At 41.1% G+C, this 144,179-nt stretch overlaps 2 protein-coding genes across 16 annotated transcripts; both read right to left on the bottom strand.

Moving 5' to 3' along the window:
• Positions 1–1,270: 1,270 nt before the first annotated feature.
• GARRE1 (granule associated Rac and RHOG effector 1) lies at positions 1,271–72,813 on the bottom strand. 8 transcript variants are annotated; one of them, XM_074314414.1, is made up of 15 exons: positions 72,697–72,763; positions 55,368–55,422; positions 47,965–49,254; positions 26,996–27,205; positions 22,690–22,830; positions 22,381–22,476; positions 22,102–22,263; positions 20,089–20,247; positions 17,856–17,953; positions 12,399–12,524; positions 10,259–11,292; positions 6,545–6,710; positions 5,541–5,678; positions 3,155–3,233; positions 1,271–2,719 (listed from the first exon to the last, which is right to left on the bottom strand). In XM_074314414.1, the coding sequence occupies exons 3-15, from the start codon at positions 48,457–48,459 to the stop codon at positions 2,411–2,413; spliced, it is 3,213 nt and encodes a 1,070-aa protein (XP_074170515.1). In that variant the 5' UTR covers positions 48,460–49,254; positions 55,368–55,422; positions 72,697–72,763; the 3' UTR covers positions 1,271–2,410. The 8 variants fall into 8 exon arrangements, with proteins under 8 accessions (XP_074170515.1, XP_074170516.1, XP_074170517.1 ...); XM_074314415.1 differs by lacking the exon at positions 72,697–72,763 and adding an exon at positions 66,396–66,491; XM_074314416.1 differs by lacking the exon at positions 72,697–72,763 and adding an exon at positions 65,986–66,250.
• Positions 72,814–84,292: 11,479 nt separating this feature from the next.
• LSM14A (LSM14A mRNA processing body assembly factor) lies at positions 84,293–139,415 on the bottom strand. 8 transcript variants are annotated; one of them, XM_019742700.2, is made up of 12 exons: positions 139,093–139,379; positions 118,097–118,260; positions 115,444–115,573; positions 107,856–107,978; positions 103,970–104,146; positions 103,627–103,692; positions 100,904–101,086; positions 100,627–100,798; positions 99,356–99,584; positions 94,672–94,718; positions 93,688–93,736; positions 85,894–86,030 (listed from the first exon to the last, which is right to left on the bottom strand). In XM_019742700.2, exons 1-11 carry the CDS (start codon positions 139,211–139,213, stop codon positions 93,694–93,696), a joined length of 1,455 nt encoding a protein of 484 aa, XP_019598259.1. In that variant the 5' UTR covers positions 139,214–139,379; the 3' UTR covers positions 85,894–86,030; positions 93,688–93,693. The 8 variants fall into 8 exon arrangements, with proteins under 8 accessions (XP_019598263.1, XP_019598259.1, XP_019598261.1 ...); XM_019742704.2 differs by lacking the exon at positions 94,672–94,718 and having other exon boundaries at positions 84,293–86,030; positions 139,093–139,415; XM_019742702.2 differs by lacking the exon at positions 85,894–86,030 and having other exon boundaries at positions 92,890–93,736; positions 94,672–94,728.
• Between the last annotated feature and the right edge of the window lie 4,764 nt (positions 139,416–144,179).

Here is a 144,179-nt window from a genome sequence, read left to right on the forward strand (position 1 = left end):
GAAACCAACCCAGGTGCAGCTTTTCAAAGTAATGAATGAGGCAGGGCTTCTGAGAGACATGGTGTCTGTTGCCGTTCATTTTAAACAGAGATACAAAATATTATTAAATGTATATTTTTAATAAAGCCAATAGTTATTTTACTTATAGGAGCTTTAAAAGATACAAAATGTATAGTTCCAGTTTGGAAGCGTTGTAACTACTCACACTGTGTCCTGCTGATGCCTGAGCAAGGCAGCCACGCGCGGCCACGCAAAGGACACACACACGCACGCACGCACACACATGCGCTTTGGCGAGACGCCCGCCAAGCGCAGCACCTGGAATTACCAGTGTTCAGAGCAAGGTGGTACTGAGAACACAGCACCTACCAGGAGAGCACACATAGACAGCTTCACACAGTCTCACAGCCCATGGAGATGCAATTACAAAATGTCTTAAGAAAAACAGACTAGAAAGGGACAATGAGCGATGTTGATGTCAGCTGTACTGGGGCATCAAGGACGGACCTCTGACCAGGGTGAGGTCTTGGGGAGGCACTATTAAAACAAGAGTACTTCAGTATAATAGAACTGGAAATACAGGGTACTGTGAACACGTTACGGAAGGAAATAGAAAACTATCTTACAAGTCAAACAGCCACGAACAACTTCAACAGAGATTAGTGCACACACGGTGACATCTAACACAAACAAGAGCCACGCAGGGTGGGTGCAAAGCACGTGCCTGAAAAAGTCTATGTACAAAAGAGTTCTCTGTAAACATGGTGAGGTGAATGTTCAGAACCCACGGTGACAGGATCAAAAGCACAGGCGGCAACGGCATCCCCACACAGCACAAGACATCACCCGAGGCCTGGGAACAGCCTGGCAACACAGTACTGACGATTCAATGGCTGGGCTCAGACACCCTAAGGGCCCTCTATAGAATTAGTGTGTGTACATATATATATTTTTTTCTTTTTGGTATTTTTAAATATAAATTTACTTATGTCCGTAGAAAAATGAGAACATAAATGTGTTATTACAATCTTTGCTGGAAAAGCTTATATGGAGTTAGAAAGAATAAACCATTTATTAGTAGTTAACATATATTAAAATGGTTTAATGATTTAAGAAAATATAAAAAAAATATTAATACTGTCAAACTTTCATACCAGAAAATATTATGGATTTTTCTCAATTAGACTTTTTCAAAGATGAAGTATGAAAAATTTAAATAAGTTTTATATAAAGAACTTCTGTAACCTCAATTAATATACAGTGGGATATGTCTACTCTATATAGATATATTTATTATTTCTCAATTTAAGCACCATTAAATTCTTCTGGATCCATTCTGGCTGGAAAAAACCCCTAAATCCACAGGATGTTATCTATTTAATGGCACGTTAACCGAAAATGAGGTTTTTATTTTGTTGTTTTTCTGTTTTTGTCTTTTAAAGAAAATACTTTAAATTCTTATCTATATCTTAATTGGTTTGTCTTGAGCCAGCTCATAAATGTTACTGCAATTCCAAGTGCAGGGGTCTCTGTGCAGCCCTTGACCACACCCCCACCTTCTGACACCATGCTGAGGCCTCTGGCCCTATGTGGAAGGAGCTGAGGGCAGCAGGTGTAGCTTTACCCTGCACACAGACAGCAGCTAGCGGGCTCATTTCCATGCACCATCAGGAATATGCCTCTGACATCAGTTTTATGATCCTGCTTTCGTAAAGCCAGTGAAGGCTGCACCCTCTGGGTGCTGTGGGGGTGGTGAGGGGCTGCCCACCCACAGAAAACCCAGGTGATTGCTTCTGATCACAAATATTCTATATGTTGTCTATTTTGTATAAGCTTAAAAAAAAATAGTGTTGAACAAAACTCCAGCCGCTGTATTTGTTAACCTTAAAATATTCAATGTGTTTTAGGCAGGAGATGTTTTAACTAAAAACCTATATGAAAAATAGTTATGAAATACAGTGATTGGTGTGGTCATCACTCAATGTGTTTAGGAGGGGGAAGGGGAAGTTTCAAAAGAATGGTCAGTTTTGCTCTCAGCCTTCAGGTCTGATGCCTTCCCAGCACACACACAGTAGGACTACAAACTTGAGAGCTGTGTTTCTCAAAGTGTGGCCTGTGGCCCACCTGCATCAAGATCACCAGAAGTGCTCATTAAGCTCAAAGATCCCCCGCATTTCCCTGAGGCGGGTCAGAGACCTCAGCCTGCAGCTGGCCCTCCAGTGCTCTGATGCCTCCAACATGTGAGAAGCCAGGCATGAAAGGCTTAGAGCTGCCAACCACCCCCATCCCCAAGGATCTCTGCCTGGGACAGGGGTGCACTGGTCCTCTGGGGGGCTGGTGCCAGCTAGTCAGCCCTAGGGTGGGGACACTGGCCCCGACAGCTTTGGGCAGGCAGGTGGGCCAGCCTGGGTCAGTACTGGGGCAAGTAGGCCGGCCTGCGCTCAGCCTTCCCGGGGAAGGCCTTGAAGCCCTTGGATGCTGCCTTGTGTGCTGGTGGGGGTGGGGGCTGCGGTGGAGTCTGCACGTAGGTGAAAGAGGCGGCGCTACAATCGCTGGTCGCAGCCCACACTGGGGACTGCAGCATCTGCATGGTGTCGTTCCACTGGCTGCCAGGGCTGGTGACTGCATAGAGTGGTGCACTTGGGCTAGGCAGTGTGCTGGGCAGCGGGGAAGGGTGTTGCCAGGGTGCTTTGGGCGGCCACGTTTTGGTTTTGTTATCCTGAGAGACAAAAGAAGGTTCTTAGTGGCATTTCTGGCAACTCATCATCTTTCCCCGCCTTCCCCCATCTCTGGCCCTGCTCTTACCTACGAGACAGGGTGAGAGCCCTCCCCCTCCCCACAGCCCTGGAATAGCACTGGCGAACAGAATGTGCAATGATAGAAATGCTCTATGTCTGCACTGTTCAATATACTAGCCCCATGTGCTTAGTGGCTATCGTATTGGACAGCACAGTCCCAGAGCTTCCTCTCCATATGGCTCTGAGTCAGCAGAGATGGCTAATCATTTAGACAAAATCATGGGGGGAAAAGTCATTCACCTCAAACAAAAGCCCTCATTTCTTTGAGGCCCTCTTAAAACTTAAGCTTTGGAACTTTGCTCATGGTCTGTACCCCTTAGAGCCAGCCGTCTGTGCCAGAGCAGAGCGCATCATACCTGATTCATGTCCTCCACTGTGGTAAGAAGAGGTGGTGAGGGCAGTGTGCTGGTCTCCTGCTCTCCACTGCTGTGTTTCCTGAAAGAACCAAGAGCTCTCAGTGCAGTGGTTGCCTGGCTTCCTGCCCAGCTTACCTCCAGGGGGCATTCTAGCCACTTAGCTCTGGTGTCTCAGGGCATGGGTTCTAGGTGGGGGCCCTTGGGTCCACTGTGCAGGGGGATAATGTGGGTCACCCTCGAATGGTGCACTCCTGCAAGCCATCACAGGGCTGGGGTGGGGGAAGGAGGGCAGGCATGAGGACAGGAACTGGCTGCATCCGCTGTTCTGAGTCCACCAGTTCTGGCCATTTGTTTCTTTATTCAACAGATAGTGACTATTTACCATACACTGAGAATGTGACTAAAACACCAAAAGGTGTTAGTTTTACTAATGACATGCAAAAATTTGTTATAATGTTGAATGACAAAGGCAGGACGTAGCTGGGGTGTAGGTAAATCGTCTATCTGCGGCGCTCCTGCTCGCTGCAGAGGTGGTGCTACAGGTGACTTCTTAGATGTCTACTCGGCCTCTCCAATTTCCCTGTCTCAAACAGAAGTCTCAAACTCCATCCCTGGTTCCACCTTGCTGCTCCCGCATGCCTCCCCATCTCGGTTCACGGGACCCTCTTTCACACAGATGCTCAGGCCAAAAACTTGTGTACCATCCTGATTCTACTCTCTCACATGCACCACTGCCAGTTCCTCACCAGCTGCTCCCTCATTTTGTTCAGCTTCCTGCTCACCAGAGGCCTCCCTGACTCCCATTCTGAAAACAGAAAAGCCACCTGTCCCCTGCATTCTCTCCCCTCGTATCCTGCTTTATTTTCTTCACAGCATCTAACCCAATCCAATATATCTGGTTTTTTCTGTTTGTTTTTTTATCTGCCTTCTCTCAATTGAACATAAGTTCCACAAGGAAGGGGACTTTGCTGTATCACCAATGCCTGGTACATTATAGGTGCCAATGAATGAATGAATGAATGAATTTAACTTTTCTAAGCCTTAGTTCCCTCACTTGTGAACTGGGGGTAAAACAGTCCTTATATAATAAGGTGGTTGCTATGGGATGAACTGTGTCACTGCCCCCCCCATTCATACGTTGACCCCAAATTCATATATTGAAGTCTTTCCCAGTACCTCAGGCTGTGACTGTATTTAGAGAGAATGTGTTTAAACAAGTAATTAAGTTAAAATGAAATCATTAGGGTGGGCTCTAATCCTGTATCACTGGTGCCATTCTAAGAAGAGATTAGGACGTAGACACACGCAGAGGGTAGACCATGTGAGGACACAGAGAGAGGATGGCCATCTGCAAGCAAAGAAGAGAGGCCTCAGAGGGAACCAACCCTGCTGACATCTAGCCTCCAGGACTGCGAGGAAATACATTTTTGTTGTTTAATCCCCTCCAGCCTGTGGTACTTTGTTATGGTAGCCCTAGCAAATACAGTGGTTGTGAGAATTAAGTGAGAAAATGTGCGTGAATGCTTTGCCCAGGGCCTGGCACACAGAAAGCACCCTAGCTGGTATTAGCAATTGCTGTCATCACCACTGTTACTACTCCGTGCAGCCTGACTCAGGTCCCGTTCCGTCTTCATCTACCCACTCCCCACTGCTTATCCAATGAAACCTGGCCTCCTTTTCCACTTCACAGCATGAGTGGGCATGCTTCTGATGCCCCGGCAGCCCTGCATGCTCTCTATTTCCTGCCCACATCCTTTAGACTGCCACGTCTTGGCCTCTGCTTCCTCACAGCCACAACAGTCTTTTACTCCTAACCAAATTCTTGTCTTAATTTCAGGGCCCATTTTAATTTTTGTGATTACTGTTGAAAACTTCTTAGCTCTGAATATACTATGTTACTATTTTTTTTCCCCTTGAAATACCACTCAGAGGTCATTTTATACAGTTCCACCTTTGACAAAGAAACTGAGGGTCAGTCCGGGCCAGACCCTTGTCCGGAGCTACAAAACCTGTTGATGAGTCCTGCTTAGAACTTGGTTGTCCTGGTCCTGCTCCCCCCACAGAAAGGGCTGCGTCCTGCAAGGCACAGGCCAACATCAGCAGGCCCTGTCTCAGAATCGTCCCTTGCCTGTCATACTGGTAGTTCTGGCTGCCGCTGGCATGACACTGTTCTGCCAGCAAAACCTCAACCCAATGTTAGTCACCTGGGCTATAAGCCTGTGTGGTGGCCCCACAGGGGCCTCAGCAAGACAGTGCCAGAAGAGGCCTCTGCCTTTGTCACACAAGGCCGACAGGGAAGGATGGGGCTCCTGAGCTTTCCAGAGGAATAAGCTATGGGTGACATTTACATGCCCCTCTGTCCTTTGATTTAGAAATCCCTTCATACCTTCTCTGCTTGACAGCAGCAACGAGGTCAGGCCCTGAAAACATGGAGAACAGGCTGTCCCCATTGGCAGAGGACGTCTCGTCACTCGAGCTGGCTGAGTCTCCCTGAGTACCCGACCAGCCGCTGTGCAGGCCATCCCTGAAAGCCAAAGAGAGAAGCTGGTCCCAGGCCTCCTGTAGCCAGCCTGGCCACTGGCTGGACAGCCCCAAGGCCAGCCCCCCCGCCCCCCCACCCAAGCCGTAAAAAACAGTCTTTACTCTGTATTCATCTCACAACCAAATAGTGGTCTCTTGTCTCCTGTATGAAGGTCAAACCTGCATTGTTTAAGGGTCAATTTTATTTTTGATCCACAGTTGGGAATCCATGTATGTGGAGGGTCAACTTAAGTTATACGTGGGTTTTTGACTTCTCGGTGGGGCAATGCCCCTAACCCCCGAGGTGTTCAAGGGTCAACAGTAATACAAGCATCACTGACCTTTATTCCTCTTAGAAGCCTGTGGTTTCTCTATGAAATTCACTTTATAGCAAACAAAAAGTTGAGGTGGTCTTTAGCTACCCAGATGTGAAAAATCAATCCCAAGTTGTTTTTACGATGAAAATCCACAGTTCTCTCCATACACTGGAATCTAAAACGTGTACCTTTGCCTTTTACAGGCTACAAGGGTGACATTCCATCAATCACACGGGTTTCATAGACATGCTCATTTCAGCATAAAGACAGTGTTAGACATGCAATTACTTCACAAACACTATCAAACAAGATCCTTGTCTAGGGCAGCAGTCTATCCTGAAAATCAATTTATACCAATGGTGTGTTCACAGGGACACATCACAACACTTGGCATCCTACAGTCAGTCAATCACAAAACTCTGACTCCCTGAAGATGTGACCATGTGTCACTCACCTGCAGGCTTGAAACTGAATTACTTGGTAAGAGTGTATAAAGGCCCACGGCAGATACCCAGGTCCCAAACCTGGCTTCCCCACCACACCCAGCACTCACCCTTCTGTGAAAAACTCTGGGAAAGGCCAGGTCCGATGGGCATCATCCATGGGTGGCCAGTGTCCCCGGGGGTTGCCTGGGCGGCGACCATGCTGGACTTGCCGCTTCTGCTGCATTGCTTGGCTCACTCCTGCCACATAGCGTGCAAACTCGGGGTCTGAACCCACTGTGTTAAGACAAAGGGACAATAGGGTTTAGAGCCAAACTGGCCTCGTTTCCTTTGCTACCTTCTGAGGATGTGCTGGTCACACATAAAGTGAAAAGTGGTGAGTTGCTGCCAGGCCTGTGCCCAGAGCTGGCTGCGGGATTTGCCTAGGAGCCTGTAATGGTGAGAGGGGACTGAAGTTCAGGTATGGTGTGTGCATGGGGATTGTCAGGACAGGTTATGCCTGAGAAGAGGCAGGCGGAACGTGAACAAGAGACAGAGAGAGCGCGCTAAAGGTTTGCGTTAGCCATGTCTAAATATTAAAGACAAATGCCAGGTACTTAAAAATTTTCCAATGTCTGATGCTATGTACTTAACAACTTAGAAAATCAGATGATGACTTCAGCCAAATGAAAATCTGGATGTTATCAAAGCAGCAGGCCAGGGTCAGCCAGATAGACAATATGGCCATTCCCACTTCGGCCCAACCATGATCCAGTATTTTCCTGGATATGGGATGGCAGACCTGCTCATTCAGTCTGAAGATAGTAAGAGTAGAAATGAATAACATGAAATTTCAGAGGTGACTGGAAACATATTGGACAGAACTGAGTGAGGACCCGTAGGGAAGTAAAAGTGGGAGAAAAAAAACAGCACAGAAGGCACTTAGAGGAAGAATCAAACAGATATGGCAGTGGCGGCTGGTTGGCTCAGTGGTTAGACCACAGTGTTCGTCAAACCAAGGTCACCGGTTCGATTCCACACAGGCCAGTGAGCTGCGCCCTCCACAGCTAGACTGAAAATGACAACTTGACTTGGAGCTGATGGATCTTGGAAAAACACACAGTTCTCCAATATTCCCCAATAAAAATTTTAAGAAGATATGGCAGGAAAATATCTATGGTACACAAACTGAATATGACTCAGCAATGTGTATGTTTTAGCTTCAAGTTGGGAAAGATACTGAAGCACGATCCCATTGTTAGATTGTTCTCGGGGTGCTGCCACGGGACTACTGCATGAAACTATGCCGTTTGTGCCCTGCAGCAAGATGTCCACACAAGGGGGGAACAGGCTGAAATCAAGGCCCATGCCAGCGAGTCAAGCCACGCCCCCAGGGGCTGGGTGTGCCTGTTCAGAGGGGCATTCCGTTCTAACTGGCTCTGCCCACGAGGGTGCCTTCCAGAATTCACCTGTCCAGTGGAGTGCCCTTCCTTAAGTTGCAAAAAGGGCTATACAGACTTTCTGCCCTTGGGGCAGGGTCTGCAGGAAGCTATTATTAGGGACTTGAAGGTCAGAAAGGAACACTCAGAAGGAAAAGCTAGTAGGATTCGCAGGCTGTCCGCGTCTCAACAGGGATCAACAGTGGTAAAATTCTGCCAAACACCATTTATAATCTAGTTACATGACTGTCAAAAAATGTATAGACTGTTTATGAGCAATTGAGAAAATGTGCTATGCCCACCCCTGTAGCTCGCTCCTCCATAGCAGGTGGAACTGTTTGCTCTTCCTGTACCCCAGGGTCCAAGGTTCCCCACATCTACCCACCCAAGGAGAGCAAGAACAAGAGAGCATGAGGAGCAGTTTGAGGAATTTTCAGAAGATATAAGAAAACACTTTTCTTGAATAGTTAATGCTGGGTTGTTTTATCAGGGAATCTTTACTCCAGGTGGTTGTTTATATAAATATTTGCTATACTTGTTTATATTTCACAGTACTCCCCTTGTGAAATATATTTTTGACTTCCTTATACCTTTTGCTAGAGAAAAAAGTAATTTCTATATATTTGTCTTGCATTTACCCACCTTACCAGACTCACTAATTCTAGAGGTTCTTTTAATTGAGTCTTGTTTTTTTCCAATTCTATTGCCAGCAAAGAGATGTGCTTTTTAATTTATCTTTTTTAAAGATATACCTCTTACTTCCCTTAGTTTTGTCTTGCTGTATCTGCTAGGAAGGTCAAGACAGTTATATGCTATTGGTAGTTAACTGTTGCCACCCCGTCTGGGTCTAGATTTTAATTGGATGATTTTGTTTCACTATATAAAGTGCTACTTACTACTGGCTTTTGGTAGATAGTCTTTTTTATATTCAAGAAATTTCCTTCATGTTTTACTTTGAGGGGTTTATTTATTTTTAAAGAATTGCTGGTGTCTTTTATCAAATGTCTTCATAGCATCTATTATATGAGTTTTTCTCATTTAATTGGTTGATATGATGGATTACTGTACAGTAGAATTCCTTATTCTGAACCAACTTACAACCCCGAAGTAAACCATGTTTAGTAACTATATTACTCTTTTGATACACTGCTGGATTTCCGTATATGTATCCATAGTAATACATGAGATGTACTACCGTTGTTTCCCCGAAAATAAGACATAGCCGGATCATTAGCTCTAATGCGTCTATTGGAGCAAAATTTAATATAAGACCCGGTATTATATTATTCTGTAATATTATATTGTTACAGAATAATATAATACTTGGTCTTATGACCGTCATAGTAAAATAAGACTGGGTCTTGTATTAATTTTTGCTCCAAAAGACGCGTTAGAGCTGATTGTCTGGATAGGTCTTACTTTTGGGGAAACACTGTATAGTTTACTTTTTGTATAATCCTTATAAAGTTTTTACGGTAAAAATCATGGTGGCTGCATAATTACCTTTCCAATGTCTTGTGAAACAGGCAGGTTTTCTACTTCTTGGTGCAATTTTGGTAATGTATATTTTATTAGGAAAGAATCTATTTTCCATTCAGCTTTCAAATGTGTTGTCATCAATCATATGTAGTAATGTCTTAAAGTTCTTTAACTCTCCTATATATCTGCAGTAGTTATGTCTCCTTCCTCTTTCCTAATCTTGTTTCTCTTTGTTCTCTGTTACTCTGTTATAATAAATTGGTTTATCTATTTTAGTGGTCTTCCAAAGACTTTTCAGATTTATAATTTCTACTATATTTTTCTTTTAAATTTAATTTTGGCTTTTTATCCTTAATTCACTCTACCTCCTAGTTTATTTTTGTTTTATTTCTAAGTTATTTTTTGTTTTATTAACTTAAAATTTCTAAGTTAATTTCCTAAGAGAACTCTGGTGGTATTTTCACACTGTGTAGGCCAGGAGAAGCCATATTCTGTGAAGGCAGGCACGTAGGTACCTACCTACCATCTTCCATAGGTCCTGGAGGTTAGGCAAAAAGAATCACAGGACAGGTTATATAATTAGGAAAAAAGCAGCCCACAAAGGGCCAGCTGCCTTGGCACCCACGGATGGAGGGCCCAGACTGGAGCCCCGCTTAACCACGGGACTTTGAGCCATTCAAGTAACTTCTTCTCTTCTGCCTTCATCCTGTCCTTTGTACAAAGAAAAAGAGCTCCACTTACCTTCTCAGCCTCATTCTCACTACTTCCAACCTTTGCTAGATCTGCCCCATACTAACCACCACACAGGCAGAAAGGGTCTTTAAAGTCACTTCCCCACAAGTCAGGCTGTGGCAGACCGGTCCAGTGAAGTCCTCAGTGATTACATTTATGTTAAATCCCCGAGGTGGGGAGTGGAGACTCACGTACCTGCAGGATCAAAAGGCAGAATCTCTCCCAACATTCCAAAGACTCCTTCACTTTGGTCACGGTTTGGCCAGGTGTTATTTCTAGGTCCCTGTGGCTTCTGTCCCAACACCTCTGACATCACATTATCCATATAGCTGCTCACCAGACCCAAGCTGTACAAGTCAGAACTGAGATCAGATATGCCAGGCCACTGGCCAAGAGGAGACAGACCCGCTCCAACGGGTTGTGCTGGCTGCTGGGATGAGCCATGTACCCATTTCCCAGGGGCCCGAGGCTGGGGCGGGGGCTGCTGCGATCCAATTGGTTGTAGCAGGTGTTGGTAGTACTGGACCTGGGGTTGTTGTTGCTTTGGGGACTGCTGCTGAGGTGCCAGGCCTGGCTGGGGTGTCAGAGGTGTGTGCGTCCCAGCCTGGGGCGGCCGCGGTGGAGGGGGCACTGGCAGTGGTGGCTGCTGTGGTTGCATGGCTCCTGCCTTTTGCTCAGTCACCATGGCTACGGCAGAATTGCGCCTCGTCACTAATGGAGAGCCCTGATGTGACTGGCCCATATTAAAGCCCGAGAGAAAATCTATCACCTCCTGCATTTCCTGATCTGTGGGCAAGTTCATACCCTTCTCGTCCTTGCCGTCATCCCCTCGCAGAAAGTTGTCATGCCTCTCTGTGAGAAAACCATTGGCCATCTGATTACTGGAATTCGGAGCTGACTGTGAAGGGTCTGTAGTCCTAGGGAAATTACCAATGTTCAAAATGCTTTGTAACCTTGAGTCAATATTACTGGGCACTTTGGCCTTCTCTTCTGAACACCCAGCTATGAAGGTGTTTTTGGAAGGGGTACTGAGGATGGAATAATTTGTGCTGCTGCTAGAGCTGCTGGTACATGAAGCTCTCTTGGTGAACCGGGATGTCAGTTTGGAGAATGTCTTCTGCAGGCCACCTGAAGATTTGTTTCCATGTCCAGAAGGCAGGTCAGCCTGATTCCCAAAATCACAGATCTCCCTTTGAAGCTGGATCTGTATGCAGGGTAAAGCTTGTTCCCTAATAACAGAAATGTATTAGAAAAAAAAAAAAGACAAATATACAAATTGGATAATGAAATGGATCTCTTTGTTTAAGGAAGACTTTAAGAATTTTCAAAAAAGACCTCTCTGGGTGGTATTAGGTTCACTTATTTTATTCAATGAACACCCAAGAGTTTTAATTAAGTGTGCATAATAAGCACTGACTATATTTATTATTTTTTTAAAAATCTACAGCGTCTAACATAGGACTGCGAAAATGACATCAGGATTGGGGCCTGAGGAGTCTGAGCAAAACCCTGTACCTGCGGCACAGGAAAGCAAAGCATGGCTAGAGTGGGGGATGTGACTGGCAGAGGCCTGCTTTGTGCCTGGAGGGCAGAGACTGAGAGCCTGGCAGATCCAGCAGAGGGACAATGGACAAATCCACAAAGCAAAGAGGGGTGGGTGGGCAGGACTCAGGGACACTAGGCAGCACTGCTGTCCTTAGAAGTACTTTACAGACAGTGCCAAGAACAGATGGGTGTTACTGCTAAAGTTTTCCCGAGCACTGCTAGTCTGGAAGAGAGCACTGGAGATAGAAAGGGTCCTGGGTAGGAGCTGAGGCAGATGATGGCTGGTGCAACCTCACTGTGCTGGGTGTCTGTGTGCTCATGAGTTAAGAAAAGGGGAGGACGCATGGCTAGATGTTTAAGGTTCCTTCCTGTTCTAAGGTGAACAATTCACAAAGGGATAATTTTGCAACTGTCAGCTACTTTCAGATATGAAGTTCATGCAAGATATAAGTAAATTTTCTAAACATTTCTCTGCTCTTAGTCCATAAGGAGAACATGAGCTGGGTTAAAATCCTCTTGATGGATTTCCTCTCAAGTGATAAAATAAATGAAGGCAGAAATGTTAACAAACTGGGGAGTCGGGGTAAAGGGCACAGAGCAATCCGCTGCACTATTCTTGCAACTGTTGTGTAAGTTTGAAACTATTCCAAAATAAAACATTACCAAAAAGTTCTCTTTCTTGTGTTATAGACTCACATACTATCAGTGACGTGAGCACACATGAAACTCTGTCCCTAGGTGTGCACCAATTGAAAGCAAACCAATTCAAGTGACAGATGGGGACACCAACCTCCCTGCCCTCCAGCGGTTGAGGTCCAGGACAGCTGTGTAGAGCACGTCCACCAGCCCCAGGGTCTTCTCGGGATCCAGGCTTCTCTGCAGCAGGGACATGGTAGCGGGGTCTTCTTTCAGGCACCTAGGCACAAACCAGGCTGTGTTAGTCGTGGCTGCACTTCTCTGCAAGGGTGTTCCAAGCAGGCCTCGTGCAAAAGGCTATAGTTTGCACCAAATAAAAATTTATTAATTATAAGAACGTTTAGAGAATGACAGGGCTAACAGGAACTTGTTGCTATGCAAAAGGAAGAGGAAGCAATAGGGTCTGGGGTGTCCATGGATTTCTAACTAGAGTCCATTTGGTAGGAAAAGAAGGGTTCAGTGGAGGGGCTGCCTTCCAGGGCCCTAAAGCCCTCTCACTGTCCAACAGCCAGCTGCAGCCCTGACTTTCCTCTCCACCCTGCTGAGATTCCGTGGTCTGGCACAGTATCTATTCCTTTGCAAACTCTTTCCTTGATGCCCCTGACCCTCCCTTCCTCTACAGCTCTTCACACCTGTACCCAAGAAACTGAGGATCAATGGAGGGAAAACCCTCACAGTCTGCCACCGGGATTCACCGTAGATTTCAGGTAAGGAACAAACATGACCTCCCCATAAATTAATTTTTCCCTTTTCCAAGACGACTGCTTCACCGCTCCTCCCCTCTCCTTAAAGCTCTGCTATCTCTACCCACTCGCCTGTTCTTTCCTTTCTCAACTCTCACTTAGTTGAGAAAACACGTAAGCAGATGGGCTCTACTTCATTCCCCTCTCCACTAGTTCTGCCATCTCACCTGTGTCCCCGTCCCCACACCCTGCCTTCCCCTCCCATCACAGCAGAAGACAGAAACAGGCCCTGCCCTTACCGCAGGCTGACCTCCACCTGAGTGCTTCATGCTACCCTTCTGCTTTCCCAAGGACCTCACTCACGTAATCACCTCATTTCTCCGCTGTGATAGTCCCTTTGGCAAACAAATCAGTCTCACCAACCACCTTCTCTTAGCCCCACATTCCCCTCCAGGCAGTGCCCCATTTCTCTGTACCCCATTTTGGCAAAGCACATCGTCTCCTCCTCTGCCTTATCTCCTATTCCTCTCACCCCACTCTGCCTGGGCTTTCATCCGCATAACTCCACTAAAATACCGTAGCTTTTGTCCAACAGCTTAGATCTTGCCAAAGTCAAAGGTCAGTTACCTGTCTCCACCTCACTTAATCTGTCAGCGACACTGTGCAATGTTTCTTTCCTCCTGGATCCCTGTCTTCTGCAGCTTTGGAGATCCCAATCTTGCTCCATTTTCCTCCTACCTGGCTGGCAGCTCCTTTTTTCCTCCCCTGCTGACTCCTCCTGCTCCTCTTTCCCCTACCTCTCTGTACGGCGACATGTTCCAGGCTTTGTCCTCTGTTCTGAAAGTGCTGCATTGATCCTGCATAGACTATCCCTACACTGAAGATTCAAATCACCTTCACCAGCCTAAACCTTCCCCCTCAACTCCACCTTCACATATCGACTGCATGCTTGACAGCTCTCCTTGCACACCTGACAGGTAGTTCAAAGGTCTCCTGGTCAGCGCAACCCTTGACTCCTCTCTGCCTCACCAGAACCCACTCTGATTCCTACGATCTTCTTCAATAAGGAAACGACGCAGCTGTCTACCCCAAACCTACAAGTGACCTCTAGCTTTCTCACATCCTACAGTAATCCATAAGCAAATCCTGACTGCTCTTCTCCTAAAACATAGTCTGCATCCAAGCACTTCTCACCATCTCTCTTATTACCGCTTTACTCTAAGAAACTACCATCTGTGTCTCAGGACCAACCTCCCAACTGGTCTTTTCTCCTCTCTGGTCCCTCCAAGGCCCACCCTCCACACAGCAGCCAGAGTGAGCCTCCTACATCACAAAGCAGGACACATCATTCCCATTTAAAGCCCTCCGGGGGCATCCCAGCATGACTGAACTAAAATCTAAACCCTTCACCACAACCCTCAAGGCTCTTTGTGACCTGGTCCCTCCTGCCTCTTGGGTCACACTTCTCATCACTGGTCACTTCACCTCCATTCACCTTGTCCCAGCCGTGAGGCCTGTTCTCGCTCCCTGAATATATTGGGGTTACCCCCATCTCAGGACCTCTGCTCTTGTTGCTGCCTTCTTCTGGACTGCTCTCCCTGGAGAACTGCTTCCCACTGCCCATTCCGGGCACCTCCACCAAGAGGCCTTTTCTGAGAGGGAGAACCAGAAAGACATTGTCTGCCTGACTGAGGGCACTCTGGGAGTTAAATGGTGAGATCAATATTTGCGAAGCCACCCTAAGAAGACAGTAGGAGTCCCCAACATTGACCTCAACTTGAGAAGAAATAAATCTGGGAGGTTGTGAGTTGGCCAACCTCAGGAACCAGGCAACGAGGTAAACGCTGACAGTGCCCAACCAGCCCCTGGACTCCTGGGAGAGAATTCTGGCCAGTGGACCTGGCCAAGGTTCATGCACCCAACTCTCTCAGCCTGGAGTCGCTGATTATCAGGACACGTTGCTCTGTGCTCCCAAGCCAACTTCTGCTTGTGATTTGGCTGGTCACATGTTTGTCCACGAGGAGAGCATTTGCTGGTCATGCAGAAAGGAGTCCTTTCTGGTGATAATAATTTCTCTTTCTGAAAATCAATAAATTGGCACTTTTATTTTATTCATCAGTCTTGAGAGCTGATCAATAAAATGACCTTAAGAGACTACATCCATTCTTTTGACAAGTCACTCAGACTTGCTTAAAACTCTACCTGTTCTTAGATACGAATCCGAGTCCCTTAGGGACCCTGCAAGTCTTGGCTTCTACGACCTCCCTCACCCCCCTTCATCATTACCTACTGGATCTCCAGCCACCCAGCCACGCTGGTTCACTCCTCTGGCCTCTGCTGTTCCTTCTGCTTGCAATGCTTTCCCCATCCACTCTGCATGGCCAGCTCCTCTTAGATTTCACATCTCATAAGAGGCCCTTCACGACTGACCTCCTCCTCCAAAATAGCCTCCCCTCTCCATCTCTACCCCAGTTATTCTCTCTCATATGACATCATTCTACTCTTATTCCCTTCATACACTTGCCAGTGTTTGAACTTAACTCTTATGCTTGGTAGCTCTTCCCCTGCCTCCCCATTACAAAGTCAGCTCAGGTAGGGGCAGGGACCCTGTCGGTCTTGCTCATGATTAAGTTCCCAGAGCCCAGTGTCTGTCACATAGTAGGTATTTAATAAGTATCTGTTGAAAGAAAGAATGGATTGCTTAAATACGATACTTTAAAAATCTAAGTATTACTTTACTGAGATTGTTTAGAAAAAAACACATCTGGCAGCTGGACACTTCATTTTATTAAAAGCAAAGAAATTCTTGACTGGCTTTGCTATAATTTCATTTTCCTCAAGGTGAAGTAAAGCAATCAATTCTGTTTGATTTTGGCTCAACAAGCACATATTTTACAATTTGAAAGAAGAAAAAAAAAACAAAAAAACACAAAAACTTTGTATTTTTACCAAAAGCAACCAGCAGAGGGAGTCTCTCCAAGGAATCACAGTCCAAAAAGTCTTTCATGGAGGTGCAATGAATTACAAAGGAAATCAGTCATAGAGTTTTGAAAGTACACTGAAGTGTTAACCATTGCAGCACTAGTTGTTTAAATTCACCCAATAATCCAAAAGTTCAAACTGTCTTCTTCAAAATGAGAATCTGGGCTAAACTGAGTATCTTTCAATAAGAATTCCAATTGGGGGGCTGGCCTGATGGCTCAGGCAGTTAGAGCTCCGTGCTCCTAACTCCGAAGGCTGCCGGTTCGATTCCCACATGGGCCAGTGGGCTCTCAACCACAAGGTTGCCAGTTCGATTCCTCGAGTCCCGCAAGGGATGGTGGGCAGCACCCCCTGCAACTAATGATTGAACATGGCACCTTGAGCTGAGCTGCACCCCCACAACTAAGATTGAAAGGACAACAACTTGAAGCTGAACGGCACCCTCCACAACTAAGATTGAAAGGACAACAGCTTGACTTGGAAAAAAGGCCTAGAAGTACACACTGTTCCCCCAATAAAGTTCTGTTCCCCTTCCCCAATAAAATCTTAAAAAAAAAAAAAAAAAAGAATTCGAATTGGAAAACAAATTAGGAATTCAGGAACACAAAAATCTTACAGAAAAGTGGGCTTTTAATTTATTGTTTGATAGGAATGAAGATATGTATATAAATGACCATTTCAGGAACCAATATACCATCTGAATAATCAAATTAAAAAAATTGGGGTGGGGGGACTCATAGAAGGGAGGTTTTGAGACATGAAGTGAACTGTCAACCCCTACTTGATATATCAGCCAGTTCTCAAACGTGTGGCAGAATCTCCCACGGACTGGACCCTCATATTTCAAAAAGCTGCGGTTTAAATACAATTTGAATGCACTACCCAGCTCCCACTTCAGTCCACACAGGCACCAATAGTGCCACTGTTCCTTACTATCTCTCTCTCTTCCTATTTAAATGCTTTAAGTATTTTCTATATCGTTAAAGAGTCATTCAGATGATAATTTTAGTAACAGAAGTCTTCCAACATATGCTTAATTTTTGCGGTTGACTGCTAAAGCTATGATGCCGATCCTTGTAGCAGGATCTGTACGGACGTCAGTAGAATAAATCCCTGCAGGGATTGTGGAACTGCGGTCATGCCCCGTATTTTAGGCTTCTGACTGATATACCAAACTGCCCTCCAGAAAGGCGGTGTGATTTATTCAACAACCTCCGTGCTTATTTTTGTATAGTCTGGCCCAAACCTAGTATTATTATTCTAAAACAATTTAACAACATGATGGGCAAAATGGCATCGTATTGCTTCCTCCCTTTGCATTTCTTTATTAGATGAGGCATTTGTTGACCATATGTCTTTTCTAATTTACCTGTTCAGGTACCTTGTCCATTTTCTTACTGATTTGTAGGAGCTTTTGTTTTAATAAATTAAGAATACTTTATCCATTGTAGGTTTACAAATATAATGAAATAATTAATTATTGCTGGTGGTTGCTGGAACAGACAAAGGAGGGGAAGGAATTCTATGTTCTGGACTTAACTTCATAGAAACATTGGGTGACTTAGCGAAAATGATACACTCTGTTTAAAAGCTGTGGACACAGTAACAAAGAAAAGATAATATTGCTCTTTAGGAGTCAAGAGTATATAACATTCTCGTTACATTATAGGTCCATGAGACTATTTTTCAGGCACCGTGGCTTCCTCATCACAGACCGATAATCATGACTCATGGCACTGACACACTGCCACTGCCCATAAACCCGCACAAGCAGAAGACATGTCCTGTCAGCTAGCATGGGGTTTGTCCAAAACACAGCAATCTTTTCAAAGATGTGCAAACGTCTACCAGAGCTTAGGCTTGTGTTAATGTAATAGTCACATTACCATGTGGATGGGACTTGAACCACGATTCTGGAGCCTTCTAAACTGATTTGGGGGGCATAGGCTTCTTTATTTTCTATTTGTGCCGTGTCAACTACCACCTAAGAGAGAAACAAAAACAACAATCAGCTTTCAGAGAAGAACATGGATCACAAACAAATCCAATACATGAACCTATCAATGCTAAACGACTCTGGCAAGAATTATCCCCCCAGCAAGGCAGTTACGCAGGGGCCAGTTGGGAGCCCCGTGGAGATAACAGTAAGTAATAAAGATGACTGAATACTGTAATACTTCAATCAATAGAAGCCAACTTCTGGGTGCAGGATGTACTGAACTTTGCAAGCACTGTGGCACTTCTTCCAAATTAGAAATATGTTAGGAATAACTTTGTTTCATTTTCTTCCTATTTTTTAAATTTGTGCACTTGAAAGAAGTAAAATGTCACAAAAATTCAAACCAATGCTTCAGAAAAGCCCATTTGCAATGACTGAATACAAGCCAGAAGTGGATGAAGCTTTTTTTAAAGATCGTTTTATCCTCAACCATTAATAAAAACAGAACTACTTCACGAAAGATGAAGAACCAACCCTGCCTGCCTTCGATGCTCCTCTCCTATTTGGAGGAGAGTCTTCAATACAACACAGATGATACAGTATCCTACTTAATTTAAAGAGCTTGACAAAGTGATGAACATATTTTCAAGTAACTAAACGAATTTTAACAAAATAATCATAAACACTTTAAAACCAAATCCCTAACATATCAGATGGGGTCAAGCCACGCAGAGTTGCTTATTATGATTCCAAATTCAGCCACTAATGGGGCTGATTTCCATCGCTGTAAACAGTTCCCACAGCTGGTCAGCAATGTCCTTTAGAAAAGACTTCCTGTCCAAGTAATACCTATTGTTGGACCAGGCAGGTGTTTCCTCTCTCCTCCCATCCCCAGAACCATAATCTAAAGGTTCTTTGTCAGCCACATACACAAAGGTGCCCTGAGATCAAGGGGTAGGAACTAGGAAGAAGTTCCTGATCTTTGAATAACATGGAACTGTTTTTTGAAGCTTACAATGTTTTCTCCAAACCTGTGGATTCTTCTGCCTTATTTTTTTGCACAGTCCTTTCTGGAGGCCTGATTTGCCATGTTCTCGTTTCAGCTAAAAGGGTCTTTGGGAGCACTGATCAATCTCCCAGAGGCAGTGGGCTCTTCCAGACTTCAGCAGGGGGTCTCCAGTTTATGCCTGTCTTCGGGGTTGCTATGCTAAGAAACAGATCCTAAAGGACGTGCGACTCACCACTGTAGATAGGCCCTCATCCGGCCCCTACAAGGCAGCAGCACCCGGAGGGGGCTACCTGAGCCTTCACCCACATGAAACAAAAGGACAGCACCCACCCAACACTTCCTTTCATGAATAAAGTAGGAATTAGACTAAGAAAGAGCTCTTTAATTTCCTTCATTTCTAATTAGCTTCCTTTAGCCTCTGACTGAAATGCTGTATCTTTTCAAAAAGTAGTCATTTAATTCTAGAACTTGGGATCAAACCCATCAAGTTATGTGGGCCAGTGGTGTCAGACAAAAAGCTAAGTGGTGATTTCAGATGTTGATCTCCTGAACCCATCCAACTTTGGCAAGTTATTCCTCTCTCCAAAGGTGATAATACCAAATTTATTTCTGAGTTGATATTGCTATTTTATCGCTAAGAAGCAGATCAAGAGAGAGCTGGGCTATAAAGTGACTGGATGGGGGCATTACTTATACTGTTGAGGTCTCTTGGAGGTGACATGTGAGCTGACATGAGGAAGATGAAAAGGAGTGAGTCATGTGATGATCAGAGAGGCGTATTCTCAGGTGAGAGGACCATCAAGTGCAAAGGCCTAAGACAGGTTTGGCTTGTTTGAGCAACAGAAAGACATCCACTGTAGCTCCCTCCAGAGGTCAGGTCAAGGGACCCTATCAAATCATTACTTATGTAATGGTTTTCTTAAAAAGAGGAAAGCCTGAAACATCAGTTTGCAACTCGGTTCTCTGCCAACACATATTATCAATCTATAAGAGAAGAAAGGAAAGCTATTTTAATGCTGCTCTTCCTTTACCTTTTCTATCTGGTCGAAACTCCATAGCACCGAAGAACTTTTAAAATTATTTAGTATTTTCACAAGTGCCCACACCACATCCTTACAAGCTTGAAATGTCTCTCTCCTCTCGCTCTCATCCATCACGCATGTTCACTCACCAGTCCAGCCTGGCCAAACAGCAGCTGCACAGCAGTCTTGCAGGCGCCCCGCCATGTGGATGGGCACACTTGATTCAGTACTTCAGTCACAGGGAAATCATCCCTCGGTGTGATTCCATTATAGCAGCCTGCCTCCTTGATCAGCTGTAACATCGTATGCTATAGATTGATAACGAGAGTTCACACTTCAATATAAAGTCATACAAGGTGCAAAAATGTATAGACTGAAATGCGTTTACAGGTATACAATAGTCCTTTAAAAAAAGGCATTTTGTTTAAGTACCCCCAAATAATCCCCTCAAAATACTCCTCCTTACTTTGATCACACTTATCCCATCGTTCTTCCCACTTTCTGAAGCAGTTCTGGAAGTCCTCTTTTGCGAGTGTCTTTCGTTGTGCTGTCGTGGCTGCCCTGATGTCCACAATCATTTTGACTTTGGGGAATGGCCAGAAGTCGCAAGGTGGTGCCAAATCCAGTGAATAAGGTGGATGAGGACACACCGTAATGTTTTGTTTTTTTTTTAATTTTTTTTATTGTGGAATATTGGGGAACAGTGTGTTTTTCCGGGACCCATCAGCTCCAAGTCAAGTCGTTTTTCAATCTAGTTGTGGAGGGCAAAGCTCACTGGCTCATATGGGAATCGAACCAGCAACCTTGGTGTTAAAGAGCACTGCTCTCTAACCAACTGAGCCAACTGGCTGCCCCGTAATGTTTTTATTTGACAGAAATTACCGTACCAGAAGCGATGTGTGACATGGAGCGTTGTCATGATGGAGGACGATTTACAGCACATTTTAAAACACCTCTCAACCGTAGCTCACATGCAACTGACTGCACCAAACAAGTTGAAACTTGTCACACACTGTTACTAAAGTTCAATGCGCTGCCTCCCATATTGAAGATCCCTGCCTTTGTGTTGGATGGCACTTGACAGTAGTATTCACCGTATGTTTTGATCACAATGGAAAGGTTCCATGTCACACATCGCTTCTGGTATGGCAATTTTTGTCAAATAAAAACATTACGGTGTGTCCTCATCCACCTTATTCACTGGATCTGGCACCGTGCGACTTCTGTCTCTTTCCCAAAGTCAAAATGACCATGAAAGGTAAACGTCTTGAATCAATTCAGGACATTGAGGCAGCCATGACAGTGCAACTAAAGACACTCATGAAAGGACTTCCAGAACTGCTTCAGAAAGTGGGAAGAATGATGGGATAAGTGTGTTCGAAGCGAGAGGGAGTATTTTGAGGGGGATTAATGGCAATGTGTCTTTTACTGTTATAAAATTTTAAAATTTCAACATTCACTGTATTTCTTGATCACACCTCGTACATTAATACACACATAGTATTTCTATACTAGCACAAAATACAGCATTATTTAGCAATCTGCTAATGCAAACAGGTTGAAGAATTTTGAATTCTGAATCCCTCTAAATAAGGAGACAAAAATCATCTGGTAGAATACCAATAAAAACCTCAACTTTATTATGGATGACCAAGTGGTCAGGTATGTAGACTCTGAAAACAGACTGCATAAGCTCAAATTCCAGTCTACTACTTTCTAGCTGTGTGACCTTGGGCCCTCGCTTCTGTCTCTCCGGTGGGGAAAAGGGTACTACATGCATGGGTGAGCATTAAAGGACACAGTGCCTGGCCCACGATGCTCCACAAATGGTCATCACACTGCCTATTATGACAAGAGTTCGCCTCTTACTAAATTCACAAAGTCCACCGAAACATTAATCAACAGTATTTACAATGTACTTTCAAAACCCTTGATGTTAAACATTTGAACAAAAGTATGAATAAAGCTTGGCAAGTGTCTCATTAGAAATTAAGTTACCATAGTCTGCTATTAAGACACCAATCTCCTGAGAAAGGTGAATGCCTCCTGCCTTCACTTCAGTTTTGTTTTTTTAATCTATATTCTTTACAAGCCCTTAGGTTTCCTTAACAACTCTGTTTTCAAGTTCACACCCGGGTTGTTGGAACCCCATGCAAAGCTACCGTCTTAAGTTTCAGATTGTCAGCGGCTGACTCATTGAAGGAGACACCCTTCAGGAAGTGTGGCCCGATCTGCACCGGGACGGTGGGCAGCTCACACTGCATGGGCTGCGGGGGCGTCTGCCTCCGCCCTGTCTGCTGTGCTTCAGCCTCGCTGCAGCAGCCCTGCAGGAAAAGGGTTGGATGGGAGAGGAGAGGTCACCCACAGCTCATCTGTCAAGACACTTGGTTCACTTGTATGGCGACGCTGCCATGCCACAGCTCCCAGAAGGAAAAGCCTACCTGCAAACTGGCTTCAATCGCCTTTGGATTCAGGTGGAAACCAGCTTTCATTGCATATTCACAGTGGCCTAAGCTTTCCAGAGCTATTTTATATGCCTGCAAAGAAATTGTTTTCAAGAATCAAGGTTATAAAGATTACAAAGTAACAGAGTCCAATGAAAATAGAAATTTTAAATTTCTAAAGTTTTTAAAACACTTAAGCCCAACTACTCTTTTATTATACTTTCCAAATGGTTCAACGTCACAACTTTAATTCCTTCCCTTGTTCCTATCCCTCAAGTATCAATGTGCCAGTTCTGAGAAACTTACTTGCAAAGCACTGTCGATTTTTATGTTTAGTTCTTTTAGCTGGTGCTCAGGAATCGCTGCACTTTGAGAACAGAAGAGCTGTTGAACTTCAATTCCTGCCAGGCGGCCATCACAGCCTCTTTCTCTTAGTCTAGATGTTGCCTGCAATATAAATAGTGACTGGTAGGTAAAAGAGGATGCCACAGAACTAGCAAAATTAAAAAAAAACACACACAAAAAAAACAACTGAAATAAAGCAAGAAATCATCTAAGCATCAGATGAATCCAGACATTCTGGATTCCTCATGTGAGCTGTCAGAAATTTTGAAGACTTAATCAAGCATCTTAAAGAAAAAGCAAATCTGACATAGTACTATCTTATTTAAGAAACGCTGGAAAAAGACTTGCCTACTTGTTATTTATTTTCTATATATATAAAATATTTGTATTTTAAATTTCTCTGCTTTCAAAAGACAGATAACCTAGAGTATCAGCATTTGGAGTTTCAATAATAATAATAATAATAATAATAATAATAATAATAAAAGGAATGTACATGATTGGGTGTTCCCATATACCAAAGTGAAAAGCCACACCAATACACAACAAGGAAAAAAAACCACATTGGAACATTAAAGGAAAAACACAGCTTTTGAAATCTGCACAGAAAAATTAAATACTTATTGTTCAGTCGTTAAGTTTATGAAGAGTACATAAACAGGATAGAAAAGCAAGAAGAAACTAATCTGTGTCTTGTGATAAAATGTAAGTTACCTATACATATGGTTCAGGACTAGAGAATATAGAAACATATAGATTCAATTTATTGGGAGGAGGGCTTCAGGATGAACTCTCAATTTTTTAACGCCCATTTTTGTTGCAATAATATTTGTGCAACAAATAACATTTTTCAATAGTTACTTTGTTCTTCTAGGCCAGTGTAGGAGTTTTAATGGTTACCAAGATTGCAGGACTACAGTTAAGTAACTAGTGTTACTTAATGCTATAAATATATATGCTATAACTATAATGCTATAAAGTTCCAAAGCTTCACAAAGTATGTATGTATACCACTGTAACCATTCCCTGAATCCTAACAGTCTCACAATTTAAAACCATTTGACTCTCTTTCTAAGAATCTTTTATTCAGTCAAACATTTAGCCCACAAGGTCTTATGTTAGGTGTCACTGGATAGACAGTGGAGCACAAAGCCTGGTCTCTACCACCTTGGGGCTGACAGCCTCATGGGCCGAAAAGGCAAACAAGTAGAACATTTAAAAATTGAAAATGGAGTGAAACATACTGAGGGAAACAGGAGCATCCTGGACACTGAGAAATCAGCGTTTAGGCTGAAAGTTTGAGGAGGAGGAGGTAGTCAACGGTAGTGGGGGAGGGGGGAGGGGGGAGGGAGGACAGGCAAACATGTTGGCAACAAACTAGAACCAAGTGAGCAAGGGGGAGAGAGTGGTAAGCAAGGCAGGAGCCAGACTATAGTGACTGGGCAAGGTCATGGTGAGAGGTCCACACCTTACCCTAAGGCAATGGGGAGCAGTATCACCCAATTTTAAAGAGAGAGAGATGAAAGATGGCAAGACCGGGAAGGGACAAGGAATCCCGCTACTACAGGTGTCAGTGAAGAGCAATGACTCCCTGAACTAGGGTAGTGACAGTGGACATGGAAAGAAAGGGACAGATCTAGGGTATTTTGGAGGTGGGACCCGCAAGCCTTTCTTATGACCCGGCTGTAGATGTGACAGAAAGATTAGAGGATAAACCTCAGGCTTCTGGCCTGAGTGACCCAGTGTGGAATGGCACCACTTGCCAGCATGGGGAAGATCTGGGGCGGAACAGGTGTGTGGGGAAAAGTGAAGCCTGAGCCACCCGGACACCCGAGGTAAGCAGGGGCCTGGAGCCCACAGGAGAAGTGGACTGGCCACGCATTTCAGAGCCCCCAGCACAGAGTCTCAAGACTAGACGGAGACGCCCTAGACACAAAGGCACCTACAACTGAGCCTTGAGAAACTCACATTCAGAAGCTACGTTGAAGAGGAGACGCTAGCAACACAGATGGAGAAAATGGCCCAAGAGGTGAGAGGGTAACTGGGAACGCCTGGATCAGAAATGGCACAGCAGAGGATTCCCAAGCACTCGTGTTGCTGGGAAGTGCTGAATGGAGTCAAAGAGTTCCCCGGATTGGGCAACACAGACGCCAGCAGTGACCTTGACAAGAAAAGGCATATTCTCATGTTGGAGTGAAAGCCGTATTTCAGTGAGCTGAATGATGCCATTCATATAAAGTTTCATATTGTGTAAAATAACACCTTATATTATTGATGGATATATGCACATAGAGCAAAAATATAAAAATATGCACAGGAGTCACAAACGCTACATTCAAAAGAGGTTATCTCTAGAGGGGAAGGACTGTGAAGAAGACAGAGGAGAGGTACAAAGGGATTCATCTGCATTTGTAATACGTAGTATTTGTGAAAAAGAAAAGCATGAAGCAGATGTGGCAATACGTTAAGATTCATTTGACAAAGCTAAAAGGAAAATGGATGGGTATGTGTGACATTTCCTATATGCTTGCAATGTTTCATAGTTTTTAAAGAATGAATCAAGGTGAGGTGGACAATCCTTCCAAGAAGTTGGCTATGAAAAGAGCAGAGAAACAAGGCAGGACACGGCGGATTTGGGGTTTGTAAGCATGTTTGTGTGCTGGTGAGAGCATGCTCAGGAGGGCAGCGGGGCAGAAAATACAGGGTCCCATCATGAGGGTGGGGCAGGGTGGGGACAGGGCAGGCCCTGGACAGGAGGAGCGGGCCCCTCCTCCACTATAATGAAGGGGAAGGACGAGAAGAGGGTCTGAAAGGGAGTAGGGGTGTCATTTTGGTGACGTGAAGAAGAGGAGCTGCTTGCAGCTGAGTGGACTCTGTTTTCTCAGCCTAGTGTGGGGGAGGGACATTGGCTGGACACAAAGTAAAGGGGGCAGAAAGGCCTGGCAGACTGAAGTGGATGAAGGAGAAGGTCAAGGTGAGGAGGTCAAGGGACCCCCAGGAGGCCTCACGCGGGCTGGGTTCTCAGCAGGAATGATGCCAACAGGTGGAGTGGAGAAGACCTGAGCCAGGTATGCATGGGAGCTGCGTGATCAGGAGGTTGAAGCCCAGCAGCCAGGAGGACACAGAGGATCGTAAGATGACAAGAGAAAGGTCTGGACCCCACTGCCTGGCCACCTGCAACAAAGTCAACATGTCCACTCCCACATTCAACCCCCAATGAGCATTTCAGGGCAAAAGAAGCAACAGTGCAGCAGAAGAGCAAACAATTAAAATATGGAAATTAGAGAATGTTAAATGTTAAAATGTAAAAAAAAAAAAAAAATCACATTGAAAAATCTGATTAAAGGAAAGAGAAAAAAAATAGGCAGACTAGGTAAACGCTGTGCCTGTCACCTCGCATGACCACATTAAAATTACAACTAAATTAGAGAACAATCAACCTGCAGAACCATCTGAAGTCGGGCTGAACAGAACCCCTGTAACTAAGGATATAAAGAAGAGGCCATGTTGAGACTGACTGACAGAAAGAGAAAAAAAGAAAGAGAGAGAGAGAGAGAGAGAGAGAGAGAGAGAGAAGGGAGGGAGGGAGGGAGGGAGGGAGGGAGGGAGGGAGGAAGACTGATTAAAAGAGATGTCTAAAACATAAAGTGAAATACTTCGTCAATTATGGAATGATTCAAACTACACTTTCTATAACAAATCAATACTATTCCTTAACTATAAATTATCTCTTACTCTGTAAAGCAGAAAAATAACTGCTAAAGTAAGTGCTAAAGTCTTTTCCCCGCCTTGGAAACAAAGGAGCATTAAAATGTCTATAAGAAATGTGTTGTCACCAGCTCCATCCCCACTAGCGGCCTGGCTGACCACTTACCCTCCGCTGCCAGCTCTGGCCTGCCTTTGCAGACTTGGGCTCCAGCCTTTTCTCCCTGGTCCCTCTTCCTAGAAGCTCTGTTACACTGATCCTGGTTGGAGGCAGGCTCCCTCCTCATGCCTCCACCACAGCCCCTCATCAGTTTTTGTAAGCCCTTTCTCCAAAGAGGCTGTGAGAACAGACAGGCTGTCACACCAGTGCCTGGTGCATGCCTGGCACAAAGTGGGCATTTACAAAGACATTCACTGTCAAATGAATGAACAAGCTACTGATAACAGTTTAAAACTCACATTTCTAAATAAAAAGGCTCTCTTCAGAACCAACAGGCAGAGGCCCTTGGGAGCCTCTCCTGTTTGAACACAGGGCAACAATCTCCCCCAAAGTCAGGGTTACCTCAGCAGCCCCTCGCCAGGATCGCACAGCTTCCTCCAGTTCGGGTGTGTGGCCCATGCCAGATAAGCTGCCGCCACTGCTGCTGTTCTTTTTTTCTGGCACAACCACTTCGGCAAAGCAAGAATGAGCCACGGGCTGGACCTTCTGTAATGCCTGGGTCAAAAACTGGAAATGGACCTGCACCACGGTCAAGAAACATCGCCCCAACACCTGTGAAAACAAGAGAGCCAGGCATATTTAGGTTGTGGGTTGCTACCGCATTAGTGCAATAAATTCTCAACTGTCAATTTGAGTAGAAGGTAACAATTAACTGGAAATGTGAAATCATATGAAATTAAAAAGTCACCATGCTTTAGAGGATCTGCCTTTGGATCTAGGTGCCTGATGCCTATGGGTCAAAACATTTCAACCAAATAGTAAGCCCCAAGGTTCAGATGGGCCTTCCCACTTCCCACCTAGCCTTCCCCACTCCCCCCATTTGGACTCTGGCTCCCATCAACCCTGGTTGTCTCTGAGCTCCAACTAAACCAGCGCAACCCACAACTCCAATTATGTCCACATACTATTTAGAAGGCAGAGTAAAAGCCATGTGATTAAAAATCTGAAAGGTCAGTTTGACTATAAGAAGATATTCCATTGGAAGTGGAATCCGAAGACACAGGTTATTTTGGTAACAGTGTTAACACAGCTCATGCCATACGTCTAGTCTTACGAAACAGCTGACAGACCAGTCCCGTAGGAGTCAACAAAACCTACTGTGCAACTCCACTTGCCAGTACAGTAGAAACCCTCACCTGATCTATATCCGTAGTCGGTCGGTTGATGGAATAGTCCATTAGAGTAGGAAATTCATTTGAAAAATACTATATATATATATATATATATATATATATATATATATATATATATGTAACACTATGGTAATACATACTATTAATATGCAATTATAACAACATATATAGTAAAAATACTACATACCACAAACATTTTAAGATATGAGTGTGCATTTATCTGCCAGCCTCTCTGGCTCTGGCTAAAGCTGTCCTCTCACATTGCCGGTCCCTGTTTGCTTGCTTGCGTTAACTCCAGCTCTAAGGTGAGCTCTGTGATTTCTTATTTCTTTGTCTTTAAAGGAGAGCAAGGACTTGCTACTTGCAAAGATAGCAGCTTGAGCAGAGACCGTCCAGCAGAGACACTTTCCCATAATCTTTTACAGCTGTTTTGCTCATACCAAATTTGACAACAAAAACTTTTTACAACTCTCATCATGTTCTATCTATAACATTCAAAATTTTTCCTACTTCATTGGCTTACACAGATTACTTACAAAAAAATCATTTTATTTATTGAGTTTGCAATTTATCCAATTGGAGGGGCCACTGGCTGCCAGCACTCAGTGCACTGCTCGGGGACGTGGTGAAGGTTGGGGAACTATTTCCATTGCCCTCTACAAGGAACTAAAACCCGACCCTAAGGCCCACCCTCTGGCCCAGTCCTGTCCCTTGCAGCAGCCCCAAAATAAGACTCAACTTTGGATCACTCACTTCCTAGCAGATTTCAGATGCTGCCCTTTTCTATCCGCACTGGTCAGAGTTCTGCTTCCTGGACAGAGTGAGTCAGGTAAGTTCCCAGTGATGACACTTAATGCCTCTGAATTACTTTCTCCTTGGAAACCACCAGGAGTAAACCAAAACAAACTCACAGAAATCCCACAGCGAAGCCTTCTCCCTCTCTAGGGAAAAATCAGAATTACAGGCGAACTCCCACCCAAACCTCCTGGGAGTCTGTCGACTCATACCTCCCTCAAAGCTGCTCCCCATCAATCTGTGCCAGATGGGGGGCAGGGAGGGAAAGCGAGGAAGCAGACCTAGCAACCTAGAGACAAGTGGCATCAATAGAATAAAAAGCATCTATTTAGTACTGTACAGAACAACAGCCAGCTTCAACCGAACACTCAGCATATACTTCACCTATACCAAAGATTTCACAGAGATTATCTCATTTAATTCTAGAAACCGCCACATGGGGTCATTCCCACTATATGGACAATAAGCCCAAGGCACGGACAAGTTATAAAACTCTGTCAAGGGGACACAAATTGGAGTAGGCACGTGACTCAGTGTCCATGCCCTTAGGCAGTGTGCCCCACTGCCATCAACAGGTTCTGAGCAGCTGGATACAGCTGTGGGCTGGCAGCAGTAAGACCAGGCGTGTGACAATCTCAACTGTCACTGGTTTAGGACAGAGTGAGGATGTGCCAACACAGGAGGAGTGGCCTGGGGCCCCCGCACACACCTCTTCCTCCTCCTCCTCCCTCAGTCCCCTGGCAGGCAGGCTGTGGTACAGCGGGAGCAGGAGGGGCAAGGGGAGACGCCATGCGCCATCTGCTCTGGGATCACATTCTCACAGCTTCCGGCCCATACAATTCAGTCATTCCTTCTGTCAACAATATGTAATATGCGAATGCCTGGGATGTACGAAGCACAGGAAAGGTCAGAGGATCCAAGGGCAAGTGCCTATCCTCGTGAGGGCTCCTTTCTAATGGCGGGAACAAACCAGTAAGTAGATATGCACAGGCAGGGGCGACTGGAGAAGGAACGCTAAGGGGCAAGGAGGTGGGAAGGAAAAGGCTCTCGGAGGGAGGACCAAGGGAACAGAGCGTTACCCCACCTCCTTCTAAAAGGGAAAACTCTGGAAAAGGGCTCTGAATGTCTGATGTGGGGTCCCCGGTGGGACATTTTCTGACAATGCTGGCGACGATAGGGTGGGGTGAGGCATCCTCTTACTGTTGAGTGGTAGGATGGTGGAAGGACGGTGCTGCGGGAGGAGAAAGTGGGGTCAGAGATCCTGGGCAGTTTTAAAAGGCAGACATTTCGTATGTTGACTCTACCACTTATCACATGTTTGACCTTGGATGAGTCATTTAATCTAAGTTTCTTCCCTACATGGAAGGACCAATAAGAACAAGAACTCAGCACCTTCCTCCTCCTACCCATGATGCATGGAACATCAATCCAAGTTACGGTAGTGACAAAATAATTGTGTTAGAAACAATTCATTAAAAGCCAATCAAACGAATGGTTACCCTGGACCTTGGAAGAGTCATTTTATAGAATATCTGCCCTAAAAGTCGATGTAAAGTAACAGATGCATCAACAGCACCTTCTCCTGAGTAGAGGACAGAGCTCAGCTCCCAGCCTGCCTCTGCCCATCTGTTCTCTGCAGCATCTCCTGTAACAGGCCCCACGCACCCTGATCCAGGGAGGGGGTAGTCCGTGAGGTCTTCCTGAGAAACCTAGAAGGAAATATGGACTCTAAAGTTATGCATTTTGAAGAGTGCGACCCCAGGGCAGCGGGCAGCTGTTTTTCACACGGGGAAAGTTCCTTGGACTGTGGGATTCAATGAGGGTGCAGAACAAATGTGGCAAGCTGGGGAACGGATGAGTGGAATGGTCAAAAAGAGACATTTGCGTTTAAAATGTCAATGGAGCTATGGTCACAGCTCGATCAACGGCCACCACTTATTGAGTGCTTAACCCATACCAAGCATTTTGTATGCAGTGAAGAGACTGCGGGGTGAGAAAAACTGATCCACTGACAGAGGACAACACAGAGGCTTACACAGAGCCGTTGCTCCGATGTCAAGCAGGGAATACGTGGTGCAGCAGAGATCTGACGCCAGGTCTGTCTGACCCCAAAAGCTGTGTTTCTAACCACCAGACTGCTCTGTCTCCCTGACAAGACTCAGGATGTAGCCAGAATAGTGTGTGGATACTAAGAAGAGGGGAGGAACCGTATGCAGGAACCCTGATGTCTCCTGTACAGTGTCAGGCCGTGGGGTGGGGACGGAGACTGAGGCCTGGCTCCGTCTTCTCAGGCCGTGGGCAAGGGGCTGGGACAAGAGTAACAAGTGGGCTGGCCTGTGGCTCTCCTGTGTGTCCTGAGGTTATGAGCTCCACAGCAGAGAGCAACTGCTAAGGCTGGCTGGAAAAAGCAATGATAAACAGAGGAGAGCACACGAGGCTTGGGAAAAAGAGCAGCTTCTTCTACCTCTTGAGGGATTCCACACCTCAAACATCTGCCCCGTCCTTTGGCACATCAGGCTCATTTAAGAATTATGAAGAAAGCAATTGGGTTTCATCTTACCCTTGGCATGTGCATTTAAAAAAAACTCATTACCCGAATGCATCCAAGTTGATGGAATTTCAGGTAAAAAGAGGCCATTACCAGACTTCTGCATTAACAGAAACTTTTTGGTGAGACTTAAATTCCTCATAAGGGCCCAATTCCTGAGTATAGACAATCAGTGACCCTGCCACTTGGGCTTCCTTGGAGCATTCTGGATTATAAACAGCAATCAAGGATCTACGGAAATGAAACCATCAGAAATGAAACCGTGTTTTCTGGGGAGCCCTGATGGTGGAGGAAAAGGAGACATGTTCATTCTCCTATTCCCCTGTATGAGTACCACATCTGCTGTGAAGGGTGTTGTGTTCGTGGATATAATCATGAATCTTTTTGGTTTTTACATTTTATTAATTAAAACAGATTTCAGTTTAAGGTCATCCTATTTTGAGGCCCCAAAGACCACCCTTTCCACACCACAATGGTTTTTGAGGACTGACTCAACTCTATTTCCTAGAATATTTCAAACTTTGGTTTTCATTATTCCTTTCCTAGAGCTGGGGCCTGACTCAGCCCTTAGCATCTGCAGGTGCTGGAATTACAGAGTGCCCAAGACCACCCCATCTCCCAACACACCCTGTGATTGTCACATCAACACTAAGTTCATTTTCTGCTGCTCACCCTCACTTAATATTTCCTCTTTTTCACATCCCTGCAGAGTTAACAAATAAAACTGTCACATAATGTCAAACATTTCTAGGGATTCTAGAATTTATTTCTCATCAGCTTAAAAAGTCTTGACTGAATAAAATAAAGTCGATTGGGATTGGCTGCTTTTATTAGAAATTCCAAAGGCATTCACTCATTTCTTTCTCTTCAATCCTTACTTATACCTTAAACATTACATTTGGTTCTAAGTGTCCTCAACCTTGATCTTTTGTTCTTATGATAATTCCGGAGTCATTACATAATGACCTAACTAAAAGACCAGAACAGATACAAAGACCTAAATGCGTCTCCAGAGAGAGAGAATGCAGTGGACCATGCTTGGACTATGGAAAGTGCTTGATGAAGATTAGATTACAGGATGAAAATGTAAAAACAAGCTTATGGAAACTATTAATAACATGTATATATACATATAGTCTGACCTGAAAACTGATTACAGTAAATGTTTAAATATTTAAAAATTAAAAAAGCAACACACAATGTAACAAAACTTCCTTTGCAATCAGTATTAACTTAGATCATAAAGAAGCTGCCACTCTATGTTTAGGAGAAAGAACCAGGGAAGGAGAGAAAGCTAGCATGTGCCCGAGGGTGGCTGAGCCAACAGCAAATGCTAATCATTCAGACAAATTACATTCTGCCCCCGGACGTGCTGCTTTACCGCTGGTGAAAATATCAACACACGGTTTCTGATCTCCTACTTCAGGTGCCAAGCACTGTGAGGTACAAAATCTTTTACAGCAGAAATACGCAAATAAATTAGGGGGGGAAAAAAGATCAGCTAAATAAATAAATGGTACCAAGTATTACTAAATAGATATAACCATTGACTATATGTTCCTATATAGCCTATCCTGAAGATGATTTTTGGAAAAACTAGATCATGTTGTATGTTCTGTTTTTCCAAAATAAAACACCTTTGTCAAAAATTTATTACCATGCCAACACATAGAGGAAGTTTTATATCTCAGCTACATTGCTATAAATCTTGACATAATGAGGAAAATTATAATATATCATCCAGGACATGAAAAGGTGAAATGCCACTCAAGGTAACTAGATCCACATTAATTATAGTAGACAAAGAACTCTGTTCTTAGAATAATTTTTCCCATTCAAAATGCAAGTTTGCTCCATACACAAGCAATTTAATATTGTGGGTTTACATAGGGCAGAGATAAAAATATATTTAAGTCACCCAGACAGTATATGACCTAGGAGCCTACTAGAATTTATGGAATTCTTTTTGTTGATGTGAGTATACTTTTCATTAAAAGTTGGCACTTCAATCAAGAAGAAAGTACTAAAATATCTCTCCACTGATAAGCTGATTAAACGGAATTCTGAATGGAAATTCGACTCCATCAACATTACCTTCGTCACTCGGGAGAGGGGCTCTCTGTATCCTAGGCGACATGGTACTAGATGCCTCACATATGTTACCTCCTTGAGATAGGGATCACCACCCCCACTTGACAGGGACACTCCTGGCCACTTTCAATCCCATGGTACTCCGACTGGTGTAACTGGCGAATCTTGGGCTGAGGTGGGGGAGGGCTTCTCACGCCTCCTCTCAGCAGCATCTGAGATGCTGGGCTTTCTTGAAACACTTGCTTCCAAGACACTGCACTAGCTCCACTCCTTCTTCACTCTGGCTGTTCCTTTTGCATCCTCCTTGGCTGCTTCCTACCCATCTCCTGACCTCTGAATGGTGCAGTGCCCCAGGCTCACTGGTCCTTGGATCCCCCCTCTGCTTCTCTAGCTATATGCATTCCCTTGATGAGCTCATCCAACTTTACAGCTTTAAATACCATCTACTGACTGATGGTTGTCACATTCACATCTCCAATCTGGACCTCAGCTTTGAACTCAAAAGTACATATCCAACTATCTACTTGACATCGCCCCTTGGCTGTCTAATAGGCATTGAAGACCTATTATTCTAGCCTACTCTTCCCCCACTGTGCTCCATCTCAGTAAATAGCACTACCAGTGACCCAGGTGCTCAAGTCATAAACCCTGGAGTCATCTTCACACACACTCACATACACACACACCCTCAACCCAGCGAGTTCTGTTACTAAGGAAGAAAAGGAGACTGGACATTGGGAGGAAACCAGCAGTCTCCTCTCCCTCCCTAGAGGCTCCCCCCCCCCCCCCAGAGGCTCCTTTCCACGCAGGGAACCTTATAAAATGGAAATCAGGTTATTTCACTCCCCCGCTCAACATAGTCCAATGGCTTGTGATTATAAGCAGAAGAAAATCCAAACTCCTCATTCTGTCCTACGATACCCTACGCGATCTGGTCCCTGACAATTCTCTGAACTTATTCCTATACCTCCTTTCTCTGCTTTTTTTGCCACACTGGCCTTCTTGCTGTTCCTCAAAAGTTTTAACAGCTCCCGTCTCAAGCCTTTTGCACAAGCAGTTCCCACTACCTCAGGGTTTCTCAGCTTCAGCACTGCTGACATTTGGGGCCAGAGAACTCTCCGCTGGGAGGGGCTGTCCTATGCTCTGTAGGATGTCGCCAGCAGCATCCCTGGCCTCCACCTACTAGATGCCAGCAGCACTGGTTGGGAGATGCAACCACAATCACTCAGATCACAGTGCTTTGAAAAAACTTTGGAATTCTTACTGTTAAAAAAAGGAGGGGGGCAGAGAAAAATCCCTTCCTTCTCAGGTGACTTCTGAGACACCAGTAAGTACTAATGAGCTTGAATGCGGCAGCAGAGGAAAGCTTCTGAACATCCAGGCGTCTGTTTTGCTGATACAACCTGAAGGGCTACAAGGAAGAGAAATAACAAGACTCTATCTTCTCTGAATAATTCGAATTGAACACTGAGAAATCTAAGAGCTTTGTGCTTCTACAAACTTACACCTTTCATGATTTGGGGCCTGAGTCTAGTCACCTAGTGTCCCATACTTTATGAAGAAACACCATCCAACCATGGGTATCTATGTGTGAAGTAGAGAGGGTGAAGTATTGGTCAGAAGCCAAGAGAGAAAGTAAGGTCCTAAAAGATGACAAAAATTGTCCCAAAACACATAGTGAGTCAGTGAAATTCTGGTTCCCTAATATGCAAGTCCAATATCTTTCATTCTATCGTCCCCCTTCAAACCACCTGGGTCCTTTGGTATAATAGTCAATCTCTTTAAATGAGTAAGAGTTCTCTTACTCTCGTCCTAGCATGAGAAAAAGAAGGAGATGTCATTTTTGTGGCAATCAAAAATACTTCTAGATATTGTCCAAGTGTCCTCTGGGGGAGTGCCCACCCTGACCCCATTTGCTCTACCTGGAACAGCCTCCCCCCTGGAACCTGCATGGCTCTCGCTGTCATTGCTCAAATGTCCCATCCCTAGAGAAGACTATCCTCTACCCCCCCCATCATTCTTTATTTCTCTTCATTGCACCCCTCACTACCTAGCACTTGTATGTGCTATTTCTGCTTGTCTGTTCCCTTCCGAGAAGCTGAGCTGGATGAGGGCAGGGTCTTTGTTTTGCGCTCTGCTGACTTCTCAGTGCCTGGCACAGAGCAGACAATCCACCCACACGTATTTGTTGAAAATAGGAAAGAAAGCAGTTGCTACCCTCCCCATAAAAGCACCAAGCCAGGCCAAGAGCAGCATGATGACTCCATGGCTGAGGGCAGAACATCATGACGCCAGTATCTTTTTGCAAATGACAACTGATTCTTCCCCCCAAACTCTTCCCGATTTTTTTCCCTGGACAGCTTTTCTGCAGCCTGCCCACAGAGACCGCCTGCAACGCTTGCGCTTACTTTGACGGTGGTATTACTCCCAGGCATGGGGTAGACCCCGACTCTTCTGGAGAACAGAAGGCCGTACACCATGCAAGCCTTTCCTGCAAGTGAGACACTCATCCATAAAATGAAGAATCAGGTATAACATCTGTTATGCCTTTGAAGCACATGCTTATTCTTTCAAACCAAGAATTAATATTATCATTAATTGGAATGCTATTAAGGGAACAAACGGTATGTGTAAAGGAGTAAAAAGATTTTCCATATATGTCTGTGTATACATATGTTTACTGCTATCTGCATTGATAAATAAACCAATTAAGAGTGGTTATGTCTAGAACTGGGAAGGAGCTAGAAGGGAGAGCCGTTACTTAAGCAGGAAGGGGACTTACGCCATTCAAAAATGTTTGAATTTTTTACCATAAACATGCATCCCATGTAAGAAAAGCTAATGTGTTACAATGAATAACCAATAGCAATATATCCAAAGCATTCCCCTCAGAACGAGGGCCACAACACAACAAGGACGCTGACGCCTGAAGCAGCCCGTTTACACAGGACACATCAGAGATGCTGCGGGTCCCGTGCCAGGCCACTGCAATAAAACGAATATTGCAATAAAGCAAGTCTCATGAATTTTTTGGTTTCCCAGGCATATAAAAGTTATGCTTACACTATACTGTGGTCTACTAAGTGTGCAATAGCTTTATGGCTAAAACAACAATGTACATACCTCAAAAAATACCTTATCACTAAAAAATGACTTATCACTAACCATCATCTAAGCCTTCAGCGAGTAATAATCTTTTTGCTGGTGAAGGGTTTTACCTTCAATTTGTATTTTTTTAAAAAAAAAGGCAGTATCTGGAAAGTGCAATAAAACAAGGTATGTCTATATATTAAAACTTACAATCAATACAATAAGATATATAACCACCGCAAGGGAGGAGACATACACAGATATGATGGCCTCGTATACCAAAAAAAAAACAACAAAACACCACACAAATAAGCCAGCTGCACATTAGAATTACTGAGTTCAGTCACACGGCTAGAGAAGATAAAAATTAAAAATCAGTGGTGTTTCTGTATTATAGGAAAAAACTTTCAAATATTATTTCATTCATTACAGCCACTAAAATATAAATTACCTAATAATTTTAAGAAGAAATAGACACAGTCATTAGAAAGAAAACTATGGAATTTTACTAAGAGACATAACGGAAGGCTTCACAGCAAGACATAACAAACTGCTAAAATCCTGAAAAACAAAACAAATTAGCAACGTGTATCCAGGGTCCTAACTGGTCTCTCATTCTCCAACCCTCCCCAGTGGGCATCTGCTGTGTGGCCTCCCCAACATGCAATCGTTGCTGCGCTGGAAGCAGCCCCTCAGGGAAGCACACTCCTGCCCTCTCAGCCCTGTGGTCTGGGAGAGCTTGGCTCTGCCTGTGCTCCAGCACCAGGAGTGGGTTTCCAAGTCAGGCCCGGCCAATCAGTGTGTTCCTTTTACTCTTCTGGCCACAGGGTACAAGGTCGGGCAAGAGACCCAAGCCAAGCCAACCGGATTCAATTCTAGAACTTTTGTCAGAGCCTTGGGGAAAACAGAGGTGCTCTTTCTGCTGAGTTGTTGGGGACCCTGGCCTGGAGACAGTCTGCCTGGAAATGAAGGGAACACTCAAGAAGGCAGAGAGAACAGACAAAGGCTAAGTTTGTTCAGTACTATGTGAGCCCCTGGCTCCAGGCACACCCAAAGAGCTCACTTTCTTCAGTTTCATAGGTCAATACAGGAGTCCCCTGCCCTGATCCACAGGGCACATGTTCCAAGGCCCTGAGTGGACGCCTGAAACCACGGATAGTACTGAACCCTATGTATACCATGTTTTTTCCTATACATACGAGTACGTGACTATGATAAAGTTTAATTTCTAAGTTAGGCACAGAAAGAGATTAACAATATTAACTGATAATATAATAGGTCCATTATAAAACTATACTATAACAAAAGTTAGGTGAATGTGGTCTTTCTCTCAAAGTACCTCACGGGACTGGACTCAGCCTTCTTGTGATGATGTGAGATGATACAATGCCTACATAAGATGAAGTGCGGTGAACGACACAGGCGTTGTGACGTAGCTCCAGCTGCCCTGACTATAATATAACCAGCATCGGGTGGCTTCTTTGGCATAGCCCAATTGCTAGTATCACTCCTTGAGGCTTTGGGGCTATTGCTAAGTAACACAGGGTGACCGGAACACAAGCACTGCGGTACCATGGCAGTTGAGAACCTCAAGGGCTACTAAGTGACCAACAGGCAGGTAGTGGCTACAGTGTGGATAAGCTGGACAAGCTGATGATTCACGGACCAGGGGGACGGAGTTGGAAGGCAGGAGATTCCATCACGCCACTCAGAATGATGTGCAATTTAAAACTCCAGCATTTTCCATGTAATATTCTGGACCAAGGGTTACTGAAACTGCGGAAAGTGAAACCATGGGTAAGGGGGAACGACTGTACTGTTTTTCTTGAGAAGCAGTACAGTGCTACAGTCAAGAATTTTACTCTATATATAGTCAGACTGCCTGGGTCTAAAGTCTGGATCTGCCACAAGACTTCTGATAAACTGCTTAACCTCCCCATACCTCACTCAGTCTACACATCAATAAAATGGGAATATGAATAGTATCTAACTCATAAGGTTATTAATAGAATTCAGTCAGTTAATATGCAGAGTCTCAGAATAGAGGATGGCATAAGTACCATATAACTATTAGCTTCTTGTTGCTTTTACTGTTGTTATTTCAAGTATTTTGAGTTTGGCTTCTGTCACTTACAGCCATAGTGATTTTTAGAAACAGATCAAATTGTATCAGTCTCTTGCTCAAAAGCCCCCTTAAAAAAATCCCATCTCATCCTGCATGGAATCTAAACTCTTACCAGGGCCTACAAGGTCCTCTGCCCCACCCTCACCTCTTGCAGGTCGGTATGAGGAGGTTCTGGTATGGGGCCTGGGGACTGTCACAGCGAGCTGGGTGGGGGAACACTGAACCAACCAAGAGACGTGAGGTTATTTTCCATTTGCATCACGGCACTCACCACACCGACTGTCACGTCTATTTCTTTGTCTTGCCCACCAGGTCTGCAGCGCTTCTGACTGTCCCCACTCATCTTTGCCAGCTTGCAGCCAGCTTGTCTGTATTTTACCCAGGGGGTAGCAGTTAGGTGAGGGGGGAAGCAGGCTAGGTGACTGGGGGCCTACCCCAGGAGCTGGTGGGGCCTCAGGAGGGGTCCTGGAGTGAGCAAGGACTCACAGGGGTTCCACAACATCAGGCTATCTTCACTTTGCTGGCTCTGAACATGTCCGCATTAGGTAGAGGTCACAAAGCCCAGTCTCATGGGGGATGGACAGCAGATAAGGTGTGAGCGCCGCAGGAGGGCTGCCTGGCCTGAGTGAGCGGACAGGTACAGGACATAACCCCTGTGTCTGCTGCTCCCAGAAGGATTTTAGGCAAATATCGTTTTACAGATGCTAAGATCCCTGACTTGTAACGATGAGGGAAGCTGCCAAAACAGGCAATTATGCAATCCTGTGAAATCTCAAGCTGACCAGCAAACATAAAAATTTAGTATAGAAAATAATTCAGGAAAGCTAGTTTTACATAAAATTACATTCCATGAACTCTTGTTTCTTTCTAATTTGCCACACCAAACCTAATTTTTCCCTCATGTTCACTCAAATCTTTTTAGCAACTATGAAATTTTACATCATGTTCTCCTAAGAGAGCAACATGGCAGTTTAGTCACCAAAATTAGGAGTATACCATTCTTTCCTTGACTCCTATCTGCTTCGGTCCTGCCTTCAGAGGTGTCTTTTCTGTTCTCATTTTCTTCTTTGATTCACTTTCATTTTCTTCATTTTTCTGAAAAGCATGCACTTTTCTTTTCATTGCTATACCTTAACTCAATAATACTCCCTGCCATATTGTGATTTATAGTACGAAATATATATATATTTGGTCTTCTCCCAAGGTTCCTGGCACACAGTTCCTAAAACCCTTGGAATTTTCTAAGTAATAAGAGAGATAAAGTATCTTTTGTTATTCATAACAAGCCTCTTTCAACCAAACCTGAGTTTATGTTGATGAGGTAACTTCTGGAAAGCCCCTATGGATACAGGCTGGTTGCCAGGGGAACCAACCACAGGATTAGAGGTTTGGGGAGGGGAAGGGGCTGGAGGTAGACTCAATCGCCCATGGACAATGGTTTAATTAACCACACCTAGTAAGTAATGAAGTCTAGAAAAGGCCCAAAGGAAGGGGTTCACAGAGCTTCCATGTTGGTGAATACACGGAGGTGATGGGGGGAGGGAAGTTCTACACATCTTCCTGAGATAGGGCGGGGTCAGGGCCTCCAAAAACACCCACTAACCTTCAGCTGGAGGCAGAAAACTAGTGGACCAGAATGTGGAACAAACCAGCCAGAACTGGCCATGACCAAGATGTCGAGGAGATTCACCTCCAAAAACCTCCAGCCTCATTATACCCTCATTAAAATACATTTGCGTATTAAATAACACCCACCAGCACCACGACACTTCCGAAAAGGACCATGTAAGAACAAAAAAGGGGTATATCTGCATTTCTCAGAAAAGCCCACCCGTTTCTGAACTGGAACTAATAGAATATTCCTCCCCTTCATTTCCATGCGAAACACCTACCAAATAAGAATTACTGTCACACATAAATTCGAGGTTGTCTGTAGCTCGGAGGCAACCTCTACTCTGCCTGTGGAGATCTTTACTCAATAAACTACTTTCAATTGATTATCTGGCTCGCTCCTCAATTCTTTCCTGGGCATAGCCAAGAACCCTCTTTCCTGCAATATTCCCACATATCCTGCCCTATGCATCTCTTCTATCTGGCTGCTCCTGAGTTATACCCTTTTATAATCTAGTAAGTAAAATGTTTTTGAGTTCTTTGAGCTGCTCTAGCAAATTAATCAAACTCGTGAAAGGGGTGATGGAAACCTCTGATTTTATCGCCTGTCAGTAAGAAGCACAGGTAACAACCACACCCTGGACTTATGACTGGTGTCTAAAGGGGAGGGGGACAGTCTTGTGGGGGTGAGCGGTTAACTCCAGACAAACAGTGTCAGAAATGACCCTCTTGGGTCATCACATTGGGTGATCAGAAATGCCAGAAGTGAGGTCGAGTACAATGTGAGGAGACAGAAGGGGAGTTTCCTAAACACTCCCCTTTTCTATCAGAAGACCACTTCACATGCACAAATCCCTCCATGAAATGGAATCATTTATGGGGTATTACCGATACATTACACCTCTCATATTCATATGGGCATAAGTTGCTCTCTTTTTTTAACTTGGAAAATGCCCAAACATACACAAGAGCAGAGTGTAACAAACCTCATATCAATCAAAAAGCTTCAATATTTTGCCATGTTTTTTCATCCTTCTCCCCAACTCCACTTTTTGCTGAAATGTTTTGAAGTAAATCCCAGTCAACCAAGAGCTAGTACATGTTCAAACTTCCCAAAGTATCTTTAGATCTTTTTTGTTTGTTTAAATCTCAACCCCAAAAGGCTCGTTTTATTTGCTTGTTGTATCTCTTAACTCTCTTTTAATTTAGGTACCTTCTACCTAATTTTTTTTCATGCTACTTGTTGAACAAATCCGGTCAACTGTGTAGAATATGCCACATTTTGGATTTGCTTGCTTCCTTGGGATGTCATATAACTTGTTCTGCTGTACCTCACATTTCCTGTTGGCTGGGAATTCATTCTCGAATCTTGATTAGATTATTTCAGGTGTTTTTTTTATCTACCCCCACCAGGAGAGGAGAGAAAAGGGAGAAGTCCAAGAATTATGGGGGTGCTGCTGTGTGGTTCTTATCAGGAGACATTATCATCCAGTTGTCTCATATTCAATGATGCTGAGGTTGACCAGTGGATCTGGGTGAGAAAGGCCTGATTCCTCCCTTATGAAGTCCCTTACGACCTTTCACCAAATGGTATTATCCTCCACTGTTGACCACTGTACACTATACAGAATAATACTGAGAGTCTTCTAAAGAGAAGAATCTTCCCTCATCAATTAGAGCCACTTAGTTACCCTGAGAAACAGTCTGTACTGGAGAAGCAGGAAATTTGCTTAATATCTTATTTTTCTCCTTTTAAGTAGAAAGTTTTAGGATACTGAGTTGGTTGCACAGTGTGTCTTGACAAATCAAAGTCAAAGGGTCCAGTCCCTCCAGAGTGGCAGATGCCCTCTGGCCCCAGTGGCTTCCATCCACGTAGTATTGCTGTTCACAGTGAAGTTTACAGAATCACCCAAATTCCAACTATTAAAAATAGCTTCTAAAGGCTAAAATCTGAAGACAATTTAGATAACAGAAAGATTCACCTCAATAAAATAAGCCAAAAAGAATAACTAGAAATTAGCAACAGCCTGAACACTGGATTCATACAAGCATTTTATGAAGTGAACTACAGTTTCTGATTAATAGTAGCAATTTGGATTTTCATTTGGCATATACAGTTAGGAAATATTTACTCCATAATCCGTTATGGAAGATCTACTAGTCAAAACATGAAAAAAGTAACACTGAATTTTACCTTTAGGCAAAAAAAAAAAAAAAAGAGTATGCAAGTTTAATTCCATTAAGGTTAATGAAAACCACATTTTGAAACCAGCTCCTAATATTTTCCATTACTGTTACTCTACAGTATTTTTGGCATATATCTATCCCAAATAAATGTCAATATGCTTGAATTAAGGTCCTTCAGAGTCAGTCAGCACTCACAAATAAATTATTTCAGTTTCATAGTAATCACATAGTATACAAAAGACATCTGTTAGTGCATCAAACTGAAAGCCAAGGTTCAATGACATAAAGATTTTATTTAAAGTCTGTCTGTCCATTTACAAGGAGGTAATACTTGGAAAGCCACTAAAATGCTGGAAGATATAAAATATAGTACCCTTAAAGACATAAAACTGCTGGGAGCCCTGGAGCTGACCTGGGCTTCTAGAATGCTTGTACAGAGCATCTGCCCAGAGGGCCAAGGCCTCCCAAACAGTGAGGCTCCACTGTGAAATCAGAGCCCCAGACCTGCCAAAGGAAGAATAAAGCAAGAGGAGACATGGCATCACTGCTCCCTGCACGCTGGCAGACCCTGTCCTGCCCTCCTTTCACCTTCCCTGCACAGGCTGCCCTCTTTATCTTCTGACTTCACCCCTAGTACTCTCCCTTTGTTCACTATTTCAGCCACAATAGGTCTCTCAACAGCCAGGGCCGCTTCTGCCTCAGGAACTTGGCTCTAGCCATTCCCTCTGCCTGGAGTCCTCTTTTCCTGGTGATCAACAGGGCTTACTCCTTCATCTCCTCCAGGTCTTGACTTAAATGTCACCTTCTAAGTGATGCCTTCTAACCACCTTATCTCAGACTGCAGCCCTCTTCTATCTACACAAAGGGAGGAATTTTTCCCCTGTTCACCACTGTCATCTTCTGTGCCTGGAACAGTACCTGGCACAAATAAAATATGCAATAAATATTTGTGGAATGAACGCATGAATCATAAGTCCATTTGATTCTTTCACTTATATTTACACTGAAAAAGTAATTTTATTTAAGACAAGTGATAAACGTTTGTAAAAAGAGATGGACATTTGTGACTTCCTACTAAATAGAAAACCAAGTTACAGGGTTGTCTACACTTCTTTAATATGAACACCAGGTTTTAATTGCAAATGATTCTTAGTAAGAATAACATATTTCTGGGACAAATGAAACCGAGGTAGACAAAACCAAAGAAAAATTAGCCACTCAGTTCAGGTAGTCTGGTATTTTACAGGGACACTGGAATTACCACAATCGTAAAAACCACCGGTGGAGATGCTCCTAGATTCAAACAGAAAAGATACAGTCAGCAGGTCCCCTGCAGTCTAACTCTAAAAAATGTTTGGGTAGGATGTCAAAGCTTTCTACAAAGAACAAATTCAATATGGGAAAGCATATTTTTCCTGAATTCCCATTTTGGCTGGACTGACAGCCAAAGGAGTCAGTGAGACTTATATAAAGGAATTCCCATGAAGCACTTGATGAAGACCACATTTCTCATTTTAGACAAAATTCCAGTTCATATACAATGTGAACTATACATTTTCTATAAATCCAGTGAGGGAAAAATCCTACCTAAACAGGCAATTGTCTTGTCCAAAGGTTCCCAGCTACTGCAAGTGTATCCAATGAGCATCCCCCCATCCCCTCCACTTCCTTCCCAGTGCCCCATTCTAGACACAAGGCAAACAAAGCAGTTACTACTGGTAGAAGGGGTTCTCTCAGGCTCTTATACGGAAAAACAGTTCCTACATCAGGCAGGTAATACTGCTGCCACCTTACAACACCAAAAGAGAAGATTCCACAGAGGGAAAAGGGAGGTGAATTACCTCAGGAACCAGGAAAGAAATAAGCAGAGCAAATGTTCTGGGAGGGGCAACTTTTTCTACTTAAAGGAGCTCGTTAGAGTATCTTTCTGCACACTTGCCTCTGCTGTTGCCTTTCCACACATTGCGTTCCGCACTTCAGAGAAGGGCTGATAGTACCTTTCAAGCCATGTTGGAAGCAATAATAAATGATGATGATGACAACTAACTAGGTACGGAGTTTCACACACACCTACCACTTCTGATCTTCACAAGAACCCTGGAAGGTAGGTGGCAGTTCCATTTTATAGATGGACAAGCCGAGGCTTAGAGATGTTAGATTTGCTCAAGGCTCTACAGAGCAGAGTCATTTTCCAAATCCAGGTATTCTGACTCCATGCTTTATAACAGGCACTAGTTAACTAGTGAAACACCATAGTCACAACTCACTGACCTAACAGCAAGATTGTGAGGATGAACCCCCTGGGTAAGGGGCAATGTCACGGATGGGCACAAACAGGACAGGACTCACACAGGCGGCAATGCAGCTCCTAGACACAGGCAGCAGGATCGGCACACCCACCAGCACATCCAAACCCGGCTGTAAGCAAGGGAGCATCAGAAGCAAGCTTTGGGCACCTTCAGCGTGGGACACTGGCACTGATACTTAGTCACAGGTTGAAAATGCTCAGGCATTTGAGTACTGAATGTAGGGCTTCTCTCTTGTCCAGTCTTGGGCTAAGCTCCTGAGAAGTCCTTGACTCGCCAGTCAAGTTCAGCAATGTGAGGCCAGACTTCTTTCCCCAGGATGAATGTTAAAGAGCCTCTCAGGGGCTTGCTGATAAATCCCTAAAAAGACCAACGGGAAAACAAACAAATGCCTAGCCATTCCATCTGAGCTGGTGAATATTCCGAGAGAGAGACCTTATTGGTCCGTGGCAGTACATAAATTCTAGAAACAACAAACACTGCTTTGTGGAAAAAGCAAAATGTTAAGTCTGCAGGCCTATATCTGGCAATCACATTTTAGAACTTATTTCTACGTCAGCTGTTTGAAACTTAGACTACACTCATAGATTCAAAAACCTATCAACAGCATTTAGTTTCCAGTCTGGCCTCCGAAATCCTGTTTAGCCCGTTATGTACAAAAACATGGTAGTATTCCAGCTATCCTAGTCACATTTCAATGGAGGAAAGCCAAGTCCAAATGCCAAACCACAACAATAATGAAATATTCCCCTTCTTAGCTCAACTGGTCCACACAGGTCCCAGGAAAGCAGAAGGGACAAGGCCGGTGCTACGGCCCCTCGGTGGCTTACTGAACCCTTCTCCTCATGGCTGGTTCATCCTCTAGTTGTCATGACTTGGGGAACAAGGGTACTTGCTCGGCAGAGTTGGAGGACAAACAGACACGCAGATTTAGCTCTGCCTCCTCCAGCACCTGGAGGCATGGCTCGAAGAAGAGCTCAATAACATTCAGGTTAAAAGAAAAGCCTTTGGCCTTTTTCAAGCTACTCTTGCCTACAATTCTCAATAAAGCTAAAAGTGCTGTGTCATTACAGGATGACAGCTCTAGCAGTTGGGGTCGAATTGTTCGACACTTTCTCAGAGGCCAAGAGTCCCTGATGGCTGTGTCTGCCGTGACCAGGCACACTGTTGGCAGAACAACATGCTTCTCCACGTAAAAAAAAAAAAAGCCGGAGCTGTACATTTGTACACACACAGGCGCTAGTCTGGAAAGGCATGTACCAACAGTAAATGGTGGCCACTTCTGGGAAAAGGAATGGGGTGGGAGAGGAAAGCAGTAATTTTGCTTGAATTTCTTTTGAGAAGTACGTTTAAAAAATATATATATGCTGGGCTGGCCCGGTGGCTCAGGAGGTTGGAGCTCCATGCTCCTAACTCCGAAGGCTGCGGGTTCGATTCCCACATGGGCCAGTGGGCTCTCAACCACAAGGTTGCCAGTTCAATTCCTCGAGTCCCGCAAGGGATGGTGGGCTCCGCCCCCTGCAACTCAGATTGAACACGGCACCTTGAGCTGAGCTGCCTCCTGGATGGCTCAGTTGGTTGGAGCACGTCCTCTCAACCACAAGGTTGCCGGTTCCACTCCTGCAAGGGATGGTGGGCTTCGCCCCCTGCAACTAGCAACGGCAACTGGACCTGGAACTGAGCTGTGCCCTCCACAACTAAGACTGAAAGGACAACAACTTGAAGCTGAACGGCACCCTCCACAACTAAGATTGAAAGGATAACTTGACTTGGAAAAAAGTCCTGGAAGTACACACTGTTCCCCAATAAAGTCCTGTTCCCCTTCCCCAATAAAAACAAACAAACAAGCAAACAAACATATATATGTGTGTGTGTGTGTGTGTGTATATATACACACACATGTTTTACATATATATACATATATATGCTTTATGTATGCTTCACGTGTATAATTTTTAAAAAGAAACCATGACAAGCCACTTTAAAAACATTTAAAAATGATAATTTCCCTGAATATAAAATGTGATCAAAGAAATAACCAGAAATTATAAATATATTTGGATAGATTCAAAACAGGATGACCCAGGGCAGTCATTATATATTTATACTAGCAGGTTCAGCAAACTACAGCCCATGGGCCAAATCCAGTCCAACAGACACGTCTACAAGATAAAACTAGTTTTTACATTTTTAATGGGTTATAAAAAAAGAAGATGTGAGAGACCACATGTGACCCACGAAGCCTAAATTTACTGTTTGCCGTCTACAGAAAAAGTCTGATGATCCCCGATTTACACCAAGAATACTGTGTCTTTTCAAAAAGAGTTCTAAATTCCTCTTGGAAATGCTTTCAAAATCACTTTTAAACACAATAAAAATTAGCTGTATTCCTTAATAGTTTACCTCTTTGTTTTTTTCCTAAACCTACAGCAGTAGCTTATTCAGCCACCTCAATCACTGGATCTGGCTCTGGAGACTGGTGATTTCCTAAAATCAAATTCAGCTCCAGGATGGGGAAAAGGGCATTCTTCCTCCTAGCATCTGGGAGCCTAACCTATGATGTGCTGCTAAAATGCAAAATGGAAAAATCAAACTCAGAAGAACTCTCTGAGCAGTTAAAAATAATTTTAAAAATCTATCAGTGACACTAATACAACAAACCACAATTTTACAAACCATTTCCTAAACGAAGGAAGGGAAAGAAAAAAGATCGTCTTTATTCTGAATGAAATTTGTATTCTAATCTTACATTCTAATCTAGAGCCCTGAAAGAGGGAGAGTATTTCATTTTGACTATCAAAGACCCTAAGAAATATACTGAATAAGAATCAAACGCATCCAATTATGAACAGGGATACATTTTCCTACCCGAGTATGACACTGGCTAGCATGTAAATTCAACAAAAATGGCCACCCTTTGTAGCTCTGTGTTCAAGAGAATCTTGACTCTTAAAACCGTACAAACTTTTCAAGAAACAACATCTCAAACAGGTACTTGTAAGAAATCAGTTCCCAGATGTTCTTTTTTGTGAATTTCAAACTGGAAACATAATTTATCCTGTGAAAATGTGTGGAACTGTCTACATTAAACTACTGGTTCTATATGACAACTCACAAAGCTCAAAATCATATTTAGACTTCTCAGTCCCCACCCTGTACTTTTAACAGTATGTTATTTGGAAATTAAGTTCCAATTTGAACATTTAAAGAACATAAAATATATGAAATTTGTCTGTGTGTTTAATAATCTTTTAACCTACTTAATTTGAAATGAAAGCAATTCAGAACTCGGCATGCACAAATTTTTCTAAGGAGAAAGTATCAACAGGAAGAGAATAAAGACCATCGTTATGGTGACTTGGGAAAAAACCATTTACCCCTGGGATACAGTTTCCTAGCCAAGTATGACCCAGAAGATACGCTACCTCAATGTCCTGGAGACTGAATTCCTTCTGATCCGTGAAGTTTGCAGCCCCAGCACTCAGTTCCATCAGCATCTTGGCGATCTCAGGCTTTATGGCTGAAGTCAGCCGACTGGCTGCTTCCATGACGTGCTCCTGCACGTCTTTCAGTTGCATGGCCGCCTTGGAGTAGTGCGAGTTCCTGAACACAGTGCTGAAGAGATCTGTGAGGAAAGTACTGGCACGGCAGAAGACATTGAGGGCGTCCAGGTACTTGGAGATGCCCTGCTGGATGTCGGCGATGGGAGTGGAGTGGGGCATGGCATGGTGGCAGCTGCCTGCAGCAGTCAGACTGCCCAGCGGGGCAGTGGTGGCCGTAGACGCCAGGGGAGCACTCAGTGCTCGGCCCAGCTCGGGCATCGGGTACTGCTGGTGCTGCTGCACCTTCTGCTTGGACCCGCCAAGCAGGAAGCGCCGCTTGTAGTCCATTTTGCTGTCTTGGGCACTGCAGCAATACATGCGGGAGAGGGAACTGTCCCAGGGACCGGGAGCGGGGCAGGGTTCCAAGTCTTGTTTATCCCCCCCAATCTGTAGCTAGGTATAAAAATAGTGGAGTTCTGCAAATATAAGTTTTAAAAAAGGCATTTCCATGAGGCAGGTGACCATGTGATCCAATGTAGATATGAGGAGGACAACAGGTTTATATAATTAATATTTTCAGTGTAGGAAGGACCTCTGACGAAAAATATATGTGTGTCCAAAATGCTGTAGAAGAACTGTTAGCATTCCACTCTCTTCATAAAAAGATACGCTTGCTGAGAAAAACGCTTACCTATAATTGCTTTGCAAGAATATTTTGATACTTGTATCTACCATGGCAGAAAAATAACTTAACTTTAAAAAAATGTAATATAATGTATCTTTAATATACCAGAAAAGTTAGAACCCCAAAACCCACAAGCTGATCAACAGCGATTTAAAAGGTAGTACAGAATTACCTCACACTCAGTTCTTAAGGAAGATCAAACCTCTGCTGAATTTTGACAGAGCCTGCCTGTCAAATCCATTTACCTGCAAAGCTTCTTCTCAAAGCGAAAAATTTCCAAATTTCCTTTAATATTTTCGGAAAACAAGTTTTTGTTTTTGAAAAATGGCATTTGTTATTGTAAGTCTTCTCCTCCTTGCCTTTTGTTTGCTGAGGTAGCGATTTCCTTGTAACATTAATAAGAGGTGCTTCCAGACTGGGTTGGCCCTCAATTGTAAAGTCTGAAGCAAGAATGCACAGATGTAATTGTAAGGCCTCTAAGTCATTTCCTGTAAGGGGGAAAAAATAAGATTGTTAGGAAAGTTACAGGACAATGAGTAATTCTGGAACATTAACTCCTAAAATGCTATTCTCCCCAAAGGTGGGCTACAAATGAGTAAAAAATCATATTATAACCTTACAAAAGTAGGTACAACAGCGAGAGCTGAACTTGATTCCTTGAGTTGTAGCACAAAAATAATGCAATAAAAAAAAAGTTCGATTCCACAGCCACCATTCCAAAGCTAACACGAGTACCTGACAAGTCAATCAGGGCCTGGATGATAAGTATAGCACTCCTAAAACTTTAAGGGGATTTGGAAAAGGGAGTGATGAGCAAAGATGAAGAGAAATGAGGAAGGTTGTTATTTAGAAAATGTTACTTTGAGTTAGGCCTTGATTGTAGGATGGGTTTTGTCAAGTGCCAAAGTGATGGGTGAGGCTCCCCAGGTGAAAGGACCGCCATAGCAAAGGCCCTGAAGCAGGATGGCACGAGGTCTGTTCAGGATACCCAGCTGGACCAAAGTGCAGTGTACAGAAAGACAGAGCCTGGAGGTGGGTGGCTAGCAGGAGGTCTGCAGATAGGATTCTTCTCATCCTCACCTAGGTACCAGTTTCCCTCCTGGATGTTCAAAGGGAAGCCTGGCAGAGTGCGCCAGCTCTTACACTCTGAGGTAGCTTCTATAGCACGCCTGGCACTGAATAGGTTCAAATACCCATGTCTTGATATTTCTGATTGTAATTTCTGATACACCTATAACAGTGGACTCGTGTGAGTCTCACATAGCTAGCACCAGGGTTCACACTAGCCTGAACTATCTGTTCTTTCAAACATAATAGTTCAAATATACAAAGGTGCCCAAAAAATGTATATACATTTTAAGGAAGGAAAAAACTGTATTAAAATTACACTGATGGGAACCACTTTGAGCCTCTTATAACTGCGGAAGTCAAACATGACTTGTATTCCTCTTTTGTTATCAGTATATACTGAGTATTACAATTTTAATACAGTTTTTTCCTTCCTTAAAATGTGTGTGTATACATTTTTTTGGCACCCTCTGTATTTTACTGAGTATTGTCTTTAGTCCATATTACACTTCAACCTATGTGTGTATATAGTTTGGTCTACTTATAGGTAACTGGTTTTTCTTTCTTTCTGTTTTCCTTATTTTGTAGATAAAAATAAATACAAGTCACTCATCATGGCCAATACCATGCCTCCTTTATGGTTCTGTGATGGCATAAGGAACCTAGGAAGGTAAGTGACAAGAACAAGAGATGAGAAAAGTGCTGTGGATACAAACACATTCTCTGAAAGTGTAGTAACCCTAACTCAGCTAGCATGTAAATTCAACAAAAATGGCCACCCTTTGTAGCTCTGTGTTCAAGAGAATCTTGCCTCTTAAAACTGTATAAACTTTTCAAGAAACAACATATCAAACAGCTACTTGTAAGAAATCTGTTCCCAGATGTTCTTTTTCCAAATTCAGGACAATGAGGCAATCATATCCATCTCTACCCAAGCGCTCCATTATAATCAGTGCGGCTTTAGGAATTCTGATGTACAACAGAAGCGCTCCACAGGAGTGCTGAAGGAGGACGGCTGCTCACACAGGAACCGTGTGGCCCGTGAAGGAGAGCCATGGCTTTGAGTTGGCCCCACTGAGTGTCCTGAGCAGCCCTGAGGAGCACTCCTCAGTTCGATGCTGCGTGCTGGTGCCTCTGGTCTGAGAGTCCACCCCCATGGCTCTGCCAGATGGTCCTGGAAGGCCAAGAAAGAACCGTATACTTACCTAAATTTGTAAAAATTATCATAAACATGAAACCGCTTTTTTAACTTTACATGCTTCTAAAGTTTATTTGAATGAAACTTGTAATGCTTAAAAATATACTACTTCACCAAATTCAGCTACAAATTCAATGCAACCGTTTATCAAAATCTGAACAACGTTTTTTAATAGAAATGAGCAAGATGATCCTAAAATTTATATGGAAACACAAGGGACCCAAGATGGCCAAAAAAATATTGAAAAAAATATGCTGGAGGATTCAAACTTTCTGATTTGAAAACCTTCTACAAAGCTATAGTAATCAAGGTAGTGGAGTACTGGCATGAGATAGACAGACAGACAGACAGACAGATCTCAATGGAATAAAACTGAGAATTTAGAAAAACCCCTACATCTATGGTCAACTGATTTTAGACAAGGGTGCCAAAACCCAGCTGAAAAAGAACAGTCTTTTCAATAGAGGATGCTGGGACAAGTAGATACCCACATGCAAAAGAATGAATATGGATCCCTATATAATATACAAAAACTAACTCAAAATAAATAAAAGACCTAAATGTAAGAGCTAAAACTATAAACTCTTAGAAGAAAATATGTATAAAGCTTTGCGATCTTGGATTATGAGTAGGCAATAGTTTCTAAGACATGACATCTAAAGCACAAGCATCAAAAGAAAAACTAGAAAAATTGGACTTCATCAAAATTAAAAATGTGCATCAAAGGTCATACCACCTGAAGAGACAACACACAATGGGCAAAAATATTTGAATATCATGTATCTGTTAAGGGTCTAGTATCCAGACTATATAAAGAACTCTTGAAATTCAACAATAAAATGACAAATGATCCAATTAAAAAATGGGCAAAGAAGTTGAATAGACATTTCTTCAAAGATATACAACTGGCCAATAAGCGAAGGAAAAACTGCTCAACACGATTAGTTATTAAGGAAATACAACTCAAAATCACAAAAAGATACCACTTCACACATACCAGGATGACTACAACAAACACAAAAAACAAAACAGAAGATAAGTGTGGGCGAGAATGTGGAGGAACTGGAACCTTCATACATTGCTGGTGGGGACACGAAATGATGCTGCCACTGGGAAAAGCAATTTGGCAGCTCCTCAACATGTTACACGGAGAACTGTCAGATGACCAAGCGATTCTACTCTCCACAAGCCAGACACATGAAGAAGCAACAAATTATATGATCCCATTGCCATGAAATGTCTGGAGCAGGCAAATCCATAGAAACAGAAAACATATTTGTGGAACAGGGAGTCACTGCTAATGGGTTTCTTTAGGATGCTGACAAGATTCTGAAGTTGGACAGTAGTGATGGCTGCACAACTCTGAATATACTAAAACACATATGATATATGAATTATGTCTCAATAAAGCTGTTATTTTAAAAAAATGTATTTCATCTTTGCATTTCCCTTATGTATCTTCTGGTTTAACAGCAAAAGGTACACAGCACCTTTTGTACATTAAAAAAAAGTACATAAAAGGTAAGTTTCCATGGATACGTTTAATGTCAGACTTAGTCTCCTCTTCATACTCCAACTGGAAATCTCTATTTAAATGATGCTATCCAGAGCCTGGCCCTTAAAGGTCCTCTAATTTAAGGCCTTCAATTTATAGACAAGGGGAAAATAAATCCCAGGATACTAAATGTCTTGCACTAGACCACATAGTGTCAGGATCAGACTTGAGTATCTTGACTCTCAGAACTCCAAACACATACATAAACATTCTGTTCTAAATTACCCAGACTGGGAGGTAGATTAAGCTAAGCTGCAGTCACAAATCCTTAAAGAGCAGCCTAACCTAATAAAGATTTATTTCTTGCTACATGAAGTTCAATGTGGGTCTCGCAGCCCTTCTTCAACTTGTAGGGACATCACTTCAACTTGTGTTTTCCATAGTCACCTTACCACACAAAAAAGAAACTCATACCCATTTTTTACTGTTTCCCACTGGAAGTGACACACACCACTTCCTCTCACAGCCCTTTAGCCAGAATTAGTCACATGGTACCAGTGTAACTACAAGAGAGGCTGGGAAATGGAGATATGGAATAATGGGGAAGCACTACAGTTGGCCATAGCTGTCCACTCAGCTCAGCTGTGTGTTGTGAAGTTCTCACTAGACGGCAAAAGCAATTCAGATTCCACACAGGAGAAGCTGTATTGTCATGAGGAGTCCCCACAGCCGGCCAGGTGATTGTTACACAGGCTGCTCTAGGACATGCTCTTCGTTGTATGTATGCAGAACGGGGGAGTGGAAGGCGGTGGGGAGGGAAAGGTCACAGATTTCTTTGAGAAATTGATGAAAGGACACTCCTTAGTCAAACACATACTCAAACCACCAAAGTTTCCACTCAGTTTTGGCATTGGAGCCCCAGGTGAATGACCACCTGCCCTCAACACTCCCCGTGCTTCCTGTCCTCCCACAGGAAGGCTACAGAGAGCTGGTGGCAACAGGTAACTTTGGGGAAACCGAGCCTCACTTCCTGCATCTAGTGTTGATCCAGCAGGTAACCAAGCAGCGGAGGCCAAAGGCCCAGGCTAACGCATTCAGGGAAACCAAAGAGAAACACAGCTGGGACTCTTTTGCACCCACACCACTCACTACCTATGCACCTGCATTTTCCAGGTGTGGTCCTTAGACCATGAGCATCAGGACCAAAGGCGCACCTGCCTTACGATAAGTCGTCTAGAGGTCATATCAGTGTACAGGGGGTGGTCGGAACAGCCACTGAACATGTCATTAAGAATGGAAACGTTTCAAGTAATTTTTTTCACAAGATGCCATATTAACATTAACCTTTTTAAGACTAGAATGAAAAGAAAGAAGGAGTCAATGAAAACCAATCCTGGCTAAAGGACTTCCTTCCCTGATATTAGAATCAGAATACCACTCTTAAGACAATGACTATTGAAACGTGGATTCCTGGGGTATAGGCCAAATCTACCGAATCAATCTTTCGGGGTAGGAGCAGAGCATATGTATCTTTCAAAAGCTTCCCAGGTGAGTCTGATGCAAGCTGTAATTTGAGGACCAAAATGCTCAGCTGAAAACCTGCTGGCAGTGACGAGGAGGGCACCGAGCACAAGTCCTGAAGACACTGATTCTGTTTACCAACACTCCTATTCAATCAAAATCCAGAACGGGAACCTCTCCCCCCATGTGATAAATGACCCTCTTTCTGAGAACCAAGGGGCTAGTTGGACAATTCAATGGAAACTTCTGTTTGTATCCTAATTGCTTCTAACGAGACCACTGAAGTCACACAGTCAAGCCTGGGGTTCTTCTCCAGGCACAAACCCCTTAAGATGAAAACTGTTTTATTTTTAACAGACCTGGTATTCCTATGCTGATCTTTTCTGGAATCAAAATTAGACAATGTTGAATTCAAGGAAATATTATGGAACTGAAATAACATTCAAGTTCTATTATTTTCAAATCAGATTTGGCAAAGAAGAATATGCAGAGAAGGTGGCAATATCCATCTAAGGAGTCGTCTTCACGGCAGTGATAATATCCCCTGACAAAATACTGTTGGCAACCGGGTGATGGGTACATGAGGTCCATCATATTATCCGCTCTACTGCTGCATAAATGAATAAACATTTCTGTAATAAAAAGTTTAAAATTCACACAAACATGTATACAAGCACCTGGATATATCACTTTTACTTTTTAAAAAAATAAAATTCTTCTCCATGCTTGTCTTACTGTTTTTTGAATGCTTTCAACCCTTATTTATCTGCCTGAAGGGCTAAAACATGTTCCATCTATCTAAGCACATTTCTTTTCTTAAAAAGAATTTTCACTGGGAAAATATTCATTATTTATGAATCCACTCACTATTCATGCTACATGGAAATAAATAGGCACTGTGAAAGACCTCAGAAATTAGTTGTAGCCAAGACTTGTAAGATTTAAGTCCTGTGTTCGTAAGTTTTACTGCTGCCTAAGATTCTCAAACACATAGCAGAAAAGGACACTTTAGGAGATGTCACATCTTTTTAACACCAATTTGCAAAAGTTTTCAACAGATTAAAATTGAACTCAGATATGATTACATCATTTAAAAGATTCCTTTCTGCAAAGTTATCAGTAATTTCTATTTCAAATAATAACAAAGAACATGCTTAAAACTACACAAAGTAAAAAGGACTTTCTTACATCCATAAATGATAAGATATAAAAGTGGTCATCCTGAGAAAATCTGAAGAGCTTCCCTTTGGAGAGTACAGAGGATAAAAGGTGGCCTTGGGGGTGGACTAACTGGGTGAGATCCTGGCTCTGCCACTTACCAGCTATGTGACCTTGGGCAAGTTCTTTAACCTCTCTGTGTCTCAGTTTCATCGTCTGTAAAATAGGGATAATAACAGTAACTACTGTTATTGAGTTAAATGAATTTATACACATAAAGCACGAAGAATCACATCTGGCACATATTAAGGACTAAATGCTTTATGATTATTCCCACATAATAAGTGAAAGTAAGAAGGCTTTGTTATCTCCACTTTTGTGGGGAAAAGTTACTGACAAACAAGAAGGTCTTGTAAAGTCACCCAATCCCCACCTGAGTAGAAATCCACATATTCTAGTGTGGGCAGCATCGTATGTTTCAGTGATATGATAGCTATCATTTGTGAACATAGAGAACAAATTTTAAATCCATTTCAGTCATTAAGACAACAGAGAAAAATGAAGTGAAAAGCAGTTCTGGTGACAGCAATGGTTTGACACAAAGTAGTTTCATTCCAAGACGACAGGCTAAATAAATAGTAGCCTTACCTCCCTATTCTCCCCAAATCCCAATGACATAACAGTAAAGATGTGTTCACAAGCGAATCACAGCATAACAGTAATGAGAAGTTTATTTAAATGCTGGCCACTTTGAGTAACGTGAAGATGGAGAGAAAGCAGCTAATTGTATCACAGGACAGACCAGACCAGAGGTAGACACTTCCCAGAATATGCAGAGTCAAAGGTGGCAGAGAGGCAGAACCCTTTTTCCTGGAGGAGCTCGATAAATGCCCAGCTTTGAGTCAGCAGGTACAGAAATCAGGAGTGGGAAATGGGTTCATCTACCTGATCTCTATACTCTTCACTCCTGGTCAATGCATCGGCCAATTCCTATTAAGGCAAGAGGACCGTTGGAAGAACAGGAACCTCTTATCAATTACCTATATAATCAGCCCAGTTTTTCATTGACAAGGATCGCCAGATAGTGAAAGAAAACGAAGAGGACAAAAAGGACAACTAAGATGAGAAGCACATCAGACCCAGAAGAAACATATTTCAGGCCCCAGAAAAACACCTGAAAAGAAATTCTGATATCCTCAGAGAGATCTGAGAAGCAAGCAAAATCATAAAGGAAGCAAATCATAAAGGAAGCAGAAATCAAGAAGGAATTCTTGGAAATAAGAAATATGATTGCCACAATGAAAAACAAGGGGAGAAATAAAATGGGAGTGGAGTAGGGTATAGGGGAGACACACACACAAACACACTTATATTTTTTAAAATAACCTATTTTGTCGTGTATAATGCACACCCCCATTTTTGGTCCAAACTTTCAAGGAAACTCTTTCACTGTAATTTTTTAATTCAATTTTTGTTTACATTTAGGTACTTGTTTTTTGTATTATAAAGGAATTTTAGCATTTATTTTTTAACATACTATGGTACAAGAAGTTTTATGTAACAAATAATTACAAAACACAAGAACAGACACAAGGCACAAGACATTTCATGTACCGGTAACAAATTTACGATATTTACACATCATAGAAGGCCAAGAACTCTTCGTTGTTTCAAGTTTGTCGTAAATTCAACAAAACCAATTATCGTATTCCAGGGTATCATTCTGCATATGGACATTGTTATTGATTTCTAGAGTGACACTTTCAACTCATAAACATAAATAAAAGAATTCAAAAAAACATTTACATAGATATGGAATTAGTACTACCCATGCATAATACCCTTATTTTTCCCCTCACAAATTTGGGAAAAACGTGCACATTATACATGACAAAATATAGTAAACAATGGAAGAATAAACCAATAACAATGTTTACCTATGAGGTACAGAGAAGAACAAAGGAAAGGAAGGAAGTCGTACTTCTCTCATCTACCTTGCTTTAGAGTTGGATCTTTAGAACCATGTAAATATTTTATATAATTTTTTAAAAGTAAATCAACAGGGAAACAATCCCTAAAAATGAAAAACAGACAAATGAACCTAAACTATTTATCAAAGTGGTGGCATAACAACATAGAGGTTTACTTAAAGTTAAAACAGTGTTTTGACTGTAACTCTCTGGTGTTATTGTCAAAGGAGAAGAGACACGAATATGAAATCAAATAAATAAAATCCTTTAATCCTTTATTTGAATTTGAAATATCAATATGAAATCATGATTCATCTTTCTTTCCAAAAAGTACGTATTTACTTTATGGAAAAGACCTAAAGGACTTCACATCCCAGTTGCAGTGCATGCCCCTAATACTATTTCCCACCAAAAAGAATCAGAGCTCTTTATGGAAATGCCTGATTCTAGATCTGGGATCAGAAACAAAAAGATAAGCCCCGGAATTTTTATCCGGCCAGAAAGCAGGGAACCCATGTAATACTACTACCTGGCTCATATCACAAGGACCCAGAGTTAACCTGAAGAATAAGCTCTACTAATGCCCAATAATGGGACAACTTAAGCATCAAAAAGAGTAACTCTTCTGGAGCAAAATTCATTAAATATATAAAAATTAGTGAGTTTGAGCTTGGCAATGATTTCTTGGATATGATACCAAAAACACAGGCAACAAAAGAAAAAACAGGCAAATCAGATTCAAAATTGAAACTTTTGTGCATCAAAGGACACTAGCATTAGACTGAAAAGGCAACCTATAGAATGGGAGAAAATATTTGTAAATCATATTATCTGAAAAGGAATTAAGATCCAGAATATATAAAAAACTTCTATAACTCAAAAACAAAAACCAAACAGTCTAATTGTAAAACGGACAAAAGACTTGAATAGTAGTTTGTCCAAAGAAATAGACAAATGGCCAATAAGCACATGAAAAGATGCTCAACATCATTAATCACTAGGAAATGCAACACAAAACCACAATGAGACACCACTTCAAATCCATCAGGATGGCTATTATGAAAAGAAGAAAAAAACACAGAAAATAACATGTTGACAAGGATGTGAAGAAATTGGAACCCTGTGTGTTGCTGGTGGGAATGCAAAATGGTGCAGCCACAATGGAAAACAGCATTGTAATTCCTCAAAAAATTAAACAGATAATTACCATATGATCCTGCAGTTACACTCCTGGGTATACACATGCAACAACTGAAAGCAGGAACTTGAACAGTTATTTGTACACCAATGTTCATAGCTGCATTATTCATAAAAGCCAAAAGGTGGAAACAAGCCAAATGTCCATTGACAAATGGATAAACAAAATGTGGTATAACCATACAATGGACTATTATTCAGCTTAAAAAAGGAAGGAAATTCTGATACATGTTTCCATCTGGATCACCCATGTGGCAAGCTCCCTCTCTACTTGTCAGGCCACTGGTCTGCAGAAACCGGGCAGTGGTTGCAGCGTCTATGGTCTTAGCACAGGTGCTAGGGGAACAAAGCCGAGATCACGGTCTCTATTTCCGAAGTCACAGCTAAGTAACAGGATGGGCAAGCACCCTGTTTCTCAAGCTCAGGCTCGATATGGGTAGAGAGCGCTGGCTATTTCTCCGGGGAGCCTGTCCTTTATCTTTTACATCTGTTTACTTCTTTCACACCCACCCCCCCCACACACACACACTTTTCTCTCATTTCTCTAGTCAAGTATGTTCATCTACTCTTTTAGTTTCAGGTTTTACAACGAAATTTACCCTGCCAAACTCATGATCAAATATAGATGAACCCTTTGAAGAAGACAATACAAATGGCCAATAAGCACACTGAAAGGTGCTCAACACAATTAGTTATCAGAGAAATGCAAATCCAAACCACAAGTGGTATACTTCACAACCGGTAGGATGGTTATAAAAAAGACAGACAATAGCAAGTGTTGGTGAGATGTGGAGAAACTGGAATCCTCATATATTGTCCATGGGGATGTAAACTGGTGCAGCTATTCAGGAAAATAGTCTGGCAGCATCTTAAAAACTTAGAATTACCATGTATTCAAGTAATCCCACAACCATGTATACATCCAAGAGAAATTAAAAACACATCTCCACAAAAACTTGTATATGAAAGTTCAGAGCAATATTATTCATAATAATAAGAGAGGAAACAACCCAAATGTCCATCAACTAATAAATGGACAAAATGTAATACAGGCAAATGATGGAATAATATTCAGGCATAAAAAGGAATGAAGTGCTGATACATGCTATGATATAAATTGAGACTTGAAAACATGCTAAGTAAATGAAGCCAGACACAAAAGGCCACATATTGTATGATTCCATTAATATGAAATGCCCAGAATAGGCAAATCCATTGAAACAGAAAGTAGATTAATGGTTGCCCAGGGCTGGGGTAGACGGGAAGAATGAGAATGACTGCTAGTGGATACTTTTTTTTCTTTAGAGTAATAAAATGTTCTAAAATTGATTGTGATGGTAGTTGTATAACTCTGGATATACTAAAAATCATTAAATTACACATTTTAAAGAGTGAATTATATGGTACAAGTTATATTTCAATAAAGCTGTTATTTTAAAAAGATGAACCACTCCACAAACAATTCTCTCTTGAGGAAAAAAAAGACAGAAAATTCTTTCCTCTCCAGTCCACAATAATGTAAATTTAAGTATCTACCTTTGATAATGTGGAGACACTACAGGAAATTCTTTAGGGAGATGAGTGAAGTTAGTGTTTATGAAGTTCAAAGCCCAACCATTCCCATGGCTTTTTTTTTTCCTTGTCAGTTCAGAATGACACAAGCCATATTTAGAAATGCACTCCAGAAAAATGCTTTGAAGAATTTTATTCTCAACATTCATGAATTAAAAATATCTATCCAGGCAAGAAAAAAATGCCACAAAGATTCAGTTCTTCTCTCTCTTGTGATTCTCCTTTTTTGGCTCCCCTTCTATGTCACCACATTAAAAAGAGGGATATGAAAAGACGGTCGCTCTCCTAGCTCTCCTTCCCCTGTGGCTTTTCTTAGTTGCCTCTGTGAAGCACCCCCTCCCTGACAGGCCTGAAGTACTGTGTGACCCCTCAGAGCTAGACGCTGTGCCCCGTTTCTAAGATCAACATATTCTCCCCCTGGGGAGGATCCCCAAATCCATCTCTCTAACTCAGGTTTCTCCTGTGCTCCAGATCCCAAATATTCAACTGCCGACTGGACAGGTCTGCAAGTCATGCCCCAAACCAACTCTCCCAGTCTTTCAGTTCCTTCCCTGTCTTGGTGAATGGTATCGCCATTTGTCTACTTGAACAAGCCAGGAACCTGGGAATTATCCTCTATTTATCACTCTCCTTTACATCCAGTCAATCATTTAGTCATCCCTTTCCTGCCTTCCTATCTCTCAGGTCTTTTCCCTCCCCTCTATCCTCACTGCCAATCCAAAGTTCAGACCAGCTTTACCTCTTGCCTGAATTACAGAGAGCCTCGTGAGTGATCTTCGAAATGCTTGGAATGCTCCCCTCTGGTTGCTGTGTGATTCTTCTAGAGCCAATTTAATCATGCCACTCTCCTGCTTAAAAATCCATTATGGCTCTCCACTACCCTTCCCAACTTTCTTTCCCACCGCCCCCGCCCCCAGCTCTGCCCAACACTGCCCAGTTCTTGCTTGTGCCACCTTCCCGCTCACCACCTACAGATTCAGCTTCCTCTGCCTGGAAAGCTCTCCGGCTTACTCTCACGCCTCACGGACGTCTAACTTAGGCCACCTCCGCTGGCGAGCCACCTTGATAAGACTGAGCTGGCGGGCCTCTGTGTGCTACCCTAAGGGCTGGGTGTGGGCCCTGTCTTAGCATGATCTTTGCTGTACGGTAACATACTATATCACAGCTGCCAGCTTCCTTTGTGTTTTTCTCAGCCATCTCCAACCCCCAAGTTCCCTGAGCTCATTCAAGATATTTGAGAGGGCTAAGTACATTGTAAACACTGAACAGATATGTGTTGAACGATTAGTTCATTCTTAGTGTGATTTAATGGTTATTTCTATACCGCATTCATACGGTCAGCCTTGCCACTCACAGAGGCAGTAGTTAAGTGCTAGAAATAAGGTTCTGCTTAAAAAAAAAAGCTACTGATGGCATACCATGTTCATACGAGTCCTTCTCAACAAAACATACCATTCATTAAAAGCCTACAAAGTATCCACCTTGTAGCACTATACACAGAGCTTTAGGTACATAATCCCATTTAATGCTCACTAGAACTGTAAAATAAAAACAGCTGACAGGAACTGCACGGGTACTACGTGCCAGGCACGGCGCTAGGCTCTTCATATTTGTTACCTAAGTTAATGCTCATAATGACCCTGTGAAGTAGGTGAGGCATCTAAAGAGGTTAAGTGAGTTCTTCAAGTTCTTGCCACATGGATAAGGTGGTAGGTACTCAGCGACAGAGCTGGATCTGGGGCCTGGGAGCCTGCCACCGGAGGCTGAGCTCTCCATCACTGTACTATTCCACCTCTATCAAATATCTAGCCCATGACATTGTTTCTCACTCTTAGGAGATGGTTTAAAGCTGTAGGCTTCTTGGGACTGACAGGAAGTTGATCTGGAATAATGAAAAGTGATCTCTCTTTAGGGGCTCAAGCTCATTCCATCGCTGATGATACCCAAATTCAACTCTGCAGTCAAGACCCTTATCTCCCAAGACTAGACTCTTGAGACGTCTCCTGAGGTCCTTCAAATTTACCTGGTCATCTTCGCATCCCCTGCTCCTCTTGCTGTATTTACTGCCTTGGTTAAAGGCACTCCCCACCCTGAGCCTAAACCTCAGGTGTTACCCCTGTCCGTTCCCTTACCTTTCCACCCCTTATAGTCAGTCCCGCCAGTCCTGTCCACCACAGTTCACAGTTCAATCCTGTTCACCTGTGCTACAGCAACGGCTCCATAAATGTTGGCTACCGTTACTGCTGCATCCTAAACGCCTCTCATTCTCTCTTTTATACCAGCACCGTTCAGCTTCCAAGGAACTAGCATTCTGAGGCGAGCATTTAAGGCTGAGGGAGAATGCCTTCTATGAGGACAGAAGCCAGGCTGCCGGAGGCTCGGGCCCCAGCTCTTGCAGTGAAAGCACAGAAGGTACCCCAACGCTGGCTGATAGATGAGAGCAAAACCTAAGTAGCACACCAACAATGAATGAGAATGGCAGATACTGGAATAGAAACTAACAAACGGCTCCAATCCCAAGGAACCAAACATTCTATTTTATTCCATTTCACAACATTAGGGAATCAGTATTCAATCCTTTCACACAGTGGTTCTCAACAGGTGGAGATGATCACACACACACGCACCTGCCCAGGGGACATTCTGGAAACGTTTCTTGGTTGTCAACTGAGGGGGTGCTGGTGGGTGAGGCCAGAAATGTTGCTAAATGTCCTAAATGCGCAGTATGGCCCCCTGTCCCTGTCCACCTAAATATCCACCCAGGTCAACAATGTCCCTCTATTGAGCAACTCTGCTAAACAAATGCTGTGAGCTCCTTCCATATTCAAGTTACCTAATATATAAAAAGTTACTTCTTTCTGGGAAGATGATACAAACTTCCCCATAAATTATGTTACAACAGGTCCCTAAGCGGTGCTGGAAGAGGTGGGTCAATGCTAAGAAAGTGGTTTAGAAAACAAATGCCATGAATTTAAAGGAAGGAGGCGTAGGTCCTTATCAGAGATCTCAAGAGGGCATCCGTTCACTCCAAGCCTGCCAGTCAAGGCCCCCACAAAGTAACCAGAATCCACCTTTCCAGCCTTACTTGCAAGAGGTCCCTTAAACAGACCCTTTGCTCCTGCCACGCTATTCACCCACGACAGCAGCCGTAGCTGGTCCACAGGGCCACTATGTCCCACCCACACGGTACCCTCACCTACTTCACAAAAGCTCTTTCCTCCAGCTGAGCAGCACCCCCCACCCCACCAAAAAAAGGCTGAGCAAGACATATTGTCATCTCAACCCAATGGTTTTCCTATGATTCCTACAGGAAGAAGGTAGTGAAAAGACAAAGGTGGAAAATGCTTTAAGTGGCTCAGGCCCTAAGGCCTGTCCTCTCCCACCCCACGTCAGGCTCAGCAGCAGCCAGCCAGGGAGCTGCCTCATTTCCTGTAGTTGCTCGGTAAAAATAGGAAGTGGGGGAGGAAGTTCACAAAGCAGAAACAAAAGTAATCACTGCCCAGCTTCCTGAACACAAATCACTGAGCAGGGAGGGTACCATTAAAACATGAAAACGGAAAGGCAGGCATGGAGAGCCAAGGCCAGAGGAAAGGAAGTGACACTTCTGGGTCCACCAAGTCCAGACTGTCCCCAAAGAAAACTATGTGCAAAACTGGACACTAGCCTATTATACAGAAACAGTTTCCAAGGAATTAATACCAAAGCATGTTAAAGAATCATGTGAAAAGTCCTGCAACAGTAAAGTCCTATCAGAGTAAAATACGTCAATGAAAAAACTGTAAGGAGGCTGAGATTAAACTATTTTCTTTTTCTTCTAGTCAGAAAGTGGCTACTAAAACTGCTTAAAACAAAACAAAAAGTTACTAAATAACTGATCGGTTGACAAAATTGGAAGCCTAAGTTATCCTATATTGAGTTATGAAAACTCAAGTAGCTAGAAAAACCCCTATAATAAAAATTCTAATCATAGAATTCTAAATAATTCTAATCATAGCTTGATAGTTCAAATAAAGATGCTTCTACACCTGTCCCACCAACAGCGGTCAATCTTGTGAGTTGCACCTGAAAGCTCGAGGCCCCCAGAATACAGGGCTAGAAGTGCCCATGGTCAAGGAGATTCTGGTCCGTCTCCACATGGTGACACCTGACGTCTTTTGTGTTGACACTTGCTCGGTAACAATTTATCCCCACAGAATATGACATTCCTCTACAAAACAAAGCAAGTTATCAGTAGCGGATCTGAAGCGTTTTTACATTTGGTAATCCACAAACAACTGATAATTCCATTTAAGCAGAAGAAAAAAATTTTCTAACTACAAAGTCAACAGAGGTGAAATTTAGTTTCAAAATAACACAGGTTAAAAAAAAAAATAGGCCAAATGGGTTGAACAGTCATATAGATGAAGGGCAGGTTTCAATTTTGTTTAAATTGAGGGTATTTTGGATGGAAGAAAAAAGGAAGATCAAAGGCTAGTTTATTTTTTTAAATAGTCACTACATAAATAAATAGAAAAATAAATGAAATGGAAGGTAATCACCATATATTCAGTTTCACATAAAGAAAAATGGTGAAAATTTAGTGAAAAAATATCCATTACAATTTAGTCCTGCTGAGGACAGACCTAGCTATCTGTCTAATTTCCTGGTAAGAAATCATCTTACAGTATTCCAAGACGCGTGTTTAGTTTTCTCATGTGCAAAGACCAACTCTCAAAGCCTACTGCCGTTAAAACAAGTATTAGAACTTCTGAAATAATTTTATTAGAGGAACACTCTATGAGTCCAAAAATTTCTTTGTTAAACAGAAATTTTCAAAAGAAGGAAAAAGTGGGAGGGAGGTGACAAAGCCTTGCCAAGAAAAGATTTATCTGTAAACATCAACCACACATCACCAAAGGGTGGTTCTTAAACCTCCTTAAAAATTTGCTAAGGTGAAATGAAGTTTTTATCTATAAACTAAAATGGCTTCGGACCATTAAAAATTTTTACATCAAACAAACCCAAGCACTATTAAAACCTTCCCAACAACAAATTGTGCTGCTTGATAGAAATTCAAATGTAAATCAAGGAGTGAGAATAACTATTTTAAAATAAATCATTTTTTAAAACCACAAAGCATTGATGTAATTTTTCCAACACAATTTGTTAAAAAAAATTCCAAAATTTCTACATGTATTAAAAACCTGCAGTTCATTTTTGTTAGTGTGTTACAGCATGAAAAAGCCTTGACCCAGTCAGCTCTGTTTAAAAGCCTAGTTTTAGCCCAGTTATCCAAAATTTCCAAATTTGTAAAAAAAAAACCAAAAGGCTTACCTAGTGAAAACTAATGTATCCATTAGGAAGTTACATAAGAAAACTTAAAATTCTACAGTGCTACTTATTCTTAACAATTTGCACCGTGGAACCTACCCAAAATTGATCTCAAATGGGAAAAACAAGTTACTTGTCAAGAAGCTTACATACAAATGGGTAAATCAAACTGTAATTTGGAAATTATTTCTCTTACTACAGAGAAGAATTATATAAATTTTAGATAAATACACTTTAGATCCAGAACCATTTCTGAAAATTTAAGGAACTCATGAAAAATTTTATCAATGGATAATTGTAGCAGCTCCCTCCTCCAGGGTGGGAACACTGACTCCAATTTTATACACCCAGCAACCCTTCCCATCTCTGACAAAGAACAGCAAACAGAGTCATAGCGAGGGAACCCATTCTTCCCTACAAACCTCCCAGCAAGTGAAACATTTAGCAATGAGGACACTCAAGGAGCCTCCTCCCCATCACTCCCACAGGCAGAGCAGACAGCTCTGGACAGCAGGCCTGCAGTGGCTCACCTGACTGGCTTCCAGGCTCTGCCACTTATCTAGGCCAGGAGCCTTCACATATTCAAGCATTTGCTGAGGCCCTACTATGTGCATGGCATTGCTCCAGGCACTGGGGATGACGCAGTGGTGAATGAGACAAAATGCCTGTTCTCAAGGAGCTTACTTACAGCCTGCGTGGAAGAAAAAGGAGAAAATGCTCATGCTCTTACCTTGGAGGTAAGATGCTCTGATACACAGAGATTTCACGGAAACAGGCCCTGCCACACTGCAGTAGCTCCGGGTATGGATCTGGGAGTCTGAATGACCTAGACATGAATTCCTCCTCTCAGTAATTACCAGTTGAATGAATGGCACTTACTAACTCTACAAACTTAGGCAAGTTACTTAAACTCATGCCTCGATATCTTCAGTGATGAGGATTAAACCCATAAAGGACAACACTTGGCATATCGAGTCTCACTCAGGAAGCTACTGCTCTGAAAGAGCCTGGGAACTAGTAGGAGGGCAGCATTTTATCATCTACTGAAATTCTTTATTCTGACCTACTATTAATAAAAACACCAACTTTTTCGCCCCCAAATACTGCATAGTTACAACAACTTTCAAACATTGTACTTACCTTCCTGCAGCTCTGGCCCCAACTCCCGAAGTCCTGGAAACAAACTAAAGGGAGTGCTGCCCTGTGTCCTCCAGAGGGGGGCAGATCCCTGCTCCTCCCATTTCCCCGCCCACTACACCCTCCTCTTTCAGCCCGAGGCTAGAAGAACCTGGACACTGCTGAGGACGGGATTGCCTCGAACGACAAAATCACTTACGCACAAGGACGCGGCACATTTTCTCCTACCTGGAGACCCAAGGGCAGGAGAGGTCCTTGTGAGCTTATGAGAGGGACCCCTTTCTCGCCTCTCCCTGTCTAGGTCACCACAGCCTGCAGCAAGTACTGAAGTCTGGGACCAAGCAAGCTTGCCTCTGTTTTAAGGCACACACATCCACCTCTCGGACCTGGGAGTGGGGTTGGGGAAGGTCTTCTCAGATCCCCAGTCATAATTACAATCTCACGAGCACCTAATCTTCAAATCATTTTTAATGAATTAGATTTTTTTTTAGGTAACATTTTGCTCTAATCTACACTCCGCAACTACCAATTTGAAAAAGCACATATCTTATCTGACAGTTGGCCTAGACACAAGGAACATAGTCAAAATGGTTAAAAAGAAAGAAAAAAAAAGCCAGCAGACCATCTAGAAATGAATCCTAGAAACAGACTCAGTAAACATGGAGGCCTGCACCCAGGAAGCTCACTAACAACACTGTCCTAGGCACCAACCTGGAGGTAACCCACATGCCCCACATTAAGGGGCTCGTTAAGTAAATTACACGGAAACACCGTACCATTTGAGAGATCAAGGTAGAGCTATCACATTTCATCAAGCCCAAGATGTCATCGTTTATAAATCGTCTCATTATTTTATATATGCTAAGGAAAACTCTGCCATGTGACCACGACCTGCCGTCACACAACATATCCCAATTTCATCTTCCTCAAAGCCCCTTCCTAGCTCATTCCTCTACCTCAGTCCATCTGGAACACACATCACCTTTGGAACAAGTCCCTTTGTGCCCTTTACTCTCCTTTCACTTTTTCTAGAAGTGACCCTTATTTAAGATTCACTGTTTCGATGAAACCATCTTGGGCCCCTTCAGTTCCCATGGAGCCTGTCCTGAGCTCCAGCAGCCTCCACTGCCATTGCTCGTCTTAGCTTTGCATGCTTTCCCTTCTGAATGAATTGTAAGTCCACAGACAGCCTGGACACATCGTCACAATCACGGTCGTACACAGTACAGGGCCATAACACCACGACCAACAAAACCCCACACCTGTCAGTAACTGTTCTAAGGACTTCACAAATATTAACTCATTTAAGCCTCACTATAACACCAGGAGGTAGGTATTACTACCTCCCTATTTTCAGACAGGGTCAAATGAGGTCAAGAAAGGTTATAAGATTTAGAGATTAGTAGTTAGTAAAATGGCAGAGGCAGGACTCGAACCCAAGCAATCTAGGTAAGAGTTCTGTTCTCAACCTCTATGCTATATTCTCTCTCTAAATGACTGCTATCTACACAGAAAATGTTTTAAATTTTATTTCTTAATTGAAATATAATATACATACACAGTGAAAAAAATCATACTGTACAAAAGAGTATGCAAGAAAAGCTAAGTCGGTCTAACAGCCTAGATTTCTGGGGACTCATCCCAAAGGCAACCAGCGTTTCTTTTCCATTATTCCAGAAATTTTTTCCTGCACTTAGAAACTTATTTCAGGTGAGTTCCTCCCCCCGCACCCCCCTCCCACATCAACGTGCACATACATTGTTCTGCATCTTGCTTTTTTCACTGAATGGTATAATTTCTCTCAGCTCGATGTGTATCTGCACCTATGCTGTTTTATTCGATTTTAAGATACACACACTGTCACAATTTAACCCAAGATGGCTTCATGAAGTCAGAGGATCTTGGTGGGCTTGGCTTCATCAGGAAACAGGAATCACAAAAAAGAAATCAAGGATCAACCTTGCAGAAATGTGTAAGGCTGAATCAAGAGATACCGACCAAGTGACATTCAACATGTCACTTCTCCTCTAATACTAAGTATCTACATCACAGAGCCATTAGGAGGACTAAACAAGGTGATGTACACTAAGCACTTAGCACCAAACCTGGCTAGCACAGTGAGTCTAAGGGATTCATATTTGTACCTGGTGCATTGTTAACACCCTGTGAGTTAGACATTATTTCCTCAAGAGCTGGTCTCACTTTCCTCTCCAATCTCATTTCTCTCTACTCCTCTGTTGCCACCTGTCCACCCTTTACCCTACCTCTGCAGCAGCTCACATCCCTCAGGCTCGCTCACCTCTACCCGTTTGCATGCGTGATCACCCTGCCTGAGTCTGCTCCCCTCACTGTGGTGCTGGACTCACTTTTTCCCACAGTACCCAGCTCAAGCACAACCTCCTCCAGGAAGTCTTCCCTGACAACGGCAGCTGGGTTCTCTGCTCCAGCAGTTTGGGAAGAGCCTGTCATGACTTCCACATGCTGGAGCTCAGCTTTGTCAGTGCACCCAGGAGCAAGCAGGTTCAACGGAACTGATTCAGGCTATCTAAGCTCCAAGATGATGGATGTTATTAACCAGAAGGGCAGTTACTAAGTTTATAAATACTGGTGCAAGCGAATGCTTACTGAGCCCTTAGTAGGTGCAGGGCAGTAAACAGGAAGGTGCTACTATTATCCCCATTCTACAGATGGGGAAACAGAGAGAATGTCCAGCTTGTTCCCATGACCAGGATCTGACCCAAGCAGTCTGGATGCAGAGCTCTCAACCACTCACACTCTCCTTGGCAGGAAATCTTCGTGTGAACTCACGTTCTAATCAGAGGGTATTAAGAGCATGGAAGCAGAGTAAGGGAATGATTCTCCCGGCTCAAGGCCTCAACAGGGATGCACCCACCTGAAGGGTAGGGCAGAGACCCAGTGAGGAGCAGCACAGTTCCTCTGCTTACAGCCCCAGACAATGCTATGGACACATCACCTAATTCCTCTCTCGGACCCACCTCCCCAACTTCCACAGACACATACCAACCCTCTCCTTCTAGAAATGCAGTCTTTCTTCTGAGGATACAACATTAAGTTTAAGCATTAAGGCTACAAACACATTCCAATCATGCCTTCCTGGGGTTATAACTGGGTCATTTTGGTTGAACTTAAAGTTTTCCCTGAAATTCTCCAACTACATTTACCAAATGTCTCTTGGCTTGTATCTTTTCTATAGATAGCTGATTTGTGTAACATTTATTCTGATTCATTCTCAGATGATCAGATTCATTCAACAAAAACTTAATTGTTCCCAGAACTAGGCCCTGGAGATAACAGCAGTGAATGAAACAGGCAAGATCTCTAAAACCTGGTGGAACTTATATGTGCCTCCTGCTTCTAGGCACTTAATGATGCTTTATGGCAATTGCTGATTTGGTTTTCTTCCCCAGGCTGGGCCTTCCAGCTCTATATTCCAATCTTCCAGTACAACAACTGGGCTATTCTGCAAATTACTCCATAAATATGAGCTAACTAAATTCATGACTAAATGCACCGGGTCTCATCTTTCTCAACAAGGGTGGGACCAGATTATGCCTAAAGTCCCTGAGAGCAAAGGTACAAAATTTAAATCAAATTGTAGGGCTAGAAAGCAAATGGCAAATATAACCCAAATCAAGAAGAAAGATGTGATGTATCAGCTAATCAGAATCTTAGGATCCTGAAGGACAGGCCACCTTAGGAAGCAATGAGGGGCTCCATCACCTGGAGAAAGCATGGCCTCAGGAACATGTCCAGGGGTCAGTTAGAGGGAGATAAAGAAATTACTTGCAGCAAAGTCTGAGTCGGGGTCATTGAGTGGAGGCAGGGTGAGGAGATGAAGTGCATCTCTACCTACAAGTCACATACCAAATGAGTAGAAAGGAGCGTGTATTTGGGAAAAGGGGTAAAGGCATGAAGCAAGGTTTCAGAAAATGCTCCCGGGCAGATATGGGAGGGAAGAGAAACAACAAAGACAAATGGAAAAAACACAGTCACAAAGAAAATGACCACAGCAGCTCCAAGTCAAGAAGGCCAACCAAGAGGACATTCACAAAAGTAAGAAAGGTGGCTCACGATGCCAAATATTTATATGGTGAAGGTCAAGGGAAATGAGTAAGCAGCAGCCACTGCATCTATCAATTAGGGGACCCGCAAGAGGACAGTCTCAGTAGAGACAGACCCCGGAAGCACAACCCCTGACACATTCAGGCTCTCTGAGAACTTACACTACGGGAAAACGGCATCCTGCTTTTTCTGTAACACCAAAATAAAGCAATTCCTTATTCAAGCCAACATTCTCTGTCTACCTAAGAAGGTCATCATTTTCCACTAAGGACAAAGTCACAGGAGGGAAAGGAAGAAAATGAACACCCAACCCATGCCTACTAACTCTCAGATACAATTATTCATTCTCCTACAGACTTGGAAGACCCACTTGACAAAGCTTCTGGTATATGAGACTTCAGGTTTTCAACAGAATAAACACTTAGCAAAATTTTCAGCAGAATCATGTGCAACTTGTTTTAAATTTTTCAAAGAGGATGCTTAAAACATGCTGTCTTCCAAAAATCCAGAGATAATTTTAGATTGAAAAATCTAGGCTTGCCAAGGGAATCTGAGAACTTTTCTATCTTGGTCTCCAATGCTAACCTACGTATTGGTGTGCAAAAATAGAGGAAGATTAGAATCTCAAATGCCAGACTGAAAAGTTGCCACAACAAACCTCAACTCTTCATATGGCTTGTTATCTTGTCAGAAAGAAAGCAAATGAAACAGCAACAAACTACACTTTTTACTTTAAAAGATAAGAAGGGGAAAAAAGAAACAAACTCAAACATGCAGTATTTCCTGAACTTGTAAAGGGAAATGATTTTTAAAAAATACTGTGAATTTAAAATCAGCATTCACGAAATCTAAATATCAAGTCTGTAAGTAGTTCTTTACAAACACATACTTAAAACTTTAGGTTTAAAATATAATAAAATGGCAGTTATAACTTTTCAGTAAACTTGGGACAACTAACCCATTAGGAAAATATTTCATATCTTAAACCAAAGTCAAATTTTAAGCAGATTAAATAGGAAAACACACACACACACACACACACACACACCGTGAAATGAGAAACAAACATGGATGGAATATTTTATAACACTGGGATGGAAAGAATTTTTCAAATATGTCAATAAACAAAATACTATGTATTTTTAAAATGAATGCTACCTTTTCTCTCATTTGTAAATTTATCCCCAAACAACAATCAGACACATCCTTTGGCAGAACTGTTTTATCTTGTGACGAATTGGAAACAATCTAAATGTTCAGCAGTATGGCTTGATTAAATTATGATATACAAATGGTATATACTATGAAGCCCATAAAAGTGGTAATACATATCTACTTTTTATTGATATCACCAAAATGTAAGTAATGTTTGTCACTTGGTAGCTTGGCGGATGACTGTCATTTTACAAAGTAGTATCGCAATACTTTTTCTGTTGTCTTGATTGCGAGGAGAGGAGAATGAATAGGTATTATAATGAGGATGAGGGGCGGGAACAAGCTATTTGCAAAGCGCCCCCCCCCCCAGCTGAGTGTTTATCTGGCAAATATTATAAGGAGTATAAACAAAATTCTTATCATGCCAAGCAGGCATGCTTCTTTCCTCGCCGGGAACGGAGCAGGAAGACACACCCCTGACCCTGCGCTCGCCGCACGCGCGTGGGTCCTTCATCCTCCTCTGTGTGGGCCCTCCCGGGGTCTCCGCGGAACCGCTCCCGGCCCGGCTGAGCCACCTGGCTCAGCCCAGCCGGCAAATTGTGTTCTCAGGCGGCCGGGTACCGCGGGGAAGGTGCGCGCAGCCCGCCGGGCAGCCGCGGGGCGGCGTGAGGGCCACGTCCCCGGCCAGTCCCGACGGACCCCGGCCTCCCGCAGGCCGCCGTCCCTCCACCGACTGCTCCGCGGGCTTCCGGGAACGGGTCTCGGCGCCGGCCCGAGGGAGCTCCTTGCCCCCAACCCACCGCCGCCCGCGCCCCCCGGTCCCGGGCACGAGCCAGGAGGCCCCTCCGGGCTTCCGTCCGGCCGGCCAGTGCCCCCACAGCCGGGCGTCCTCCACAGCCGACGGGCAAGGGGCGGGAGACTACGGCCCCGCGCCCTGCGGCCCCGAGCGGAGCGGCGCCCCGCGAGCTAGTCCAGTGGCCAACACCGGCTGCGACCCACCGGCCACCGGCTACCCCCAACCCAGCCCGCCTGCGTCAGGCAGCGCCCGCTCGCGCCCGCTCCTCACCTGCGAAGCGCCCCGGCCGCAGCGCACCGCCCGGACCGGCTGTGTACACCGGAAGTGACGTCTCCGGCCCGGCCCCGCCCCCGCCCCAAGCGGACGCCGGGGTGGCTGCGGACCCAGAGGCTCGGAGCGGAACCCCCCTTGCGCAGGCCGGGCGGGGGCGGCCCCCAGAACCTCCTTCCCTAGGGACCGAGGACCTTCGTGTGAGACGACTAGGGCGGGGTTGAGGACAGGCGGCCGGAGCCCGCAGGGCCACCCCAATCCTCGTGGTTTGGCCTCGGAAAGAGAGGAGTCAGCTGCGTCCTCACGGATTTGTTATTGAAATTATTACTGAAATACTGAGCGCTGACTAGATGCCAGGCCCTGACAGGCACTGTAGGACTGGATAATGCCCCCGCACTCATAGGTTTCTTCTCTGGTGGTGGAAACGTAACAAAATGGTCACAAATAAGCGTGATGGTATTGTGCCAATTGTGACAAGTGGTAGGAGAGGAAAGTGGAAGAGGGAGGGTGTCCCCTGACCTAGTGCAGGCGGGTGATCATGGAATTCTTCGCCCAGGAAATGGGCAGGAGTTGAGGTCCTAAAGGGAAGGAGAAGAATGAAATTTGGAGAAGCAGGGAGGAAAGGACATTTCCGCGGAAGAAACAGCAGGTGTTTTCAACGGCTTCGTATTCAAGAAACTAGGATGGGGAGGTCTTCCCTGAGAGTATTGGAAAACCGAGTTTTAAGCAAGGGGTGATTTTACCGTACTTGTGGATTTGAAAGGATTACTTGAATTACATTGTGGGAAGCAAGTATGAATGTAGATTTGTATGCTCATGTTTATATTAGCAGCATTATTCATAATCAAAAAGGTGGAAGAAACCCAGCTGTCCGCCGATGGATAAATGGATAAACAAAATATCCACACAATGGAATATGATTCAGCCTTAAAAAGGAAGGACGTTCTGACATGCTACAAAGGGATACACCATGAAGACATTATGCTAAATGAAATAAGCCAGTCCCAAAAGCACAAATATTCTATAATTCCACTTATATGAGTATCTAGAGTCCTCAAGTTTATAGAGACAAAAAGTAGAATGGTAGTTGCCAGGGACTGGGGCGGGGGAGAGGGAACATGTGAAGTTTATATTTAATGGGTACACAGTTGAAGGTTGGGAAGATGAAAAACTTCTGGAGGTGAATGTGGTGTTGGTTACACAACAAGGTGAACTTACTGCCACAAAGCTATACACTTAAAAAATTGTTAAAATTGTACGTTTTGTGTATATTTTACCAGAATTAATCAATCAATAGATATAGAGGTCAGTCAGGAGGCTATTTCCACTGACCAAGCAAAAGGTGATCCTGATTTAGATCAGGACCTCCACGTTTTTTTGGTTTTTGAACAGCTATCAAAAAAAGCTTGATTATCACCTAGATTTTATTTATAAATTATATCTATGCACTGCACTACTAATATACTATTTACATTATGAAACACACATAAAAAATTTAAAAAGAACAGTATATAGAGAAGTTCTAATAGTTTCTTCCTCTTCCTCTTCTGACACTAGTGGGTATGTGAACGTCACTTTCAAAGCCACTCAGACTATGCTAGTGGCAATGGGGAATAAAGCCAGCGATGAAATAGATAGGAGGGTCCGGAAAGGGAGGGAATCCTAAATCTTTCTTGGGCCTCGGGGACAAGCCATTGTAGTGGTGACACTCACAGTAATGGGAAGCCCCTCAAGACCATTTTTGGAAGCGTAGAAAATAGGAAGAAGGCCGTGAATGTTATTGTGAATGTGGCATCAGAGGAAGCACCAGACAGGTGGATGGGGATGTGGGTTTGGAGCTCCGGAAGAATCCTGGGGATGTCACTGGGGCCCACGTGGTCATTGAACTGTGAGTAGGAGCTGCAGGTGGGTGTGGGTTGAGGGGAGGCTATTTGGTGGTTAGTTGTTTAGGGTGGAAGAGACTTAAACATGTTTCAATGCCAGAGAGGAGGATCTGCTGGACAAAAAGAAACAGTATACAGGACAGAGATGCTCTGGTTTATCTTGTGAGTTTCTGAAAAGGCTGGAGGGGCATCTAAAATGCTTGGCAATGGGTTTACCTCAGGCTGCAGCAAAGAGTGAGGGCAGCTTGAGGACAGAGGTGTGAGAAGAGTGGAAAAGGTCTGGAAGCATAAAGGTGAGTTGACAGGAAATGTGATAGAATTTCCAAAGTGTCCTGAGGATCTATTTCAGGTTGATAACCATTAATTCAGAGTCCAACCCTCTTTCCCATTAAGTGACTTGCCCCAGGGAACTTTCAGGTAAAAGTGAAGAAGGCAGAGCAAAGATTCACCTGGGGGTTGAAGAACAGAGAGACGGCTAAGAGTGTTACTGACATGATGGGCTGCGGAACTGGAGCTATGGGAGGAGGGATGTGAGGTGGAAGAGAGCAGCTGGGTTGGAGAAGTATTCCGTGGTGTTGGTGTCATCTTACCTAGGTAGGCTGGAAAGGGCCCAGAGATGATGGTGGCTGGCTTCTGAGTGGGTCACCTGTGTCTCCTGCAGTCTCAGCACAAACCCATCATCTCTTATTCAGAGGTCCTCCTGGCTCCTACTACAGGCCCCAGAAGGCTCCAGGGGCCATGTCTAAAGGCACCTGGTAAACACCAGATGAGACTTTAAAGAGGTTCCCTGCCCACGTGGCAGGTTCTGACCCACATGCCCAGCCATCACTGCTCAGTTCACTCCAATCATGGTTCCACGGTAAGGTGCTGGAAACCGCTTGTGACTGGCACCCTCTGGGCCCCTTCTATAGACTTTAATCCAGGGCCAGGAGGTTTTGGAGATCCATTCAGCCATATGTGACTCTTATTTGAGCTCAGTGTGAACAGTGCCAACTTTGGGTGGGCTCTGTGGAACTCTGAGCACCAGGCGGCCTTGGACCTCTCCAATTAACTGAGGACATTTGTATTGTGGACATAGCAAGTCTGCTTTGTGAGCACATCTACAGTTAGCCTACTCCTAGAGGTCTGAACAACTCGTTTTCACTCATCAAACACACATACATAGGGAGAGGGAGGGGAAGACACCCACGGACCCACTACACAGGTGGTGACATTTGTCACTTCATGTCACCTCTTTATTCTAAGTGCTCTTGCACCAGTGTGCTGAGAAAACAGGATGGACCCCAACGGGTCTGGAGATGGGGCCAGGCTGTCCATCGAGGCCGGAGCACTGATGTTTAGGGACGGAAGCTGTGATCCTCCAGCTCTGCAGAGAGGGCTATGATTGGAGCCTCCACATGCACACAGGGGTGGGATGGCACCCCAGAGACTGCTAGACCAACACCTCCATTTGGCACTTCGGAGACCAAGAAGGCCCAGGCCAGGGAACAGGGTGTGTTCCTGAATCCACCCAGCACCCTGTGTGTTTGGTTAGAGGCAGAATTGGAGCCAGAGTCTGTGGATGGATGATAGCCTTGGAGGCCGTTGCCCGTGAGAAGAGAGCAGAACAAGGATTCAGGAGCTCCTCAATGACTGAAGAGCCCTGCATTAGTGAGATGGGTCAGAGATGCTCCTTGACCTTGGCATGAGATGCCTCCCCTTGCTGAGAAAAAAAGAAAAAAAGATGTGCTATGGCCAGCTTTCATGAGGGCTCCACATTCCTCAGAATGCGAACGTCCCCCCTAGAGGGCTCATAAGGGATTAGAGAACGGATTTTCTTAAGCAGCCAAAGTTCTTACTGTTGGCTTGTGTACTCTTCATGGCAGGGCTTCCAAGCTGGGTTTTTACATGTTAGTTTTAGTGAGCCTGCCTGAAAGAAGAGTCTTCAGAGTTTTCACAGCCAAGTGTTGGGGGAAAGGGAGGAGACGGGCAATGGTCTTGAGTTTGGAGAGAGTAACTTTTCTACTTTTCCTTATCAGTCTCCCTTGGGTAGAGTGTGAAAACTGCAAGATGGGCTGTGAGCCCCAGGAAGGGTAGCTGCATTCCAGAAAGTCTGGAGACGGCTGGCCAGACGTTCCACACACAGAGCAGCTGGCTGTCTGCTGAGTACAAGAGGCTAGCGTGAGGCCAGCCAGTCCAGTCTAGCTCGGGTGGCATGGCCAAGGCAGGAAATGGGGTGAGGATGGTGTGGGTCATGTGCTGAAGAGGAAACTTCTCCCTCAGTCTCCAGATTGCCTCCCTGAGGAAGTCACTCCATACCCCTCCCTTTCCTCTATACGTAGCTATTTGAGCATTCTGTTGTCCTGTCTCCACTCCACCCTCCACTGGCTGGGAATGGCTGTGCTGTGGCCAAGAGGCCCTGGCCATGCAGAACCACCTGCTTTTGCCTCACCCCCACCTCTGAGATCCCAGGTTGCCTTTGATTGTTTCAAGGGTTTCGGTTTGGCCAGGGGCCTGGAGATCCCTGATGGGTGGGCTGGACTCCAGGACTCCAGGCCCCTTCCCCTGGAAGCAGGACAGGATGCCTGGTGCCAACTTAGAGAACACATAAGATACAGGCAGGAGGAGCTGCCAGGGGACTTCATGAGGACTCTCCAGGGCTTGGTGAAGCAGAGGCCCCTGGGTGTATGGGGAGCTGCGGATGGACTAGGGGGCTGTGCCCTTCAGCTGTGAAGGGCTGTGCCCTGGAGGCTGTGCCCTTCAGCTGTGAAGGGCCTCACAGTGCAGAGGGATACGCCCCAGGCCCCACAGACTGTCGGGCTTATGAACAGAAAAGGAAGGAAAGGTGTGCTGGGAGGGGAATTAGGCAAGGTTCTGGTGTTGGTGGAGCCATAGGGGCTGCAGCCTCAAGGTCAAGCTAGAAAGCCAGGGGCAACTCCAGTCTATCTCCCAGCCGGCAGAAGCCAAGGCTCTGCTCTCCTCAGTTTCCGCGGGCACCTCCCTAGCTCAGTGTGTTTACCCAGCGGTCTCCATCCAGCAGGACTCACAATTCTCCCAGGAATTGTGAGACGCCAATTTCCAGTCAATTCTGTGGCCTTATCAAGAGTTTGGACGTGAACACTTGGAGTTCTGAACAATTAAATGAGCAATCCCTCAGATTTGTCAGCTCAGCAAGGGGCCAAGATTGAGGGGCATAAGAGACCTTCTTGGGTCCATTTGGTTGGAGAAACCAGAACTCTGTCCCCTTTACTGAGTATGGGCAGACTCTCCTGTTGGTTATCGAAATGTAATAACCCTAACTCCTTGTCACGGAAACAAGAGGGGATTTATTAGCCCTAACAAAAAGAGCACTGTGGCCACTAGAATGGCTGTCCTTGGCAGCAGGCCCAATGCCTGGGAGTAACTCACAGACTGCCACCCTGCAGTTTGACTGCTGCTTCTGGGCACAGTGGGAAAGAGGACCTCAGGGGCTGGGTCCCACATAGTGTGGGAGCCCTCCAACCTGACAACTCTGAAGTTGCTATGTGGTCGTAATCAGAGATTTTTACACGTGGTTGCCCCTAGTTACAGTCTAGTTAGTATCCCAATTGGGTCTTCAATGGCTAGCAAGCAGGAAGTGTAAAGCTGTCACTGGCTGGGTTTCTGGTGGCAATGGGACTTGTGCAAACTTACGGAATGGTCACAGAGCCTGGACTCCCTCCCAAAGAGATCTGGGATACTCAGCTCAGGTTTGATGTAGGTGCTGGATGGCAGAACCACACACAAGACTCCCCTTCATCAAACAGATTCGGGGTGTTCCAGCCAAGTCAGACAGCAGTGTGTGAGTGGGATGAATGGTGAAAGGGTTTCTCCCCACTGCACCCCCACTCACTCCATAGGGAGAGATCAGTTCAGGGCCCAGACCTCTAGCCTTCTCACTACCCCCTCATGTTGTGTGTAACCTTAATCCTAACTCACATAGCTGCCAAATACTCTCACCTTCCATTTAGGGGCAAAGCCGGACAGAACCAAATAACAAGTTACTACAAATATTTGGGGCCAAAATTTGGCTCTTAACCCACCATGGTTTCACTACCATGAAACACTGCTGTGAAAGCAACAACTAACGAACCATGATCGCTGTACACTGCAACAAATGAGTTTGTGCAACACCAACCAGTTCTGAGATAACAATGAGGATCTCAGAGGGAGCTGATGAAACTAAAAGCTGCCTCGGACTTGCCTTAGCTCTGAGCTTCCTACCAGCCAACACCTACAAGAATCACCAAGCAGATTGGGTTTACTGAAAAGGGAGCCTGTGGCCTTAAAAATATATGGAGAAATCCTGAATGTAAAACATCACCTCACATAAAGCCTATCAGATCGGTAAGAAGAAATGAGATTCTCAAAAATCCTGGGATCTCATAAAATTAGCAATTCAAGTTATTTCCACATCTGCGCAGGCGCAGTCACAGGCAAATCCAAGAGAACTGAGTCCAGCAGCTGTGACAAGTCTGGCTCCCTTCCAGAAGGGGCCGCTGGTTGTGGGGCTCTAAGTTGTTTGAAAGCATGATCTCATGGGCCTCCTCCTCCAGGAAGGCTTCTCTAAAATCCCCAATTCTACACTTTCCCAGTCACAGTATTTATCTCACAAAACTATAAGTTTTGCCCCTTCTGGGCTGTGAGCTTGGACAATATCCATCTCATACTCAACTGCATCTCCAGCATTTGGTGCTGCATAGAGCAAAGAGCAAGAATTCACTAAATGACGTCATCATGCCTTCAATAAATTTCTGAGCACCTATTGTGGGCCCGGCACAGGGCCATGTACTGGGGAGAAAGTGGTGAATGAGACAAAAGTGATCCTTACACCCACTTGATGGGGAAGACAGATTTGAACAAACAAAAATGACAAAGAGACACACAACATGAACATGCCAGCACAGTTAGGACAGGAAGAAAAAGTGGGGAGCTAGAAGACTATTGAAAGGAGACCTTCACGCATTCTGGAAGGTCTTGGAAGGCATCCCTGAAAATGTAATGATTAAGTTGACATTTGAAAAATGAGAAGCAGTTATAGTTGGGGAAGAGACCTGCCGGTGAAAGAAATTGCCTGTGCAAAGGCCCTGAAGCAAGGGATTTGGCTCATTTTAGGAAGCCAGGGAGGGCTAGGGGAGTTTCCCAGGGACTAGATCTTCCAAGGCAGGCCCTTAAGAAAAAACAGAAAGTCACTGGAGAGTTTGACACAAAACTCTGTTTCCATAGCACTGGGGTGGGGAGTGCAGAAGCAGAGGGAGCTAGCAAGGCACTCAGGGGTCCTGTGTGTAGTAAGGGGGAGAGAATCCAAGGTCCTCTTCCATGTATCATTTATATTGACATTAAATTTACACAAAGCACACAAATCTTAAGTACACAGTTCAAATTTTCATTTACGTATATATACTATACCCACCACCCCAATCAAGATATAAAGTACTTTAGCAGGCCCTGCCTTCCCCAAAGATAACTATTATTTCATCTCTATCACCATAGATTAGTTTTACCGGTTTTGAGTTTCATGTAAATGGAGTCATACAGTATGTACTCTTTTGTGTCTGGTCTATTTCAGTCATGATGTCTGAGATTCATTTATGCTGTAAAGCAAGTTTTAATTTTTTTCACTGTATTCCATTGATAAACATACCACCATTTATTCTACTGTTGTTGGACATTCATGTTATTTTCAGCTTTTGGCTGTTACGACGACTGTGAACACTCTTGTACAATCTTTTGGTGGACATAAGCCAGTCACTTCTACTGGGTATGGTCCCAAGGGGAACTGCTGGGTCATAAATCCATATATTTAGCTTTAGGAGATACTGCCCATTAGTTTTAGGAGATACTGCCCAAAGCGACTGTACCGATTTACACTCTATTAAAGTCCCAGTTCATCCACTTCCTGACACTTGACATTATGGTCTGTTAAGAAAAGTTTCATTTTTGTGGGGCTCTCTCTTTGTGGCTTTAATTTGCATTTCTTTGACGACAGTGTTAAGAACCTTTCATATGTTTATTAGATATTTGAATATCTTCACTTATTGTGTGTTAAAGATGAAAAAAATTGAATTGTTTGGTCCTTTTTTTCTTTTTAATGATTTTATTTTTTTAAAGGAGGGCGCAGCTCACACTGGCGCATGCGAGGATCAAACCGGCAACCTTGCTGCTACCAGCATCATGCTCTAACCAACTGAGCTAACCGGTCACCCTCTTAAAACGATTTTCAGTTCTATATATATTCCTGGTTATGAACCCTTTGATGGAAGATTTTACATAATGTAAATATCTTCTTCGAGGCTGTGTCTCCCACTTTCATTCTCTTGATGTCTTTTGATAAACAAATTTTAAGTCTTAATGAAGTTCAGTTTATCAATTTTTTCGTCTTTTATGGTTATCACTTTTTGTGTCCTCTTTGCCTAGTACAAGGTCTTGAAGATATGCTCTTTTTCGCAGAAATGTTTTATTATAGTTTTCAATGTAGAGGTCTGCACATCTTTCATTAGAGTGCTAGGTATTTGGTTTTTGGCGGGGTACTATTAGATATGGTAATATTTAACTCTGCATTTTCCAATTATTTGTTGCTTGTATATAGAAACTGATTTTTTGTATGTTGATAATTCACCTATTAATTGTAGTTGTAAATTTGACACCGGTCTCAAGAGGAAAAAGAGTTCAGTATTTCACCATTACATGTGATGTTGACTATACATTTTTTGGGTAAATATCCTTTATTAAAGGAAATTTCCATCCATTCCTAATTTGCTTAGATTTTTTTTCTCTCTCTCTCTCCTCTTTCATTTTGAAAGGCTGAAGACTGTGTGCGCACCCAGTTTGTTCATTTGGTGGAGGTGGTGGGGAATCAAACATGAAAATGTTAGCCTGCTCTAGAAGGCACGCTGGGGCTCATGCCAGCAGTTGTGGGGGTACTGCCAGCCTTTCCACCAAGTCTCCTTAGGCGTATCATTGCCAGGTCATTTGGCTGTCCTTTTCTGGTAGTTGGCTGTGACAGACATTACTCGTGCTCACTATTTGATTCTATACTTCTCTGCCTCAAATGAGAACAAGGTAAGTTCAAGTTGGGATAATACAAAAATGAGCATGTCTGACAGCTCCTTTCTATTCCTGGGGAAAGAAAAAGCAGCTCATTTGACCATGCTACAGACAGACACCAGGACAGTGTCCCATCTCAGTTCAATGGAAGTCTAAAGACTCTAGGATTGCCAGATTTAACCTAAGTAGCAGCTGGAAGAGAGAAGTAAACTGGCCCAGACAGACACTAGGTATGTTTTCAGCATGTCGTGACCTAGGTTGATGAAAGCTGCAGAGCAAAGCCAGAGACAATCTGGAATCCAGACACAGGGAGCCATCTGAGCCAGGGATACATCCAGGGAGAGGTTACACTAGTAAGTGTGGGTTGGCCTGGCATTTCTCGCTTTGTCAAGAAGCCCTTTAGACACTTGCAGAGAATCGGCCTGGGGTTGTGGTCATTCACACCCCCGAGATAAGCCCAGTGCCGGCTTATGAGCAGCTCTGAGGCCTACGTGGGAGCTGAGCTGGATCTCTAGGCTGTCCAGGGCAGTGGCAGCATTACACATGGGGACTCAGTGCTGCTGAACACGGGCAGGCCACAGAACCAGGTGTGCAGCTGCCCTGCTAGCTCAGAGCCCTGTGACTTATTTTTAGATCTGTGACTCAGAGGCCTCGACCAGGACGGAGGCCTTGGGGAGAGAGGCGGCCCTGCTCGGGGGCTGGTTCTTGTGAGTATGGGTCTGGCTGGCTGATGCCACGGTCACATCCGTATCAGACCAGGTGCTGTAAAACAATTTCCAGGTGGACACCATCTCTTGAGGCCTCCAGATCAGATGTCTTCTCTGAGACATGTGACAGTAATATAATTTGACAGTGAGATTTGTGTTCCCCAAAGTTCATTCTGGCTACCGCATGGAAAATGATTTGTGCCGTGTGGATGCAGGGAGACTCATGAAGAGAGAACACCACCGGCAAGAACTGAAGGTGTTTCACACTAGAGGCAGATTTGTGCTTCAAGATGGCAAACCAATTACAAATGTTTATTTTCTTTTTAAAAAGACTATATTAAAGTGTCAATAAATCAAACGATATTTATAATATACATAGAATTGGACAAGGAGGAATCTGTGAGCTATTTTTCAACAAATTTCTAGATTGATGAGAACAGATGGAAGAAGCATGGTGACACAGGGCAGAGCAGAGGGTGCTGCCACCGGCCCCAGCCCCGGAGTGCTATTGTGCAGGAGGAGCCACTTGCCTGGAACTCAGAAGTGCTTCAGACTCTGAGGCGGCAGGTATGGAGGTATGACAGGACAAGAGTGAGGAGGAGGCGTGAAAACAGGAACCCTAATCTAAGGTCTGACTGTACAACAAGCAGTGAACAATCCTGTTTCTCACTGCTGCAATTAGAATGGCCTATAATTAGGCCACATCCTCCAAGGCAAAACAAACAAGTAAAAGGAAGACTTCTCTGTAGGTATCTGTGGGATCTGGGAATATTGGCACCTCTGAACAAGACCTTTGGAATTCAGAGATCTGAAGGACAAAGATCACCACCTTAAAGCAAACCCTGTCGGGTGACAAAGCCTGGCCACACACACAGCTCCAGGGAAACGAACTCTTCTGCTTCCTCCCATATTTGAATAAAGTCTACTACAGGAAGGAGATCAAGATGAACAATCAGGAGAAGATAAGAAAATGAGGAAAAACTAAGACACAAAGGAAGGATCTGACAGTTCTTATATCTGAGTAAGAGGGAGACCTAGTGAAAGGACATGGGGAAAGGCACTGATGATTAGAACTGTAGGGAAGGCAGAGCACTTGGTTCTGTGCGGAGGAAATCTTACAAAATCATAGCAGAATATTGTTTATTAGTTTTCAGCCTTTAAAGTCAACGAACATGTGTAAATACGGCAATTGTTAATGGCAGGAATAAAACATTTGGTAAGAAAGGAAATACAGATGGGATTTATACTACTTAGCTCATTCATGATATTTACTTAGTTGTAATAAGTATTACATATTAACTGTAATCAAGTATTATGGTAAGTATATTAATAAAATACAGAGCAAGGATGTGTGAATCTGTGTGTGTGTGTGTGTATGAAGACAGCGTGTCTTCATATCTGGTGGTCTGTAGTTGATAAACTAACTGGTGGGAAAAAAGTAAAGAACATTTTGTACAGGCTCTTCCTACTGACATATTAGTAAAAGGGGGATGTGGGTATCTCTCTCTCTCTCTCTCTCTCTCTCACACACACATGTGCCTGCACACGCACACACACTTTGGAGAGGAATTCTTTCCAGAATACAGACAAACAGTTAAAAGTATATGCCTTTAAGGAAGAGAAGTACTATACTATTTTTTTCATTTGCAGTAATGTATAGGTATTATTCAATTAAAATTTTCCCCCCGGAATTCATAGATGATGTAATACAGAATTATACACCTGAAATCCATGTAACTTTACTAAAAAATAGTACTATACTATTTTTTTCATTTGCAGTAATGTATAGGTATTATTCAATTAAAATTTTTTCCCCGGAATTCATAGATGATGTAATACAGAATTATACACCTGAAATCCATGTAACTTTACTAACAATTGTCACCCCAATAAACTTTAATTAAAAAAATTTTTTCCCCTAATAAGAACTGTAAATAACTAAGAAAAAGACTAACACCTGAGGAGAAAAATAATCAAACAAATTTATATAAAGTTCACAGAAAACCAAGTACTAGTAACTCAAGTTTATGAAAAAATGTTCAACCTCACAGAAAGTGACATGCATGGGGTATTGAGATAACATTTTTCATTTATCAGACTGGCAAAGATTTTCAAAAGTTTGATAACTCCGTACTGGTGACGAGATGGGGCAATAGGTACCCCTAAAAACTGGTTCAAGTTTAAATTGCTATAATCTTTATTGAGGGGGATACAGAAACATTAGAATTACAAAGCTATGTCTCCTGTTATCCAGAATTTCCAGTTATTGGATTTATTTTACAGATAAATTCACCTATTTGTGAAGTGTCTCATGAAGATTCATTTCAGCACTGTTTGTACTAGCAAAAACTGGGACCACCCTGGCTCTACGTGGAGAGGGTATCTATACGCTAAGTCTGAGGGACACTGAGAAGAGGAAGACTTTCGACTGTATCCTATTATTTATTAACTGTGTGAATGCGTACATTAAGGCCTGGGCCAGAGGGTCAATCTCCCGAGGACACCACTGGCCCCTCTACCAGAGGGCTTCACCACAAAGGCCTCTGCAACAGATTCAGGATTGGAAGTCCAGGCTCCATGTTCCAACTGCCAGGGCGCAGGGACAACCACGCTGGACTCACTGCTTCTTGCCCTACGACATGTAGTTTATTCTCAACCCAGTAGCCCGAGATTCTTTTTAAAATGTCAGATTGTCACTCCTCTGTTCCAAATCCAATTGCTTCCACTTCAGAATAAACAACGATCACGGCACTTGCCTCCACTCCCTGCCTGACCTCCACTTACTCTCTAACCTCATATTCTGTCACCTCCTCCCTCACTCCATTCCAGCCATGCTAGCTTCACTCTTGTGTCAGGAACGTTGCAGATACCATTTCTTCTGTTTGAATATCCAATCACCTTCTTGAGTCATTTCTCCAATGTCAGCTTCCCTAATTTATTTTAAATTGGAAGCAGCAATCTCCTCTCCAGCTCAAACATTCTTTCTTGTTCCCTTTCCTGGCTTTTTCTCCAGAGCAGTACCGTGTTTCCCCGAAAATAAGACCTAGCCAGACAATCAGCTCAAATGCGTCTTTTGGAGCAAAAATTAATGTAAGACCCAGTCTTATATAATACCCAGCCTTATATTATAGTAAAATAAGACAGGGTCTTATATTAATTTTTGCCCCAAAAGACACATTAGAGCTGATTGTCGGGCTAGGTCTTATTTTTCGGGAAACACAGTATAAGCATCAACATATTTTACCCATTTGTCTGCAGAATACAAGCTCCCACAAAGGCTGGGTTTGTTTTGTTCACTGCTGCTACTTTGCAATTGGAACTTTACCTCTTCCACAGTAAGGGCTCAAATATTTGTTGAATCAACTATTTCCCCTTTCCCATAGAAAATAAGCAAAACTAAAAACAGAAGACAGAGTGGGAAGGGATAAGATTATCAGCATGACTGCTGGCTTTCATTTATGAACCTGTCTGAGGCATTTAAATTAGAACACATACGTGCACACACATCTCCTATGAAAATAATTAAACATTTTTTAAAAATAAAAGAGGCATTGATATATTTAGGAAATAGAATTGACAGCACTTGGTAATAGGTGGGATGCTGGTGCAATTGAAGGACACGGAGTGTCAAAGGTGACTCCCAGATTTCTGGCATACTCAGGTGAGTAGATGGTGCTGCTACATGCTGGGATCAAGAACGCTGGAAGAAAAGTAGAGGGGAGATTACTTCAGTTTGGGAAACCTTCAACTTCAGAAACTACTGTAAGACCTTCAAACACAGCTACCAAGAAGTCAGATCTAGGCTCAGAAGAAATCTGTGCTAGGTTTATGAATTTGAAAATAACACCCTATAGTTAAGGTCCTAGGGATTGATGCCAGAAAGAATGCAGCTTAAAAGAGAAAAAGGCTGAAGAACTCTGAGGAACACAATCATTTCAAGATGGGCTGGTGGAACAATCAGGTAAACAGACTGAGTAACAGTAGCTAGAGGGCAGCAGGAAAACCAGATGAATATGGCAGCCAGGAACTTAAGAGTATTTTAAGAAGGAAGTGGTCAATTGTACAGAATGCTTCTGGAAAGCAACCAAGGGAGGAAAACTGGAAAGGCTCACTGGAGATCATTGGTGAACTGACCAAAAGGCGTAGATCAAGTGGGTTAAGAAGTGAAAGGGAGATCAGGCCTCTTGACAGGTAAAGAGCTACATGGGAACTGGATTCAAGCATTGTTTTCTTAAAATAATAGGCGTTTCTATGCTACATAAATAATAGGAGTAAATATGCTACGTAATTACAATTATATATTAATATGTGATTAATCCATTAATATGTTATATAGCACGTCAGCATAAACAAAACTAGATCATTAAGAAGTTGAAAATACAGGTAGAAAGAGGTGAATTAAGTCTGGGAATGGTGGGAGTTAGGGAGCTGGAGCACATGCAGTTTTTTTCTCTATTTTTATAGGGTCACCAGGAAAAGGCTGGATGTAGATGAGGTTGGTTTATCGTGTGGTATAAGTGCTTGAGGCAGTTTCTTTCCAATGTCCTCTAGTTCTCTTTGAAATAGATGGCAAAGCCATTTGCTGCTGACAGCAAAGAAGGGATTACAGAAAAGTACTGTTTTGCTGGCAACTGTCGAGGGCCCGGCGGAAAGCAGTCATCAGATTTACAGTGGTACTAAGTTACTCAGCTGTGATTTGATTCTCATCCGCAGGACTCAGCCCTCTGGGTGAACACTGACAAAGTGGATGGGGGGATGCTTTCAGGCAGGAGCACAAGAAGCTCAAGAGGAGAGTTTAGGGTATTTGCAAGATGGAGTCTAGGCTGGTTGGAGATGGTGGTGGGGAAAGCAAAAGAAAGGAGGGAGCTAATGAATCCAAAATAGAAACATTCTTGACCTGGAGGTCTGCACCAGGCTAAAAAGAGTTACTGAGCAAGGGAGTGGTTAGATAACTGTGTTTTTTTTTCACTGTACTTTTTAAAGAAGTCATTTCTTGAGCAAGCCAGTTGGAAGATCAAAGTGTGGGGTGACTGAATCCATGATTCAGAGGTGATGCACTTGAGGTTGATGGATAAGGTCCAGCTGTGTCCACAGTTTTGGGTGGAAGGGGATGAGAGGAAAAGATCACAGGATCAGGAACGGGAGGAACCAGGGTGTGGGATGGGTACATAGCAGGCCTGAGTGCTATTCTTTATAAGGCCTGCTTACAAGTTGGGCCCTTGGTTGACATCTGGAAACTTGGATTTCAGGAGGGTTCCCACCATTCCCAGAATTGATAAAAGTGGCTCACTGTGCCTAAAGTGTTTGTACAAACAATGTGGTTTACTTGTGCATTACTTCTGGGAGTCTGGGATTTTGGTCTGTGCCAAGCCAAGAGCGCCTCCATAACCAGCCCCAAATCACAACCCTGGGAAGGGAGTCTCTAGTGAACTTCCCTGGTACACAACATTCTACACATTGTAACAACTCATTGTTGGGGGGGGGGATGGAGTACACTTGTGTGACTCCTTCCAAATTCCCTCTGAAAGTTTGAGTCTGGTTTTCTTCCGACTTTGCCTATTCAGCTTTACCCTTTGCCAAGCTTGCTTTGTTATCTTTTTGCTGTTAAGAAATCATAGCTACGAGTATGGTTATCTTGGGGACTCCCAACACAGAAGCTGAAGTCATTTGGGAAGATAGAAGTGCAGAGGAAGACGAAGGCAGGTATCAGGTTTTTCAAGTTGACGGACAGTAATAAGATCAAATCAGGTGAGAGGATCACATGAGACTCAACAGAGTAATAGAGGTTTGACCAGAAGAGGGGAGGAAGCAAGGATACCAAGCCCACATCTGAAACAGGTTTGTAGGGCAGGAAAATGCTACCACTGGGAGAATGGTGGTGGGAGCAATGTCCTTACAGAGGATTAACCCTGAATCTGCTCTACTATATACATCTATGTCTACACTGATAGTACATCAGGATTTTCTGGTCCTTTATGGTTAGCAACAAATCACTTGCAGTAGCACACTGGTGTAGAGTGGCCCCACAGTTGGGCACTGTCTTTAACCATACCCCCAAAAGTGTCAATCTGTTCCTCTCACCCGCTCTAGCTCTGGCTTCTCTTGTGGAGGAAAAGACATTGCCAGCATTATTTTATCAGCCAAAAGCTAGAAATTGAGCAAATGTGGCATCAACAGAATGGATAAATTGTGGTCTATTAACAAAATGAAGTACTATACTGCAACGGAAATGAAGCCCACAGCCAAATGCAACCACATGGCCGACTCCCACAAACATAATATTGAGCAAAGACGCTAAGCACAAAAAAGTATGTATCATAATTGCATTTATATAAAGAACAAAGAAAAGCAACCTGTGCTGTTAGAAGTGAGGATAGTAGTTACCTTTGAGCATGCAGGGGGCTACTGGAAGTTAGTTGTGTGTGTGTGGCGCTTCTGGGGATACTGTTAATATGGATTCTGATCTGGGTGCTTGTTACATACATAATTGTGATATGTTTACTTTTCTGTATGCATATTATATTTCAAAACAAAATGGTGCTGCTCAATGTATGTGAAAAACGCAAGTTTCACAACAGTACATATACCATGAATCCATTGTGGTTGACAAGCACATGCCAGTACAGAACGCCAGGCAGAATATACACTCAAATAGTGTTGTCAGGGTGGTGAAATTGTAGACGATTTTTTTCTTTCTTCTTTTAAAAAACCATCTTCAGTACTGCCTGTATTCTTTTTATAATGTATTACTTTTACAAAAGCAACTATACCTAATACCATAAACTGCAACCTGGAAGGCTCAGCGCTCACTTTGGGACAAAGAAAATGCAATTAAACACTGGGAATGGAACAAGGGATAACCACTATCCAAGCAACCCCTAAAGAAAACATTTACAGAACAACTTCGGCACAAGCAAAATCCTGAATTGCAATGTTGGGATTTGCATTCTCATCACCAATCCTTCGTGAGGCTAACACCCAAGGGTTATCAGGGTTAGGTGAGGACCAGGATTACAGCAGCACGCTCTATACTTCTGGTAAACATGTCCCTGTCCTCTGTACTGGGATGGTTGCAGACCATTTACTGGAATTCATTACGATCTTGCCTGGGCCCAGGCTTCTCATACCCCCTCAAGGCTGGCACTCTGCTCTCTCTCTTACTCCCAGACTGCTCTACAAGTCTGGAGGCAAAGGCGAAACTTTCTGGGCTATGAGCTCCTTGCTGGCTGCTCTCTGTTGTTTCTGTGCACCTAAAGTATGAGTCACCCTACAAAAACCTCATTATTGAACAGAAATATGCTTTGGTCTCACAGAGCTGCTTTGTTTCTTTATAAACCACAACATTGGACAACAGCACATTTTAAAGCATTTCCTTAAAACCAACATTCATTATGAACTGGAATCAGATTCAGGTCTATTTTGATATGCTCATGAGCTAAACCTAAGAACATTTTTATCAGTCAGCCAAGTTTGTTAAATGTGAACCCAGCTGGAATGTAAAGGACACCCATACCACTGGCTCATGGCTCTGCACCATCACAGAACAGAAACCACATTACATTCAGTCTCACCACGTGCTCTTGGAGCCAGATTTATAAATGTCTCCAAACCACAAGCTTGCTTTTCCTAACACTGACTCTGAAAAACAGGGTTTTAAGAACCTTTGCATCACCCGTCCTGACGGTTGGGATGACCCCAGGAGCTGGGAGTGGGGCCTGCATCTGCTTCTTAGTGCACACAGGCAGCCTGCCGCTGGCCTCTCCGAGGCTCTGCTACTCAAAGCTACACTCTCCCTTACTTTCCGCACTTGACCAACTCCTATTCAGGGGATATCTCTTCCAAGAAATTGTCTGTGTCTCCATCTTGGGAGAAGCTAAGGCAGTCTGCTCTGAGCAGATCCCCATTTAGCTTCCTGTGATTCAGGGATAAATGGCACTACTTTACTTCCCTAAGTTTGATTCCAATTGTACTAATACTTGTCATCTTTAAAAAACAGGCAACCTAAGCAAATTGGTGACATCTGAGCTCCTTTAAGAAGAGATCACTCACATTGATTATATTGTTGACACTGTCAGTTTAAATCAGCTTCTAGTCTCTAAACTAGTAAGGCAGGGGCATCCGGCAAGACAGAATCCAGACATAATTAGGTCTGAGCTACTAACACGGGCTTGCAGAAGGAGCAGCTTCTGTCAGGTCTCTAACCCAGAGGCAGGGACAACAGCCATGTAAAACTGAGACACAGACACAACACACACCCACTTCCTGTAAATTAGGAATAAAAACTCAGTCTCAAGACGCAAAGCAAACCCTGGAGGAAACGTCAGTCTCAATCTCTGTTCCCCAGATTCTGTCCTGTAGAAATCCCCCTCCTTCCACTTAGTTCTTTTCCTCTCTTCATGTCCCAGTCAAAACCTGGATACACTGGATTTGGAAGGATGGGAAATGAAGAAGTCCTCCTACTGAGGCAACTACAAGGCCCCAAAAGGGAGGGCGCCAGATTAGATGAACCAGCCGTGATGCTTTAAACTGTCTTTCTAAGCCTGGCCGATCAGAACTATCTGTGGGACTTAGACTGATTCCCAGGTTCAAGTACAGAACTTCAGAATCAGACTCACTAGATGTGGGGCATGAGAATCTGTATTTTAAAAATACTCCTTGGATGACTGATAAGACACCTGTGGACCAAGAGAGAACTGGATGGAGCAGTAACTCCTATCGTGGTAATGGGTTTCCACAATGTTGACAATGCTACTAGAAGTAAGGTCGCCTTTATGCCTGTTCTTTCATGTCCCATGTAAAGTAAGTTTAGTGTTTTTAAAAACTTGGGGGGGAGGGGAGAATTAATTCCCACTCAATGTCTTTCCCTGTGGAGCATGTTCAGCTAGTATTTCTCAAAGGGGAAGGGCGACGGCTGCACTTCGGGCTGGATAACTGATTATGTGGCACTGTCCAGCAGAGTGTAGGACATTTACCACCCCTGACCCTACTCTGAAATGCCAATGGTGGTCCCTAGTCATTGTGACAACCCAAAACACAACCCCTCACATTCCTCAATGTTCCCAGGATGTCAATTCAGCCCGTTTAGGAGCCACTGAGCTGGATTAACATTCCTGACCTCTCTCCCTACACCTCACATTAAGTTCCGTTTTGGAGGGAGAAATGGTCCACTCAATAGGTGAAATGAGGAGGAGTCAGCCCTTCCCTAACCTCTTGTGCACCTGCCTGCCCACAGAGGGCGCGTTCTAGCCTGAGGCTTCCCGCCTGGCTGTCTCCTGTCACAGACTTTCACTTAGGTGTGGTGTGCACGCTAGAGGGGGAGACCAGGGCTTTCCACCTTTACCTAAACACATATAACAATAAATAAATCTTAGAAAAAGAGAAATTTGGTTATTTTAGGGAATATAAACATGATCAAAATTCTACCTGACATTTAAAAGAATGCCTTTCATTATGTTTCTGTTATGTTACTGTTTAAAGAGAAAGAACTTTGACGAACATTTTTTTATTGAAGAGTTTTATTCTGTCTCAGAATAAAAACCTTGCTTTAATATTGTGAGGTGCATTGCAGGTATGCCATGCTGCCAGTTATTATCGGGGCACCAAATGCCCTTGTCAAATTGACCCAGAGGGCTTGGAAAATGCATGAATTCATACTTTCAGAGCATGTAGAACTGGTATTTACAGTTTTTCTTCTTGAAATCAGCCCGACATCTCAGTCTACACAGGAATAGCCACAGCACTTGCTTAGATGTTCAGAATGGCTCAGAAATGTGTCGAATATCATGATTTGTGGGTCCTCTAAAAGGTTTTGTTAACATGCAAGCAAACAGTATTAAACAATATTATCTAAATTATGGCTGCGAAGTACTCAAACTTAATAATGAAACCAAATTACAAAACATTTTCTTTTAGAGCTATACAAAAGATATAAAATTAAAATTAAAAATATCAGCCATCCTTAAATATTCCAATTCTCTCACAGTGCAGCTTTCCATCTTTATCACTACTGAATAGTTTAAGGAAAAAGTTAACAAAAATCAAGAGATAAAAATATTTAAATCTTTGGATCCCTTTATTCCATGGCCTTCACAAAAACACAAAAGTGGCCAGACTTTTTATTTTCACTATAGCTTAAAATATCAAAAAGATTTACTAGTAATTTATAATTAGCAATGAACTCTGTACTGAGTCACCTGTGGGTCACAGGCCCAAGGACCAGTGCTATGATATCATAGGTTGCCAAAATAATTTCTAACACTCTGAATCCTCCTGAAATATAATGGAATGAGTCAACTTATATCACTACAAAATTCCAGGCATATCAGGAAGAACAGGTTAACTGATGCCTAGTTTTACTGTCTTAAAAGGGGGAGGGGGTAACTTATTTGAAAATACAGCTAAGTACATTCTTATCTATGATTATTTACATTTTTATACTGAAAATATCTATTATTTGGACAAATCCTGTGATGTGCCATATACTACAAAATGAAGTTCTTATAATGAGCATGAGTAATTTATCCTTTTTAGATAACAAAAGAATGTATCAAATCTTCAGCTGTGTTCCAAACATTAAAAAACAAAATAAAATAAAAAAATCTGAATCCTGAAAAGCTATGAATAAAAGACCCACCCATAGCTCTGCTCCTCAGCATATCAACGTCTGCAAGGACACAGTATGTTTGCTGACTTTAAAATGTTTATTCTTTAAAAAATTAGTTGCTTTTTATACAGCTATACAAAGGTCTTAATGTTTCTTTGGCAATGGAATATAATGGAATTTTACAACTATATAAAAAAGTTACCTTTGCCTAAGAAACAGTATTTACTGTGTATACATAGTTAACTGACAAAATTCTCTACCATCCAGCACCCTAACTAACGAAATAAGCTACCTCAAAAGGGATATTACAGGTTTCCAAAAAGAAAGAAAGGGTGAAAGACACACACACACACACACACACACACACACACACACACACCCTTCTGTGGCTCAAAACACAGTATCACGGCCCTATCTGCAGGCAACTTGTAATAATTGCCAAATACAATTTAGTGATAAGAAAAATCCTTTCAGTGATGAAAAAATACTTATAAGTCTCATTGAAGTACTTACTGCTTTACTTTTATACATAAGAAATTACTTAACCTTCTGCTATTCCAAATATATTTAATGCTCATTTTTGAAAGTGAGCCATCCCCCCCACCCCCAAAGTAACTGCATCGTATCTTTGAAATTAAGCAGAAAAACAAACAAAAAAACCCAGTGCTGGTGACAAATATACAGCGAATTCACTTCTTCATTCTTGGTAAAGACTGAAACCAATTCTCAGGACCATGAAGAGCTAGAAATTCACCTATTTTCAAAGACTTGTTTGTAGACTACGCAGCAACTTTGTTGTCTTTCTAAAAAGGAAAAAAAAATTAGTTCATGTTTCAAATTATTGGTTAATAAATACTCCTAATTTGCTTAAGTATATTTTTCATCACATTTAAATATACCCTCCTTTTACTTTCATGTACAAATCTGTACCACTGATTTCTAGGAAACACTTTTACAACTTCCCCACCCAGCAGGAGCTCATTATTTGTTAACTGCATTTTTCTAGTTAGTAGAGTTTAAAGCAGTGGTGTTGTGGGCTGGTCCCAGCAAGAACACACCCCTGCGCCCAAGATATAGGCGCACTATCTTTGATTGCCATCCTAATAATCTTTAAAAACAATGATAGAACTTCATCAAACCTTCAACGTACTAGTCAAACTCATTAAATACAACCAACAACACACTTTGGAAGATTAATAAAAAATCCGTAAGTCTTTGATGTCTTTACTAAGTAATAAAGTATCTAGACAGTAAAATAGCATTTTTCTCCACAGTTTTATGCGAGGAGAAAGCATGGTTTAGAAATTCATTTTAAAGGATAACTTTTAAATTTAAAATAAGTTCTGAAAATCACAGAGGTGACTGGGAAATTTTAAAAAGTAACGAGATAGAAAGCAATAAAACATCTCAAGGAATCTCTTGAGTTGCTGTGAGACTAATCGTCAGCTAAAGGCCTGTACCCAGCATCAGGGAGCCAGGGGATTCTATCTTCCTCAAGACTAGCTGTGACCACACACCTGACTTTTCCTACTGACTCTCACCCTGTTAGAAACACACATTTCCATGTTAAAGACTGCACTTCATCTGTGCAGACAATACCAAACCATTCATACGATGCTATTAAGTTGGAATACATATGGCCTGGTGTCAGTTGGTGCTGAAAGAATTAAGCCGAAGATGATCCTGCTGTCCCCATCAAAGCCAACCGTCACATGCCTTGATTTTTTTTTTTTTTTACCTTTCAGAAAGCTGTTCAATCAGTCCAGACCTTTTAGGGTCCAAAAGCTGTGGTTTTCTGAAAGGTTAAAAAAAAGGGGGGGGGGGACAAGAAAGAGAGGGAAAGAGGGAGAGGAGGGAGAAGGAAGGGGGAGACAGAGGTGAGGGAAAGAGAAAAGAAAAGGGTGAAAAGGGGAGAGAGAGAACCATGCTGAGTCATTTCAGAAACCTCATTGTCTCTGGACCTCAGGGGAAACAGACTCAAACCGAAAGCAATCTGTTTCACCGACCCTGGCGGCTTAACCTCTTAGCAGCAGCATATAAAATAGGAGATGGCTGCTCTCTTATTATCCTGGCCTGATCTCCTCCCAGCCAAAAATGAACGAACCATAGGACCAAACTCAACACAAGTTTATGATTCTAACATTGTCCTTAAGGAAAAGTGGTCTGGAAGTCAAAGAGAGTGAGTTCTGGCTTTATTAGCTTGTACCTAGATCAAGGTAGTTAACTGCTCTGGGTCCTTGGTTTCCTAAGTAGATACTGGGGGTAGGGTGGGACAGAGGTTCTAGTTTGGCTAATATTTTTAATGAGTCCTAAAAATCAGTGATCCTATCTTACCCATGTTTTCACTAAACAACCAGATTGCTGATGCTCACCCCAAAACTGGAATGATTCATGCCAACAGAGCATAGAGAACAAAGCCAACCATTACACGAAGGCTGCTGCAAATGCCATTGACATCCACCTCTGAGAAGTATGAGATGTTGTTTCAGAAATGAGTTTAACCCCTGAAAGTAAATCTTCTTTATGTAACAGTGAACTGCTACCTTTAAAGGTGTCAGATGATGTGATTTAGAAGGCACAGTCTCCTGAGACTGAGAAGGTCAAGGCTCTCATGGCAAACAGAAGGGTCCTTCAACTTTGGAATGGACAATCAAGGGCTAGCCACACTGATGAACTCGTGTCCTCACTGAAGGCTAAAGTAGTGGATTCCTAATCAGCATGCTAAGCACTTACTTCAAGCCCGTATGGCTCCATGCTGAGCAAGGTGTTTCGGTGGAAAGAAAAGTAGTATATTCACTAATGACAAGCAAGGGGCTCCCATCTAGCTGGCGATATAGAACAAAACACACGTAATAGGGAAAATGAATGTATTTAAAATGTGTGATGAAAGCAGATACCACAGGAGGTAAGAAACATAAGAAATCAGTGGAGTAAGGAAGAGAAGTTTCTGAGGACAGAGTAAATCCCGGGCAAGACTGTGAGGGGTCAGTGAACGGGAGCCCAACTGTGAGCTGTGTCTGACTTCCCACTGGACTACGACTATAAACACCCAGAAGGCTGGGGCTGCACCTGTTCTGCTCACCACCAATGTCAGAATCGTGCTGGGCATGTATGAAAAATGTACTATATCTGGTCGATGAATGAGGTTAGAGTTGGAATCGAGCAGTGTATATAAGAAGTGACTTGAGTCCACTTGCTTGAAGCAGGTAAGTGAAAGGGTGATGAGGAACGGGGCTGGCTATATCAAGTCGGACCCTTATAGTAAGACAAGGAGGCAGTGCAATGTCATATTAGAACCTTTTAACCACCAGGGCAATGCCCAAGGGTCCAGTGAATCTATCACTCCTAGAAACACCCAAGCAGAGGTTGGATTACCTGTTAGCGATAGACTTGCAGATAAACACTCATGCAGACAACCTCTACAGTGCATTCTAATTCTGCAATATATGTGATAGGGGTTTCAAATAAAGGCTTAAAATGACTGAACAGTGAGACACGGCTTCAAAAAAATGTTTGCATTAATAAAGTGCATATAGTGGTTACTCAAAGATCAAGTAAAGTGAAGTAACAGTCCAGTCTTATACAGACAACACGACTGCTATTTTTTCAAATACCTGAAAAATTATGAAGAGTATACATATTCTGTGTTTACAAAGGTAAACTAATAGCTTGAAAAAATTTTTTTCAAATTGTGTACATGTCTGTGAAATTCAAATAATCAGAGCACCCCTGGGATGGGATGCATGTTCTCAGGAAGAGTAAGCTCCCAGCCCCTGTGAGGGAGACTACAGGAGAGGTTTCCAGTTTGGCCAGGTCAGACCTCTCAGATGCCTTCCAACTCTTTTTCCCACCAATGTCAAAACTAAGCCTAAAGGTTTAATGACTCAATTGAGGTCATACTAGCAACAATTATTAAAATTCTCATTGGGATCCAAGTCTAATTTAAATGTACTTTTTCTCAAACTGAGTTGATGCAAAGTAATCTTCAACCAGTTATCATAGGTTTTTCAACAGGTAACTGATATGCCTAAAGTGAAGTAAAGGGAGGCTGAAGGTCTGAAGACCAATCAGTGGGCTCCTGTGGCAGTCGGCAGGGACATGTCAAAGGGAAGAATGTGGTGATGTGGAAATTGCCATGATTACTGACATCTGCTCTTCCTGGGAGACAGAAAGAATGGCATACCATTAGCCAATGCAAACATTGGGAGGAGGCTGAGACAATGGGAAGGCAAGCAGATGATGAGGTAATTCTGAGGAAGGTTCAGTTGATCACAGGATACAATGCAGGTGAAGACAGAAATGCAGGTGGAAGCATACAAGGTCCAAGCTGAAAAACTGACCAGAAGCTATGAATTGATAAGCTCACAAAAGGAAGGGGGAAGGAGAGGGGACAGGGAGAGGGTGAAGAGGGGAAAGAGGGAGAGATGGAGGAAGAGGAAGGGAGGGGGGGAGAGGGAGAGAGAGAATGTGTGAGTGCACACAGGAAAGCTTGAGCATATGCAAGAGTGCAAACACGAGCATGAATGCTTGCAAGAAACTGAACATTCCAGGCAGAAGGAATGGGTAAAAAGGGCCTGAGATAGGAATAAGCTTGTTACTAAATGAGAGCAAGAGGCCCACATATCTGTGGCAGAGTGAATGAAGAAAAGGGGAGTCCCATTGGCAAAAAACGCTAGAGACAGAACTAGACTTCTAACTTAGAGAAGCAGGCAGATCATGAGGTGCCTTATATATTTAAAAAAAAAAAAAAAAAACTAGGAAGAAATACTCTAAGTTGGGTGGGTGGTCATCAGTGTCAAATATTGCAGAGGAGTTAGGGGCAAATATTCGTGAAAGGTTACTGAATTCTGTAAACAAACTAAAAGATGGCAAGAGCAATAATAAGAGCAATGATAGGGATAAGCAAAAGGCATTTTCTAGTTTTTAAGACCCAGTCTCGCAGCTGGAATGGCGATTTTGCAAGTCAGAAGTCTGCAGCTCCATCAGGCCACCATGGCTGGACAGTCTGAACTAATGACTTGAGGCTAATTTTTAGCAGTCTTGGCTGTGATGAGACTATCAAAGGCATCAAATTAAGAGACCAGACCCAGAAGCCACTGACACTGACCTTGACACTGACACTGATTCCTTCAAGAGGAATCACAACAGTGGCCCAGTTTTAAATATTGGACAATGAAATCCCTGCCAGCAGATATTTTTGTTTCTAGGTGCCCTTTGCAATTCCAGGCAGACCTCTTTACAAGGGGATTTTGAGCCTTTCTGTGACTATATACACCTTCCTCTCCACTATCCCTGAAAATCAATAAACTAGGATACCGACATTGACTTAATTTATAGACTCCTTTAAATAAATACATGTAAACATACTATATACAGAGCTATATAATTTTCTAGCAGCAGATCTCAAACGTCAACATATCTTGAGATTTTAAAGACCATGGCAAAATAAAACCAGGGAAAATGTAGCTGAGTTTTCCACAAAACTAATTAAGAGCACTGACTCAGGAACAACTTGACTAGGTTCAAAACCCCACGTCATCACTTACTAGCTGACCTAGGACAAGTTATTTACTATCTCGGGTGGCCGGTTAGCTCAGTTGGTTAGAGGGCAGTGCTCTTAACAACAAGCTTGCCGGTTTGATCCCCGCATGGGCCACTGTGAGCTGTGTCCTCCACAACTAGAGTGAAACAACTACTTGACTTGGAGCTGATTGGTCCTGGAAAAACACACTTAGGAAGAAAAAAAAAATCTCTATACCTATTTCCTCATTTGTAAAATGGGGATTAAAAAAAGAACCTACACTACAGAGTTGCTGTGAGGTTTAACTGATTTAGTATGTGAAAAACATTTAGAACAATATCTAGTACATGCAAAATACTACACAAATGTTAACTGCTATTAAATGTATAGGTTTGCTTTCCATTCTGAAGTATGTCCTTCCAAGCCTCTTTTGGTGTTAAAGCATACTTTGTAATCTGAAATAAACGTGGTATTATACAATTCTTTTTTGGATAATGCTTTTAGTGATCCCCTGTATCTCCAACAACAAAAAATAATTTTAAAAGAAACAGAAAAATAAATAATCCTAAGTCAATCTCTAATAGTTTTGGGGAAAATTTTTACCAGTCCATGAAATCTAAAACCATGGTTCAATAATTAAAAGACAAAAAAAGAGTATCTTATTTCTTTCTATCTCTTAATTCCTCCAATTGAAAAGAAAATAGTTAAAAAAAAAAAAAGGACTTATTAGCCAAGAAGTTACAACTCCTTAAAATTATATAAATATCCTAACTGGGTCAAAATGTTAAGTTATACAAATGACCTAAAAATATTCACCCCAAATAGATAAAAGTAAAAACACTGTTTCACTTGAAGGCATGCTACCTGGCGTGCAGCTTGAGGAAAAGCACGTAATACTCACCCGATATTCAAAATCTGCAAACTCCCTGCCCCCACGGCCTCTGTATCCGCCCCGAAATCCCCGAGGGCTGGTAAAGGTGCCACCTCTGCCACCACCACGCCCTCGGCCACCACGGAAACCAAGACCTCCTCTGCCTCTGTACCCGCCCCGGCCACGGTTTGGACGAAGTGGGATTCCAAATGTCTCAGCATTCAGTCTTCTTTCTTCAGCCCAGGTTGGTCTTCGTTCTCTGTTATGAGAACAAGTAATTGTCAGTAATCTATATTCAGTAATCTACATAGCAAAACTATGTAGCACTAATTCCCAAATTAAGACAAAGTAATTCCAAAAGATCAAATAAAAATAAGTACCTTATCTAATTCATCACATGCTGTCCATGGCAATATGTTCCTATAATATTCTGTCAAACTTCATGTGAAAATATGATTGGTATCAGATTCTTGCAAATATAGTTGATAAAACAAAGAAACACAATAACAGCCCCAATATAATGGGGTCTCAGATATAATGGGATTGGCAATGAACTTCGTCCTCCACTTGGCCCCAGTGGAAGAGAAGGCAAAGTCAGGCAAGGAAACCCTGTCTCAGGAAACGGGGAGGCAGAAGGTAGGTCCCTGAGTTCCCAGCATGATCCTGGCCCAATTTCTGGACCTGATGCCTAAAGCAAGTGTCTACATTATTGCTGCTGCTGCTGCTACTGCTGCTGTCCTAGAGCCCAGACAACCCTCGTGCTCCGAATCCCCATCCATGTTTAAATTGAAGTAGACAACTGCCACCAGGTGGCACTAAACTGCAGCCAGGAGAAGGACAATTTGGACTGGGCAGCAGAAACCCAGGAACTCTTTAGTTTGCTACACTAGGTGGGTCCTTTAATTCACCTGACAATTCCTGGATCCACATTTAATTCAATGTGTCAGCGTTTTACTATATCAGCAAACTTCAAAATAATGTTAGCACTCTTGGCCCTGCCTTTATTTGAACTATATTGTAGGGGGGTTAAAGTAAAAGGTCTTATTTAGATGTTCGATGAATGCTTCTGTTTTAATTACTAATTTTCAAATGTGAATGCTGCCCTAAACCAAAGTATGTGGTTATTTCTTCTTTTCAAGGAATCATATTTAAAATTTTAGCATAATTTTCTTTTAGCAAAATAAAACATTAGAAAATTGCCATGACATATTTTTAAGTATTCATTAAACATGGTGAATTTATAAGAAATCATTTCACACTTCAACTTCCTAAGAGCTTAAGAGCAGCTTAAAAGACTGTACCTATTATCATCACAAGAAATATTATCAAAGAAGGATTTAGTTTTGTCATAATAGCAATTAGGTCCAAGTGGGTCTTCGTCATCCGCGTTTCCTTCACTGTTTTGGGTATCAACTCCTGAGTCTCCTTTATCGTCACCATTTACAGGTTTCTCCTGTTTCTCAAGTTTATCTTCTGATGAAAAAAAAGCACATACCATAAAAGTCAAGACTTGTAGTAAACATTGATAATTCACAAGTCAAGTAAAAGAATTTTCTGAGTAGCAAAATGAAAATTCACCTTTCAATTTGAGTTTATTATGAAACTCTCTGTCGATTTCCTCCTTGTTAAATTGTGCATTCGCACTTTCAAAGTCAAAGTCTTTCTCAAATTTCATAGGACCATCTCGTCGAATACCAAATCGTCCTCTGCCACCTCGATGACCCCCACGCCCTCTCCTTGGAGCTGAAGGAGCACCTGGAACTATGTTACAAAGAATAAGCTGATTTAGGACAGAACTATTATTGTGGTTTCTATATTAAATGGTCAACAGAAATGCTTACAAGTCTCTATACATTACTATATTTCTATTTTTTCTATAAAAGAAATGAAGTTTCACTAACATTTAATATGTAACAGACTAAGAATAGCATACATGAAATTTATAAACAGCACACATGAACGTTGTATTTATGGGGTCCACACTCATATATGTAACTGATAGAGTATACAACCAAACAATTTAGGGAGACTTCTGTACTAAATTACTGTATACTCCTTGAGAGCAGGGGCTTTGTATTGCATGCATCCTTAATACCTACAAAGTGCCAAACACATAGTGGGTTCTCAAAATCTAGGAAGCCTTTCATGGAAAGGATCACAGGAACCGAGATTTATATTAAGAAAATTAAATGAACACCTATCAGAACAAACTGCAAAGTGGGAGGTGTTATCTCCACATCATAGACAACACAAGAAGCACCAGGTCTCAACCACTCCAACCACTTCCTGCTCCATTTCTGTGTCTCCCTCTAAATGGCTCCATATTATTCAAGTCTTCTTGTATCTATTCTTTCTCTACAATATATAACAGGATTTATAAAATATGATAAAGCAGTACCAAAGCAGCATAACCTATAGTGAAAATTTGAGAACCCAAATATCCAATGTGAAAGTAATAGCTAATAAAAAAATAAAAGAGGTACATTGAATAGTATTTGGTGTGTGTTAACGGAAACACACAGAGCACAAAATAGTATGAATTCAATGATAATTATGTATAATGTTTAACACAGACTGACAAAAATCAGACATGACTACAGAGTAACAGACAAGTTTTTGGTCACTCAAGTTTGGCAAAATGCCCAAGTTTGAGAAAATACAAAAATCCATAGCAGCATATCCAGACACTTATATCTAAATAAGCAGGATGTTTAAAAATTTAAAACATTAAACTTTACTATTAAAAAGGCCTTGACCTCAGCCAGGAAGTACAACACAATCTCCCTGTTTTTACAAAAAAAGAGCTTAAACATAGTCTGTATCTGTAAAATCATTAAGGAAAAAATCTAAAATTTTCTGTTAGTGAACCTCTGAAGTATGAATTTTGAAGGGCAGTGAAAGATACTTTTATTTATTATTTTATATGATTTTTAAATGATGGGAAGTATGGTAATTTTAAATTTTGAGACAGGGGTTCTTTTTCCAAATCAAAAAAAAGTGAAAACAATAAATCAAACCAGAAATTCTGTATGCTATGGCACACAGCACATACAAAAATGCATATAAAAATGTATAGGACAAATAAAGTATTTCTACATTTAAAATGTATCTAGTTTTCTAAAATTAAATGAAAGATCACTTTCCAATTATTATCTAAATAAGGTGATTACACATTGTCTTTATTTTTTAATTTGGAAGAGTTTTAAATTATAATTTATTCTCTACTGATAAATTAGAAAATATTAATAAAATGGATGAGTTTGACAAAAGTATTATAGATTACAAAACAGATAAAGTATACAATCTTATTGAATCAATAACCATGAAAGAAAGTTAAAGTTCTTAAACAATTACTTCAAAAAAAGGCTCAGGGCTTAAATAATTTTAATGAGAAAACTTCAAAATTTTAAGGTACAGATAATTCCATTCTTAGAAACATAGAAAACAACGAAAATTTTATAATGCTAACATGAAACTGACACAAAAACAAAAGAATGCAAAAAATAGTACAAAACAGGAATATATACAGCTATGTAAATATAAGTGTACAAATCCTACTAGCTGGTAACATTCAAAAATATATTAAAAGGCAATTGCCTACCATCAAGTAGGGTTTATTCCAAAAATGCAATGATTAAAAAGAACTTTTAAAATAATTAGTCATACATGCACAAAACTGAAAGTACAGTACTGAGTGGTCCTTTTTGCCCACCACCTAGCTTCCCTTCCAAAGCTTATTATTTTATTTAACTACTGTACATTATCAAAACCAGGAAATTGACACTGACACAATATAATTAACTACACTAGCGATCTCATTCAGATTTCAATAGTTCTTGCCTGTACTCATAGTGTTTGGTAGTCTTTATGTATAGTTCTATGACATTTTGCCACATATACAGAGGGTGCCAAAAAAATCGATACACATTTTAAGAAAGGAAAAAATTACATCAAATTATGCTGATGGTAACCACTTTGAGCACCCCTTATAATTGCAGAAGTCAAATGTGACTTGTATTCATCTTTTGTTATCGGTCTATACTGAGTATTACAATTTTAATAGTTTTCTCCTTTCCTAAAATGTGTATACATTTTTTTGGCACCCTCTATAGATCCGCACAACTACCACCAAAAAATAAGATAAAAAAACTGTTCTGTTACCATAATGGAACTCTCCTGTGCTACTCCTTCAGTCACCAACACTTGCCATTCATTTTTTATAGTAATTAATGCACCACACATTTCAAATGTTCTCTTTCTTGAGAAGCATAAAATACAGCTTTCAGATGTAAGTAACTTACCCATCTGTCTCTTGCTATCATTTCTGAGTTGCTCATTTTCTGGTCTTGAAACTTTATGTACTTCAGCTATAGAAGATATACAAAGTGACAAATTAATTCAGGACATAGACTCAAAAACTTCTGTGAAATTAAAAATGAGAAAAAAAATTCCAAAACAAATCCCCCAAAATCTATACCCCCACCACCATCACTACTTTGAGCCAAATATGAAAAACTGAACATACTATCAAGTTCAGTTTAAACCTTCCAGGATCGTTCAGATAAAATACCTTTTTAATGAAAATAAGGTGAATGGAAAATGTTGATGAGTCAATTAAGGAATAGTAAGTAGCTAAAGTTCTACCTCGCCTGTGCTCTTGATTCTCTATTGCTTTTTGGCTGGTAGATGGTAAAGGCCTGGTTGATACAGGGCTCCTTCTCCCAACAGGTGCTGGAGCAGGTAAGTGGGCCGAGGCGGTCTGTACTGCTTGTTCCATGGTTGGGCTTTTTCTCAAAGGGTCTAACTGAGGGCTTGAACGACCTAAAATGTAACCAAAAGATAAGAAACTACCCTATCCTTTGGGAATTTCAAAATAATCTAGACCCTAAAAAAAAAAAGTCTAGCTTTATTTCTACCAATTTAAAATCCTTAGCACAAATTTGAATTCATCTACTTATTAGACCAGAATTTAAAACTGATTATCTTTACTGGGCTGGTCACTAGTTTAGTAAAATAAAATATAAAAGCAAAACAAAAAAACCTAAACAAAGAAGAAAACTGTGGAATTTTATCTTTATTTCTACCCAGTGAAATAAAGTTTAAAGTAAGTTTTTCAAAAATTACTGCCTGGTACAAGATTCTCCAGCAATATTATCAAAGATCATGCTGTAGGTCAGATGCAGGCTTTCCCCAACAACAACCACCATAATATTCTACTGATACTTTAGCCATTATTTCCAGAGGCTTTAACATTTTTCACATGGCTACTTTCTGAAGCTATGTCTAACATGATACCTTTATAGCTATAGATATTACCGCCACTAAATTTCTTTTATGAAGTAAGAAACTAGAAAGTTAGCTGCAGTTCTCTAATATCTTATGGGCTTGGGTAATTAAACATCAATACTAAAAGGCCAGCAACATAATAAACCCTTCAGATAGCTACACAGTAGTGATACTCATTCCTTGCCATTTGAAAAGTGTCTTGGCAAGTTTTTGCTCAATATAGGTTTTGTACTTACAAATTCCATTTTTCCTTTTATGAGGTCAGTGCCTGCTCATACATTGTAACATTGTGTGCTCCCATCATACTTTTTGTCCCTATGTTTGTGGTAACTGTTCAAGGTGCTCTCATATCCCATGACATTACACCAAATTGTTTTGCTTAAAAAAATGTATGCTCATTTTATGTTAAAAAAAAAAAAAAGAATCCCAAATTTGCTGCAAATGTCACTATCCACCTGTGCACACCTGCTCAGGCTCCAAACAACTGGTGACCTAGTAAGTGCTGACAAAGCATTGATTGTTGCGCACCAGATGCTTCAGGGACCGTTTATTAGTAAGACTCCCCAAGTTTATGGCTGTCTATGGTATGCAGTTGCAAATGTGTATCACCATTTCCACCCATTAATCCCAAAGTTTATATTGATTATAATGGGAAATCATGGTGGTTTATATAAGTTTTGGCCTGTGAGAAGACATTTTGCAATCACCATCTTATAAAGGGATTTAATTTATAAAACAAATGCTAAGTTTTTTGAAAAGCCTATTGTTTAGTTAATTTTACAATACTATGAATACATTAAATGATCTTTTAAGTTTATAGAACTTACTTCATTAGGCTTGCCTTTGAGAAAAGATCCCATGACTACCAGGTATTACAGAATCACAAGTGATGGGGAAATCACAGCAATTAAGAACTTATTTGTGGTGCACTTTAAAAACCTTTGTAATTAAAGTCACTAGGCATGATGGCAGTTTTATCATAAATAGGGAAATATAAGTGATATTGGACATTATTAGGAATGAACACAAAAGCTTTTACAACATAACAAAACACATCTCTTGAGCCATCTTCACATTTTTATCAGTTAAAAGAAAACTTTAGGTGTTTTAATTTTGTAAAATTCAGCAATTTTAGTTGGTGAAATTAAAATGCAGATCCCCAGGCCGCCTTTGCCATTGCTTTATATAAACATACCTCTTTCTTCTAATATATACTTAAAAATTTTTAAATTTACTTAAAATTTAGTTTAGTCCTAAGTATGAGGGAAGGAATCTAGTTATTTTCCCCAAATGATAAGGCAGTTGTATATCATTTACTGCATAGCTAGCCCTTCTCTAATTTAAAAATAATATATTTATCATATACTAATTACTTATTTATACTTGGATGTTTCTGACTTTTGTTCTGTTCATCTCTAAACTTATTCCTGCACTACTTTATTTTATGCATACTTTATTATTGAATAGGTAAGCCTATCACATTACTTTTACTTTTAAAATGTCTAGCTATACTTCCATGTTTATTTTTAATATAGTTTATATATGTTTTATTAAGTTCTTATACCATTCCATTGGGATTTATTGAAAGTACAGTAAACTTAATTAATATGAGAAGCCTTGCCAATACTTTATCTTTGTATTTAGCAATGTTTCTCTGATTATATTATCTTTTATGTCCTATTATTTTGTATTTTCATAATAGAGGTTGGTCATATTTCTTATCATGTATTTTACATATAATTTCTATTTCTCACTATTGTGAACATCTTTTATCCCCCATTATATAATTAGTGGGTTAGGTTTTAGAACTATTGATTTTTGTACGTTTACTTTACATATTATCTCTATCTAATTTAAGTCTCTTATTAGTTAGTTCTAGGTTTATCAGTGAATTCTCAATTCCAAGCAGATTCACAGCGTTGACAAATAATGCTAATTCTATTATCTATGCCTCTTATTTTTTTCTCAAGTGTTCCTGATTAAGCTAAAGATTCCAGAACAATGCTGAATAGCAATGATAAGAGGCATCCTTGTTTATGATTCTAATAAGAATTCTTCTGGTGCTTCCACATCAAGGTTAATGTTGGCTACTGATTAAGACAGCTAACACCTACTGACCATGTTCCACATACTAGGCACTGTGCTAAGGGCACTGCGTACATTTAAAAAATTAATCATCACAAGTCTGTTAGTTACCAATATAGTCCTATTTTATAGTTTAGAAAACTAATGCTTTAAAAAGATGAAGTATTTTCTCTAAGAAAGAATTCTTTTAAAAAATTAAATAAAAACCCAATGCACATATGCACTTAACTTAGGAAAAAAGTCTAGAATACAACAAAATATAAATATTTGTTATTTCTGGGTAGCGAGATTCCTTATGCTTACTGTATTTCTAATTCATCTACAACAATCATTTGAATGTTCAAAAATTAAGTTATTTTAAATCAATATGAATAATAGTAACTACAAGTATTTCAATATATCTAAAGTGAGATAGAATTATGTTTAGCATTAGCTTGATTTTACCCTCAATAGCTTTTAAAAACACTGTCCTGAGATTATAGCAACCTTCGGAAATGACTTCACATTGTTGCATTTAAAAGTAAATATCCATATGAAGTAGTGAGCCAGTTACATTCACGTTGGTAGCAGATAAAAACAGATACGGGATCTTGGGACCACTGAAGGTTATTAAACTGGGTGGTGGAAAAATATAATTAAAAAAAATGAAACAGGACAGTTTAAGAAGCTTATTAAAATGTAGATCCCTAAGTTCCAGGGATTCTGATGTAGCAATTCTCAGGATCTACATTTTTAAGCACTCTAGAGGATATGGTTGTGGGTGGTCCAGACTGAGAACCACTGCTCTAGCTCCTGTGAGGATGCTAGGAAAGATGCAACAGCATAATGATAGTTTGTTTTTTCAGCTGCTATTTCAAATTCATCAAGGAGCGTTCATCTTCAGGGGTGAGTCTGGGATTAAAGTATTATATACAATTTATATACTTGCCTTGCAAACAAATGCTTCAGTTTTAGAATCTAAGAATTGTTAAAAAGTCTAAATAGCGGAAGTCATTCAATAATATACTTATTGCAATAGCAATTAGGAGAAAAAATTTTAAAGAACCAAATAGAAATTATACATGTGATTTACGAGCTGCAAAAGCTCTTACATTCAGAGAAAGACACAAACCACTATAGAAGTTTAGAATGTATATATTTGAAGGAAAAAACAGCTTACCTTGAGATAACTGTGTTTTTAAAGATCTTGTCTCCTGTGTAAAGGCAGAACCAACGGCACTACTTTGGGACAGGGTACCGCTGTTGGATGTTTCTGTTCCAAAGGATGTCAAGGAGCTTCCAGCTTTAAGAGATTATTTTAATGACAAAAAAATTTTTTTTAAAAATTTTAACCTTTCAATTATATAAAGCAATATACCATTTTAATGATGATAATTTTCACCACCCCCTAACACTTGTGCCAATTAATAATATAATCAATATATTAATCAATATAATAATCAATATAATATAACCAATATATAATTAATATAATAATCAATAACGTTGTAAAGACTATGTAGGGTGTCAGATGGGTACTGGATTTACCGGGGGGAATCACTTCATAGATTATATAGATGCCTACCCACTGTGCTTTCAACCTGAAACTAATAGTCAATGTCAACTTATATATATATATATACTCAATGTCAACTTATATATATATATATATATATATATACACTCACAGGATGTAAAGTACAGCATAGAGAATATAGTCAATGGTACTGTAATAGCTACGAGTATGTACGATGTCATATGGGCAGTGGACTTGTTGGGGGTTATCACTCTGTGAGGAGTGTAAACGTCTAATCAGTATGTTGTTTTGTACACTTGAAACTTAAAAGAAAAAAAAAAACGACTTCCCCCTCTTCATTGTATTGAGCTGGCATTTTTGTTTTAAATTAGTATTTCTGTACTCCCTATTCTGTACTCCTGGTGCTATATATCTGCCAATAATTCACTGTTCTGATTACTATAACTTTATAGTAAATCTTGAAACCAGGTAAAAACCTCAAACTTTCTTCAAGATTGTTTTGGTTATTCTGGGTTTTGTATTTCCACAGAAATATTAGAATCAGCACGTCAATTTCTATTTTTTTTAAATATCTGATGAGATTTTGATCACGGTTATGTTCAATCTGTAAAACAATTTTGGGGTAAAAGTCATCCTAAAAATATCGAACCTTCAAACCCATAAGCATGGATTAATTCTCCATTGATTTAGAGCTTTAATTTCTCTCAGCAATGTTTTGTGGTTTTCGTTGTAAAGCAGTTTTCTTAACTTCAGCACTACTGACATTTTGGGCCAAAGAACTATTTGTTGTGAGGGGCAGTCCTATGCACTGTAGGATGTTAAGTAGCATCCCTTGCTTCTACCCACTAGATACTAGTAGTAGCCCCCAGTTGTGACAACCAAATGTCTCCATACATTACCAAAAGTCCCCTGGGGGAGGGGGTTAAAATTAATCCCCCTCCATTGAGAACCACTGTGACAGAAGTTTTAAAATACCTTTTTCATTCCTGGTTTCTGATGTTATTCACGCTATTGTATAATACGCTGTGTTGCAAGTTACATTTCGTTTCCCAATAGTCTATTCTATATCAGGTATCAGCAACTTTATCTGTAAGTGGCCATATGATAAATACAATATTTTAGGCCATATGATATCTGTTTTAACTACTTACCTCTGTCCTCGTAGTGTAGAAGCAGCCATAGACAACATGTAAATAAATGAGTGTGGCTGTGTTCCAAAAAAACTATTCACAAAAACAGGAGGCTGGATTTGGCCTACAGGCCATAGCTTTCCAACCTGTCCATTCTAGCATTCAAAAATACAGTTGATTTTTGTATTTACCACATATCTCCTTACCACACTAAAGTCACTTATTCATTCTAATGGTCTGATCGTTCCTTTGCATTTTCTATGCAGTCATGTCACCTCCAAATAAAGACATTTTTAGTTCTTCTTTTTTGTTCTTCGAATCTTTTATACAGATAGATAGATAGATAATTTTTTTTTTGCCTTACTGAATTGATTAGGACCTCTACAACTCTAAAGGAAATGTTGAAACAATTTTGCCTTTGCTTTATTTCTTACCTCAAGGGAAACACATTCATTATTTCATCATTATGTATGTAACCTTTTCATTTCACTGATCTAATTTAGGATATTTCCTCCCATTCTTTAGTAGTGGATAAATGGGCGTTGAATTTTATCAAATGCCTGTTCTGTATTGTCTCTCTTGGGATTGCAGTTTTTCTCCTTTATTCTGTTAATGTGCTAAATTACTAATGATTGGCAAATGTTAAAACAGCTTTCATTCCTGAGAGAAACCTCACTTTGTTATTATGTGCTATCCTTTTTATGAACTGCTGGCTTCCACTGCTAATACTGCATCAAGGATTTTTACATATATGTTCACGGGAGATATAGTGAGCTGTAATTTTCTTGTAATGACTGCATTAGATTTTAGTATCTCAACGTGCCTTAGTTATCTGGTTCCGAAGTGTTCGGCTTCCTCTATTCTCTCAAAGAATTTTTATAAGACTGGTAAAATTATTTCTTCTTTAAATGGTAGAATTTATCAGTAAATCAAACAGTCTACAGTTTTAACTTCTTTAACAGATACAGGGATAGTGAGATTTTATTTCCTCTTGTGTTGGACTGGGAAAGTTTTATTTTCTCAAAGAACTGGTCTATTTCATCCAAGATGTCAAATGTATTGACACAAAGTTGTTCAATATTTTCATAGCATTTGTTTAGATCTATAGTGATATCTACTCTTTCATTTTTGGTATTGGTAATTTGGGTCTTCTTTTTTCCCCTGATCAGTTTTGCTAGGGGCTTATTAATGTTATAAAGTTTTTCAAAGGAACAATTACTGGTTTTGTTGATGTTATATAGGTTATTTTAGTTTGTTTCTATTTCGTTGATTTCTGCTTTTAAAATTTTTCTTCCTTCTACTACTTTTGGGCTAATTTTCCTTCCTTTTTTTCTAGCTTAAGATGGCAACTTAGAGCACTGATTTTAAAACATGCTTGTTTTTCTAATACATGTACTTAAAGATATGAAAATTTCCCTAAGCAATTCTTAAGCTCCACTAAAATTTTGCTATGTTGCAATTTATAATCATTAAATTAAAAATATACCCTAATTTCCATTATGATTTTTGATTCATTAATAATTTACAAGTTTGCTCAATTTCCATTCAGACACTTTCAAGTTATCTTTATTATTAATTCCAAATTTAGTTTCTTTGTGGTTTGAGAAGATACCATGTACTCGTGTGCTTTCAATCCTTCTGAATTTAATGTAACTTGCTTTATGATTTGATCTAGCCCCTTGAGCAGTCCATGTTTACTTGAAAAGAATCTATATTCTACAATAGTTGGGTATACTATTTTATAAAAGTTACATACGCATTTAGGATTGTTACAGCTTCCTGATGAACTGCCCTCTGTGCCATCTTAGAACCCCCTTTATCTCTGGTAGTGCTCCTGATCTTTAAGCTGCTTTGCCTGATGTTCATTTATCTAACATAGTTTTCTTGTTATCAGTGTTTATATGGTATGTCATGTCTTTTTCTATGTTTTGCCTTTCTTTCAGTGTATCTCCTATAAACATCATACCTTTGGATGCTGTTTTTCTTTTTTTTAAATTCAGTTTGATGATTTCTGCCTTTTAACTAGAATGTTTAATTCCTTTACACTTTACTAAAGTACATCTTTAACAGTCCTTAGTCTGTCCTCCCTACTGCATGAAATATTCTCCCGCTTTATGCCAACTGTGAAGTTCACAAGCATGCCTTGTAAGTATTCATCAAACTCAGGGACTAAAACTTAACCTGTATAAAACACTGGAGACCTAAGAGAAGCATTGTGCAATATAGTTTATTTCACCAGCTAAAAAGTATCCATTTGTCTGTCTGTTCAGTCAATATTCCTCCATCTTGCCCATAAGAATACTGAGACTTAGCGTGCCAAGGCTATTTTACTGCTTGATTTATTGTGAGATAATTAATTTTTCCTAAGGGTGCACAAATTAAAGTCAATAATGACCTCATCTTTATACATAAGAATTATGTTAGCATCAGCTTAAAAAACAGTCCTTTGATTCTATCTGGTACATCATTCCTTTCAACGTATGAAGAGTTATCTGTTTCCCACAATCTTTCCAAAAGAGAATATACTCAAACTTTTGGTTTTTGCCAAATTGATAGCAAGAAATGGTGTCTTGGTGTGGATTTAATTTGTATGTCATCATAAGCAATATTTAAGCATCTTTCTATGTTTAACGGCCATTTGTATTTCTTTTTTTTTTCCTGAGAAAGGCAAAGTTAGTGCCTAACACTTGCCTATTTTTCTGTTGGGCTGTAGATCTTTATTTTGAAAGCTCTATAGATATTAAGGATATTAATTCTTCATCATATAAATTGCAAATGTGAAAAGACTATAACAACATATAAAAAGTAAAGTGGAAAATTTCTCCCCCCCTCAATAAAATAGCAATAGTGTAATCCTAATTTAGTTAAACTTCCTTTTTAAATCAGAATACCGTGTTTCCCTGAAAATAAGACCTAACTGGACCATCAGCCTTAATATGTCTTTTAGAGCAAAAATTAATTATAAGACCTGGTCTTATTTTACTATAATATAAAACTGGGTCTATAATATAATATAATATAATATAATATAATATAATATAATACCCGGTCTTATATAAGACCTGGTCTTATAGTAATATTTGCTCCAAAAGATGCATTAGAGATGACTGCCCAGCTAGGTCTTATTTTGGGGGAAACATGCGGTATGTGCTAGATCCTGTTCAAATGCAAACCCCACAGCAAAGTAGGACATAAGTATAATAATAATCCCATGTTAGCCAACTATTTGATTTAGTGGAAGGAGTCTCAAAAGGATAATATAATTTGCAATTGCTCCTTATTCGAATTCTCAGAATAAGATTCTAACAGTATAGCTAACATAGGGTATATCTGAATTTAACATGTATAATTTTTTTTCCTATAAATTTTATTGGGGAATATTGGGAGACTGTGCGTTTCTCCAGGGCCCATCAGCTCCAAGTCGTTGTCCTTCAATCTAGTTGTGGAGGGCGCAGCTCAGCTCCAAGTCCAGTTGCCAGTTTTCAATCTTCAATTGCAGGGGGCGTAGCCCACCATGCCACGCAGGAATTGAACTGGCAACCGTGTTGTTGAGAGCTCACACTCTAACCAACTGAGCCATCCTGCCACCCCTCTGGAAGATCAGCGGCAGCTCACTGTCTTCAATCTAGTTGGGAAGGGCACAGCTCACTGGCCCATGTGGGAATCGAACCGGCAGCCCTGCTGTTCAGAGCTCGCGCTCCGACCAACCAAGCCATCCGGTCATCCATAACATGCATAATTAACATTAGTCTTACTACATGAATAGGTTTGGGAAGTACATGGACCAAAGTCACACTGTTTCACCTATCTAAGAATAAAAAAGGAATTAAATATTTAGTTTTTAATTTTGAAAAATGTCAAATTGAAAGAGCACACTTGATATTGATATATTCCTTATCTAGACTCATCAACTGCTAACGTCTTGCCAGGCCTATTCTGTTTCTTCATTTCTGTATATCCTGATATACACACTTCTCTTTTGCCTAGATAGGGTACAATTTGACCCTTCACCCGTAAATACTCAAAACCATCTCCCCCAAACAAAGACATTCCCCTGTATGGTTAACCACAACACCATTACCACATCTACAAAAATCAACAACAATAACACCATCCAACACTTAGTCCGTGCTCAAGTTCCTCAGTAGTCCCTAAAACGTTCTTTATATGAACTTTTTAAAAACACCCAAATCCAATCACATATTATATTTGGATGCTATGTTCTTCAGTCTCCTCAAGTCTAAAATAGCCCTGTTGCCTACTGAGTCCTTTGAAGAGTTTGGCCTTCTGGATGGTCCATTTCTTTATGATTAGAACATGCATTTTCAGTAAGAACACCACAGAGGTGAAGTTGTGTACCACCCTCCTCCCTACATCATCAAATCAGGAGACATATAATTATTTAACCACGGCAATGCCAAACTTGATGAATTGATTAAAATGGTGACCATCTTAATGAATTAGTCAGATCACTCCATTATAAAGGCACATGTCCCCCCTTTGTAATTTTTAATAACCGTGGGATGATATTTTAAGGCCATTTTAATACCCTATTCCAATACTGTTCACCCAATGATTTTAGATCCACTGATAATTCTTGCTGCTAATTATTACACCAGAGATTATAAAATGGTGATTTTCTATATCCAGCACTCCTTTGATTTATTATTTGGCATTTTTCTATTAAAAAATAGCAGTTTCCCTTACTTCTTTTTTCAAGGCTCCTTTTAGTGGTAAAATGGTATTTAGAAACCAAGAACTGGGTCTACATGTGTTCTTTGCTACTGGATATCACTGCTTCTAGGCCCTTTCTATGGACAGAGTCAGGAAATACCCAGTTTTTAAAAAATGAGTTCACACTCGTACTTTCAATTCACATTCCACACCACAGAGTTCTTCCTTACCTTTTCCCATTCCTTATTTGTATCTCCCTTCTCTACAGTAAGAACACCATTTCCAAACAGTATCAATATATTACTCATTTGCCATACCCCAAAACAGTTTCAAAATTAACACCAATTCCACTACCAATTACAAACCCTAAGTCAAGTTTTTCTTTTATAGCTCTATTTGTTCTTACTATATCTCTTAAGAGTGTAAAAGTTACTTGAATTAATTTTTTTTTCTATGTGACTATGTTATCAATTTGATATATACTCAGCACCAGTTGGTTCAGCTTATATTCATTCAATTTTGGGGATTCATTTTTCCCCCCATCCCTTTTCATTTTGTGCATAAGTCAAACATTTACATACCTGAAAAGTTACAACTATATAAAAAAAGTATATTCATAGAAAGGAATTAATTTTAACAAAATTTGTTAGCATAATAATGAGTTTCAAGATACACTTAAAAGTGGATTCATGATTCAGCGAAACCAAATAAACTGATAAATGGTTATTGCAATGAAACTAAAAAGAGATTAAACGCTAGAGTTTGAGATTTAAAAAGTTATTCTGTACTGTGGGAATTTCAATCAAAGTGTATTTAAGACAAAAATGCACAACTATAAAAACAAAACAACACTGAGCTGCTCTGATTAAATGTAGCTTTTGCACACAATGGACGGCTTGTTTTTCAACCGTAAGTAGGACTGTTATTAGCCCAGCCCTCTTACACATTCTCCTTATAGTGTTACATTTCTAAAATATTATAGTGTTATATTTCTACAATAAACAAAGCACCAGGCCCCCAAACATCTATATATATCTGAGAGTATCTCATAGGTGGTGTTAAATGGGATAATCATCCACATTCAACATAAAAGAAATACTCCTTAATGGCATTATTATTCCCTAATAACAATGGCATTATCTTCAATCCCCTTTTTGAAAACCCATCCTGTTTGGTAAAATATTTATTTTAAATGGATATATCTTATGTAAATTTAAAATAACATTCAATGAAATTTGGTAATTGGGTATATCTACGTTTTTTTAAAAAGTGACTATTCTGAGAGATGACTTTCTTAGAAACACTAGTCAACTAGAACATTAAATAAAGCCTTTGAAATAACAGGTTACAAAAAGAATATCAAACAATGTATCTGAAAATTTGTGATAAGAAAAAGAAAAGGTTAAAAAGAAAAAAGCAAAACGTACCAACACCAACAGCACCAAACTGCTGCCCGACTAAGGAACTTGGACTGAACTGACTGTATGTGGACATCCTGCCAAAAGGTCCATAGGAACCCACTGACTGGAATGAAGAAGTAGAAGAGCCTAGTGAAGACTGAAGAAAGACTATAGGTTATTTTTCCAGGCTCTAAACAACATGCACACAATGGAAAGAAATGCGGATATTTACATTTTTAAGATAATTATTAAGTTGTAACTACTAGACACAAAAGCAATTATAATAACTTACAACTTGCATTTAATATTATAACAGTGAATAACCTTCTGATTTCATTTATTTATATATATAGTTGACACTTGAACATGGGTTTGAACTGTGAGGGTCCACTTGTGTGTGGATTTTTTTCATTTTGCATTTGTGGATTCAACCAACCATGGATTAAACTTTCCATCTGTGGTTGGACATTCACAGATGCAGAGGGCTGACTGCATCCATTGTTCTACACCATTTTATGTAGGGACTTGAGCACCCATGGATTTGGGTATCTGCAGGAGGTCCTGGAACCAACCTCCCTGCAGAATCCGAGGGATGGTTAAGTTTTTGGGGAGTCAACAGTTATATGTGGGGGCTATGGGGGGTGGGGTGGGGGGTGCCCTTAAGCTCCACATTGTTCAAGGATCAACAATATGTGGCAATTATACCAGTGTGACTTATACTTTTTCCTACAATAAACTCCTCCTTTGAGTAAAGAGTTTTATAGCAGATTTAGGGAAGAATGGAAGAAAAGTTTCCTGAGTAACTGAAGCAACTTTGCTTAGAGGAAAACTATGAGAAAAATCACATTTAGTTATACTGAGTTTTAGTCTGGCATTGACACAAATAAGGCATCTCACTTTTGATTTTACTCTTTTCAATCATTTGAAGTGTACTATTCACTTTACAGGAAAGAGATGCAGAAACAAACTATCCCACACAAACCATTTACATTTTAAAATATAGTTATTATTAAAGAAAAAAATTTAAAAACCGTAACTTACTAAATCTAAAATACATTTTAATATGTATATATGCAAATGTTATATATTAACTTATTTTAATATAAAATATTAAAAATATTTCATAATATGAAGATGAAGCATACATACTAACAGCTACTGGGGACATAAGCTCACTGATGGCAGGACCTTGTCTGTGCTAGTGTCAGGCACGTGGCAGATGCTCAATAAATACTACTGAATGAATGAATCAAAAAATCAAAAGTCAAAATTTATAGTAGTTGGAAGAAGTTATTCAATACCATTTTGATTTGTGCTCTCTTGGTTTTGCTCATTCCATACAGCCGATTCCTTAAATAAGTGGTTCCCTGGAGATTTATTCAAAGATGTGTGTGTGTGTGTGTATGTATGAGAGAAAGATGGGGAGACAGAATGACAGATAATACCACTCTTTAGTGTAGGCAGCTATCTCTATTAGAATGTCTCTTCTCCCTCAATTTAAGAAGTTCAGATTTTCTCAGGATTCCTTCAGACTTAGGAGAGGATGAGTGAGACTAGAGAATTTCTCTACTCTTTAGTTTATTAGAAGAGTTCATGAGGTATTTTCTTTTAATAGCTGGAAGTAAGACAAATCCTATGCAAGATAACATGTATTTTAAGAATTTGTTTTGTGACAAAGATTTTATCACTCACAGCACAATAAAAGGAAAGTTAATTTAAAAGTATTACACTGATAAATCAATAGGCATATTTTAGTGCAGATGACTAAACAAAGACTTCTAACAAGAAATAAGGTTGAGAAAAAAGCGGATTCAGGAAGAAAAACAAGAGGGACACAAACTTTTAGTCAGTTATGCCCTCAAGTAAAAATACTTGTAGGTGAACCTCGCTATTAGAGCTGACATTCAGTTTCTATATGCTTCCAATTAACATGTAAACAGGTATTGTAATGGACATCTTTAATTCACAATTCAAAAATTTTTAGACATCATGTGTGTCTGTTTTTAATAAAATACACAGATTTTTAAAATTTCTCTTACTGAGAATACTTAGGGTCTTATTTAAGGAACTGAACAACATATCTGTATGTGTTAAAATTCTTTTATGTTTGGCTATATTATTATATAACATTGTGTGTATATTATAGAATATATAATGTGATTCAGTTTTTTTTGCCCATTGAACCTAATAATCTTACCGAAGAGTAGCCAACACTACCCTGGGTTGTAATATGAACCTCATGAGAATAACACAGTAGCATGGATCCTGGATCCAGAGACAGACTGCCTGGGTCTGTTCAAATTGTGGCTCTACCTCAATCTCACTTGTGAAAATGAGAATAATCATAGTAACAAGTAACATATGCAGTGGTATGAATAGGACCTCAACAAACATTAGCTATTTTAACTGTTTTTGAAATTAAAAAACATTTTATGACAAAAACAAATTCCTCAGCTATTTCTTACTTTATTTAGTCCCTTATGACCTAAAGAGAAAAAACTAGGTGAAATATTATCCAGGTATTTTAGGTATTGAGGGAACTAGAAAATGGTAAGCTATACGAACATTCAACTGAGAAAAATTAAAAACAAAAAACCCCCAAACCCAGGTGGGGCAAAAGCCAAGCCAGCCATGTGCATCAAATTTACTTGTATTCCAAGACAAATTTACTATCAGTTACCTGAACGATAGCTGGGTCCTGAGGCAAAGAACATTGCGGTTTTGGTGGCTCACAAACAGTGAGGTCTTTAATATCACTTCCTCGGAATATAATGTATTCAAAGACTTCATCTCGAGGTGGTATTGGACGATCTGTCGGTCTGTCTTCTGTACCAAAGGACCGTACTGGTGAGAAAAAGAGGATATGAGATATGTGTCTACTCATCATTTCAGACAGTGCCTCTTGTAAGTATACTGTTCCAAGTATTAAGCAGTTCTTAAATGTCATTCATGAGAAAGTATTCATTAATCTGTAGCTAAATGATATTTTTAAAAAGAAAACACAGTGAGTTTCGCCTAGAACTAAATGTATTCAATTTAAAAGACTGTCTTATGATGAGGCTGTGTTCTTCCCACATTTTTATTTATTTTTATCTTTGGTGGTTTTGGTAAGAGGAAGTGTTAAGAATGTCCTTTATTTCACCGTTGATTTATTTTTCATGTCCTCATGCAACAAAATAAAACATTGGGAAACTGATATTTCTCAGTGTGGGGCAGTGAGCAAAAATTTACCCAGTCCACAAAATTCCAAAGTCTGTGAAACTGAACTTCAGGATTAAGAGAAGACAATGAAGTGACATCTATCTTGGTAACAGGTCCTCTAGAAATCGAGCCACGCTGTTATTAGCTATTCAGCCCCATGGGACAGCCTGAAGTGCCAGGGTTACCTAAATTATCTATCTCATAATTAAATCTGATTATTCAAACACTTAAGATAGCATTACTCAAAGTTAAACTATGGACCACCTGCAGGCATCAGGGTAAGCTAAAAAGATTTCTGGGATCCTATTCAAATACACTGAGTCAGACTTTCTAGGGAGAGGGTCCACAAATCTGCATTTTAAACCAATTCCCCAAGAGTTTCTTATGAATATTAAAGTTTCATGTTCATTGTCTTAGGAGACTTCTGGAAATGTCTGCATCCATATAGAAGTTCCAAATAAGAAAGTTTGAAAGATCACATATTGTCCATTTAAACAGTACCCTAGAGGAAGTAAACTCAACATTGTGCAAATTTTTTAATGTATACATTTTTCTGCAGAATAAATCCAGAGCTAGACTGAAGATGAGTGTTATTTTGGTTTAAATGATGACTTTTTTTTAATCCTAAAAATTTTTTCTATGAGACTTCAAGGAAAGATGGAGGCATAGGTGTAGGTTTGCAGAAGAGTATCCCTCCCTAAAACTAAACAAAATTAAAAAGTTAAAATATCCCTAAGCCAGGAAAAGATCTCACTCATACCATGAAATTTTATTAAAAAGTATCATTCAGATGCTGAATGAGTTAGTCCAAACTGGAAGACCAATCCCAGAATCCAAATGTAGCATGCCCTGAGGAATTTCCACAGGAACCCACCAACTTGGTAAATGGGGGTACAGAAACAAATGTGTTAAAAAAAAAAAAAAAAAAGATGTGGAAAAACAGTTGAAACTCCCCTTCCCCTGGTAGCCAAACAGTACTTTACCAGGGTAGGAGTAAGTGACAAAGTTCTACATTTTGTCCTTTATCCAAAAGGAAGGCTAAAGAAAAAGCAGGGCTAAGAAAGTTACAAATAAATCAATCTCACCCCTGACCTCAGCTGCACACAATCTATTATATAACTTCTCAGCCTTGTAAGTAACAGATTAGCTTATCCTGAAGCAGAGGAGGGGAAAAGTCAAAGGCCTTTCTATAATATCATAGAGAAGCTTCCACTGGGCTTTCCAAGGCCTAACAAAACCCTCCTACCTATAACCATGCAGTTAAAAGACAGAGGAAAAATCCATTTGGAATTAATATTTAGCACAGGAAACAGAAAAATTCAGAAAGAGTTGCTTTATGTTCTCAAGAAAAACACAACTCTTATGATCAAAATAACACTGAAAAGAGTTAAGGAAAGAGAAAAATAGACAAGACAAATATAGTAGCAGAACTAATAAATACATCAACAACAAGTTCAGAACAGTAAAACCAAGTCATAACAGAGAACAATTTTGACAAAAAGCAAACAAGATGTAAAGTACAGCAATCACATGGTGAGAGAGAAGACGTCTGTTATGCATATCTAAGTTAGTTAACTGCTGTCTCTGAGAAAGACAACAAAATAAATAAATAAGAGAAAACATAATGAAAGATATAACAGAAATTTCCTGATATGGAGACCTAAATTTGATCAAAAGGTTTCATTATACTTCCAAAACAAAATTGAGTGTACTGTAAGACATACAGAGACTTAACCTTTGCTATATTAAAATAACTCACAAACAGTGGTATCAATAGATACGAGATGGACAATAAATTCACTTAAGCCCATAAACATAAACATAAGTGACAATTTACTAGGTGGTCGTAGAACAAATTTAATAGTTCTGAAAAAAATTCTACAAAGTTATCAAGTGTGACAAAATAAGTCAACAGTATCTATATCACATAGTATTCTAACAAAAATTGGGGGATGAAGAGAGAAAAAAAACAAAAGGAAATACATAAACTAATACTCTTATCTTTATAGTAGGAAGTTACTTGACAAAAATTGTCAGTATAGTCAGAAATCACATTGGTTCATCCCCAATTTTTCATAACCTGCTATGTATGTTTTGCACTTGTAAGTACAGCAGCTAAACGCAGCAAGCCATGGAAGAACAGGGTATGATGCCCACTCACCCCAAATTTCCTCTTGGCTCAATTTGGCTACATACTCAGTCTTACCAAGTGCTTATTGCGGGGTTCTCCCTGATCTTGACACACTGTTTCCTTTGTCTCCAGCAGCAGCCCCAACTCCTTCTTATACCTTCTTCCATCAAGCCACAGCCTACCTTCAATTTCTTCTTTTAAGCTGACCAACAACTTAATTGTTGGGTATATTTCACCAGCATTTTTGTTAATACTATCATTTCAATTATTTTTTTAAATTGTGGTAAAGAACACATAACACGATATCTACCCTCTTAAATTTTTAAGTGTCCAGTACAGTATTGTTAACTACAAGCAAAATGTTGAAAGCAGAGCTCTAGACAGAACTTTATCATCTTGCTTAACGGGAACTTTATACCTGTTGAACTGCAACTCGTTATTCCTCCCACCCCCAGCCCCTGGCAACCACCATTCTACAGTATTTGTCCTTCTGTGACTGTGGAAAATAAAAACGGAAGCCGAAGACCAGTTTGGTCGTTACTGGGCAAGTGATGGTGAAGAGGTACTTAAAGAAAGGGGTCAGTCTTAAAGAGATTCAAGCTCACCAAAGGAACATGCTCTATTGAATGCAACTTCTTAAAATTCTACAGCTCTGGCCACATCTCCCCCTGCCCCCAATAGACTACTATATTATTTGCAACATCATAAAGTTAAGTGAAAATACAGTAACATTAAACATGTCACCTATATGAGGCAGATTACAAAACTTACTTTCAAAAGATTACAACTATCTAAAATAAAAACGTGACATCATGAAAATGGCAGAACAGAAACAAGTACTGAGCTGGCAAGCACAGTCTGAATAAACCATTTTGGAACTACAGAGTCTAGTCAAACACTTGGAGTATCTGTGGGAGTACTTGAAGAGAAAGGCTGGTGACTTTTGGCATTTTGCATAGTGGCTGACTGTTACCATTCATCATCTCCTATCTCCAGGACAGGCAGCTATGAGGACAGTGGCCCATGTTCCCAGGTACAGCCTGTTGGTGACAGGTGGGCAATAGGTACCTTGTCCTCTAAAAATCCGGGTTATGATCTGACCTGCCTGACAATTCACTAAGGGATCTGCAGAGAATGGTTGTTTTTTCAACCCTTACGAGCGAAAGCAGCTTCCCCATGGTGTCGGTGAAGGCATTTGAAGGAGATAGAAAACGCTTTTCCCCTCAACAGCAACAGAATTTACATTATTCTCAATTGCACATGGAACATTCTTTAGAGTAGACTGTATAGTAGGCCAAAATCGACTTCTCAAATAGACTGAAAAAGATCGAAATTTTACAGAGTATCTCCTCCAAACACAATGGAATGAAGCCAAAAATAAATAATAGGAGGAATATTTGAAAATTCACAAGTACATGGAAATTAAACAACATGCTCTTAAACAACTGATCAGTCCAAGAAGAAATTAGGGAAATCAAGAAAAATTTTGAGACAAAGAAAAAGAAAACACAACATGCCAAAATTATGGGATGCACGGAATGCCATACTCAATAGGGAAATTTGTATTTGTAAATGCTACATTTAAAAAAGTAAATCAACTTTACACCTTGAGAAACCAGAAAAAGAGCAAACTAAACCCAAAATCCAGAAGGAAATAATACCAATTAAAGCAGAGATAAGCAACATAGAGTACAGAAGAACAGTCAACAAAAGTTGGCTCTTTGAGGGGCCGGCCCCGTGGCTCAGGCAGTTGGAGCTCCATGCTCCTAACTCTGAAGGCTGCCGGTTCGATTCCTACATGGGCCAGTGGGCTCTCAATCACAAGGTTGCCGTCATGGCACCTTGAGCTGAGCTGCCGCTGAGCTCCCGGATGGCTCAGATGGTTGGAGAGCGTCTTCTCAACCACAAGGTTGCCAGTTCGACTCCCACAAGGGATGGTGGGCTGCGCCCCCTGCAACTAACAATGGCAACTGGACCTGGAGCTGAGCTGCGCCCTCCACAACTAAGACTGAAAGGACAACAACCGACTTGGAAAAACAGTCCTGGAAGTACACACTGTTCCTCAATAAAGTCCTGTTCCCCTTCACCAATTAAAAAAAAAAAAGAAAAAAAAGTTGGTTTGTAGAAAAGATCAACAAAACAGACAAACCTTTAGCTAGATTGACTAAAGATAAAACAAGGACACTACTACCAAAACCTTATGGAAATTAAAAGGCATATAAAATAATAGTACAAACAATTGTACGCCAACAAACTGGATAATCTAGATGAAATAGAAAAACTCCTAGAAACATACAAATTACCAAAAATGACTCCAGAAGACGTAGAAAATCTCAGCAGATCTATAATAAGTAAAGAGACTGCACCAGTAACCAAAAACCTCCAAAGAACCAGTACCAGATGGTTTCACTGGCAAATTTTACCAAATATTTTAAAAAAGAATTAACATGAATCCTACTCAAACTCCTCCAAAAAAACAAATACTTTCTCACACATTTTAAGAGGGTAGCATTATTACCCTGATACCAAAGTTAGACAAAGGTATTACAAGAAAACTACAGATCCATCTCTCTTATGAATACTGACACAAAAATTCTTAAAATACTAGCAAACTGAATCCCACAGTACATTAAAAGGATTACACACCATGACCAATTGGGATTTTATCCTAAGAATGCAGGGGTGGTTCAACATAAAAAAAAAAGTCAGTGTAACACACCACATTAACAGACTGAAAGAGGGGAACCCCACACGATCACCTTAATAGATGCAGAAAATACTTGACAAAATCTAATACCCTTTTATGATTAAAAAAAAAAAAAAACTTAGCAAACTAGGAAAAGAAGGGAACTTCCTTAACATGAAGCGCATATATGAAAAGCCCACAGCTAACATCATATTCAATGGTAAAAGACTGAAAGCTTTCCCCTAAGATCAGAAATAAGAGAAGGAAGACCACATTCACCATTGCTATTCAATAACGTATTAGAAGTCCTAACCAGCATAAAAAATAATTAGGCAAGAGAAATAAACAGCATCCCAATCGGAAGAAGTAAAACTATCTCTTTTTGATGACATGATTCCATACATAGAAAATCCCACAGACATTAAAAGCTACAAGAGCTAATAAATGAATTCAGCAAAGTTATAGATACAACACCAACACACAAAATTCAGCTGTGTTTCTACATACTAACAATGATCAATCCAAAAAGGAAATTAAGAAAAACAATTCCACTTATAATAGCATCCAAAAGAATAAAATATCTAAGAATAAATTTAACCAAGGAAGTGAAAGACTTGTACATTGACAATTACAAAACATTGCTGAAACAAAGACCTAAATAAATGGCAAGTCATCCCATGTTCACGGATTGGAAGACTTAATACAGGTATGAAGATTACAATGCTCCATAAAGTTATCTAAAGATTCATTTCAATCCCTATCAAAAATGGAAAAGGCAATCCTCAGATTCATATGTAACTTCAAGGGAGCCTGAATAGCCAAAAGAATCTTGAGAAAAGTTGGAGGACTCATACTTCCTGATTTCAAAACTTAGTACAAAGCTACTATAGTCAAAACAGTGTGGTACAGCAATAAAGATAGACTATATAGATTTAAGGAATGGGATAGAGTCCAGAAATAAACCCAAACATCTATGGCCAATTGATTTTAGACAATGGTCCAAGACCATCCAATAGGGGAAAGCATAGTCTCTTTAAAAGACGGTCTTGGGGCAAATGGCTAACCACATACAAAAGAATGAGATTGGAACCCTACCTTACTCCAGATACAAAAATTAACTCAAAGTGGGTGTGATATTGTGATATAATAAGAAATATATATTTTGGTCTTTGTCTCCAGTTCCTGGCCAGAGTTCCTACAAACTTTGTACTTTCCAGAGATAAAGGTACTTACAGCATCTTTTGTTCTAATATTTGGTCTTGGACCCCAGTTCCTGACACAGAGCTCCTAAATCTCTTGGAATTTCCTGAATGACAAGAGCATTTTTTGTTCTAATGGTGGGCTCTTGGATAGGTTCAGGAAAGGGGCTGGTCACCAGAAAGACAAAGCTATGATTAAAAGCTTGGAACATTCAGCATCACCATCCGTCCTCTGGGGAGGGGAGAGGGACTGGAGACTGAGTTCATAACTGATCATACCTATGTGATAAAGCCTCCGTAAGTCCCTGAACTACGGGGTTTGGAGAGCTTCCAGGTTGGTGAACACATGGAAATGCCGGGAGGATGACGTGCCTGGAGAAGTCATGGAAGCTCTGCACTCCTTCCCACCTGTCTTGCCCTATGCAGCTCTTCCACCTGACTGTATCTGAGTTGTATCCTTTTATAATAAACTGGCAATCTAACAAGCAAACTTTTCCCCTGAGTTCTGTGAGCCGTTCTAGCAAATGATCAAACCAAGGAGGGGTTGTGGGAACCCCCAATTTATAGCCAATACAGGTCACTACTGTGCTGGTGTGTGTAGCAGGTGGTAGGGATGGGGACAGTCTTGTGGGACTGCGCCCTTAACCTGTGGAATCTGACACTAACTTCACATAGTGTCAGAACTGAACTGAATTAAACTGTAGGACACCCAGTTGGTGTCCAGGGGGTTGAGAACTGGTGGATGGTGGTGGAAAGCTATATTGAGAGTAAATTGGTGAGTAGAAGAGAAACACAGAATTTTTCTTTTTGTGGGTCAACAACCTAAATATAAGAGCCAAAACTATAAAACTATTAAGAGAAAGCATAGGAAGAAGTCTTTATGACCTTGAAGTTGACAACAGATTCTTAAGATTGGACACCAAAACCATGAGCAACAAAAGAAAAAAAAATAGATAAATCTAGAATGTATAAGAAATTGTGAACAACTCAACAACAAAAAGACAAACAACCCAATTAAAAATGGCCAAAACTTAAAAACACTTCTCACAAAAAGATATACAAACAGCCAACAAGCTCATGAAAAGATGTTTAATATCATTGGTCAATATGGAAATGCAAATCAAAAGCATCATGAAATAACATTTCACAACTACTAGGATGGCTTTAATAATAAAAACAAAACTAAATACTAGGAAGGATCTGGAGAAATAGGCATCTTTGCACATTGCTGGTAGAAATGTAAAATGGTGTAGCTGCTGTGGAAATCACGTTGCTCGTGCCTCAAAAAATTAAACACAGAATTACCAAAAGACTCAACAATTTCACTTATATGTATGAAAACCTATGTCTACAGAGAAACTTGAACACGAATGTTTAAAGCAGTATTACTCATAATAGCTAAAAGGTGGAAACAACCCAAACACCCATCAATAAATGAATGGATTGTGTTTTTTAATATTCTCTCTCTCACACATGAATATTATTCAGCCATAAAACGGAATGAAATGCTGACACACGTTAAAGCTAGAATGAAGCTCCAAAGAAAGCATGCTAAGTGAAAGAAGTCAGACACAAAATGCCACATATTGTATGATCCCTTAAATACGACGTCCAGAACAGGAAAATTCATAAAGACTGAAAGCAGATTAGTGGTTACTGGGGGCCAGGGTAAGTGGGGAGAAATTACTTAATAGGTAGGGGTATTCTAAGGTGATGAAAAAGATTTGAAACTAAGGGGAGGTGACAGTCGTACAGCGCTTTACCTACACTAAATGCCACTGAATCATACACTTTATAATGGTTACTGTGTATTATATGAATTTCACCTCAATAAACACATACACATCCCCCTACAAATATAGCCTGGAAGAGAATACACAAAATGATAATAATAATTGGGTCAGAATGTTGAAACTAGAGGTGGTCGTCCTCTATATTGCTGAACTTCATCCTGCTGCCACATTGCTTTAACAGATATTCTACTTTTTCTTATTTTCCAAAGTAGAAAAGCCTACATTTTAGGCCAATGTTTAATAAAAGAGAGGGGAAAATAATTTTCTCTATTAGCCTTAAAAAATATAACCAACTCCCTGTTTCTGGCCACAAATAGCACAGGTTTATTAATAGAAATTCATCCCGTGATTATCTTTTTTTGTTTTTTTAATAGATAGGGTCAAAGTTTTGGCAAAATCATTTATCTAAAAAACCTCGATTTGCAGATCAAGGCAAGTCCAAACATCACACTAATGCCAAACCCGGTTACCAGCATATTAACACCTGTATATAGGAAAGAGCTGTAGCGACCAACTTCCCAATACAGTATCTACATTTATAAAATACCAAAGCCTTATAAGTTTAAATATGATAAACATATACATAGTTAAGTATAGTTAGTATCCTCCAATGACATCATTAATATTTTCCAAAAGCCTTAATTTTTTTACACAAACTTAAAATTATAAATTAAACTCTACTATTAATTAGTAAGGACGAAAAACAAATCTGTTGAATATCAAGACGTGACAGCAATAAACCAAAGGCTGAATTAGTTAAGAAATGCCCAAAAGTAAGTTAGGAAACTAAGGCTAAAGTTCAAATGAAAAATTAGAATAAGATTTATGATGTAGTCTTGAAGTTAAAATTCATTGCAAGACTTGGTTCCAACCCACTTATCCTAAAACTTAAGTTCCAACCAAGCTCGTTATTCTCAATACACAAAGCAGGTTTTCTGTCCTCTCCCATAGCTCCTTCCCACACCTAACCGATACTAAGTTTCAGCTTAGATGCCACTTGTATTTGTCAGGGTTCTCCAGAGAAACAGAACCAACATGATATATGTGTACGTGCGCGCTCACACACACACTTATTTTACGGAACTGGCTGTGAAAACCCAAGATTTGCATGGCAGGCTTGCAGGCTGAAGACCTAAGAATCACAGTTCAGAGGCCAAAGGTGCTCTGCTGGCAGAATTCCTTCTTATTGAGAGGAAGTCAGTCTTTGTTCTAGTAAGGCTTTTACCTGATTGGATGAGGCCTACCCACATCATGGAGGGTAATCTGCTTTACTCTAAATCCACAGATTTAAATATTAACCTCATCCAAAAAACATCTCTACAGAAACATCCACAATATTTGAACAAATATCTGGGCACTGTGATGCAGTGAAGTTGACACAAAATTAACTGTCATGACTCCACCAATGGAAGTAGTATGTTCTTCCTCTAAAAATCACACAGCATTCTACCATTCTCCCCTTTCTAGAATCAAAAGATCTTCAGGGAGAAAGATCTGTACTGAAATCATCTTTGCAACTCCTACAGTATTTAACACAGTGCCCTATATATTGCTGACATTTGAATATTTCTTCAATAAATGTCACAGTGGAAAAAGCTATTAAGTTAGCTATTCCTAAAATTACTGAACATTGTTTAATATCAAGGGAATTTAATTAAATTATACAACAAACCTATTTAGAATAAAACGGGAGAATCACTACAGCAAAAAGAAATCACAACTGGATATCAATAGGATGGGAAAACAGAAAAAAAAACACCAAAATAAAACAGCACACAAAACCCAGCATACTTTAAAAACAGCACATAGGCAAAAGCGTCAAACCAGGGGAAAAAGTGGTAAAAAGGTGCACTTGGTATTTTTTTTTTCTCTTTTTGATATTTATCCATAAGTGCAGTTCATGTTGCACACCCAGTATCATACACTAACTCGCTGAAACCATCTGAAATAATGCTTATTTGGAATAAGCTGTTATATATGGGTTTAATACAAGATTTAATTAACTTAAAATACTACAAGAGCACCATTTATAAAGCTCTCTCTTCTACAATACAGTACCCTTACACAGGCCCTGACGGCAGGATGATAGTAAACCAGCTCTGGATTGTTTACTTGGAAGGGGGGCTTTAAAAAATGAGATTCTAGGGGCAGCCGATGGCTCAGTTGGTTAGAGTGCGAGCTCTTAACAACAAGGTTGCCGGATTAATTCCCACATGGGATAGTGGGCTGTGCCCCCCGCAAGTAAAGATTGAAAATGGCAACTGGACTTGCAGTTGAGCTGCGCCCTCCACAAATAGACTGAAAGACGACAACTTGACTTGGAGCTGATAGGCCCTGGAGAAACACACTATTCCCCACCCCGAAAATTAAAAAAAGTTAAAAAAGAAAAAAGAGATTCTACAGGCCTGCTCTTTGAATCATATCACAACCGGCCTCCTCAAACCTCCACTTGCTGCACACCTGCACTCTCTTCTTTGGCCCCTTCTTCACCCTTACCGACACTACTGTCTTTCTGTGAGGGGTTGTTACTGCGAGTGAAGACATCTGTCCCCAGCCTCTATCATCTCTTCCTGTACCACTCAAGACTTGTCACTTCTATTAGAGACACTACAAGTGACCCCCTCTGCAATATTCTCAATCTCCTCAGCACGTAGCACATGTCAATCACTGGTGACCAGAAGAAAAAATAACCACCTCCACCTCCAGAATTTACAACCCAGATGACTTTGCTCTCAGCTTTCCAAACATATTCCTAAAACCAACTCCTTACCAACTTAAAACTAACTCATTACCATTTAACTTTAAAGGTTGAAGTAACCTCCTGCTTGACTAAAAAGACAAATCCATCTTGTCCTTTTCATGAATACATTTCACCATCTTCACTCGTGTTCATCACTCTTCCTTGCAGTCTTTGCAGGGGGGGGGAGGGAAAAGACACTTATATTTCTTTTAACCCAGTCATCTCCCAAAACTATAGGTTTGAGACCTTGCTCGGTTAATTAGCTCATATCACTTGCAACTTCACTTGCTTCCTCCGTGCAGGATTCTTCCCTTTGGATTACTAATACATGCAGATTTACTCACACATATCTTTCCTCAACCACGAAAATTTCAGACTGAGTGTAAAGGAATCATTACTCGTGAGAATAAGAATTTAGGAGCGTGGCATGAAGAGAGAATTGTAGAACCAAATAAGCAACTTGAAAATTTAGATGGTGATGCAATAACAACAAAACAACAGTAATAATACAAAACACGTTTACAAGGACCTCTTTGAAACTAGGTAAGATCTTGAAACATTTCTATCAAGTACAAGATGGCAAAAAATTGAGCTACACTCATTATTACTAATCTGAGAGACTACAACATCCTTAATACAGTCTTCGTTTACCACACTGTCTTTTCCTATTAAATATTAAGTTGTTCAACTACTCATATACATTTTCTAAGGAAAATTTTCAGAAATAATAACCCTTTATGTGATCAACAAATAGTTAATTTCCTATATACAAGGGACACAAGGGAGGAAAAGATGCTGATGTCTAGTAGTGAAACACAAGAAAAGCTTGATAAGCACAACAAGAAAATAGAAGATAAAGTTGAGAACACAGAAGGTGCACCTAACATTTCCTGGCTAGGAGACTCGGAACGCATTGCAGGGGTGATAATGCTCAAGCAGAATCCAAAAGGATAAACCCGATTCCCTCCTGATCCATTACCAATTTTGGTTGATAGAAACCACTACATGGACCATCACTCAATTCCTCCCTGGTCCTTCTCCAGCCAATTTTTAAAAGTCCAACTCATTCTCCTAATTTATCATGCGTATTTCTTTCTCCCTATTTTAACTAGTTTAGGCCTACATTTTCTCTTTCCCAAACTCTTAAAGGATTCCACCTGACCTCACTTCTCCGCCTCCCCCAGTCAATTTTTTGTACAATTCTGTCAGCATAAACTTCCTAAAGCTGGACTCTGCTATGTCACTTTATTGGCTAAACACTTTCAAGGGCTCCCAACAATCCACCAAAAAAACAGACTTGTTAGCCTGTCATTCAAATGACAAACTGAATAAATTAAGATAAATTTAGCAGTGGAAGCTAAATAAAAGGGAGGGGTGTGGCCCTGAGTCTGTTATGACATATTTTCACTGGCACTTGAGCTTTCCAGAGCTGTTAGTTCTTTTTTTTCCTTTGTGACTTCTCAATCTGTTTCTTCACTCATTTCTTCAGTAACAACCATGTAAGGAGTAGGGGAAGAGCATTTCAATTTAAGGGAAACTTCTGAAAAGGCCCCAGATCTGAAAGACCTTGATTGACCTGAAGACCTAAGTGACAGCTAGTGTGGTCCCCCCTTAAATGACCTGCAAGGTGTTGTGGGTCAGGATAACTCCTTGTGGCCTGGGACCAGACACTTCTTCCTAGATATCCCCCTACTATAGCTAATTGTGACTTATCTGTCAGGCCCTAGTTTAGATGCTGTGTCGTCAAGAACCTTGTCTCTATTTGCTCTTTTGTTTCCTAGCACTTGGCCAAGTGTCTAGCATGTAGTCATAGGAGGCACGCAGTAATGATCCTGAATTAATAACTTACTAAATAATAAGTGCCAGGCAATATAAGCTTCCCCTATTTGCCCCATGCTGTCTTTAGCGTGGTAGGACCTCTGCTCTCAATTGTGTGTAGCTTTCTCCAGAACCCCTATCTTACCTTCTAGAGAGTTCCAGGGTTGGAGAGGAGTAGCTTATCCAGTTGTGTGAAATGCAAAAGGGGATTGGAAATCTGACCACTGTTGAAACAAATCTTGAGTTAATCTTCCAGTTTTTAGTTCTATATTCACCTCTAATTACGTCGTAGTCTTCTAGTTTCCGTTACACCTGGTGATGCCAATTCCTGAACCTTTTAGGAGTTGGGGTACAAATCAAGTTACTTATTGACTTTACCCCACTGCCCACTTAGGTTGCAGGTGTCTCAATTCTGCTAAGAAGTCATTTAAAAGCATCCATTTGCCTTTCAACCTCCAAAATTCTGTTGCTGTTGTCTCCTTTCAAAACCAACTTAGTTCTTTATGGGTTTATGCCTTTTAAAAAGAAGTCCCTCTCATGTAGTTTTAGTAGAATATACTAACACGAAGGAAAAATTTAAAAAGCATGCCAATTTGCAGTCTAAATTTAATCTTGACTCTAAGCTGCTTTCAACTGGGCATTCTTCCTTGTGGTTAGTTTTATACTTTAATCTCCCAAACTATAAAACCAAGAGACAGATATGAAAACAAAAATGGGAAAAAGAGATAAGTACATCCGATAAGAATTAAAAAACAAAACAAACTCAGGGATGGGAAGTGAGGAGCAGAAACAAAACAGAAACTAACATGAGAGAGAGTAAATTTATTAGGTTAAAGAGATTTGAGTCTTCAGATTTACAAGGTCCACAGAAAACCATTAGGAAAAAAAGACACCAGTGTGGTAACTTCTGAATCCCAAAAATAAAACTTCCAGAGAGAAAAATGACGGAGAATCGGATTGGCATCAGTGACAGCAGAATGTTAGAAGACAACAAACCAGTAACTTCAATGTTCTATAGAAAAAGAATTCTGAATTGGGAATAATATAGCTGACACATCAATCAAGTAACCAAGAAAAACACAGGTTCACTAAGAAAATTTGCCACCTACACAGATGCACTCAAGCAATGTTCGGGGGGGGCGGGGGGGGGGCGGGAGGGAGAATGGGACTCAAGTAAGAGGCCAACACTGCCAACAAGAAAGAGGAATCCCTGGGTGACCTGAATAGACTGGTGAGAGGTAATGGACCAGAGTAGAGCAGCAGAGGTGGTAAGGTCTAATTGTGGCTATAGTTTGAAAGTAGAGCTGACAGGAAAAGAAACACATGAGGTATGAGACGAACAGAGGAATTAAGGATGACTCAAAGGATTTTGGTCTCACCAACCAAAAGAGCAAGTTGTCATTCAATTAGACGGACGAAGCTGATGGAGAAACATGTTTGGAACATGCTGAATAGAAGGTGCCTAGTAGACAGCCCTCCAGGTGGAGACGCTAAAGAGGCAGCTGGATATACAGCAGGTCCTGGAATAACACTGTTTTATTATAGCACTGAAGAGATGCCATAGGAATTTATCTCTTGTTTATATCAATTAGCCTATGGTAAAACCGGTTTCATTATAAGTTGTTTCACTTAAAGTCGCAGAACCTATAGCCAACGTAAAGTGAGGACTTACTGTAGGAGTCAGGAGTCTGAAGAGGTCCAGGTTGGAGATGAGAGTCAGTAACATACAGATAGTATTGGAAGCCATAACTACATTTAATCATCAAGAGAAGAGTGCAGATGATAAAAATAAATATTTTTGAAAAGATAGAGAGAGGGAGAGAGAGAGAAAACTAAGCCCTGGAGCTGATCCAATATTTGGAGGTTTAAGAGTTGAAGAATCAACAAAGGAGACTGAGATGCCACCAGTGAGGTCTGAGAGAAAATCAGGACAACGTCAAGTGAAGAAAGGGTTCCATGAAGACCAATTGTGCCGTATTCTGCTGACCAGTCAAGTAGACTGAGGATGAGAATGAACCACTGGATTTAGCAACACAGAAGTCTTTGGTAACCTTAATAAGAAGTTTTTTATCTGTGGAAATAAAAACCTAAATAAAGTGCGTTAGAAAAATAATACAAACAAACAAGTGGTAAACAAAACCCCTTCAAGGAGTCTTGGTATAAAGGGAAGGATGGAAACGGGGCAGTAGGTAGAAAAGAGGAAATGTAGTTAAGAGTAGTAGTGTTCTGTTCTTGTTGCTGCTGTTTTTTAACATGGGTGAAATAACAGCCTATCCATGTAGACAGGAAAAGTCTGGTAGAGAAGGAAAAACTGAACACATAGGAGAGTAGAGAACTGCTGCAACAATGTCCTTGAATCATCAAGAGGAGGTAAAATCTAGTGTACAAGTGGAAGGGTGGCCTTAGAAGAAAAAAGTTTATCTATATTGAGAGAAAAGGTAGAGGTTTGGAGCACAGATGCAGGTAACTGGGTACACGTGGAATGAGTTGATCAAAATTCTGTTTGCTAGTCTTTTCTCAATTACATAGAAAGCAAGGTTCACAGGCTAAGTGAAGATGGGGAGGTCTGAGGAAAACAGAAGGAATGGACCGTCACGCAGAAAAGTGGAATGAACGGACTATGAAAATATGACTACTAGGGTTAATGAATATACATTTTTAGAGTGAAACTGGTCAGCATGTCTAGGTTTCTCAAGCTGTGTAAGAAAACAGGAGAAGAGAAGGGAGGTTGAGAGTATAGGCTTGGTTCTGAATTTAAGCAGGATAAAGAGGGAAGTTATGAGGGGAGTGTGGGACAATGAAAAGTACTCTTCCTATTTCCTTCTTTCTACTATGATTTTCTTCAGGCTTTATGTGATTTTTTCTACTTCTGCTTCACCAAGTCTGGCTTATCTTAACTCTATTGGAAGATGCAGTTAGTTTCTGGAACTTGTCTTCAGACTCCCAGAATTACCAAGTATTTCTGTGGACTACACATCAATAAGAAACTGTTTCTAAGGCTCCAAGTTTTGGCAACCACATTAAAAAAGGCAACCAAAAGAAATTACAGCTTCAAGTTTCACTAATCTTTGACATTCTAGGTAGTGATTTTGTGAATTGCTAGATTTGGGTCCTCAACTCATGTGAGAATACAAGAAATCAATAAAGCACTTTATAGGTATTTCATCCATCATACAAAGTTCTCCCACTCTCTCACTGGAATTTATGACTATGTGGCTAGTTAACAATCAAGTGGGTAAGCTATGCCAATGGGCAAGACTTAGCAGATGATTAAGGAAATACTCCATTACCAATTTACCTGTTTTTATATTCCTCCACCAATCCCTTGATTCTTAAGGACAAATCATTTTAAAAGCCGCTGGCTAATATAACCATTCTTCTTCACAAAGTCTCTTTTCTTAATGCAGTGGCAACCAGGTTTTCATTTGAGTAGTGTATTATCCAGGTATAGCTAACTAAATATGGTAGAAATTTCATTCATTTTAGCCCATTTTATTTAAATAGTGTTAAAAATCTTTATATATAATACTTACATAAAATGTGTATTTCCTCTTATTTTGAAATTCCCACAATTAGAAACTTTCAGTAACTACATATATCCTTTCATCTATTCAAATGTTACCAAGGACCTGCTATGTGCCAGACACTGTTCTAGGCACTGAGGATAGAACAATGAATGAGACGAAAATCCTGCCTTCATGGAGCATCCACGTGGAGAATCTCTTGGTATCCAGGATCTAGGTGCTTGGGCATCATATTCACATATATAGCTAGAAATATTCCACAAGCTATTCATGCATGTCACAACTTTGCAATTCTCTCAAATATCCTGAACTGATTCTTCCTTTAAACTTTGAATGAAAATTATAATTGAGCTTGAGCCACAAGTTAAAACTGTCCCCCCAACAATGTCAATTTTGTCATAAGATTTTATTCTCTTGTATCCCCATTCTCCAAAACCTCTTACTGTTTTGGGCAGGCAACGTATCTTAGGTATTTTAAAGAGAAATACAATTGTGAACATGGAAAAGCATTATTTGGAGATATCCCCAGGAGATTTCTACAAGATTAATAGACTAAATTGTTAAACAATTTCCATTTACTTATTCACTAAACAAATATTTGTTCATCCCAGGAGTTGACTCTAGGGTGGGAGAGAAGGTCTACAGACAATAAACACATGCAAATACGTAAAGATTACTATTAAGTATAGGTCATGAGTGCTAGGAAAAGACAGACAAACTGCAATTCAGATTATCTATTAACATACTTAACAGACTAACATCAAAATCTAATAGGTTGGTGCAGAAGTAATTGCAGGTTTTGCAATTATTTTTAACCTTTTAAACCACAATTACTTTTGCACCAATCTAATAGGTCGCCTTTAAGACTTCTTGACATTCATTTAAAAGATTCTGAGTTTCAAAGTCCATCAAAATTACCTCACTTTCACTTTTACAGAATCAAGCGCTAATCTGTGAAATTTCTAGCAGAAATAAAGGACATCACCCATTTACCAATACCTTTGGGATTGGGCTTTTGATTATATTAATATAAAGTGTGACCATACAAATTTATTACCCAAATTTAAACACTTTCAAAAGAGAAAAGAACTTATTTTAATAATTATGCCAGAACCACAGGTACAAACAGATTTTCCACCAGGGCAAACCAGGCCATATGGTCACCCTAATTATATACCACATCAAATGTAACTAATCCAAAATTTCAAGTGTTTTATTGTTTCAGATGGATTTAAATTATAAGTAATATCCAAGTAAAAGATCTAAATTATAATTTGTACCATAGAAACCAAGTGAATCCCTTACTAAATTTAAAGATTTAAATACCTCACACCACACACAAAATCAATTTCAGGTGCATTAGACCTAAGTGTGAAAAGTCAAAACAAAAAAGTTTTGAAAAGATAATCACAGCATCTCCATGACCTTGGGGTAAGGAAAAATTCTTAAAAGAAAAAAACACAACAACACTAGCCATAAAGAAAAAGTGATAAACATATCTACGTTAAAATGAAAAAATTCTGTTCACTAGAAGAAACCGCTAAATGAGAAAAGGTAATTGCAACATCCAGCAAAGGATTCATATTCAGAAGACCAACTCTAGGACACGCATTTCAATAGAAAAATGGGTGAAAAATTTCAAAGGCACTTCAAGAAAGATGAAATCAAAATAAGCAAGATACGAAAAAGTATTCACCTCATTAGTAATCAGGGAGATTAAAACCAGGTAGCACTACATATCCACCAGATTGACTAGAATTAAACTATCTGATACTAAGTATTGTTGGTAAGAATGTGGAACAATTAGAACTCTTACATACTAATAACTGAAACAAAAACTAGGTAAACAACTATTTTGGAAAACTGCTTGGCATTACCTAATAAAGATAAAGACATACATTCCTCATGACCCTGCAATTCAAAGTATATACCCTCAAGAAAATTACAGAAATGTGTATCTGTGCACTTAAATACAAATTTCATAAAGGTATTGTTCATAATAGCCAAAAAGTGTAAACACCAACTGTAGACTATCCAAACAACTGCTGAATAGATAAACTTGTTATATTATAATGGAATACTATGCCACAATAAAAGCCAAAATGAAATATATACAAGATGATTCCACTTACATAAAGTTCAAAAATGGACAAAATTAAACTCTATTATTTAGGGATGTAAACTTAAGTGATAAAACTATAAATGTCAGAATAAACGTTTATATCTAGCTTAAGAGGGTAATAGTCATGATGAGAAGATGCAGGGGGTGGGAGGCTTCTGAGATGCTGGCGAAGTCTGTGGTATTTACAAGGATCTCTGCATTTCATTTTTATCTATGTATCTTTTCAACATGTGTGGTTATATTTCACAATAAAAAAAGGAAAATACTATCCCCAGAAGGGATTAAAAAAAGTAATCTCCTAAAGAAAATTCTAACAATGTCACTCAAAGAGATTAACTCAATCTCGTTTAAAAAGAATAACCGAGATCTCTAAGTCCAATTACATACTGTATTCTAAATTCCATGATTAAATTTTTGGCTTTAATGTTAGACTGCCATTCTTCACCCAAATTTTGAAAAAATGTGGAATTTCTGATATCAAATTACTCATCAAGTTTTGTAAATTCTAAAATTTTTAATATCAAACACCCCACTTTTAATTTTGAAATTTAAGTAGGTGCCCAGTGTTGACCGGACTGTTATATAGCAGTTTTAGATTAAATACTTCTAAGTAGAATAATATACCAAAATTTGGTAACTCGTTTTTGCAAAACAATTAAATTCCCAAACCTGTCACACATTAACTCATACTGCTTAAGAAAAAGCATATATTATGTATGTGGGATTAAATATCAAGGCCATATAAATCCAGTGATTAAAAAAATATTTTCATTGCTGTACTTATATATTTATCAAGTTATGACGTAAGGAACAAATTATGTTTGACATGAATTTAAATATTACAGACTAATAAAATTAACTATAAAAGCAGTTGAAAGTAAAATTTTTAAAAACTGTGGGTCATTAATAAACTATAGACGTTTTTAGGTTCTCGCATAGAAAAGTATACTTATAGATTTTTAAGAGATTTACGTTAATACATTAGCAATCTTTTAAAAAGTATGGATTTTTTTCTTTGTGAGGAGTAAAGGTAGTACAGTCAACTCACTGCTAAGTCACTAGCTAACAAGACACCTTAAAATTCAGATTAGGTAAAATTGGTTTTTAAAGTTATTAAACCACTTTAATGAGAAATACTGTTTTCAACTTGTATGTGGCTCACTCTAAAGTATGTGGAACTTTAGAGAGCCTTTTTCATAATGTCATAAAATCATAAAAACTAAAACACTATACAGCTAAATATCCATCTGGGGGGAAAAAAAAGGAAGCTAAGACAAAGTAAAAGACTCCCTAACCAGGAATAAAATTTGTCCCAACACAAGTGCTATTAAAAAGGATCCATCCGAGTATCCAAAAAAAAATAAAAAATCATTAAATAGATGCTTGATGATGTAAAATGACTCTCTTACCAATTAAAGATTATTATTATTTACATATTTAGAAGATTTCTTCTTATCCCTGGACCTCTGTCCCGACCATGCGATTTATTCTATAAGTCTATCAGATGTGCTGGGGAAATTACCTTAGTTATCTTGCCTCCCTCTCATAAGTATTCCAAACTTGTGAGATTTCTTTTAGGATCAGGAGCTAGAGTTTATTTTCTTCCCGGTTTCCTGGTGGAAAGAAAGCCCAGCACGTGTGGAACGGACGCAAAATCCACAGACTGTGGCGATGCTAAACACTATGGGTAGAACACCTTCCTCCTCCACACCCAGAACTCCTTGTTCCAGTGAGCCTTCATAGGGGTCCCTCAGGGTCCAGAGACGACTCACATCTGCCTTTGGAACAAGGGTCCTGGCTCAAGCTTGAACCCTCCTCCCCGCCGGGTTTCCAGAACCAGGGTCGACGTGAGTACATCAAGCATTTTTAGAAAGATGGTTGCACAACAGGCTTTGAGAAAGATTCCGGTTTAACAGGTAAATACCACATACACGACAAGAGGGATACGATCTGCTCGGGACCGTCTGCGTCGCAGAGCAAACCTAAAGTTTTGGCACGTTACTTACAGTTCACCTGAGGAATAGCACCACAAACTGAAATTGAGAATGTGAGAAAATGGTACTGTAGACTCAACAGATCAGCACTAAACTCAAGGGAGGCGGAAAAATTCTTTGACTACTCAGGCTTTGTTTTGTGGTGAGACGACAGAATCACCGAATTTCGGAGTTGGAAGACACGAATCGCTGTGTTCTCCTGCCCGTTCTGGGACCTCAGGGCCGCCCCACCCGCCCCGCTCTCGGTCCTGTAGTTCCCGGATGGAAGGCGCGGACCTCGGCGGTGGAAGCAGGGAGCCCTGGGGGGGAGGCTGCGGCCCAGCCGCGACGCCGGGGCCCGGAGGGAGAGAAGGGAGAGGCCTCCCGGAAGACGGCGGAGGGGGCAGGGAGGGAGCGAAGGGGCCGCGACCCGAGAACCCGGTGCAGTCCCGAGCCGAGTGCCCGGCCGGGAGCCCCACCCTGGAGTACCTTTGGCGAGGGCTACGGTAGAGTTCTCGGTGTCGATGGTGTAGAGGATGCCCTCGTAGCGGATCTCCGCCTTGGAGATAAGGCTGATCTTGCTGCCGATGTAAGGGGTGCCCCCGCTCATGGCGCCCACCGCCGCCGCCGTTCCCGGCCGCTTGCAGACAGGCAGATCCCACGCCGCGGTTGCCGCTCTGCACGCCCGCTCGCTCCGTCGGTGCCTACAGCAGCCGCCTCAGACCCAACATGGCGGCGGCGCCGGCTCCGCTACCCTCCCCCAGCCTCCCGCCCTCAAGCCGCGGCGCGGCGGCGGCGGCGGCGGCAGCGGCGGCGGCGCGAGGCATGCTGGGCCAGCGAGGCCGCGCTCTCGCGAGACTCCGCCGGCTGCGGGCGGCTCAGCACTTCTCGGAGTCGGTTGTCCCGGTGGTGCCTCTTGGCCTGGTCTAGCGCGACCCTGCTTGGGCCGGCTGAGAGGAGTTTAGGGGAGAGGCAGAGGCCTTCTGGCGCTAGGACACTGGGCGTGCGGGGCGCCCTCCTGACTTCAGCTGTGGCTTCCACCATTTCCAGGGCCATCGTATCTTGTCCTGAGTCCCGTGTCTTTGCAAACGCTGATCCCTTTGCCTGGAAAGTTGCCCACCCAAACTCCTGACCACCCAAGCTCCTTTAAGACCCGGTCCTTTCCGCGTTGAGGCAACTGTGTGCCTTATGGAGCTCTCATGGCCCCATTACAGCATCTACCGCCAACTCCCTGCCCCCACCCTTCACAGTTCCTGGAGCTGGGACTCTATACAACACTTTCAAATGGTCCCGTTCAGGCTCATAGCTTTCAGTGCCTCTGTACACACTCCAATCCTGACTATTTGCAGCTTTGATCACTTTTGTGAACTCTGGATTCGTATGAACAATAGTCTCCTCAACCTTCTCTAGTTGGATGTATAATTCGCAATTTTGTGTGTCCAAAGCCCTAATCCCGATTTCCTCTCTAAACCTAACCTTTCTCCAATGTTCTCCATTAAGGTGTGAAAATGAATAAAGGAAAACCTCATTCAAAGTGGGGTAGGGAAGCCCTGAAGAGATAATTGTCAGGAGGTGCTATCCATCACAGATTACTTTACAAATTTGGGCACGAAGAAGCTTTCTTTGCTACCCTAGCAGGAGGAAGGAAGGTTTTCTCCTTATCCAGCAAGGGTTCAGCCAATGAGAAGCCACCGCCACCCTACACTTTCGCTGTCCTCCAATGGACTTTTGCGTATAACCACTCCTCCCAACTTCCTCTTTTTTCTCTATAAAATAATGTATCTTTACTTTGTTCTCCAGACTTGCCTGTGTCACCATAGTTTGCATGTCCCAAATTTCAATTCCCAAATTTCAATTCCTCTGCTACTCCTGAATGAACTCATTTTTGCTGATGATTTTATTTTTAAGGTTGACAGAAGTAACTAGTATCATTTACTCAACTGCTCCTTTTTGGAGTTTTCCTTGACTTCTGTCTCACCCCTACATCTGTTCTGACTGCAAATCCTGTCCCACCTGACCACTTGAATCAGACCACTCCTCACCATCTCCACTCCTACTTCTCTATAACGCGCTATCAATATCCTGGCCAGGATTATTGCAATGGTCTCCTAAAAGATCCCTCCATATCTGCCCTTGTCCCCAACAGTTATTCTCAACACAGCAGCCAAAGGAATCTTGTTAAAATCTAAGTCAGATCATGTCCCTCCTCTACTCAATACTCCTCTCTCCAATGGTCCCTTGTCACTCAGAGTGAAAGCCAGACTTCCTTCCTTTGTCTTATAAAGACATACATGATTTAGCCCCTGGTTACCCCACTTCTCCATTCTGTTCCAGCCAGACCCTGTTCATCCAAAGCTTTCACAATTCATTCAGATCTCTGTTCAAATGTCACTTCAAGAGATGACCTTTGTTGCTACCCTAAACACCTGCATCACTCTACATCCCCTTACTCTGCTTGCTTTTTCTTCAAAGGCTTTATCTCTCCCCAATATGTCCATTTAATTATTTGTGTGACTGTCTCCTTTACTATAATGTAAATGTTTTGAGGCAGGGACATCATTTTGGTCACTGCTATATGGTCAGGACTGAGTACAGTGCCTGGCACAGGGCAGCTGCTCAGTAAATGGCTGCATGCATGAACAGTTAGATGAAGGCACAGCACAGGCAGGATGTCTGGTGAGCTGAGAGAAAAAATGGTGAGAAGGCTGGCAACATGGAGAAGAGGAAGCAGGAAAGAAGGGGAAGCACTTGACGCTGTGTTGGGACTGGTACACAATGGCTTCAAAGGAAGGCTATGAAATACTTAAGCACAAAGTTGCTGCCTAGGTTGTTGAACTCTTATTTCTGTTCTTTCTTCCCTCTTGCACGCCTGGAAGCTAGCTTACCTTCTCATGTGTGCTGAGTGAGCTCATCTTTTTCCATTTGTAAACTGACAGTTCCTAAATTTACATCTTCATTCCAGATCTCCTGACTTCCAGGGTCACACTAACTACATACTTGCTAAACGCAATTGCTTCGGTGTCCCACTGACACTTTCAACTCAACATGTTCAAAATTATCTACATCAACTCCCCTCCTTCCCAACAATACACCTGTTCCTTGTCCATGCTCCCCATCCCCATAACTGGCCTCAGAACTCATCCAGGTATCCAATCCTGAAACCAAGAGTCCTTATCTACCTACACCCAATCAACCACCAATCTTGTTGATTCTACTTTATGTTTTGTAATTCATGGTTTCCTGCACCCTAGGGCACCAAAAACTATGCATAAGTACAGCGGATCTGTGTGGTAGCCCTTCATGTATTATGCATGTGACTCTTCAATTTATATGCTAGGTAAACACGGTGAGAACTGTGACATATTTCACTACCATACCTTCCTAAAACCCAAGTCCCATGTTGCTTCCTTGCTTCAGAGTCATTAAAACTTCCAGTAGTCTACAGAAAACTACTCCCTCTCATTGAATGTTTTCAGCAATAAATGCTCTGGAATTTCTACATTGGAGGGGTTAAGGAGAGGCAATCTGGTTGGATCGGGAGACAGGGAAGTTTGGAGGCTTGTCCAAAGCTGTATTTCTAGCCAGTACACTGTTTTTTTGCTTACATTTGTCTTTGCTTGGTGAGGCTGGGGAGTGGTGGATGGAGACCATGGAGAAAACAAGGTTCCTGCCCTTCACCATCCTTTGCTGTGGATGCTGTTGTTCGTCGTAACTCCCAACATACTCTCTGCACACCTTAGGCTCTGGCCACACTGAATTAGTTGCTTCCCAGAACATATGTCTCACTCTTCCTCCTCTGCTCATTCCTTCATGTCCAGTTTGATATAAAACACTCAATCCTATCTCCACTTGACAGGCAATATTCAAAGTCACCCCCGCACTATAGATAAAAATTAGCTCAGAATAGATCAAAGACCTAAATGTATGAGCTAAAACTATAAAACTCTTAGAACAAAACATTGGGATAAATCTTTGTGACCTGGATTAGGCAGTGGTTTCTGGGGTAAGGCACCAAAATCTTAAGCAACCAAAGGAAAAATACATAAGTTGGACTTAACAAAAATTGAAAACTTTTGTGATTCAAAGGACGCTATCAAGAAAGTGAAAAGACAACCCACAGACGGGGAGAAAAATCTGATGATTTGCAAATCTAATAAGGGATTTGTGTCCAGAATATATAAAGAATTCTTACAATCAACAATAAAAACACAAATTAAGTTGCCCAATTTAAAAATGAGTAAAGGATTCGTATAGACATTTCTCCAAAGAAGATATATAAATGGCAAAATAAGCATAGAAAAAGATGCTTAAGACCATTAGTCATTAGGGAAATGCAAACCAAAACCACAACGAGATACCACTTCATACCTACTAGGATAGCTGTAAGTAAAAAGACAGAAAATAACAAGTGTTAGTGAGGATGTGGAGAAATCGAAACCCTCACATATTGTTGATGGGAGTAAAAAATAATGCATCCACTCTGAAAAAGAAATGGAGAGTTCCTCCATAGCATCATAGAGTTACCATACGATGCAACTATTCCATTCCTAAGTATATTCCCAAGATAACTGAACACACATGTTCCCGCAAAAAGTTGTACATAGATGTTTATAGAACATTATTTATAATAGCCAAAGTGGAAACAACCCAAATATCCATCAACTGATGAATGGATAAACAAAATATGGTATATTCATACAATGGGATGCCATTTGGCCATAAAAAGAAATGAAGTAGTGATACATGCTACAATATGGATGAACCTTAAAAATGTTATATTAAGTTAAAGAAATCAGCTACAAAGACCACATATTGTATAATTCCACTGATAGGAAATGTTCAGAATAGGAAAATCCATAGAGACATAAAATAGATTAGTAGATTAGTGGTTGCCAGGGGCTGAGGGGTAGGGATGGGAAGTAGGAATGGGGAGTGAATGCTAAAGGGCACAGGGTTTTTTGGAGAGGTGATGATAATGTCTTGAATTAGATAGTGGTGATGGTTACACTACATTATGAATATAATAAACCCCACTTAATTATATACACTTTAAAAGAATGAATTTTATGGTATGCAAATTGTATCTCAATGAAAATAGTCAAAGTCTCTTCATATTATGACCCTATTATTAAACCAAGGTTGTGTAGCAACATGGGCACATGCTTATATTTAAATTAAAAAGCTGAATACAAAATTGTATGGGTATAAAAGACTTTTAAGAGAAAAACATAGGCAGCATATGAAAATGAATCAGAAAAATAATAACTTTCAAATGCTATTGTATTGAAGTATCAGGTAGAAGATTTTATGGTAATTTTTTCCCTATATATTAGACAGGAGATACGTTCTGACTACCTATTGCTGTGTATGGTGGATGTGACTTTGATTATCCCTCTAGTACTAGAACTAAACTGCTGCTGTCCTGTTCTTCATACTCAGTTGTTGAATCCATGTGGAGACTCAAGGGGGCGATGGCTGACACGTCAGAATTAAGGGCTGTGACTCACTTCGAAGACCGACCCTAAAGGAGGCCTAAATGTATTGGGCTCCACTGGTTCATCTCACTTAGAGAGAAA

Source organism: Rhinolophus sinicus, linkage group LG11 (assembly GCF_036562045.2).
Source record: "Rhinolophus sinicus isolate RSC01 linkage group LG11, ASM3656204v1, whole genome shotgun sequence".
Classification (NCBI taxonomy): Eukaryota; Metazoa; Chordata; class Mammalia; order Chiroptera; family Rhinolophidae; genus Rhinolophus; species Rhinolophus sinicus.

Coding starts and splice junctions, on each gene's coding strand:
- GARRE1 (XM_019742672.2), bottom strand. CDS start 48,459: ATGTATTGCTGCAGTGCCCAAGACAGCAAAATGGACTACAAGCGGCGC. Junction 20,248..22,101: donor ACAATCTGAAACTTAAGACG/GTAGCTTTGCAT, acceptor ATCAATCTATAG/CATACGATGTTACAGCTGAT. Junction 11,293..12,398: donor AACCGCTGGAGGGCAGGGAG/GTTGGTGTCCCC, acceptor TTCTGTTATTAG/GGAACAAGCTTTACCCTGCA.
- LSM14A (XM_019742700.2), bottom strand. CDS start 139,213: ATGAGCGGGGGCACCCCTTACATCGGCAGCAAGATCAGCCTTATCTCC. Junction 118,261..139,092: donor TACCGTAGCCCTCGCCAAAG/GTACTCCAGGGT, acceptor TTTTCTCACCAG/TACGGTCCTTTGGTACAGAA. Junction 101,087..103,626: donor TGATAGCAAGAGACAGATGG/GTAAGTTACTTA, acceptor TTTGTAACATAG/TTCCAGGTGCTCCTTCAGCT.